The sequence below is a fragment of the Diadema antillarum genome, unplaced genomic scaffold, assembly GCF_040938485.1.
Source record: "Diadema antillarum isolate AM-2024a unplaced genomic scaffold, OU_Dant_1.0 seq00001242_RagTag, whole genome shotgun sequence".
Classification (NCBI taxonomy): Eukaryota; Metazoa; Echinodermata; class Echinoidea; order Diadematoida; family Diadematidae; genus Diadema; species Diadema antillarum.
The window spans coordinates 198,392-320,287 of record NW_027272029.1 but is presented as its reverse complement, the minus strand read 5'-3'; the positions used below and the strand labels follow the sequence as shown (position 1 = coordinate 320,287).

At 38.7% G+C, this 121,896-nt stretch overlaps 4 protein-coding genes across 4 annotated transcripts; 2 read left to right on the top strand and 2 right to left on the bottom strand.

The window, feature by feature from the left end:
- Positions 1–2,176: 2,176 nt before the first annotated feature.
- On the bottom strand, positions 2,177–22,121 carry LOC139745222 (PDZ domain-containing protein GIPC1-like). Its single transcript, XM_071655629.1, has 5 exons — positions 21,596–22,121; positions 20,109–20,475; positions 15,784–15,896; positions 4,103–4,184; positions 2,177–3,021 (listed from the first exon to the last, which is right to left on the bottom strand). Exons 1-5 carry the CDS (start codon positions 21,974–21,976, stop codon positions 2,816–2,818), a joined length of 1,149 nt encoding a protein of 382 aa, XP_071511730.1. The 5' UTR covers positions 21,977–22,121; the 3' UTR covers positions 2,177–2,815.
- Positions 22,122–29,360: 7,239 nt separating this feature from the next.
- LOC139745227 (DNA repair and recombination protein RAD54-like) lies at positions 29,361–51,869 on the bottom strand. The gene is made up of 22 exons (XM_071655633.1): positions 51,759–51,869; positions 49,279–49,377; positions 48,225–48,383; positions 46,206–46,266; positions 45,586–45,744; positions 44,446–44,495; positions 43,858–43,935; positions 43,194–43,257; positions 42,319–42,371; positions 41,711–41,804; positions 40,551–40,675; positions 39,166–39,316; positions 38,222–38,328; positions 37,306–37,345; positions 36,549–36,581; positions 35,585–35,740; positions 34,461–34,571; positions 32,376–32,499; positions 31,589–31,667; positions 30,790–30,969; positions 29,988–30,151; positions 29,361–29,562 (listed from the first exon to the last, which is right to left on the bottom strand). Exons 1-22 carry the CDS (start codon positions 51,867–51,869, stop codon positions 29,361–29,363), a joined length of 2,400 nt encoding a protein of 799 aa, XP_071511734.1.
- Positions 51,870–54,079: 2,210 nt separating this feature from the next.
- LOC139745226 (uncharacterized) lies at positions 54,080–56,668 on the top strand. Its single transcript, XM_071655632.1, has 3 exons — positions 54,080–54,094; positions 54,784–55,050; positions 55,184–56,668. Exons 1-3 carry the CDS (start codon positions 54,080–54,082, stop codon positions 56,666–56,668), a joined length of 1,767 nt encoding a protein of 588 aa, XP_071511733.1.
- A 2,295-nt stretch (positions 56,669–58,963) lies between these two features.
- On the top strand, positions 58,964–66,857 carry LOC139745225 (uncharacterized). The gene is made up of 10 exons (XM_071655631.1): positions 58,964–59,035; positions 60,575–60,635; positions 61,482–61,657; positions 62,300–62,431; positions 62,838–62,986; positions 63,716–63,890; positions 64,367–64,494; positions 65,248–65,376; positions 65,662–65,927; positions 66,751–66,857. Exons 1-10 carry the CDS (start codon positions 58,964–58,966, stop codon positions 66,855–66,857), a joined length of 1,395 nt encoding a protein of 464 aa, XP_071511732.1.
- The last annotated feature ends 55,039 nt before the right edge of the window (positions 66,858–121,896 follow it).

Genomic DNA, 121,896 nt, shown 5'->3' with positions numbered 1-121,896 from the left:
CTACAAACACATACTCGACATGCATAACTTCCATGTAAGCACTTCAGCCGTCCCCATGCTATAAAGAGACATAAAATGTAAATGAGTTACCTCTGCAAGTATGCGGGATATTTTTTTCCCCCTGTCGTCTCCGCTTTATCTATAATCCTGATCAACATGGGCATGCTGTGTGTATAATATGCTGTGGTTTGTTGGTTGTGCCTGCATGAGACACGCCTCCCTGAGTGGCTGTATTAAAGTCTATTAATATCATGTAGCAACAAGCTCTTAACCCTTTAGCATCTGAATATTCTAGGTACATAAGGGCCTACGGTCCCCTGGAAGGTACAACAATATCGCTCTCATTTCGACAACTTTCTCAGGATAATAGCTCACTGCATGTTTATTTTTGTCTATTATAAGTTATGCTACATGAAAGCCTATTATGACTTTACCAAGAGAATGGTGTGCCACAGAAATAATTCTGACATACTTTTGTTGACCTGTGACCTCTTTCAAATTACATGATTATATATTCTATATGAAAACAAAAAAAGAAAATGGGAAGGCATAAAACTACAGAAGAATGGACGGGTGGTTTAGGGAGTAATAAGACAGGTGGTTTCGGGCATTTTAGTTGCTGATGGGTTAAAGGTAAATAGACCCAGGATTCAAGAGGGATGACGTTGTTGCATGGACCATCTCCCACTAATCTGCCATGTTGGGTATGTCCAAATTAAGTTACAACATGTCAAAATGGTCGAAATAATATCAATCTCAATACATCTCTTGATTCCGCAATGGTTACCTAGCCTTACATCATCCGGTCATCGCATTGTGAAATGAAGATGGCGGCGGTCATAACGCCATTCAGCAGCGCCCTCTGTGTACCTTTAATGTGCGGATTTGCTGAACGCAAGTCTTTTAGAATTCCTCGAACCCCTCTCCCTTTTAGGACCAAAATGGACACTGGTGTTAGTCTCTGAATCAGGTACAGATTGATATTTCTTGATGCGGAAGTTCAACCATCATTTGTCCAGGCAGCGTTGTAAAAAAAAAAAAAAAAAAAAAAAAAATCTTATTCAAGATTCTGGATTTGACATTTTTGGCATGCACAAAGAGATTTTTGTGAGAATTAATCATAAATGACGCATACAACTCTGCACATTTGCCATTTTAGGGGTGGGGGGTGGGGGGAGGGGGGGATTGAAAACAACAAAAGGGGAAGTGAGGTGGGATGATCTCTGTACGAAAGAAACATACAAACAAAACAAAAACAAAACATGGCAGACCTACAAGTATGTAACCAGGGGATACAATGTATACCAGACAAGGAATAGGTCCATTTGATATTTCCATTTTTTTGTGTGTGTGCTCCTTTCAGAGATTTTCTGCCCGTCTGATTTTTTTTTTTTCCAGATTAAAGGCCATCTCCTTCGTAATTGTGAGTACTTGTGAAATAAAATGGAGCACAAGAAGCTGTGGTGAAGTGTATAGACAAGCCTTATAGAATATTGAAGTGATATACTTGCTATCAACACATCACACCACAGATAGAATAAGTGATATACACTTGAAGTTGTAATTTAGTTATTTTCTACGCACCGTATTTGACAGTGCGAAGCTGTATACCATATAATTAGCGGTGAGTCGTTGATTACCTTCCATACACTGTTTTGCAGTGAGGAGGGTGTGTAGACAAGCATTATGGGATACATAGTATAGTAACTAGTTACTTTAACACAATGTATTACAGTGTGGAAGGTGAATAGGCAAGCTTTTGAATATAGAACTACTGTATGGTGATTTTTTGTTTTCAACACACTGTATCATGCACAGTGCAAAGGTGTATAGACAAACATACAGTAACAGAATATTAAAGTAGTCGTCTATTTCGACACAATGTATTTCACAGTGTGGAAGGCGAACAGGCAAGCCATACAGAACAAGTGATTTGTTGCTTTCAACACGCCGTACTGCACGGTGTGTTTCTGATTACCATGGTGGTGTTAATGAGGTTACCTATCATGTGAAGTTGTAAACCACAGAACCACAAGGCACAGTTGTCTATAATCGTCTTTTGTCTCATAGGCAAGCCCTCAATCAAGGCACTCTCCTACACGACTCATTGTCAATTTCCTCGGTTGGCGAGATGCAGATTTAGCTTGGAATGACGTCAAGCGGACGACGAGCGACAAATCTCTTCCACGCTGTAAACTCAGGCACAGTACTGAGGCAAGAATAAAAATTCTATGCCCACAATATGCTAGACTCGTATTTCGAAGACAGGCTACTAATCAAAACCTGCATCACACACACACACACACACACACACACACACACACACACACACACAAACATGTAAACGAAATGATTTTCATGACCGGTAGATGCAATATACACATGTAAATGACATAATCAACATTTCTGAATACACAAAGTCACAAGTACGAGCCTTGCGTTCAGTAGATGCAACTGGGGCTATTTTACCGCTGATTTGATTCGTTGCCTTTTTTTCTCTATGTCTTTTTTTGATATTGAAAATCGCCTCGTGCTTCACAATGCATTACACAGGCTGCATGTGTCTGAATATGACATTTAACTACAAACTGTTGATATTACATACTTGGCAATATAACCTGCTGAGTGACAATGACCACCACGAGTCACGTATATTATCAGATTCTCACTTTAACAAGCGCGTAAGAATAAACACAAAGATTCTACGAGGGAAAACACGGAGGCACCTGAATCACATACCAGATGAACTTGAAAGTAATGGTGCACCTACTAATCGGAATCCATATTTTGTTGTTGTTGTTGTTATTCTTCCTCTTTAAAATTGTTCGTCAAACTCAGCCACGATAGTGTTGCTATTGGCTCCGTCCGTCTTAAGTCGTTTCTCTTTGGCGTCGTTTATGAAGCCCCAGACCTCAAAGACGAACTCCTCGGGGAACCCAAAGTCGTTGAAGTTTTCCTCGAAGGCCGTCATGAACTCCACAAAGTCATTCTTACCTTTAAACATGTCCACGATAGATGTCGCTGCAGAGTGTGGGAGAATGGACAGGGGGAGTTTGAAAATCATTTTCAGTAAACATCAACACTCTGTGCGTATATTATGCCGATTAACATTACGAACAATTCATTACAATTGTACATCTCACGAAACAAGATAAACTTTTTTTTTAATAGCAACATTTACAAATGCAAAACATTTCGAGATTTTACAATCACTGATATCGTAAGACTTAGGAAAAGGAATATGCTTTATGAATAAAAGTTACAATGATTAAAAGATCATTGTAATTTTCAAATTAGAACACTTGTATACATCATCATAATGAATTGCCACACCACAACTGATGAAATGTTTTGAAACAAAAACATGAAATCCCTCAGAGTCAAATGTTTCTTACAACTTTCAGCTCGATTTATTGAAGTCAGTTTGGATGTGGAGTAGAATCGAGTTTCCACACTGTTGAAGTGGATAATATTTTAGCCCCCAGTCACAAGGATCGGTAAACGTGACATCCTTGAGGACCCTTTGAACATATAATGTGAGTTGTTGGATACTATTACCATTGATATCGCAACAACGGTAGTGGAGTTCATTGGATCTACTGTGGTGCTTCTAATTCTCTCATTTTGTGCATACGTTGTATGTGTCTTTGTGTTTGCATTTGTGTGTCTTTGTGTTTTTGTGTGTCTTTGTGTTTGTGTAAGTGTGTGCATTGTTTGTGGATGGGGATGAGGTTGAGGAAAGGAAAATTGTTGTTGGAATCATTCACATGTAGATCTATTGGCTGTTTTATTATTATTATTGTTTTTATTACAATTATGGTCTGATTTATCAACGGTATATTGCACTGTAATCATTCTATTTTACTCTTAGTGTTGTCTTATTATTCAAGTGAAGATTGGTTGCTTCATTGTTATCATACTTTACGAGCAATGCTGTTTTATTTTACTTATGTCTTAAAAATTATTAAATATTATAGAATTGGTTGATAAACTGTTATTATAATTCATTGGTAATGTTGTTTAATTCAACTTTTAGTGTTGTATATCAAAAGAAGACCGATTGTTGTACTTTGACCTTCCTAAGGGAGTGAAAACTGCTCACCCAGATCGAGATCTCTGATTCCCATGTAACTCTCCAGACAGTCATCGACCTTGCGACAGGCGGCTTCTTCGTACTCTGTGGGCTGCAGAGTGATGGGAAAAAGTGTCAAGAGAAATGAAATATTAGATAGCGTGAGAATTAGAAAGAGTCAGAGAACGAGAGAATATGAAGAAAAAGATGAACGAATGCATGGATTGAACAAAACAGGACAAAGTCATGCTATAGTGTAGAGTAATGCTTGCAGAACTAATGGTCTGTTGCCAATTTGCTGTAATTCCAGACATATAATATAGTAAGACTGTGTATTGATGTTAATGCTATACAACTGTACGCTATCAACAGATACAACTGCACAGGCTGGTGAGGATCTGTATCCATAAATCCCACCATTTCTTTGAAAATATCATAATCATATGAACACATCATCAACAACAACATCATCATCAAACTAGCTGGGTCAAACTTGGTGCCAAGAGAAATGATCCATAGTTTGCCCTGCACGTATGAATGCTTACGAATGATTAATCCTACATATCTGCCTAAAACACTACCTCTTACAAGTATCATAGTTGCTACAAATAAAATCATTCATAGTAATATTAGCATATATCTCTACAAAATAAAATTGTTTTATATTGGACGAACAAAGACAAAGTATAACCAGTCACATGGCAGCATGTAGTCATACAGTACATTCTCTGCTATGTGTGCTTTTAAAAAAGCCTCTGAGGTTATGTAACTCTAAAAATCATATTGTAAATCTCATTGCATATTACGTGTGTTTGTGTAGTGTTTTGATATCTTTTTATGGTATTTCCAGAACACATTGATCGCCTTAAAAGTATTTTGAAAGTACAATGTATCCCTCCATATCTATCTTGGTTACAGTGCCATCACTTTAATATAGTACAATGCAGTGACATTTTTATGGCAATTCTTGGGGTTATTTATGATAGACTAATACTTTACACTCTTGATGCAATACATCTTGTAAGGGAATAATAAGGTCATAAACAATGACAAGATTTTAATCCTCAAGTGGTTGATTGGTTTTGAGGTAACAGTTCTATAGGAACTCAACTCTCCAGCCATAGATTCTTTCCACAACTCATTAGCCACAAGAATGAAGAGGTGCGCTTCAAAGAATATACAACCTCATTCAGTACTCTGCAATTAATTCTGCAAAATGGAACAAGCATTCTTGAACCTACAGCTGTATAATGATGAGTGAAATATTGCAATCAAACCATATACAATCTTGTAAGCACTGTGATATACGCAGGTATAAACTTGGCACTCTGTTGTATGCTCTTGTATGAGTTATTGTTGGTGACTGTTGCACGGTGGAGGATTAAAGGTCGTATATCACTTTTGCAAATGTCATGAAATTTTGCATGACTTTTAAAAGAATATTGTCGCTCAATGTTGTGTGTGAAATCTTACAGTTATACACATGAGAGTTTTTGATAAAGAAATGAAATGAAATACAAAACCTGATGTCACTAGAGAATATGCTCTCCATTTGTAACAAGAATAAGACATTAATATTCTCATCCTGGGGTCCGTATAAATTCACTGAAAATCTGTAGTACTGTTTCCCCCTCTATCAAAAACAAGTTTCCAGTAAATCCTGAGGATAGGTCTGAATTACCATCCTCTACAATATGAATGGAATCTAATGAATCTTATGAAAGGGATCTAATTTTCATGGTTGCAAAAGGGTCACATGAACTTTAAGGGAGTATTCTCTATAGAGGAAGTTGTTCCTTAATTCACATCTCTGTGGTAGGAAGTAATCAAGATGGCTGAATGCACCAATTTCCTTGCTATAGCTTGGCAGTAGTGTGAAGTATAGGAAGTTCTTCAGGCCGAGTTCTTGTGGCATACGAGTTTACTGAACTTCAAATGGCTAACAAAGTATAGCATACTATGTGCATTTACTGTCTCATAATTGACTTCATGGTTTCATTCTCATCTAAGGGCGGTGAGTTGGCTCAGTCGGTAGCGCGTCTGCCTCACGATCACGCGGCCCAGGTTCGAACCCGAGCCTGGACTGAGCAATGTTGTGTGTAAACATACCGTCCCCTCTAGCAAGAGGCAAAACACTCTGTCCCTCGGATAGGACATAAAATGGAGGTCCCGTGTATGAGAGAGTCACAGCTCATGCACGTAAAAGATCCCGCTTCATTCATTCATCGCAAAGAGCAGGGTGTCTAACCCGGTGAAGTGGTCCCACCCCACATCCAACTGGACCCCATGGAAGACCAGCTTAGTGTAGCTGAATATGGGCAATCCAGCCATCTTCACAGATGGAAAATGAACAACAACAACAACAACATCTTAAAATTGACATGCATATTAATGATCAATGATTGGACTGCAGTGGTGGATCCATTTCTATCCGCGCACCCACGGTGCCCCTCCCCCTTTTACTTTTCTGTTAAAACAAAAGAAATAAAAAGAAAAAAATTAGGGGGCGCGAGCGCCCTTCTCTAATTTTGTAAAGGTGCCTCCCCTTTATGGAATTCCTGGATCCGCCCCTGGGACTGTATGCTGTTGTTGAAAATCTTGGATACTATATACACATATGCCATTTCAATATTCCGCGATGGTTTTATTTTCACGAATTTCAGGGGTCAGGGGCTACATCAAACTCTGAATCTTAAATAAAACTTGCGAAAATATTACTCTAATCCCAACATGAATGTGAATGCGTGCATACTGTACATTGCTCTGTCCATTTGAATCTAACCAAGTGCTTGTTTTAAAGTTGTCAGGAAGTCCCGATTTACAAAAAATTAGAATCTATAAATCATATGGCATATAAACAGTCTATCATAATATCTCATAATTCAAGACATCTGGCATTTTTGTGAATAGTTATGAAATGAGAACATTAGAAATGGCTGGAGTGAGTGATAAGTATTACTGTAAACCAGACATTTTTGTGTGTATGTAATTTCACAAGGAGCCAAGATTCACACTTAAGTAAAATGTGCATGAAAAGTTTTGTCTGTGTAATGCTTTCTAATAGGTAGAGGCAATTGGCGAAAGTTTAAATCTGCAAAAAAATCTGTTGGTCCCAATTCGAGAAAGTTTCATGCCTTAAATGCTTTTGGTTTTACAGTCTTATCTCATCTGAAGAGAAAACTATATTCCCACCTTACAGACAATATGCATTGCATTTCTGTTACAAGAGGCAATATTTTCACAAAACTGAATTCATGTATACAAATGTAGGCCTATACATGTATCACTAAACTTGCAATATTAAACAGCCTCTCAATCAATGAAGAAAAAACTGAATTGCTTCATATATGTTCACGTTTCAGGAAAAGGAGTTTGCTTCCTCCGATAACGTTCAATGAGTTTATTCTTCGTCCTACTAGATGTGCACGCAATCTAGGGGTTCTTTTTGATGATCAACTGACTTTGATTGATCATATCAACAGTATATGTCGTACAGCGTCATTTGGACTACATAGAATTGGTTTAGGTAGACGCTATCTTGATCAATGTGCGACTGAACGACTTATACATGCTTTTGTAATGAGTAGAATTGATAATTGTAATGGATTGTTATATGGCTTGTCAGATTCAATGTTAGGTAGACTACAGCGAATTCCAAATTCAGCTGCAAGATTGGTTACCCAAACTCACACATATGACTCTATTTCTTCAATATTACACAAGTTGCACTGGTTGCCAGTCAAAGATAGGTTAGTTTATAAGTTACTTGTAATTGCATATAAATGTCAACATCAGTTAGATCCTCATTATTTGCAACAGCTCCTCCAAGAATATCAACCTTCCAGACAACTTCGCTCAAGCACCGAACAATTGTTAAAACCGGTTCATGTATCGACTAAGTCATACGGTCAACGATCATTTCAATATTCAATACCTCAACTTTGGAATCAGCTCCCTAATGATATCAGAGAATGTTCATCATTAGATCAGTTCAAGTCTTTATTGAAGTCTCATTTGTTTGTAAAGTAACCATTGCTCTGTAAATTGTTTAATGATGTGTTTTAAGTTGATATATATGTAATTTTCTACTTTGTATTGTGTGTTCTTACACATGTATAATCTGTCTTTTCTCATTTCTAAAAGCGCTTAGAGACTTGAATGTAATTTGCGCTCTATAAAAATGGTTTATTATTATTATTATCATTAATATTTGAAGAAAAAAAAAGATGATGATGACCTACATGTACAAAAATCGAATCAATTCAATCCTCTTTCACCTATAATGTCAACAAAGTCATTCAGTACAAATTCAGAAATATGCACTCAGCCTGAAACATCTGGAAATGGTTCCCAAAACACATTGTGTCTCCCCGCATGTTGACACGGCAGGGTGTGAACAACGTTTACCTTGTGGGTCAAAGTGCATGATATATTTCTCTGTGCTCTTTTGTCTTCGATGACAAATAATACAAAAATGTGCATTATACTATTCCAAACACAGGCAAATCAGCTGACAAACGGCTTATGTAGAATGCATTGTCTATGCATAAAGATCACATATGTACTGTAATAGAGAAATCTTCTAAATAGGAGATGCCATAGGAACAGGATATTTGCTTCTCATATTATGTTCCATACATGTGCCACACTGCTGTACATTGCACATTGCATGTGATTGCAGACGCTAACATTGTAAACAGCATCAGAGCACTGGAAACAAAATATTTTTACCTTTCCTGCAATAGAAGACATGTTTTGTAATACAATTTTGGAAAAACAGCATTTTCCATGAAACCTGTAGTATTTTTTTCCAAAAAAAAAAGGCAATACAAAAAAGATGAACTGCACAAAAGTAACAGTTAGTATAGATCTCTGTGTGATATGCCATGCATTGTACGCAATTACCAGTATGTGTAACATAACGACTGCGCTTGAGAACATAATATTGGAGTCCACCATCGACAAAACATCTTTGAATCATTCTTTATCATCAATTACAGGTGTACAACTGTATATCATGTACTGTACATGTACATGTACAGTTGTATACTTTGTACGACAGCCTAATGTGAGGTCAACATGGTGGAATTGAGGGTCAAAACTGTTATCACCGGATTTTACATGATGACCGTGTATCCTTGCATGCTATAGAAATATAATGGATCACGCAAACCTACATTGTGTACACATTCACTGTAATCACCCTGAGCAGCTAAAGCTCACATGCAGCTTGATGAATGCACAGACCCTGGCCTGGCTTAGTAACCATTTGATCAATATTTCCATATTGCATTTTGCTCACCATAATATATTAAAGGTAATATGTGATCGTCAGGCAGAGCTTTGAGCATTTGACATCAAAAACACATCAACAAATTTTGCTAGATTATCTCAACATTTTTAACACTATCATTACTCATATGTACCGTTTCTTGTACACAATAATTAAGTAATAATAGTCATACAGTAGCAGTGGTATCAGATTATACAAATTTGTGTTTGCCTTAGAATGTAGCATTTACTTGTAGTAACTTGTTCTTACTTCTTTCTTCTTTATTGTTTTAGATTTCAATTTCATCAACCCAAAAGCAACAAATATACATGGGGCTCTATGTCATCAGTCTTGAAGAAAACTTCAGCCAGTTTCTCCTGAAATTAATCTTTACCGTTTCAAAAATCACGTAATGGCTGGAAGAGAAATTAAAAATAAAACTCCATATGACCCCATATGACAGTCTGAAGTCCTTTCTTGCTTCTTATTACGATCTACAAACCATACATGATGAATACATGCACATGTACAAATATGTTTTTCCTAAATCTATCTTAAAAAAAAAAACAAAACAGTCATCGGTAATGAGAGAATAAAAGATATCCGTGACTTGTCAGGCAAAATGTCAATGGTTTTGCTCCATAAATTTCATCAGATGTTTTAATGGTACCTGCACTCCCAACACATCTATTACAGTAATGATCATTCTCTGACACTCTAATTGAAGCCATAAAGTGTAGTAATTATGAATAGCCTGAACCTGCATGAGAGAAATGGTTAGTCTATGCAAAACAGACCCAGACGATAACATGTACAGTCGAACCTCTCTTATCCGGCCTCCCTTTATCCGGATCTCTCCATTATACGGATGCAATCTCGCCGTGATTTCTTTTTTTACATAATTACGGGAGGAAAGGGGGATTCCCAACTCAATCTAACAATGGCGACCTACAGTCGACTTTGCCGAGCCGTGATGATCGAATTTTGAAGCGTAGTTTCGTCGACTCGTACTGTTTATTTTCAAGATCTACTTGATATATTTCTTAATAATTATTTAGGTAAATAATCCCAAGAATTTATAAAAGAAAATGATTTCATTCTTGCAAACACGAACTTCTATTTTGGAGTCTGTTACTGAGTGTAACAATGAAAAGGTTGCAGTATACACATTACTACATGTGGTACTACAATGGGCTACATCAGTACATGTGTACAAAGTATATGTACATGTATAAAGCATTGAGTCTCCCGTATCCGGCCAAATCCCTTATCCGGATGAGCCCCGGTCCCGACTTGTCCGGATACGAGAGGTTCAACTGTACATAATGTTCGAGACAACTTTAATGCCCTTCTCATGAAATTCTCAGCCGACGATGTGTTGCACATTGTTTCATGACCAACCATAGTTTGGAGTGTCTGGTATGTAAAGGAAAATATGATGCTTATATTGTCACCATGTCGTTTTCAGTGGTTGTTGTGCTGTTGATATAGCACCAACACATTCACAAGCGAGGTGAGCGCAAACCAACTGTGTCCGCACAAAGGTTGGCTAAAATAATCTGCAAAATTGATAATAATCAGCCGATAGAATAATTTCCCTTCTCAAAATTGAATTGCAACTTTAGTCGATTGATATGTGGATGTATTTTGAACAAAATGGTGTGCAGTTTTCATGAAATATCTACTGAAAGGACATTTTGTGTACCAGTCATGTCAAAATGCACAGCAAATCACTATAGATGCGATACCATGAAAATTCTTCCCTGATAATTTACAAGCCAGGAAATATATAATTGGAACTTATATGACAAACCATTGAATAATTGTGTACTGTCAAGTCACTTTGACCAAAAGAGTGCTACAGTGTAAATTTAAGTTCGATCACCGGTGCAATACAATGACAAGACACAAAATCATTAAATTTAAAGTGCAATACATGACTCAACAGTAAAATTTTTCTTTGGTGGTCCATTCCAGCCACTATGAAATCTTTGAATTTGAAATTTGGGTGGACCGAAAAAGAAATGTAGAAGTCCAAAATAAAAAGAAATGCACAATTTCATTTTGAAGCTTAGCTGCCTGACTGAGCTACCAACAGATACAATGTAGCCCTTTTGAAAATCTGGTGCCCCGACATCAATTCTTAGAGGCCTGGGCCACCATGCCAATGGCCAAGGTTAATGTCAAGCCATGACATGTAATAAGCATTTTTCAAAAGCTTCTTTGGACACAGCTTTGCTGAATGGTTGTGATTTTTACAACCAATTGCTATCTAGAAGCAAAATTTGGTAATTTATATGTCAAGAAATTCAGATGGGTCCCTAAAGACCCTTTTGCTGAGCTTGCCCCCCCCCCCCCCCCCCCCCATGGACAGACTCCATCCATCTCCCATGATGACCAGTTGCTCACATCTTTTGTAAAATTTCCCTAGCACAGCAAGAGGGTCTTAGAGGGTCTTGGTCAAAGGCTAACTGTCATTTACAATGGAAACTGATTTGGTTTCTCCATCACAACACACTCTTTCACAGCAGTAGACTTTATGTGGCTTTCACTCTACACTGTACCTTATTTACATGATATGGAATATCTTGCATCAACTCACGCCCTGGGTGCACACACACGCAAAAACAAAACATAAACAAAACCTCTCAAAGTATTCTAAAATTTGTAAGGAAACCATCATCTCAAAATTGAGAAATTATTCGGACAAAAAAACTAGCAATTTCTCGCAAATATAGCACCTCAAGAAATTGGCAACACGTTGAAACACAGGCAAATGAATAGTATCCACAGTAATTCTGCTAGGAAGCACACAATATCCTGAGACGTTCATGGAATGACTTGCCCTTCAATGGATAACAGACAATAATTAAACATCTTGGAGTGTCTTATCAGACTAAAATTTTACTTTTATTAGTATTACTGCTCATTTTCTGTTCAAAATATAACTTTGGGTTTGGGAGCAAATTTCCACAATTACACTTAAAATTCATGTTTTCAGAGCTTTGCAACCGAAACATGAAACATGAATTAACATGAATTTGTTATTTCTATGTGGTCTCTTGTTACAGGTCTCATTTATGTCAACAGACAAATAATTCCACAATTTAATACAGGAAATACTCCACTTTACTTTTAAAAAAGTCAGAAAATCAAATCTATCCACCGGACTACAATTTCCACCATACATAGTGTACATTGTATGCAGGTTTGCAATCAGGCTGCATAGTAATCAATAATTCTGGCTACAGCTACAAGTAGCTGTGTTACAAATCTCACCAAATATTGGCTGCAAGTCGAACTTGAATGCAACCAATTTACATTCAAGGACGGCGGACTGGAGTTTTTCAAACCCCCCCCCCCCCCCCTCGAAAAAAAAAACCCCAATAATGATAATCACTACCTCGTCATTTTCTGCTAAGCATATCAAGGACACAAATGACATGGTGGTCTGTTTGGGTGGGAATTCCACGACATAGTTTCCTTATCAAGTGCGTTTGCTGGTTTCATATTTATTTAAACATCGATTAATATTGAAACGCTATACACAATGAACCTTTTTTTTCTTCTTTACCGTTTGTGTTTTCTTTTTGCTTGTCAGTTCAAATTGAAATACAATTGCTTTCATACATATTGCACAGTCTCTACCATGCAATCTATGCATGTTGCTATATTAAAAAGCAGGTACAATGCATTTTCATGCAAATTTTATATTTTCCAGGATATTGCTATTACACCTTTTCTTGACAAAGAATATTCTATACCATGACATCAACATTAAACAACAAAAGGTCAAATGATGAACAACATGTACAGTAGGCCTGCATGTACCTGTTGTAAATTATCAAGCATTTGATTGGTTAATTGCTGAAGTATTGCAGAGCACTTCATATTGGTTGATTTCATCAAGATTACGCCAAGTACACTTATAAAGCTAACACAGGCGCTGCTTGTTACTGTTATAAATTAAATACAGAGGTTAACTTCAGTGGCCACACATTACACATCACATCTCAGAACAGAGAGAAAGGAAAAAGGTAGCTTATAAATTTCCTTCACTCTATATTTTTTGTTTTCAGTGATCTTTTTATTAATTCCATTTCCTTTGAAAATATAACAGTTTCAAAAAAAAAAACAAATCATATTGCACATATAGCGTGTAACATTTGTCATAAATGTTCATGCATGTACGAAACATACATGTATTCCATGAAAACAAGAATAATCATTCAATTCATTTTAAGGCAGAAATCAAGCAGAAAAAAAAAGGATGAATTATCCTCTTTATGCTAGCACTGTCTCGTTTGTGGCTAATCAGTTCTTGTATCTTCTTCCACCCCCCCCCCATAAGTTCATAGTACACCTGAGTCTGTACGACAACAATGGTTCGACAGATCATAAAGATAAATGTGTATGTGTATGTGTGTGTGTGTGTGTGCGTTAAGACATGAATAGAAATATCATACTTTTTACTCATATCTGTATTGACGTGTGCACTGCCCGTACTTGACTGAAAAAAACTACATAAGTACGGTATGCACTGCTTGCAAGCGTGCAGTTGAAAGTCCTTCATTTTACCAATCTGTGCATGACATTGCATGGTACAGTACAAAAGTGTATACTGCATAATGCTGGCATTGTGCATGTATGAGCATAAAAAAACAAACAAAAACAAAACCAAACAATCAAAAAGACAAGAATAGAAGTAGGCCTATATGTTCATACATGTATTACTGATGTGAAAATGAGAAACATAAAATGTGACATAATACAAATGCAAATTGTGATATCAATGGGACTGAAGGGGAAGGTTTTCCGCACACTTGGTACGCAAAAACTATGGTGTACATGGTTATTCAAACACAGTTGAGGTGAGACCACGCAAATGACTGGGCACTTTGTGTGCTGCAATACTTCAGTACACAGAGAATGGTGTTTTGTCCACTAACAATGTCCGGTCTTTGCACCACTGCAATCTGTGTGTTTGTGCAGTGCACAATATCTGAAAACCATAAAAATGTGTATTTGTGTAAAGAACGCCAGGAAGATGGTGAAGTTATAACCTTCTTTGTAAGATATCTCGTGACATACAGATTGTATTTAGCAACTTCTGCACGTTGTACCTTCTTGTTTTCTGTTGTACCTTCTTGTTTTCTGTGACAAACAAAATGAGCTCTGAATTTAAATGACGTATCGTATTCATCTATTATTAGGTTTTCTACAGGGATGGATTGTTGTAGAGCAAATCATCTTAACAACAGAGAATATGAATTATTTCCTTTTTTTGTGACAACTTTAGTTTTCTTTGGTTATATGGGCAACACACTTTGGACTTTCAAAAATTCAGTGTTTTCTTTTCTCAAATTTTGCCAGTCAACCAATATTTTGCAAAATTAACAACTCTAAAAAGTATTACCTATCTACCATTACACAAATATGTCCTATTGTCTTCACGGTGGGATATTGCTAATTGTTCTCTTGAAAAGGGATTAGTACTTTGCTTTCATTCTGTCAATGTGGTTCTTGATAAAAACAAAACAAATCAACCACAGTTTGTCTTAAGGTTCCAATTCACTAAATATCAAACTAGTGAAATATATGACACACATAGTATATCCAGCTAACCATTTTGTATCAAACTGTTGTACAGAACGTGTAACTCTTTCATTTTCTGATGTAATTTGACTTTGTGTTATGATTTTAATGTTTTTCACATGAAATGAGTGATGGGGTCTGGAAAACTCTGTAGTATTTACACAGAGTGACATATTATACAAATAATGAATGTTTATGAGTGCAATGGACAGAATATTTCATGAGGTAAGAGATAAAATGATCCATTCAACGAAGCGCAGCCAAGTTGAATGGATCAAAGATTTCATCTTTGACCAAATGAAATATTCTGTCCATTGCATGAATGAAAAACATTTATTATTTGTTTTATGTGATGCCTGAAATAGATCCTTATCATTTGAAGTTCTATTAATTCAGAAACAAGAGAGAGTGCTCACTGAGCGCTTTCCAATACGCGAGCACGCTGTCGCATACACACACTGCAAACGAAAGCGTTTTACACGCGTCGTGTGCCGGGCTCTCTGCATGCGTGCAATGGAGCAAATCGTATGGATCCAAAATTGCACGGTACATACGTTGTATCTTATGGAGCCACAATTGCATGGGTGACGACGTCATAGTGAAATGGGACAAATGGGACTAATGTATCGTCTATCATCTGCCGGAATTTCGAAGCTAAATGATCAAAGGAAAGGCCTGAAAATAGCATTTTTCTGGGCCATGTTTGGCTCGCCAGTCAGCGACTTTAGGATCCTTTTGTTGTAGCGGGTCACAAATGATCAATGTCAAACAACCAATCAAATGACAAGGATCTAAGCTGTATTTAGGCGTTATATAAACACGTATACACATGGTTGGTTCTTACCAGTGCTTGGACCTTGGCGGGGCCTTTGCTGTATAACCTCAAGGTTTCCTTCCCTGTCTTGATGTTGTTGTTGCCAGCAGATGCTGCCTTGCTGCCCCTTGGCGCAATCTCATCTGAAATTAATGAGTTCAGAGCATATTGATGAAAAAAATAATATCCACACAGGGGGAATATATTTCAAGGTGATTTACTATAATCATATGGGCATTCCTTTGAAACTAGAGTACGGGAAATACATCATGGTTGGATGATGATTTTTGACCCTGATTGACATTTAGCATTTGGAAAGATTTGTTTAAACAAATCATGAACATGATTATTTTTTTTTTTCAACTACAGTAGGTCTTCAAGATACCAGTACTTTTTAAGTACAGCTTGTACAATGGGAATGCCATGAAATCCATGCCATGTCCGACATCAAATGGGCATGTACAACTGAGCAGAGCAGAAATCAACCATTCCATGATCTAAAACCTCTAGGAATATATACTCCACAAGAATTGAATATATTACGAAATAGTTAGATACTGTTTACAAGTTTACAGAATAAATGAAATTCACCAAACAAATTTTCTGCAAGTGCTGTCAGAGTAAATGGTGTTCAATTCTCAATAGGTTTCAGACGAAAGGAGACTTGTTTAGTCAAAATTTGCAGTTAGTATGAGAGTGTGTTGTTGGTTTTTTTTTTTATAACAGTACTCTCCATTTTGAATCTGTGGGAAAATTCATGGCTCCTAAAAGAAATTTTCAATACACAGTCTGTACAATTAGAAATTTCAAAAAGATCATCCACAGTAGCTCTCTATTGTATTCTCAAATGATTTTTCTTTTGCTAGAGCCATTTTGACTGTACTCCCACTGCAACCCCATGTACCTTAGCAAAAGTGCATCATGCAATACAAAAACAGTATTTTTCATAAGAAAAATCTTTTTTTTTTCCTTCTTGCCTGAATCCCAAATTAATGACTACGGATTCAGCGAGTTGAAAAACCCACAAGTATCACCAGCGTCAAGCAGTGAAATGACGGAGTAAGACAAAACGATGAGGTTGCCATTGGCAACAGACAGTTAGTCTGACGAGGGGGATAAAGACAGATTTGTGATGCCCAGGGGTTGCACACATCTTTACACAATGCCATATGATATGAACTCTGTGTTGGTGAATGTCATAATCATCAAGTGTGCGGTATAAAAACCTTCTTTCCTCAGGTTCAAGGATAATTGTGGAACATTCTGTTGGGACTGTCACAAAATACAAAATTGGGTTTAATACAATATGTTAAAGGCATTATTTACCATTGCAGATGAAACAAAAACCCAGCTTTAGTGCTTCAAAATAGTTCGAAAATGGGAGTTGGGGATAGAAACAACCAATGTAAAATGTTACTTTTTGGGGAGATGATGAGAAACCTCATTATGAAATATGAAAGAGGAGTATCTGAAACAAGCGATACTATTAAAAGGGGGAACCCACCTTTTATTAGGATTGCCTAGTATACTTTGTTTTTGGATATCTCAGCCATTTCAAAACTGATTTTCATCAAATAAACTCTGAATTCCTATTCAAATTGTATGCTTTGTAACATTACATACAGTGATTTTTCTAATTATCTCACAAAAAGTTAAAAGCTGAATTCTCGCCTCAACCAATACTACACCATCCCTTTAACAGTCTCTATGAATGTAAATTCACATAAAAACAAACAAAAATGCACCAGAAAGAACAATGGTTTTTTTTGTATGTCTGACCTGCATCTGATGTGCATGTTGCATGCACATATCATTATCAATTAACTACAAAAATCAATCCTTGATGTACATTGTAGTACCGTACCCATGTTCTGTGCTATAGTGTACCTAGTTTCATCAAAGGTCACTACTGAAAGCATGCCAGAAAAGGCCAGCAAAATGAATACACAAAATGCTTGAACCATCACTACCCTGCTCAGAGAAAGATTATGTGCATTATTAAAGGGGTAGTACAGTATTGGTGGAGATGAAAATTGGGTTTTAACTTTTTTGCGAGATACCAAGAAAATACTTGTGAAATAGTACAGAGCATACAATTTTAAAAGGAATTCAAAGTTTATTTGATAAAAATCGGGTCTGAAACATCCAAAAACAAAGTAAAACAAAACGATCGTAATAAAGTGTGGGTCCCACACTTTATCAGGATCGCTCTGTTTTGGATATCTCTGCCATTTCAAAACCAATTTTCTTCAAATAAACATTGAATCCCTCTTGGAATTACATGCTCTTTCATATTTCATAAGAGGTTTCTCACTATCTCACCAAAAAGTGATAAAAACCTGAAGTTAAGTCTCAACCAAAACTATACGATCCCTTTAAAGTACAACGTTTGTCTACATTCATCTCATTGGAATGAATATGTGACATGTCTGCCCACACATGTGTATAGACATTGCACTCACTTTTAACTCAATTTCCTACATTGTACAGCACATTCCCCTTTTGATATACTGTTGTACGATGTGATACTGCAGTTGAATGAAAATCATTACATCACTGGTAATGTTTAAAATTTGCAGACATATTTTGTGTACAATATATGCGGTGAGAAATACCGGTTCTGGTCTGCTTTAGGACACACTTCATTGTTCTCCATTGGATGTCTGATTTAATTGCTCTTTCTTTCTGTTATTAATTGTAGTGTTATAACATTCTAAAACTGCTGAATCATCTAAAATTTAATCAGTGCCTCCCTATGATGATTGTCAATATTTTGCATTGTAAAGCAAACAATCCCCTCTTTTTTCAAGTTAATCAATTATCCATAGATCATTTGCTCATTTCATAAAAGGGTATGTGATGCTTGGATGTTGCTGTAATTGCAGAATTTACCATGGTAATGACTCCAATACAGGCATCTGATAGGTTACTCTGCGATTGTTGCAACAGTTATGCTCTATTAACTGAGCATTGATGTGATCGACAACATAATTGGCCATTTACTATGAATACAGATTGCATACAATGTACATGTGCAATGTAGTTTCAATGTACAATACAGAGAAGTATTGTATGTCATACTGACTGAAAATAATCCAGCACTGACTGGTTTAAGTCAACTTGAATGTATAATTTATCTCCTGTATCCAGAGGTCTTTGCATTGATAGTCCCTTGTGTAGAATCCGACTGTTATATGCCCCAAAATATGCAGTTGACAAGACTCATGGTGTGACCCACTTCAGCTAGCAAAAGTTTTAATCTAAAGGGTTGGTTCACACTGGTAATTAGAAAAGCACTCTGAAAGCACAAACCTCCGGCAAGCCAGCAACTCATTTCCACCCTTACGCGTACATGCATGCAATTTACCTCCTTGTTTTTGTATACATGTACATCATTGTATGGCACCTTGCCCGAGCAGAGCACACGCTTTAGTGCGCGGATAATGTAAACCTCCAGTACGCGCAGCTTGTACCCCAAGTTCATTGACCTTATATGCCAAAAGATGAAAAATCCTTCAAAAATCCATAAAAATTAGATCACTACTAAAATTGAAAGAGGTGTTCCTTGTGTCAATATTGACTTTTTCTGCAAGTTTCATTTTAATCCGTATGCAACTTTTTGAGTTATTTTGCACTTGTAAAGAGAAATCAACGCCTATGATCACCTCCTTCCTTGGCGAAGGTAATTATCATAATTACAATACCTCTGAACCCTTTTCTTGGAAATACACGATTGCCTCCCTTTACGACTCAAAAGAAAAAATCTATACATCAATAGAGAAAGGTTTTTTTTTTTTTTCTTCTTCTGATCTACATCTGCAAATGTGACCAGTGGAAGACGAAAACACGAGTCAAATAACTCAATGTTTACTTTTTACAAGGTTCCAATATTTGAATTGAAGTGATTTGTGTTTGCTAACCATCACATACATCCATATGACATGTATCAGCACTAGTATATCATAAATTTCCAAGCAGGTAACCTGATATTCAATTGTAACATACATGGAACCTGCCAGCTTTAAAATTCAGGAAATAGAAAAAACTGGGAGAAAATTATTGACCAAAAAAAGAAATTAGAATTTCAGCAAAATCTCATACATCACTATAATAGCATGTGTTGACAATGTAAGAACTCAAGGTTGAGTGAAACTTCCTCTTTCCTAAGAAAAAGGAACATTCCCACCAAACAGGATCAGTTTGCAGGTATGTTAGAAATGATATTGACATTGCTCTCCCCACCTCACCCCCTCCCACAAAAAAAAATAATAATAAAATCTAAATTCATGTCTGTGCCACACATTTTTCATCAGTGACATATGATAGATTTCCCCAAGAGATGGCACAATACTTACTGAATGCTTTGTGAGGCTTTACAAGCTTCATAGTAAACTCCTGGCCAATGGGTAAATCCTTTAGTGCCCTCGCGACCTCGAAATGCCGGCAGCCGATCATGCTGCGGTCGTTGATCATCACCAGGTGATCGCCGACTTCGGCGTAGCCGTTCTGCGCCATCACTGATCCTTCCTTGATCCGTTTCACAAAGGCGAAGCCAGCACCATTGTCCGTGATTGTGAGTCCCAGAGCAGCTTCGCTCTTCTCTACACATATCTCATACTTCTGCCCCTTGATGTGCGCGTATATCGAGTCGCTGAGACCAATTTGGCCACCCAGTAACTTGTCCATGTCTACCTTGAATGTGTTCAGTGTGCAAAATATGATCTGGGAGGAAAAAAAAAAAGACACGTAAATCAAAGAGTTGTAGCAAAGTTCAGAGCTCATTCAGTTTGTAAAGTTAACAAGCTAGTTAGGCCCTAGATGTAATCTTGTTACATGAATGTGGAAAAATGCAATGTAAATTGAATAAATAAATAAAAAATATGCCTGCATTATGAAACCTCCCAAAACAATTGTCAACATTTTATGCCATTACTGATTTGGAAAACTATACATGCATAGAGTATCTTCCATTGTCGACTAGTTGGTCATCTGTCTCTACACCACATGTGCTGATAACATTGATCATGAATGCAAAGTATATTTGTTGCTTCGAGGAACATCCCTTCTTCATATACATTTTTAATACTGATCATGACATGATTTTTACGTATAAATTATTACCTTTCAAAAATTTGAAAAACCTCCAATTTGCTGAAAAAGCCTTTCATTTTACCTAACTTCAGTATTTCTTTGTCATAAAGTTTACACCTTGTAATCATGAAAAAATGCCTCCAAGTTACTAAAGAGTACTTCATTTAATAATAAATATAATGGGTACTGTAGTTATGGGTAAACTCGGCCCCAGAGCACACATTACATTTACAAATGGCCGAGTTTACCCGCTAGGTCGAGTTTACCCATAACTACAGTATAACTGCAATCGAAAGTAGAATGTGACATTTTGAAACACATTCTCTCTGGAAATTTGATAAGGCCAAACATGGCCCACAACATACTTCCAATACCTTCTGAATGACATGCATGTACAATTTAAAATGAAGGGCTACACAATTAATCATTCATGGAGTATAAATCCATGATAAAGGTTATAAGTTCATAAGTTTTTCACAAGGCGACACTACTACCAATTAACTTTTATTTTCTATTCCTATTACTATAAGATCTAGATTTAATTCATGATCTGGTTGAACAATGTGCCCTGTCAGTAAATATATTAAATGGCTACAGCATTACCAGTGAATATGCTAGTTTTATATAATTTGTGTTTTTTAATGCTACATGTACAGTTGTATTTTTTTATACTTCTTTTAAACTGCAGTGTTTGTAACTAGTTTTGTCTATTCAACATCTCAAAGACCTTTCATCACCATGATCACGTTACCTGATCTGCTGGCATGGAGAATGCCTGCCCAATTTTGTCATAAAGTTCTTTGACATTTGTAAATCCCTCTACTTTTCCAGGGGGGCTCCCGTGTGCTAGGAATGCGTTGAAAACGAGTCTCCTAGGCGTGGGGGGCTCATAAACTTCTGTCGCCTGTCTCCGTGCCGGTGACTGCTGTGATGCACCACCACCGCTGCCCCTACCGGATGGCTGCATAGCGTCGTTAGCTACCGTTGGGTTGCCCGACGGACTCCCGTACGATGGAGCAGTGGTTGGTGGTGGTTCCCCTGCGCCGTTATAACTCGATGGGTTCGTCACCGGGTCCGCGAACCCTCCTCCGTGCTTTTTCTTCTCCGACTTCTTCTTCTGGAAAAACGGCATTTTGGACGAAACTTTCTTCCTCACCGGTTGTCTGCGATAGTTATTCCAACAAATACGAGAGAATATTCCTTATCTGCTCATCAGAAGTCCACAAATATTCGCCAGGATATTATCCGGAAATTGGGTGTCAAATACCATACCTATCATTCATTCATATCACTCGTCGAAATCAGTTAATTTACGCATGCGCAGAGGGAAAATGAGGTCAGCGAAAAGTGCACGCCCTCCCAATCAACAGGTGGACGTGTACGGTTCGGCTTGTTGATGATGTTCTTGTGTCGATTAGGAAATAACAGTTTATGGTTTTCCTCGCATATGACCATATATCCGATTGTTCCGATATGAAGCAGTGATTTATCTCTACACTAATGAGCTTCGCGGAAGAGAGTTTCAAAAGAAATCGATTATGAATCCTAAGGATTTCGTTGACAAATTGTTTTACCAGGCGACCTTGGGCCTCGAGGGTCGAATTCATCACTTCTCTCGAGGATAACAAAACAGAAAGTGTTGATACTACTCAGCTTGTTGATTGCTTCAGAAATCATTCAGAGGATCAGATTTCCACTTGCATGGGTGTTTCGCTCCTGCATTGGTTAATGATGAAGGAATAAAAACTAAACTTAAAGGGCAAAGATAGTTTCACAAGTGGTTTTATGTAGGTTGCGTGTATATGAAGTCAATTCTATTGTAGGGCCTATGCATCTTAATTTGATTCCACATTTTCTAGAATGAATGTAGAAAGAAAATTCTCGCTTTAACCTTCCTCAGTTGACGGTGATATTCTTTTAATATCTTAGCTGTCATTGTCATGTATCTATTCATGATTTTGTCTTACCAGTCTATGTGCACAAAAGCCTTATATGTCGATGACCAGTAAATGAAGAAAAAGAGGTGAAATAATTTGTGCAAACATGTTATATAGAACACTATGGGGGAGGGGGGGGGGGGGGGGGAGAGGGGTGGCCTCTTCCCGAAACATATTTTCTTCAAACCTGTTCTTGGTATAAGAGAGTAATACATGTTTGAATGTCCTCCTCAGCAGATAAGTTCTGCCTGTGCCCAGATATTTGAGAAAAGTGAAAATGAGTGAAATTTTGAGAACAATTAAAGCAAATAGCGAGAAGAGAGTTCTGCTCAACACCTAGATCACACAGAGTTACCAATTTGTCTTACCAGATACTTTCTTAACTTTTACAATTACACTGTTATAAATTTTTGTATGTATCCAATTTTCCCACCCAAAATGTCACAATTGTGATATTCAGTTTTCATACAAAGTAATGTAATATCAGGATGGAATTTCCCTTTAAGTAGTTGTGTAGGAATTGATGAGCATTCTCTTTTCTATTCATCAATTCATCTATTCACTCATTTATTTTTCAATTTATTTATCTACCTACCTATCTATCTATCTATTTATCTATCTATCTACCTATCTATCTATCTATCTATCTATCTATCTACCTATCTATCTATCTGTCTGTCTATCTATCTATCTAACTATCTACCTATCTATCTATTTATCTATCTATCTGTCTATCTATCTATCATCTATCTGTCTATCTATCTATCTATCATCTATCTATCTATCTATCTATCTATCTATCTATCTATCTATCTATCTATCTGTATAAATGTGTACATGCTAAAATGTTCATATATCTGTATCTTTCTATCTATTCCCTTTCTCTCTCCCTCTTTATCTACATTACACACACACACACACACACACACACACACACACACACACAGTACACACACACACACACACACACACACACACACACACACATCCTATATTTCTAAATTCAGAACAGGAGAACATGCTCTGTATTTTTTTTTTAATATCAAAGTGTAATTCCACTCCATATTTTTGATCTCCTCAAATAAAGTGAAGTGGGACATTGTTGTAATGAGGTTGGATATAGCAAGACACCTTAAAGGGGAAATCCAGCCCAAATATAAGTTAGCCTGATTAGAAAGAGTAAAATATTACGAGTTCAACAGTATAGCTTTGATTGAAATCGGATGAAAAATAAGGAAGTTATGGCATTTTGAAGTTTCGCTATTTTGGGGGAAACAGTTCTTGAACAGTCAATATGAATATGCAAATGGCAATATGAATATGCAAATGGAAAAGTGAGCATGTCATTCCCTCACAACTTGCCATATAGTTTGTATATACAATTTTGGAATTTCCAGTTTTTCATTCAAACGCAATTATGCCAGAGGCTCAAATCCTCGTATATCTAAATGATCACTATTCTAAAGTTATTTAACCAGGAATAACATCATGTTTCAGACTTCAATGACAGAAACATTGAATTTTCATTTTTTTTTTTTTTTTGTACACGATCAATGGAAAATTGTGAGGGTATGACAAGGTTAGCTCACTCATTTGCATATTCATATCCACTGTACACGAACTGTTTTGCAGAAATTAGTAAAACTTCAAAATGTCATAACTTCCTTATTTTTCATCCGATTTCAGTCAAATTTTTACGGTTGAAGATTTTACTCTTTTTTATCAGACTAGCTTATATTTGGACAGGATTTCCTCTTTGAATAAAGAGGAAATTTGCAGGTCCCATTCCTTTTACATTCTTTTTGTTTTTATCCCTGCTATATAACAAGATGCCAGATATAACAAGGAAATTTCACTGGTCTCAAGCAGCTGGTTAAAAAGAGGTTCCCCTGTACAATCAAACAGAATGGTACAGTCTCTAACGAAAGTGGCATCTAAAATTTTACTGAAAAGTATGCAGTTCCAAAGTTTCATACAGTGATATCAGCAGCAATTGCACATTTAAATTAGACAAGGTGATCATGTCATGGTCTCACCAGTATTCCATGGAGACCCACACACAAATCTTCACTAACTCCTCCCCCTCGATTGTTTTTACATGAAATTCAGAGGACTTGCTTCATACATTGTGTGCATCTTGTTTTTATGACTCCTATGGGAGAAAGTCTTCCAGCTGGTAAATTTACAACCCAAAATGCAAGTTTTGTGATTATGTCTTGGCATGAACTAGCGGGAGAGCTGTGAGTTAATTCCATTCCATATCTATCTTCACCCGTTGAAGTCTACTCCTGAGTATACTCCGCTAGGTGACTATGGGAAATGCACGTTATATCAAAATCAGCTTGTCTTCAGTGGGTAAAGTCACAACTCATTTCCACTCAAACACTTAACATTTTGCACAATGCACCACTGCACTTTTGTTTTTCTTTCTCTTTTTTTTCCCCTCATTCTTCCCTCCCTCTCTCTTTATCGCCACTCAGTGAGTGGCGACTTGTACCGTATGCCTAAAAAGAAAAATTACAACGGGACCCTCCGCAAGGATATCTTTAAAAATAGTGAATCAATCCAAATACAAATTCAGGGTATGAAACCATAACTCATTGCCCACATCTTACAGAAAACCCCATTTGATTTGCTTCAGTAGTCAAAGAGAAATGAGGAATTTTGTAGAGGATGTCAAGAATCTCTTCCCTCCAAGTTCTGTCTATTGTATTCACACACAAAAGCATCGAAGTGCTAAACTTGGAAGAATCAGACTCATGACATGCCTTACAACATTCCACATTTCTCTGAGATTGCTTAACCAAATTTCATGGGGTTTTCTGCAAAATAGAGCTAAGATGTTATATTTTAAGACCCTGAAGTAGCATTTAGACAGTTTAATCATATTGTGTGTTATCAATGCAAAAATTTGATTGTAATTTTTTTTTTGTGACATACTGTATTATTATATTCTTTTTCTTTTTTCTTTTTTTTCTTTTAATGTAGAACCCATTAAATTCAGCCACTATTAAACAGTCCATCAATGCAATGTGTTTACAATGTCATATGTATGTCGTATTGTTAAGTTATCTTGTTAGTATGTCGTATTGTTTAGACGATCATTTCTGAGGCCATTGTCCTCGTCAAGCATTTGCTTATGATGATGGCCTCCTGTATTTCTGTTACATCCAGAGTTGCTTAATTTGTCTTTGAATGACAGATGTACAGGTTCCTATGTTTGCATAAATGTATGCATAAAATAATGCCTGTTTGTTTTCATCTTGCATTGTTAGAAAAAAAAAAAATGTTGGAAATTTGAATTAATCATTTATCTGTTTTAACTGTCAGATTCAAATTATACCCCTGCTCAGTTAGTTCGTTCAATTGACTTTGTATTTCATTTATGTATGAAAAAGAAATTCAGAAATAAAATCAAAATAAAAAAAGTTTGGTTTTAATGAAACTTCTGTACAGTGGAACCTTGCTAAAAAGATGTTGGATATAATAACACCCTCATATAACAGAGTGATTTCGCAGGTCCAAATGCTTTATACTTCTTCATCTTTTTAAATCCTGATATCATAAGAAACTTGATACAGTCAAACCCGTCTTAGTGACCGCCTGTCTACAGCAGCCACCTGCTGTATACGACCACTAAAAACAATTCCCTCAGAGAAAAAGCATGTCAAAGAACCTGTCCATAGTGACCACCTGTCTATAGCAGCCACATTTTTTTGTCTCCCTTGGGTGGCCGCTACAGACTAGTTTGACTGTATAGCCAGGTAATTGCCATGAATATTAGTTCTTCGTTATAACAAGGTTCTTCTGTAGAGCACTAAAATTAGCTTGAGAAGGAAGTGGAGTTGCACTTATTGTGTGTAGCTTAGTTGGTAGTGGTTCTAAATCCTAGATTGATTATTAACTAATCAAACTTTCATCTTTCACACACACACCAGTGGCAGCAAATGGCACAGCATTGTTAACTCTTGACTGTGACTACAGTCTGAATACACACATCACCTTGAACGACATGATTATTTGAAAGGTCAGGCCATTTCTGATATTCATGCAAATATCACAAAGGATGATGTCTTCCATGCATCAAAATCACAAAGACATATAGATGACCTACAGACAAAGGAAAGTTGATTTTGTATACACACTTGCTTTACCCTGGCAAGATTTATTGAGATCACCTATTAACCAGATGGGTGTTAATGTGATAAAATATCCCCCCCCCCCCCCGAAACCCTCCCCCCCCCCAAAAAAAAAAAACAAAAAAAAACAAACAAAAAAAAACAACCAGTATACCATGTAAACTCCTTTCCTTCAGAAATCCAACAAACAAGGTACATGTGTTACAAAAACTTGGGAACGAAAGAAAGATAAACCAAGAGTTTACCAAAATATGAATACATGTATAAGCAAGATGAAAGAAATGCAGCACCTTGTCATTCAATATGCATAGTCACAAAGCATGAACAGACAATTTACAGACTGGTGCAGAAAATAAATCAAATACAAACACCCCTAACCAATTAAACAGATTTAGATACAGAAGAAGCTTGTCCGTAAATGTATGAGAATTGAAATTAGAGCATCTTAAAGTCATTTAGCTTTGATAATAATAGTAAAAAATAAAACCTAACACAACTAAAAGAGTTTCATCCAGACTGGGGCAAACAAGCTAACAAAGTAACAGAAATTTACAGTGTTCACATGAATTTGTAAAACAGCAATGTTGGTGGCAGATGGTATGCCAAACAAACTAGGCAATGATAAATGGCATTATGTACCAGGTATGAGTGAGATAGTCCATTGAATACACATCGTTTCATGTGTAGAGTATGTTTGCAACAATGGACAGGGCCACCTACACATAATAACAACTGAGAGGGAGGGACAAACTGATTTACTGTGATCTATCACAAATAAAATATTGTTGAGTTTCTCATACTCTTGTGGACATTCTTCATCATGCACAAAACGAAAAATACCGACAAAAACTTAATAAAAAAAATGTGCAACAAAATTTGAATCTATCGTCATCACTTCACATTTGATTTTCATTTTTAAAAGAATACAACAAAACAAAAATAAGACTCAGCTGATATCTGTGTCATAAGTTTTCTTATGGAAATATTATCTCCTGTAACTGCTCAATGTGAACATATTTCACATACAGAATATCATTCGCACACCAGTTTGACAACTAAATCAAACACCTATAAATTGAAATAAATTGTTTTAGACTACACCATACACCACGTACCACTGTAGATAGTTACAGCTGTATTTTCTCTCTGTGATACAAACATATTATTGCACATCTTATTCCTTGAAAAATGCATCTTTCTGCATTAACATCCCTCTTCGCATTTGCTATTAATCTATCATTTATTCCAAGTTTTCAAAATGTATTTAACGCATAGCACCATGAAGTATATGCATCTCTACTTTGAATCTCACTCTTTGCAATGCTAAAATCATCACTTCTGTCATAACTATCATGATAGAGCTCTTTTTTGTTTAGATAATAGAAGATATAGCAAAACAACAAATTTACCATTTTTACTATTTGAACTTTGTTTTTTGCACCAGCATGTCTGTTTCTGTAAAAATGAGAGGATTTCAAGAACCAAATGAAGTCAGCTTTATACCACAAATTATGTAATCTATTACTAAAACACATTTCTTCTTTCCTTTGTTCATAAAGCATGTTACTGACTGCACTTCAATAAGACGATTGTCTTATCAAATAAATGCACAGAAGACTATAGCAAAAGCCTGCTGAAAACATGAACTATGACAGTTTAAAGAAAGATAAATATGCATGGACATACATGTAACATAATGTGGTGTCCAGTGGGCATTCCCTGTGACGTTATGACTGTGCATTTTGCAAAGTATTTTGTGTGTAAATTAGTTTAATTTCAATCCTCCTATTACATACTATTTCACTTTGCCTCACCAAACTACATCAAAGACAAGAAATAAATACATTTATGCTGGATAGGTTTTCTGTAAAGCCCATAGACAGCTATATCTGGAAAATCAATGACACTCATTTTGTGATTGTATTGTAGGTTGGCACAAACTTACTTGCCCTCTTGCCTTAGGCACGTAAAACTGACTGCTGGGCAAGTAAGACGATGAATGGGCGTTTGCCTGTGAGGAGTACAATGTATATGGCCCTTGTCTTGTTATGACAAGTGGGTGAAATATGTTGGTAATCCCTCACATTGTTTTCATTTGTTCACGAATTCACTGTTGGCCTACTCTCTGCTGGGGCGCATTTCCTCTGGTTAGAGCCAATCACAAATTCACACAGATTGGTTTCATTTCCTTTACCAGTCATGAGAAGTTTCAGCCTACTAACCACGTTGAGAATGTACTGAGAAAAAAAAAACTTGACAGCAGTTCCAAGGGATTGATATGAATTGTCACAGGCATGATCCACAGGCCTTTAGTTATGAATGGCAACTCTGCTCAAAGCTACACTGAGCAGCACTCAGCTTCACGTCTCACCCAAAACAAACTCCATTGAAAGTCTGTCAAGAAATCATTGTCACACTGGTCCTGGTTGCCATGGCAACATCATACAGTCCTGATCTGCTCGTGGGACTTGTGATGGAAGACGAAGGATACGTTCTTGGTCTCCCAAACTCCCCTCAGGGCGGAGTCAGCGATGCCTCGCTTGTCGGCACAGTGGTTCCATTGTGACAGGTCACTGCTGCAGTCTGAATCCTCCGGTGGGGGCCGCACCTGGATGTTGTTCACGCAGCGACGACATCTGAACCTGGTATACAGTATCAAGATAAGACGTAGCAAGCTTCCACTGATTACAAGTCATGAAAAGCGTGGAACTTTTGTTTTCAGCTACAGCATCTTCTATTATCATAAAATTCTCTTAAATTTTGAATTTTCTTGAGTTTGAACTTATATTATATAATCAGTTTGCAGAATAATTACATTCTGCATAGTGAGTGATTTCATACTGCAGAAATTGTTCATGGAGAGCATCTTCTTAAAACAGTTCTTAACAAGGTAACTGAAATGTGCTAAATCTGTTCACAACATGACAAATGCTTGAATATGTTCATTTGCAAACTAAGAATCACCTAATATTTCAAGTTACCTCAAATGAGCATTAAATAAATCTGTAGCGAGAAGGCAATATGCTAATTGTCTGACTCCAATTTATGTCATAAACCATGCACTGACTTGTCATGAGTGTCGCTGAGGGTGTCGCCATGCAGACGGAACAGATCCTTGAGCTCATTGACAGAGAAGTGCCTCTCGACATCCTCCTCGTTGTCCACCACGCAGCTGGAAAGGGCCTTCTTGTGGGCCTGCCTCTGGAAGATCTTCTCCTCAATAGTCCCAGTCTGTAGAAGATTGGTACAGATGAGAAATAGATCAGTCATGACAAGGCTGGGTATGTGCATGTTCTTATTTGCATGGCTTAAAAGAAAAAAAAAATGTCTTTAAGCATGTAAGACTAGTTGCTGGAATACAAGGTCACAGAGTTAAGTCATGGAAACAACATGTTGAAAGTCAGCATTTAATTCAAACTCTCCTAACTTTTGATGAGATATAGTTGGCATAGGCGCAGGTTGTGGGCTAGCAGGAAAATCAATGTTTTGACATTGGGCACTACCTCTGAATTCAGACAACCAACTTGTAAAAATACATCACATGTGTATGTGTATTCTTCTTCTCATCATCCAGATGATTATCATCATCATTATCATTTTCATCAACATCATCATCATCATCATCATCATCATCATCATCATTTTTATTATCCTCATCATCATTGTTATTATAAAGTACCGAACTCATAGCCATTAATCGCCATGGAAACTGGATCTAATGTCTGTGATTAGTTGCTAAGCATGCTCTCACCAGGTTCCAATCCACTGCCAAAACCATATGCCAGGACATTTTGTGTGGAACCAGCACCAAGCTAAAACAAAAGACTGTGAAATCATCACTTTGGTACCCTATTGGTCAGAAAACTTACTGCTAGCAGTCTGTAGATGAAACACTGCTTTTTCTGCCCATCTCGCCACACTCTCGCCATGGCCTGGTCGTCATTGGCTGGATTCCAGTCGGGGTCAAACATGACCAGCCTGTTGGCCCCAATCAGGTTTAGGCCACACCCACCGGCCTTGCTGCTCAGCATGAAGATAAACTCTGGGTTCTGATTGGGTGCGAACAAGATTGAGATTAACAATTTTGACAATCATGAGCACTATCTGGTGATTAAATGAGTTTTGTCACATGTGACAACAAAATATCCACATATCGGTATATATCTCAGATACATTTCTCTGTTTTCTTGAGAATCTAAAACATTACCTTTACCCGTACTCCGGTTATACTTCTGTTCTCTTGGGATCCCAGTCTGTAGAACATTACTTGACGATCGATTGTGCCATAGCTGTCATATTTCCCAATGAACTGCATGTGACTCACCCTTGCCAGAAGATCGATGGATACTGCTATGGCCCAATTTATAATCAATTTTAAAACATTACATAGCAATCATGACGTGGAATGCTCTGAGACAGCAATACTGTCGCCTTTATTTCTTATGCATATGGGTCCATTTTAGAGCAAAAATCATTCTGCAAACATATGAAAAGTATATTTTATTTGTAATGGCATATACCTGACTCTCATTTATTACAGCGGTCTTTTCAACTTCTGAAATGTTACAGACTGATCACAATTGGAAAGAACTTACAGATTGTCAGCTATGATAATTTTTTTTTTCACATAAGGAAAACAGACATAACAGACTTATTGTCTAGACTCACACTTGGATTGTTGAAGCGTTCTACAACCTTAGCTCTCTTCTTGATTGACATGGTGCCATCCAGACGGACATAGAGATAGCTGAAGGAGACAGGGGAAAAAAAAATAAAAAAAGAGAGGACGAAAACATCACTAATGATCAAAGCAGAGCACATTCTATTCAGGCTCATATGAGACTGCACTAATGCTGAGGGGGGTATTTCATGAAGCATTTTGTCCAACAAAGTTGTCGGACAAATTTGCTCTCAGCCAATCAGATGCAAGGATTTCAGTAGCTTGTAACAGTTTGTCAGAAAAAATGTCTGACCAAAACACTTCATGAAATGCCCCCCTGATGTCCTCTCATCTGTTTTCAAAATATGAATTTGCAGAAAAACAATATGCACTCATACATTTTAATGAGCTCATGTTCACATTTGTACTACATGAAATGTGTCAGAGGGCTGAATTCTCATTTACATACAGGGGATGATTTCTCTTTTAAAATTGGATGGCAAGTTTAGACTATCTTTTGAATAATATGGTGTACACATACTGAAATTGCTACACAAATTACATTTTGTATATCACTCATATTCCAAATCACAGCTAATTACTGTGATACCAGGAAAATTATTCCCCGAGAAAGCGAAACAAATTTGACATTGCAAAGCTGCAGAATAATTGCTAAAAAATGCACAAGCATCAACACTTTCAAATAACCTTTTTATTGTATTGAAAGATGAAAACAACTTTAGAAACAAACAATTAAACAAACATAATCCAAACAAAGAAATAAATGAGAGTCACCCTCTCAATCTGCAGAGCTGCTCAAAGAGGTCCAATGTCTGGGTGTAGTTGGAGACCAGCACCACCTTGTCGGATGTGGTTGTCTTGGTAACAGCAAGGATGTAGTCCAGAACTTGCATTTTGCCTTGAATGTGAGCGGAGAGAAAGAAAAGGGGAAGGGGGAGCACAGACAAGAGTTTTAATTTGCAGAAGATCCACCCCTGAATTATCAAATATTTTATTCCATAGGGAATTGTCCAACACACATGCTCCTGATAGTACAGGCATTTCAAAAGGAATCACCCAGTATCGGTTCAAAGTCTGAAAGCATTTTCAAAACACAATTTAAAGAATAATAATTAACCAGTTTTGGAGATTTCTTTAATATCCAGCCAATATAATTTTGACTCAACATTCTAATTAGACTCTAAAAAATCTTTTATCCCCCTCTCAAAGTATCAATGCAGCACACCACGATTCATGACAGAAATTAACCGATTCAAACAATGGATTGTAATATATAAAGTATAAGTATGGAGTCAAAAGGGGCCTGAGCTTTCGATCCAAATAGAATCTTCGTAAGAGGCAAAACTAATTTGCCACATGGCAAAACATACTACTCAGGGTAAAAACAGGTGCAAAAACCAACACTAGGCTAAAACAAAGTAACAGAATGTGGAACATTTAACCCTAACTAGGCCGGGGGGGGGGGGGGGGGGGGGGGGGGGGGGGGGGGGGGGGGGCCTCAGAGGCCCCCCCCCTTTGACGTTCCACGCGATGTATCGCAATCACAAAAAGCTATCGCCGCGACGTTTCATGACTTTTTTCTCTCAAGTTTCCCGCATCTTTTGACACCAAATTTGCCACGCCCGGGCGCGCGGTTCCGAAGTTACGCATAAATATGTACATGCATGTCAGACCAAAAATTGCTCAAAAACGTTAATTCGTGTACAATTTCAATGCAAACTGTGCTTACAGGCAAATTTCATAAAAGCATGATTATTTTGGTGTTTTATTGATTAAAATCAATGAATAACATATTTCCTTGTTCGGAGCGATGTCGCGGACAAATTTCATAGAAAAAACAATGAAAAACATAAAGTCGAAAAACAAAGAAATACATAAGAAATTCCAAAAAACAAAAAAATACTTAAGAATTTTTTCTGATATCACAATTTTTTTCACTACATTTGCTAAGGACACTAAAAAGAATATTTCAACAAAAAATGTGCCTGTTTTGAGCTTTATTTAGTGATTTATACCAAATAGTCTGATTTTATGCATCATCATGCATAAATTAGCATAATTTAGCATAAATGATGATTTTTTGAAAAAATAACTTCATGGTATTTTAGATTACATCATAGGCAATGTGTGTGCCAATTTTCGTCGCGATCGCGCGGTCGACGGCCGAGATCTGGAGGGGGGGCCTGGGAGGCCCCCCCCCGGCTCTATCAACTACCTAAATAGCCCGGCCTAGTTAGGGTTAAAGGACAAGTTCACCTTCATAAACATAAGGATTGAGAGAATGCAACAATATTAGTAGAACACATCAGTGAAAGTTTGAGGAAAATTGGACAATCGATGCAAAGTTATGAATTTTTAAAATTTTTGTGTTGGAACCGCTGGATGAGGAGACTACTACAGCTTGTGAGTCATATGCATACAACAGTATAAAGAAAATGTAAAGAAAATTCAACATATTTTCACTTTTTTAGCATAATAAAAGAGCACTTGACTTGCCTCTTTCTAAAGGCAGGGGGAATAATACTACCCATAACATTTGTCGATAACGAGTCGGGGGAATGTGTACTTTTTTCAAAAGATGAAATTTTGTGAAATTCTCTTTATATTTTCCGTATATTGTTGTACGCATGTGACATCTAAGTTATTCACACATTGCAGTAGTCTTCACATCCAGCGGTGACTGCACAAAAACTTCAAAAATGCATAACTTTTGAACGGATTGTCTGATTTTCCTCAAACCTTCAATGATGTGTTCTACTAATATTGCTACATTCTCTCAATCCTTATGTTTATGAAGGTGAACTTGTCCTTTAAGAACCAATGTTATGGAAGTTGCGGTGTGGGGGATATATAAGATACCTGATAGTTCTGGTCTGATCTTCTTCAGATTGAAATTTGGCGGGAAGTACTGGAGAGTGTCTTCAAAGCCATCTTCCTCTGTTGCACACTTGTCGTATACAAGAGATGGATCTGTAACATGGGACAAAACAAAACAAACCATTAACAGACAGGGAAAATTGTGCATTGTATCATTCTTGATATTACTAATAAATAAGAGGGGTTACAGTCAATTCTACAAAATGGCTTTTTATGCCACATACACAGCAAGAACACATTTATGTGGGCACACTTGATTTGCAAGCGCATTTTTTTATCTTTGACACTTCCATTAAAAACCATGATGAAATGTTTTAAGCACATAGCATTATTTTGGAACATTGCCGGTGGCCCTAATTTGGCACCAAGTGTTTGATAGCCAAGTGATTTCATTAGAACCTGGTGAATGGTCTCAGAATTGCTGAGATCACATCTAAAATCATACCATGCCTTTCTCATAACATCATATCACACTAATACTGTCTAAAAAGCTCATGCATTTGTAATCTTTAAATGAATACTCAAAACTTTTTTTTTAATGTTTACTGTCTGGGCTCGTCGCACTTCATTCAGTACTAAAGTTGCTATAACGTTGCCACGTCATCACAATGAATCCAGTGCTGTTGCACCTTCCCAAGATAATTCATTGTTCCAACTTACTGCAAATGTTGAATATTTCGCGAGGCTTTTATTTTGGCGAATTTCGCAAGTCAGGTGCTTTTTGCAAATTTAAATATGCATGAAAATAGTGACTCTGATCCTGATATGAATGTGACGTGCATGTATACATTTCTCTGTTCAGTACTGTACTCCACAATCGTGAATTTAACCACTTGTGAAGTCATTGGGAGGTCCCAATTTGGGAAAAATTAGACTCGCTAATATATATGGTATATACAGTACATGGGTCCCATCCAACAGACTCCATGCCGGCAAAGCTACAATCTTTGAGATATGCCCCCCTAAGAAAACAAAAACAAACAAACAAGAACAAACAAACACCAAAACTAAAACAAACAAACAAGAACAAACAAACACCAAAACTAAAACAAAGTGAAACAAAGAAACAAACACCAAACGAAAATCCAGAGAGCTGCTTGACTCACGATTGCACAGTTTCTTGAGTTGGGTGATGGCGGAGAGGGTGGACACGGACATCTTGCCACCAGCGGTCACCTGGCAGTCTCTCATCTTGGTCTTGACGAACTGGCCGTAGATGGCAGACTGGACGGCGGTCAGTCGGCAGCACACCACCTGCTCAACTTTGTACGAAAGAGAGAAAAGGAAAATTTCTACATCAATATCCATTGAAAACCAATGTCCCAAAGCACTTAATCACTTTCCAAAGATATGTTAACATTCCTTTAATACCATTAGATTACTATGCCCTTTTGGAAAACGGTCGCCATGGTAATATGCACAAGGAGAAGCAAGGATGAGCTCTGTAGACCTCAAAGAGAACAAGATGAATATTTCACATGCATAACATTGCCTCAACTTTAAAAAGGCAGCTTGCCATTACAGGGGCTTATTATACATTAAAGGTTTGCAGCTATAGTAAAGCTACAACATGAGCAGTTCTCGTGGCGATGGTCAGCTGACTGGCTGTTGCTTCACTGTTGCCACGGTAGCTACAATTATTGAAAGTTGCCATCGCTATTTAGTGCTTTATGAAACAAGGCAAACTCCCTCAAACTTGGGTGTATGTTACTAAACAGACTCTAGGAGAATTACGAGAGATGAACAACTAGAAGTTTGCATGAAAAGGAAGAAAAACAAATTCATACCAACTCAGACCCTACCCAGTGCTAATAGTGAACTCCTGATATTATTTCAAAAGTTATGCACTGTTCATCATTCATCAATGGCCACATGAGTCATACTTTTTCATGGCTGTTGTGCTTGACAATGTGCACTCACAATACGGAAAATGATATTGATTCCTAAGTACCAGAAGAAACATGGAAACATGATTGTAATGTGCGACTAATTTGCTTCTATTCCCCCCCCCCCCCCGAAAAAAAAAAAAAACGGATGAAAAATGCTGAAATCTCAATCAAGGAGACTTACCTTTTACAGGGAGATATTTGGTCAGCAAAGTGGCTAAAAAGGAATGAAATGAAAGAACAAAAAGAAAATGGAGAAAGAGGGAAATGAAAAAAAGTATATTTTGGAATAAATAGGAACCTGAAATATCTTTTTTCTATTTTTTGCACTACAATGCTTGTCAAACTGAGGGAGTTAAATTTTCACAAAATCCTTTGCAAAACAATTTCAAACAAAATGCACATGCTAAATCTTGTGCTCATGAAATCAATTTGGAAAGCCACCAAAAAAGAGACAAAAATTCTGTTTGGGCATAACCTTACTCTACTAGTAATGATGGTGTGTTTCAAGGAAAATACTTCATATGCTTTGACGTACTTTATAGTGAACAGGTTCATATCACTTGAGATGATGCATACAAAGTTTATACATATATCAGCTCATTGATAATATGATTATAATATATTCCCATGAAACCATTTGATCTTATACATATGTATCAAAAGAAGCTGTTTTATCTGCATGGTGAAGATCCAGAGCTGTGTGTAAATGCGATCTTGAAACACTGTCTCCTTCAAGACAGCTATCATTTATCACAATTATCAGGAAATGCATTGTGGGTAACACTGAACGACTCTGAACTGTGATTACAACAGGGCAGCTTCTATCTTCACAGCACTGTTCCATCTGCCTTGATATACGATTATATCATATTTGAGGTAGTTTTGTCAATGGCAAAATTTTCTTACAAATGATCAAAATCTGAGTTCATTCTGCTCACCTGTTCTCCTTATGATGCACTTATTTACCAGTGCTGCAAGCTGTGAGGGTGAGTGCAGAAAAATAAAAGAGGGTAAAGAAATAAAGGTCGGTACTGATATATGTATATGACTGTCAGCACAGGCGAGAGATCACGCTGACCTGTTCATAAAAAGGAATCACAAATTACTGTATACGCCATATATTTCGCGAGTCTAAATTTTCGCGAATTGGGACTTCCTGACGATTTCGCGAGGTGTTAAATTCGTGATCGTGGAGTCCTGTACTGAACGGAGAAGTGTACACGCATACGTCACATTCACATCAGGATCAAAGTCAATATTTTCCGTGTCTTTATAATTTCGTGAATAGCACCTGACTCGCGAAATTCGCGAAAATAAAAACCTCACAAAATATTCGGCGTATACAGTACAATATGAAACCTCCCTTTAATCACAATATGAGGACCTTTCACAAATGTTTTGTAGACAAACAAATAAAAAAAGAATAATCAGGATGCCAAAGATTTCGCCATTTTTTTTTTATGTTTGTTAGAGACTTCCATAAAATGACAAATAATGAATTTTCCCTTAAAAAAAAGGAAAACAAAACAAAATACAATCTCAACTTCGAAGGAAAGTTTCAACAAACATATATGTGGATTCAAGAAATGCAGAAAGATTTGTAAAACACTGAGAGACAGTTGAGGAATACAGGCAAATTTGTTGAAAAGTTATGAATCTTCAAAGTTTTGGTTTGTTCCTCATACATTCATTGAACGTTTCACTAATCTTATGTATTCCATTAATTAATATACAGTTGTTGTGTTGTTGTTTTTTGTTTTGTTTTGTTTTCGTTTTGTTTTTGTTTGGGGCGGGAGGAAACTTCCCTTTAAAATGTCAGAGAGGACAGACAATGTCTCTGAAGAATCCCTTTACCTCCTGCAGTTTCTCCTGTCCTCTCTGTTTCTCCCTGTCGGAGGCGAAGGCATCTCTGCCCCTCAAGATGGGAGTCTCAAAGTTCTTCTTGAATTCCTGTGCAGTCCCTATAAAAAGCATAGATAGTACATAAGCAAACACTAGAAAGTAATGTTGCTATTGCTTCACACAAGTTTGTTGTCAAACTTGCTGCAGACACATCAGTACTCATGCTGACCAAATCCTGTGAATGTGACGAGTATATTTGTCTCTCTCTATTTCATTCAGCTCAATATTCAAAGGAGAATGCTACAGATTATGGATATTGAAAAGATGCAGTGCACAGTATGGGAACCAAACACATTTGTTTGCACTAAAAAATGAAAAAATCTGCTCTTACTGTGACAGAAGCATCAATAAATGTAAAAATTCACAACAACAAGCAAACGTTGATTTTATCAAGAATACGAGTTAATTGGAAGGAATGAAATGTAACTATGACCCTGACATAATAGCTTTATCACCATTACACTGACACCATACCGGGAATTTAAACTGTTTCTGCTTGGTCTACAGTGCTAGGGCCTTGTTCTTAGACTGTTTAGAAAACATAAATACTAAAGAAAAGACAAGAATACATGGATACTAAAGAAACTGAACAATAAAGAAAAGACAAATTCATGATTGACTGAAAGCCAGGATGGGTTAATTCTATCATGCATTCACTAATTCACTTGAGGAGGTGGGGGGGGGGGGGGGGGGGGACATAGTAGACATCGGACAGAATGGGTAGGGAAGGCTGTGAGGATTTATGCAACAAGGATTTAACGAACAGCAATAGCAAGCTTTGCTAAGAACCATACAATCTTATGATCATTTAACACAGAAGGTGTCACAAAATGTATATGTATTGATATTCATTAGACATCATCTATTTTTTTCTTCAGTTGTTCTATTAAACTGACCCAGAATTCCTTGGTTGACAAAGTGCACCAGACTGAAGTACTCTAGGAGATCATTTTGGATGGGTGTTCCCGAGAGCAGCACCCTTCTCTTGGCAGGCAAGCCATTCAGGGCCTGGTAGGTCTGGTTCTCACAGTTCTTCAGGCGGTGGCCCTGATGATGTGGAATAATAAAACAGCACACAATCTTAAAGGGGCATTCAACACAATTTTCATAATTTCACATTATGTAGTGCATAAATTGACAGCTCCGTGTATAGATTTGTGGAATTTATTGTGGTCTCTAAGCAGAGAAACCAATACTCTGAAAAATCTTTAACAAATTTCACTGAATAGCACTGATGACATAGGAGCCTCACATATTTCAGAAATGTAGCAGTGTAATTCCATTACAATACCGCTTGATTGACAAGTTGAATGTGTGTAGAATGTATGCATACCTTCTTCTTTTGTTTTGTTTCCTTAAGCCCCAACTCATGCATTCTTTTGGTGAGGCTGCCATGTCATCATCCTTGTTCATTGCAATTTGTTATAAATTTTGAATACATCCTTATTCCTCATCCCAATCACTATAAATTCTGAAACTCTGTACTCAGTATAGGCAAGTTATCGTTGTTGAAATGTAAAAATTTGAAAATCATCCAGAGGTCTCCTTTAAGATTCCTTTGCTCACAAGCAATGGTAAATTAAGTGCATTGTGTGCCAGCATCTTAAGCTAGCATCTCAATGTAGTATGTACACTTCATTATTTGCCTTTGCTTAGGCACATTACTTTCTTGAAATTAGTGCATATTTTCATGATAGAAAAAAAGGCAGAAAATGGCTTTTACTCTTATTTTGCTCCTATCCACCTGTTCCATTCCATGGCTGGTGTGTATTTAAACAAGTCATACAAAATATCCACAGGATTGGATTCTAAAATGTGCTCTTCAAGCTATTTGGTTATCAATCTTGTCAATATCGAAATGACTTCAGTTGGTTTGCAATTTGCTTCACTCACTTTTTTTTTTTTAAGTTTTTGTTTGTTTGTTTTTTGTCGGGGGACTGGGTTACAAAATCTTACTATTGGAAGAAACTGAAGAAGACTTTGAAATGGAAGAATCTACTGCACACTGGCACTGGTTTGATGGTCCAGGACCAGTAAAAACCACTGCCAGTCCAGTAACTTTTCCAAAAATAAACCAGAAAAAAATATGAAAAAACTTGGTACCTACTGGTTCGACAACCAGGTTGGACTAGTAGAAAAAATGGGTTAGTGTGCAGCCCTGGCCAATGCACAGATATTTTAACAGATATCAAAGTAAAAACAACAGAGAAATGAGCAAATAAAAAGACAAAAGTAAACAGACTTTGATAAGGGGGAACAAAAAAGAAGAAACCATCCCTACCTCATCACAAATGACCATCCCAGCCTGTCCTCGGTGCAGCACTGCAGCATGGAGTCTGAAGGTTTCATACGAGATGATTAGTATGGGGTTGGGACAGCGACGACCTTGCTGCATCATAAAGGACTCTGAGAAATTTCACATGAAAATAATGATTATGATAATAATAATGAAGATGATGATATAAATATCTACAATGATAATTACTACATGTACTATAACTACTACTACTACTACTACTGCTGCTGCTGCTACTGTTACTACTTCTACAATATTACTACTACTACTACTGCTGCTGCTGCTACTATTACTACTGCTACTACTACTACTACTATTACTACTGCTACTACTACTACTACTACTACTACTGCTGCTACTACTACTACTTCTACTACTACTGCTGTTACTACTACTACTGCTGCTGCTGCTGCTGCTACTACTACTACTACTACTACTACTACTACTACTACTACTACTACTACTACTACTACTACTACTACTACTACTACTACTACTACTACTACTACTACTACTATTACTACTATGACCAGGTATTTTAGTATCAAAGCACTTTACAAAACATACAGGAAGTACTCAGAGAACAATTACAATATTGCTTTATACTACACTTGAAATGAATTCTAATTCACAAAAAAAAAAAAAAAATGCATCAATTGGCATTAGCACCATTACACAAAATTTGCTAGAATGCAACAGCAAGGATAATTCATGTAGGTGAAACACTTTATCGTTGCTGGGGCAACGAGACCTCATATCTAAAAAATATTAAATGTTCAGGAGAGCAAAAAAACATGGCAGCTAAAGCACTATATCAAAAGCGATAGCCTTTCCTTTGGCATGCTGTGGTGTCTTGATTTTTGGGGTAAGACAGCTAGGATTTGAACAGAACATCACTCAACTGAATATCTTACCATTAATCCAAAAACAGTCATTTTCACCAAAATTTCAGATACAAGGTCTTGTCACCCCAGCAACGTTATTCAAAATATTTATTTGTTTTCTTTTGCTTAATTAGATGCAGATGAATTTTGATACAGTCAACACTAAAAGTTGGAAATGGAGGGGAACAAAAAATGAGTCAAGCACTAGTCGTCTTTCAATATTGTCAAATAGACTTAAACCAAAGTGTCATGCTGACTTACCAAGGTTTTTATCAATCTCGTCCTTGGTCCCAGAGTCCACAGCCAGTGCATTGACCCTTCCTCCTAGCCACTTCTGGATCTCATTGTACCAGTTCTGTCGAATGAAGCACACCACAAGAGAGAAATATCATAGAATTAGAAATACCACAGATATATCAAGTCTTAGCAGTGTGCATTTAATTGCTTACTACTCTCGCTTCATTCTTTATGCGGTGTTCACATTGCAGCAATGGCAGTGCAATATCAAGATTCAATCTGAAAGGTGACACTCTACTCAGTCCCTATGAGCCAGCAAGTCATATTTATATTTATATTTAAATGTGAAATAAGGCAAAAATATATTACCGTAGTTATCATCTCCCAGGAAACGTTTGCTAATCACAGAGTGAGAGCCATACAGAAAACGAGTGGTGTAAATTATGCGTTAATTACTTTGTGCTCACATCCAGAAATGTATCTATCTTGCTCATAGTGAAGTTTTGCTTTACTTTTTTTTCTTCAAAATATTAGTGTTCTTCAAGTTCTCCAGTCAAAACGTTGGAAATGGTACTGCACAAGGAAATCAACATTAGGAAGAATCATGGCATAATTCTCATATTTCATCATACCTTCACAAGACTCGAGGGAGCCACCACTATGACCTTGTCCAGCTCTGGCTTGCCTAGATGTGTTGAAACATTGGCAGTAACATGTCATTAGGTTTTAAAGTCGAGCATGCATAGAAGTGGGGAAACCTGTGTATTAATATACTCTGTACCAAAAGCGACATACTAGTCAGAACTTGGGCAAGATTGCAGCGAGAAAGTTCCATTCATTCTTAATCATGAGTTCTTGAACTTGATATTCAATAGGTACCTTGATAGAACTTTTGTGTGGTGTGAATGGGAGGATGTCTGAAAAAAGAAAAAAAAATCAAGAAATCTTTGGATGTGTTCTGCCTTGGAGATTACAATGGGTGAATTTTTAGTTTTTTATTATAATCATTTTTTAAAATAAAAGGCTAATATCTTTCATGACTCTGCACAAGTGAGGAATTGCAGCCATTTTATCACTGCATTCTCAAACAGACATGAAGGAAATGATAGATGATTCCTATCTACAGAAAAAGAACCCCACTGTCTGGTATTGGTGTGTTCACATTAAACAAAGACATCTGAGGTTGTGATATTGCAGCAATGTGACCTGGAATACACGACAGCATCTTGTCACAAAGGATACATATTGTAAAAGTGGATATTTTTGTGTGCTTAATTTTCCACGCTCAGCCAGTTAAGATGAATTTCACATGTTTTTAATTCCACAGAATCATGACATTATTATTGGAACATATGGTATGCAAAAATATTTATGTGCTTTTATTTTTGTGCTCGCTTCTGGTTGCGCAAAATGCGCATAATGCGCAAAAATTTCCATGCACGAAAAAATGTCCACTTTTACAGTAGTGTGATGTGAACAAATAAACAAAAGCATAAAGCATTCTTACAGTCAGGACTCTGTCGCAGCAAGGTCCATATCAGTGTGATACACTGCAGCGTCTTGCCAAGTCCCTAAGTGGAGGTATGAAAAACATTCACCAGTGTATTTTTTTTTCTCTGTGTAAACACACAACATTCAATCAATGATTCTGGGAGAAAATAAGGAATGCATTACAGCATTGCACTTACATTTCTGTGGCGAAATAAACATCTCCGTGGAAATGTATCAGAAAAATCTTCGAAAGTGATCCTATTCAATATAAGCCTCACAGTTATCAATAGCTAAATTGCATGACTTCATGATAGCATTCCAAACCTGTTCAAGAACATTCAAAATTCCACACAAGAAGCATCTGTAAATACAAAGTGTAACGGAGAATCTTCAAAGTTGAAGCTCATAGAATTATGATAATATCATCATAAAATTGTGCTTGGTAAATGCAAGAGTGAACTTTGTGTAGAAATTCATTTTGAGATATGTAATATTGATTGACTGAACTCTGAAAGGTGAAAAGGAGGAATTTCTACAATGTGATACCACGCAGACCAAGGCCTCATCACAACACAACACATCTTCCAGTAACGCCCTCACAAACACACAAGTCTCTGTAAAGTAGAGAAGAAAAGTGAACATCAAGCGGATATTTTATTTTGTCTATATGCCACTCTCACCATTTCATCAGCCATGATACAGCCATAGCTGTTCTCTATCCTGCGACCCGTCACACAGTCCCACAGGAATTTCACGCCCTGGAAAAAAAATAATAACATGATGCAACACTTTGTTACCATGGCAACATGCAATATTATGATAAAACTTGAAAGTTGACACTGCCATTTGATTTTTGTCTCCATGTAGCCCATTACTATAAGCATTCATTTTAAATGTAATGCTGAGGGCATAACATGAATAGCAAGGTGAATCTACAACTTACAGATTTTTTGAGCGCTGTCAAAGTTGATGTTATGAATTTATTTGCACACACAGTTCATGGTACAAATGCCATACACAAATGTCATAAGTGCAATTTCACCTTGAGTGACCAAATCCAACAATAAATGCATCAAGTTGTGCAGTGAAATAACTTCTATCTTAATACAAACAAAATATCATCAGCTCAATGTAAGAAGAATACAGCTTTGTGTGATAAGTCAATTTGGTACAGTGTGGATGCCAGATGAAGTGTTCTACTATTAGTACTAATAATACTTGTCAAGAAATCTATGACCATCATGACAAATATCATTTAGCAGACATACCTCTCTCTGATGTGGTCGCAATACTCTACCAAGGACTGGATCCACAACAACTGCAAGGGATTAAAAGACAACCAATGGTTTTCACATGACACTTCCATGTCATATTACGCACACACACACACACACACACACACACACACACACACACACAAATACCTGAAGTACTTTTTCTCTAAAAGACAAGACAAAAGAAAGAACAGAAACACTGATTTACAATTGCAGTTCTTTCCTGCTAGAGCGAAGTTTAACCTTTCATTACTGTACATGTTCTGTACATTTAGAAATGTTCACACAGCTATTTTTTTTTTCTTAGCACAGGGCCAATTCATTAATGAACCTTACTTCTTTATGATTACAGTTGAACCTCTATTATCCGGCCTCCCTTTATCGGATCTCTCTATCATCCGGACGCAATCTCGCCGTGATTTTTTAATCTTTTTTTAATGATTACGGGAGGAAAGGGGGATTCCCAACTCCTTGAGAACTCCTACACAAACACACATTAATTACATATGCTTGATACATTTCTTAATAATTATTTAGGTAAATCATCCCAAGAATTTATAAAAGAAAATGATTTCATTCTTGCAAACACGAACCTCTATTTTGGGGTCTGTTACTGAGTGTAACAATGAAAAGGTTGCAGTATACACATAGCTACATGTGGTACTACAATGGGCTACATCAGTACATGTGTATGTATATGTACATGTATAAAGCATTGAGTCTCCCGTATCCGGCCAAATCCCTTATCCGGATGAGCCCCGGTCCCGACTTGTCCGGATACGAGAAGTTCAACTGTATATGGATGAGAATATGTTTGTACATGCTTTGATACAAAAGAAAAATACTTTGTGATCTTGATTTTGCAGGGCATGGAAATCATAACAATTGCCACATCGCCAAATATTTCATGTTTCCAAGTATGGTGTCCTCTCTGTATCATTAGGTACTCTGCTCATGGATGCTACATTTGACAAAACTGTTAGATTATTCACTTCCAACACCCTATAAAAGAAGCATTGTATTTCTAATGAAATGGGTAAAGCAAATTGATATCCATACTTCATTACAACATTAACAAAATAAAAGCAATGGGCGCAGTTATAAACTTATACTTAAGTATCATGACGTATTCACCATGAACTGGCTGCTTGTCTTTGTCTAGCGACAACTTTTCATGGGCACTTAGCTCAGGCGGAGCGAAGAGAACAAGGGCGCCCTCTTCTGTTGGGTCATGGAGAGGCTGCCTTACGCCTTGCCGTCTGATGCCAAGACCTCTCTGTCCAAAGGAGGTTCCTGTGAATAAATCAAACACTTATGACGACAGCTAGGGCAGAGCATGATGAAAGCTTGATGTAAATACACACACACACACAAACAAACATACAGTGACATACAGCATAACTGCATAAACTGCAGAATAACAGTGCAGAATAACAGTGCCTCTCGTTGAGATAACAAACTGGTGATTTCACACTCACATATGTTGGCTTTTGTATATGTGTGCAGTTGCATGAATGGAGGAACAATTTTGATCAGCAATTTCAGTCAGTGGAAGCCTGTTTGAATAAATTTTGTTCACTTTTATGCAGTATAGTAAAACTGTATGAATAAATGTATGAATCGAGTATATTCACCAGTACATATCACATAACACAATGTAATATTTCCCATGAGAGCATGTCAAAATGCAGAGCAAATCACAATGAAGTTCAAGGAGCTTATTTGTGTGTGTGAGCAAAATGTTCATCACTTACCCTTGTAGTTGGGAATCGGAACTTTGAAAGGCTTGGATAAGATTTTCTTGATCAGAGCTTCCTGCAAGAGAATGAGAAGACAAAACATAGAAAAAACTAGATATATCGCTACGGCGACTGATATGCCTCCGCCATAATGCATGGTTCTCCTAATAGGTCTATAGTACAATGTCTTGACAATGCGTGATGACAGTTTCACACAATTGGCAAAATATTAAAATGACAGGTTTGACACAAATGTGCTGAATGTTCACTTTCCTAGAACTAGGTTCAATTGGATGAATGATTAAAATGTCAGAGTGCAGGTATTTGGGGAACTGATGATTTTTACTTGACTTTTGACCCTTTTATAAGTTTATGCATTGAGTAATTTTCAAGGTATTGAGAAAAAGTATAATTTCAGTATCAAATGGGAAAATAGCATTATCTAAACCTGGCCTTAGACCTTTGACCTCACAGTTCCAAAGAGAATCACTATTAGGTTGAACATGCATAAATATGTAAGTTTCATGATGATACATGTACCTTGAGTTACTTTTGAGATATGGAGGAAAAAGTGCAATTCAGCACTTTCACTTGACCTTTTGACCTTTGACCTTTTGGCAAGAAACTTCCCACAGAATATATATTGGGTAATACATGTATACATCAAGTTAAAAAAAAAAAAAAACCCTTCAGGCATTGCATAAATATAAGGAAAGTAGTGATATTTTGAGGAGTTGACCTTGACCTTTGACCCCCTGACCTTTGAACCATGACCCCCAACTTCCCTAGATAATCACTGCCCATTGGAACAAGCATATATACTAAGTTCCATGAAGATACCTTGAACCATTTGCGAGATATGGAGAAAAACATGAATTTTCTTTCAACCTTTCTTTTCACAAAATAACCTGTGACCTTTGACCTTTGACCCAGTGACCCTAAAATCCAAAGAAAGTATCATCCCCCCAGGATATACCCTCATACCAAGTTTGATGTAAAACCACCACACGGTTCTTGAGATATCGACAAAAACAAAACGGGACGGACTTACGTACGGACGGACGGACGTACGTACGTACGACGGACGGACGACCCGAAAACATAATACCTCCGGCCACTTCGTTGGCGGAGGCATAAAAAAAAAACCCTTCAGGCATTGCATAAATATAAGGAAAGTAGTGATATTTTGAGGAGTTGACCTTGACGTTTGACCCCCTGACCTTTGAACCATGACTCCCAACTTCCCTAGATAATCACTGCCCATTGGAACAAGCATATATACTAAGTTCCATGAAGATACCTTGAACCATTTGCGAGATATGGAGAAAAACATGAATTTTCAACCTTTTTTTTTAAACAAAATAACCTGTGACCTTTGACCTTTGACCCCGTGACCCTAAAATCCAAACAAAGTATTATCCCCTCAGGATATACCCTCATACCAAGTTTGATGTAAAACCACCACACGGTTCTTGAGATATCGACAAAAACAAAACGGGACGGACGTACAGATGGACGGACGGACGGACGACCCGAAAACATAATGCCTCCGGCCACTTCGTTGGCGGAGGCATAAAAATGGGTGGCAACTTCAGTGAAATCACAGCACATAAGACATAGTGACCACATGAAAAAAAAAACCCACAAAATTGTAGGGGGAGATTTGGCTCAGTTGGTAGTGCATCTGCCTCTCAATTAAAAGGACCGGGGTTCAATTCCCGAGTCGAGATGAGCAATGTTGTGCATAACCATACCGTCCCCCTGGTAAGAGGCAAAACACTCTATCCCTTGGATAAGACATTAAACCGAGGACTCGTGTGTGAGAGAATCACAACCAACACATCCTACTTCATTCATTTTTCATCTCAAAGAGCAGAGTGCTATCCTGGTGAAGTGGCCCACCTACTGTACCTATCCACACAAGATTATCTTTGTGATAGGCTGCATAGGATACCCCTTTGAAGATAAAGAAGAAATTCACTACACATATTGATATGTCCCCGATTACTCAGATAGATCTCATGTGATACTCACATGATCATTCATCCTTGTTGAGTTGGCAACATCTGAGACTGTTGCCCTGGCAACCAGAGGCTGCCTGACCCTGTGGATACCGGGAGGAAGCTCCCGCAGGTGATTGGTTCGCTGCTGAGGACCCTTGGTGCTCAAGCGGACTCTCTTTCCTCCTCCTCCCTAGGATAACAATGGGAAGTATGCATACTATCTTTTTCACTGTACTCTTTAGGCTGCGTTCACATAGAAGTATACTATTCGGGTATTCGGGGCTCGTTTTCGAGGGCACGCGAATAGCTTGAATCGAACGATAGGATTTCCTCACACCGGTTCACATCAGAGCACTATTTGAAAGTACCGAATAGCTGCGAATAGTATAGCAAAGTGGGAATCGAGCTTGTTCGATTTTCTTGCTGCGTATATCGTCTCTCGTTTATGAAATAATGACAATTTTGGTCTGGATTTGCCCTTTAGCAAAAATAAGCATGTAGACTGACATTCTGATGCAGTTTAGAAATTGTTAATAAGATTTGCTGGGATGTAGGAGGAAGAAATCCTCACTGCATGGGATGGTGAGTTGACGGTTCGGGTGATGGTGTACTCGGTGCCCGAATAGCGAATAGCGAATAGCGAGTAGCGAATACCGAATACTTCTATGTGAACGCAGCCTTATGACTACTATTATCACCATCATTTTTGGTATCACTTTTACCACCATTATGGCAACTGTTACCATCAAAATCATCATTGTTGCCATAGAAAAAAAAAAACATTTTAAATGGATTAATGACACTATCTGACTTTCTGTGTCTGTGGCTGAACATTTGACATCATAAATACATCCATGCAGCAGAAATCCTAATTTGGACTTGTAAGTACTTCCACTAAGAAAATTAATGATGTTGAAAGAAGAAGAAAAAAAGGTATATAGTCATCGCAATCTCCATAGCCTGTGTACCTTTATGATAAAATTTTGACATCAAGATACCTGCATACGATGATTTGTATGGAAGTGCTGTGGACATATACATGTAATAAACATATCTTTAACAACTTTATAGGCAGTCCTGCTTACCAAGCTCGTCTGCTGCAGGCCATTCCGTTCTCCATCATGGAGCTCTTTCCTCTTGCATCCAGCACCGCCGGCTAGCTGACTCGGAGCTTGCCTCCTCAGCTGCAGGAGAATGACAGAAAATGGATCCAAACTGACATACAAATGTACAAGTACAATGTACAGTAGGTCTATTTACAGCATAGTATATAATATTATAAACAATTACATGTTGGCATTTTAATCACCTAGATAAATTACATCCAGTGCTATAGGTATATGCTCCAATATTTTGTGAAAACTATATGAAGGGATGCCAAAGAAAAGTTTTGGTGGCCTATAATAACAAGTCTTCTTCTTCTTCTTGGAAAGTGCAGCCCACCACCAGTTTTGACTATTATAGTTGTACATTGTACTACAGCTTGTATTTGGCAAGTCCAGTGTGGTGTACGCAAAGTGCCTTTTCAAAACATTTAGTACACTGTAACAAGTGCAGTAAAAAAAAAACCAAACAAACAAACAAAACAAAACAAAACAAAAATGCTCTTCTCCTCAACTCCGTTACGCCGTAATTGTGAAACTGACACCCCGACCCTCTATAATGACAAAACGTGCAAAATGCATGTAGATCTAATGCTTTTCCAATTGAATGTGCATTTATAATCTAGGGTAAGTTTATTATCATTTTGCTGATGATCTTGTTTATCATCAGATTTTTCAGTAATATTTGGACATCTTCAAATCCCCAGTGAAGAATGCAAAACCACGGACTGTGCGCATTCTCGTGCGTGAATCACTGAATGTTTGTTCTTCACGCGTGATATAAATGGAATGTACTATGATGTAGTGCTTGTAGAGGGGCCATGGCCATGATGTAGAAAGTGTTGATGTGTTGGACACCTACCAGGACGGGGGTACACGGAACTCTAGCCCTAGTAGTATGCCTCGTGCCTAACCCCGGGGCGCTCCTTGTATATTGTAGTTGGACCTACCACTCATCGACCACTTTTTGAATGAATACCTTGTATCTTAGAAAATATCCCTCATTTTCACCTTAATTTCATCCCACTCAGGCAGAAAATACCGCAGATTCATATCCCGGGCTCAGATTGTTGAATCGTACCGTACGCACAGAGTTCTCTGCGAAAAACATAAGTAACATTTTCCACTGTACACCAGCGCAAGCTCATCATTTTAATCGACTGCCCATTTTCCCATTGAAAAGTACTGTAAAAGTGGAAATTTTTGCGGTGTTGAAATTTTCGCGGATTTCGCGCAACCAGAAACTAGCGCGAAAATAAAAGCAATCGAATATTTTTGCTTGCCATATGTTCCAGTAGTTGGTGTTTTGATTCCACGCGATTAAATACACGCGAAACTCTTCTAAACCCACCGAGCGCGAAAAATTAGTCGCGCAGAAATATCCACTTTTTAATTCTACAGTAGAAAAATCTAGGTCCTACGTAAATTCAGTGAATGGGCAAATATGTGTTAACAATAATTACGTGTTTATTACTAATGAGGATTTTCTTCAATTCTTTTTCCTCCTGTTTCCTCAGGGTATTAATCTGTATCCCCCTAATTTTTCTTGATTTGTACTCAAGTAGCGCACCCAGTTTGCGGCAGGTTAAGGCCTTGTCAAGGGTATTTAGTAGTATTCTGGTAAAATGGGCAACAGAAATTAAATAATTTTTTTATTTAATTGGAAAAAGTACCAAAGGCCTCTTGACACTGCATCACAATTTTGTATGGTGGACAGTTACCCTAGTCATAATAATCAATTTTATGCAGAAAATTTGCAACCACCAAGAGGACCCGGTTTGCGGCGGGGGGGGGGGGGGGGGGGGGGTCCAGTTTGCAGTACCCCACACAAAAATGTCCCCTGATTTCTTCAAATATTAAAATTTTGCAAAAACCAAATATTTTTTGATGGTCCAACTAGTTGTCAGCTTGTTAGAACACTTTATTTGGATTCATCATCTTGATCCTTTACAATTTCACAGTTTTTCAAGATAGCATGTATTTCATCAATTTCCACCCATTTTGACATGTAAGATAGCGCTATGCGTGTCTGAAATCCCATAGGGGTGCCGCAAACCGGAACCCATACTCGACATTTTGGTCACTGTTGCGATCCTCAAAACTGAAAAAGGAAATGATTTTAGAATATTTCACACAGTTACACGAGGAATCCTTACCATGCCAGGCCTCTTTTCATAGTAAGATTTTATATAAAGATACAAACAAGGGATGATGGTGGTTGCCTAGCAACAGAACAAAATCTTAACGTTTTGTTAAGAAAGTCATACTTTTTTAAAAACAGCGTGACACAGACGGTTTAAATTAGAATTATGAAGGCCATCATCCGAGTTATTTCATGAATGATTCTGGTATCAAAAGAAAGCTCTTCAGTTGCTCTTCAAATAAAACAATTTAAAGAAAAAAATACCGGTACCCTTCTACTTTTGAAGATATGGTTAGATATTTCTAGGGGTGCCACAAACTGGACCCCTGCAGCAAACTGGTGCCCCAACTCTGCTGTTCGAATGTTCCAGCATTATTGCGCCCCGTCCCACGGCCACACGTATTTTTGATTTCATACGCGAGAAAGCCATTGCGTGAGGGTGGTTGATCTAAAAATAGGTGGTCGATGAGTAGTAGACTTAAATTTACTACAGACTCTACACAGTTGCTATACAACTACTAGTAGACTCTAGCATACGCTTTGCGGTGGAGCTGGTCGCAGTTAGCCTCATGCCATGCCTAACTATAGTAGCAGCAAGATTGTAGGCGGCTTTTGACATGTCTGAGGCTGAGCTGACAATCAATGACGTAAGCCACGGGCATACCTACATCGGCAGTGCTCGACTTTTGTCCCCCCAGACCTCCGCCGCGCCCCCGCCCGCATCCGCATGCCGGTCAGCAGACGTCAGACCAGAGTCAGAGATCGAGAGATGGGGGGTGTTTCACAAAGCTGTTCTTAAAGTTAAGAAGGACTTACGTGCAACTGGTGATCAGTTCTTGTGTGCTACATGTATAGCCTATACTTATCAGAATCTCAATAATTCAGCACAAGAACTGATCACCAGTTGCACTTAAGTCCTTCTTAAGATAAGATGGCCCTTCCCTTTAGTCTTGCATTCCTTCCCAAATAGCACAGAACATGATATTCCACCAGAATGACAAGACTATTGTAAATCTATAACATTTCTGTGATATTTGAAGGTTGTTAGCCGTTAAAATTCAAATAATGCACCAAACGCTCACCGTAACATATTCTGTGTATAGCCTAGCCTAGGCACAGCTGCATACATTAATCCTCCTGTGGTTGTAATAACCACTACTTATACTTCGAACAACAGATATGTATGTTAACTTAAAGCTGTCAGAAAAGAAGAATTCACTAGCTTCTCTTACTTTGTTATCAATGGCAAATAACAACACACCACTTACATGAACTACATGTATGGTAGCCCTACTACGTGTACATATCGACCACCTTCTTTTAAACCGACCGCATATAATTCGCGCACTGAACACTTAGTATGCACTTCTCTGCGCGCAAAGCACATAAAAATGGATTGGCTTTGAATGTAGATGAGGATGGTGTGGGAAAACGCGATAATTCACTGTTCATTAATGGTTTTAATCAAGGACAAAATTTCGAATGAATATTTTCACCAAATCGTAATGACAGCACAATGTAATGTCTATGGAAGTTTCTAAAAGGCTTCTAAAAAGCTTTGTACAACACGGTGTTCAATACAACTCGGTTTGCGTGCATTGTCAATGCAAAAACAGCGGTCGATCCTAATAACGCGATTTACCGTGGGGAGCTGAAACGAGGCCACGCAAGTTCGTCAGCGATATTTTTGCACTGAAACTTCGAATCGAAAAGGGAACAACGGCATTTGATAGAGCTGGATTTTCTCAATCACGTAGGTCAAGTTTTTTACGTGAATTTCAGTGTTAAATATTCTTATCAAGCAAATAAACATTAGGCGGTCGATCAGTAGTAGGTCCAACCCTACATGTATGTAGTGGGACTTGGTTTTGGGGGGATGGTTGGTTTTAACTTCCCCTCCTATTTACTGTACCTCACGACCTTAACCAGACCCGGACTGTGACTTTAACTTGACTAGGGGGTCACCTGACTGACAAGTGACACATCCAACTCTATCAGGTGACATTTGACCCCCATGACCTTGACTGATAGCTTGATGACTCGGACTGGAACTTCACGGATGGGAACTACACAAACCTCATGAAATATCCCGTGAAATCAAGCGCATCAGGCTGATGGCGTAGTCGGTAAGTTTATTACGCTGTGAAGTGGACACTACTCCCACTTTATACATGTACAACTAAGTGCATCACACAGGGCTGTAAAACTAGACTAGTATTTAGATTTGTAATTTTTGCATTGTTCGCAAAAATTACTCAAATCTTAATGGTCAATTTAAGTAAACAAATAAAGACCCTCTTCAGTTCGGGAAACCCACTCACAAGGGGGGCCCCTCCTTATAAGTAACCCGTCCCCCTTATAAGTAACCCCGTCCCCCTTATAAGTAACCCCCGGGGCACCCCTTATAAGGAGTCTCCACGCTTTTTTGCAATGCAACGCGAAAATGAAAGGACTGCGGCAATTCGCTTGATTATGTCCATAAAGCTTCACTGAGTATGGTTGGGGCACCACCTATCGACAGGGCACCTTCCCATCGACACCCAGCGTACGCATGGCTGTTTGCGTACAGAACGAAAATGTACGCGTGGGACTATGCGTAATACGCTATGAAAATGCACTGGCCTGACCAACCGATCCAAAATGAGGCGAAAGCAGGTAAGAATCTGCATTTAATCGTTATTTATTCCGGTAATAACCTAGTTGTTGCTATAAATTGTTCACACTTACGATTGAAATGCGTCAAAGAATTGATTTATGCTGTTATTTCGCCGAATTCTGCAGCATGTCGTCGCTATCCATCGAATTCTGATAGTGACGTAATAATTCTAGTGTATGTCGCTAGCGCCAGCTACGCTGGCTAGTGGTTCAAGTCCATTTTCCGAGTTATTTTAGAAGACGGGGAAAGGAGTCAGTTACGGAAAAAAAAAGAATGCAAATCTGATTTTGATTTTAAAGGAGTTTATGTATGCCTAATAGGTAAAGACTGAGTGATAGATACAATCATAGTTATTTGGTTAAAAATAACATATGGCATTCAGAATCCCGGAATTTGTTCCGTGACCTACTCAACAATACTGGTGACAGAATATTGGTTGACGAAAGGGTGACGAAAGGGTGACGATAGGGCGATGAGAGTGTGGCGAGAGGGTATAATGTGATGAGAGGTTGAGATGTCATTCTGGGGTGACTAGAATTTGTTAGAAAGAGCTTGAACATTGATGAAAAATTGTTTCACGACAGGATATTTGCAAACACACACACACACACACACACACAGGGCAAGAATAATTATTGTTGAAATCTAATGTGATTAACATGAACGTCTGATTTTTCTAATTTTCTAGCCAAATCCCCGACGTCGTCGTCGAAGGAACTACTCATCTCAAAGCTTTGAGAGAGCCCTCGCATTGGTGAAAAAGGGCGTATCAGTGATGAAAGCTGCCTTCAAATGTGGAGTCCCGAGAATCACTCTCCTGGATAGAGTAAATGGGCGCACGCAGAGCAGCAATTTATCCACGAAGCATACAATTTTGACACATGCAGATGAAGCTGCATTGGTTGACCATCTAAAGAAACTAGCATCATATGGATACGGCCTCACCAGAACACAGGTAAATATAATTTCAAACCTAAACTGACAGTCAGTATTTTTATACCAAAATAAACAAACATAAAAACATTATTTGATTTAAGAACTAAACCAAAATTTAATTCCATGTTATTTCTGTCTCTCACTTTCTACAGGTGATTCATCTTGCTACTGACATGGCAGACTCACTAGGAAGACGGCCAATAGAGATGAAAGGCAGACTTCTCTCAAAGAAGTGGTTCCAGCTCTTCATGCGTCGATGGCCTTCTTTGAATCTCACCTCTCCTCGCCGTCTTGAGATGAACCGTGCAAAGGCCACAACAAAGGAAGTGCTCAAAAACTACTTCGGTGAGCTGCAGAGAACCATGCAGAAATATGATCTCCTGGACAAGCCCCAAAACATCTACAACATAGATGAGACAAACTTTAATGCCGATCATAAACCCCCCCAAGTGGTGAGTGACAGAGGTGAAAAAAGATCAAACTCAATAACATCGCATCGGATTGGCACGACAACCATTCTGGCTTGTGGGAGTGCTATCGGCAGAGCACTCCCCCCCTTCTACATCTTCAAGGGGAAACGTAAGATATCTGATCTCATGAATGGTGCACTCCCGGGGTCGCAAATGTGCATGACAGAGAGTGGATGGAGCAATGGTGACGTCTTCAGAAACTACCTAGAACAACATTTTCTGCCATCACTCCCCCCACGACGGGTCAATGAGCACGTCATGATCTTGTACGACGGGCATACATCACATATCTCCATTCCAGTCCTTGAATTTGCCAGAGCTCATCGAATCGTGCTGTTTGTGCTGCCGGCACACACGAGCCACGTTCTACAACCACTAGATGTCGCGTGCTTCGCACCTTTGAAAAGAGCATACAGCACTGAATGTGCTAAGTTCATGCAAACACATCCCGGAGAAATGGTGACCAGATACGACATCGCCCGTCTGTCCTCGTCAGCCTACCTAAGAGCTATGGGACCAGAAAACTTGAAATCGGCATTCAGGAAATCAGGGGTCTGGCCATTGAATCCAAAAGCCGTAGGAATGGAGGAAGCCACAAGACCAAGCTTGTTAGTGACTCCAACAAGAAAGGAAGCAAGCGCCCCACAACATCAGGTCGGACCCATGGGTGACGCCAGACAGACAACACAACAAACGTCTGCAGAAAGCTTTCTGTCGTCAAAAACACCAAGCCCACCCCAGCAGCAGGCAGAAAAGGGGACTCAGAGGAGGGTCACTGTCCACTTCCGGCCATCGGGTGTGTGTGTGTCAGAGGATAGGATCTTCCTCAAGATCTGCAAGGCAAAAAACAAGGGAAAGGAAAGACCCACACAAAAGAAGACATGCCCGACAGATCAACCTGGACCATCAGGAATTTCAACAAAGTCAACAAGGAGGCTCTTTTCCGATCCCTCAGTTACAGACAGCGAGGACATGGAGGAAGATGACAACCCATGCTGTGTTTGCGGGAGGAATACGCCACCACATCCATCGCGGGACCATCTAGAATTCTACTCATGGGTCGCCTGTGACGAGAGTGGATGTTCTCATTGGGTACACCAGAAATACTGCACAGCATCCAACAAAATGTATGGCAAAAATGACACCTACAAATGCCCATGCCATTGAAAAAAAAAGAAAAGATTATCTTGGCATGATAATACATCAGGAGAAATATTGAAAACAGATGTGTTTTGTCTTTTATTTGCACTATGACTCTAATCATCAGTGATCATGACTGTAATTGGTTTTTATGTGTTGAAAGTGCGCTTGTTGATGGTTATGTTTGTTGGCTGTGATCTTACCATGTCAAAGAAATTAATGTATCAAAATAACAAGAGATATAAACAAATTAATGTTTATATCGATCGGCCACACATAATATCAAAATTGCTAAATGAAACATACAAACATATATTCAAAGTGAATAAAGGACAAAAGATATATAACAGCAAAGAATGACATTAACAACTTCACTACATTCCATCAGTTAAAAGGAAGCACTTTATTTTCAAAGGTTAATGGCAGAGGTTTTATTCTCTTTTTTTTTGTATAGGTTGAAAAAAAAAGAAATATACTAAATGTATTATCAGATCATAGAACTGATGCAGAAATTTAAATTTCACATCTTATAATAATTTAAACGTCTACAATACAAATAAATGATAAATAACTTCTTAAAAATAAAAATGTAATTGTATTTAAACGAAGAGACAAAGAAAAAAAATCATAAACAAGAAAGCAAACTAAACTAAACACAAGTTTACAAACACGGTTCTGTGTGTATGACAGCGAAATGCAATGCACGTGTATTACCTATAGAGGGCGGGGTGTCGATGGCAAGGTTCCCTTTTCAGCCGCGCAAAGAAACCAGACATCGCGTACTGAAACGGCGATATTTCACTACGGAGACTCACAATCATCGGGGCGGTCACGGGATTCGAAACTGCGGTATTTACGGCATATCTGAGGCACGGCTCAGGTAAACTGGTTTTATACTTTTGGAATAAACGAGCTACAGATCCTTAGGGTGTCGATAGGTGGTACCCCCAACCCTACATGTACTCAGTCGCCACGTCGAACGTCTGCACTCAAGCATTTGCCGCGCCGCCGCGCCTGGCGACACTCGCGCCAGTAATCGCTCGCATTTCAGCATTCGCATGGGTCGTTTGACATCGCATTTAAATCCATGATTTTAGATATGATGCCTCAAACCGATTTTGCTCAAATTTCGTGAGTAACTAGGAAACTTGTGAAGCTTTATGGACATAATCAAGCGAATTGCCGCAGTCCTTTCATTTTCGCGTTGCATTGCAAAAAAGCGTGGAGACTCCTTATAAGGGGTGCCCCGGGGGTTACTTATAAGGGGGACGGGGTTACTTATAAGGGGGACGGGTTACTTATAAGGAGGGGCCCCCCTTGTGAGTGGGTTTCCCGAACTGTCTTACATGTAGGCTCTTTACTTGAGTTCAAAATTTACAGGAGGTTTCCAAATAGTGTTTTCTTCAATACCTATAGGTGTTCTCACCAATTTTTCAAAAATTTGCATGCAAAAGGATTGGCTGTCTTTTAACTCTAAGAACAGCTTTGTGAAACACCCCCCTGGTGTCCGAGACAAAACTTCACAAGCAAAAAGCCACCACCACTGCACCACGGTCCACATACACATTCACAACAACTTGTTTAAGCTGCCTCCGCCTAAATCTGTCTATCTCAGCATGATCTACATACTACAAACTCACCATTATTATTTCATTCTACCGAATCCCTCCCTGTCATCATCTGTAATGCGCTTCACGAATGGGTAGAAACGAAAGAAGGCTCTTCTTCGGGAGAAAAAAAGAAAGAAAACCTCCAGTTTACGGTCAGTCTTTCGTAATCCTAGTATTACATTATGATACACAAAACACATAGGGTAAGGGCACCAGTATTCGGTCAGCCCCCGGTATTCGGTCACTTGTTACTAGTCACCAGCCAGTAAGTTCACCTGTCACAACACACGCATATCACATTGATTCACATATGCCTACGCTGTAAACCTTCTACGTTCATTTCGAATGAAAGCGCGTCATTTGTATGGAAAGCGAACATAGCACAACAGAAAAACAGTGGGCGGTGTTGTAATTCAGCGTTTTCCCTGTTCAGGGGCTATTGCAGCATTTTTTCGCTTTAACTGTAAAATATAGTTGTTAATCATATTTTGCTCTAGATTTTCAGTGTTTTCTTGCTCCTGCAGATTAATTTTTATGTAATTAATGTGTAACAAGAGCGGACGATAATGATGGACATCATTCCGCTTACCATACACAAGCCATTCGCGTCATGTTGTCAAGCCGAGTCGTGTTGCATGTTTCACAGTTCAGTGGTTATGCTTACAAAATTGATATCTTAGACACCAATCAGACAAAATAGGCTCCAAGAATAATGTCCCGTGATTGGGAAAGGAATCTTACAAGCACACTGAGAGAGACAGAGGACAATTTGAGCCGAATGCGGGTAAGTTCCTACAGACTTGGTAGTGTGCATCCCGGGTGTGTGAACGTGTGATGAGAGGGACGCCGCCCATACCTCCCCCCATACCTACAGATTGTAGCTAGCTAGCCTTTCTAACAATAACATTGCCATTGCATTGGCGATTTGCTACAGCGTCTGGGCTGTGCAGGGTGCTACATAACTTTATTTTACCACTTGCCCAGTCAGGCAAGCAGATTTTCATATTTGCCATGAAACACTTGCCCAAAAGTTGATTTTACTTGCCCGAAAAGAAAGTCCAAAATAAGAGGAAAAAGGAATAGATTAGAACTAAGATCATGAATGTGTAACTGTAAGTCAAGGGCTAAATAAAACACAATCATTTGAATTAACAGCACACATTGACAATGACAAGCACTGTAGCAGACTTGGAAAGTTGCTGAAATGAGATATCAGTCCGGGAAACCCGCTCATGAGGACCGCTCCCACGTACGAGGACTGCCCCGCCTCATGAGGACCGCCCCCACGCCTCATGAGGACCGCCCCCACGCCTCATGGGGGGGCGGGTGTGCGGGTGTTTTGATGGGCGCTCTGCATCGGTTGATTAAAACTCGATTTTTGAAAAAAAAAAAACCAGATAGGATTTTTTCTTTTCATATCATGGATAGTGGACATGTGTGTGTAACAAAAAATCACAGTGCAAAGTTGCAACAATTTATACGTCAGATGTGAGATGAATAGAAGTGAATAGGGGGCCTCATGAGGCGTGGGGGCGGTCCTCATGAGGCGGGGCAGTCCTCGTACGCGGGAGCAGTCCTCATGAGCGGGTTTCCCGGACTGATATAAAGTGTGTTTACTGTTGCATCACTAAACAGCCATTAATTTATCTTTGGGCTTCTGTACATGGGTTTGTAATTGTATGGGGGGAATAAGTCAAAATAAAAAAAAGTAAGACTCCAGATTTCTATATCATACCCACGATTTTTTTATCGTACACCCTCCTTACGGTACCTACCAAGCGGAGGACAAAGAAAAAAGCAGCAAATGAGGCTCAAATTTTGTATTTTACGGTGAAATGTGTGACATTAACATTTCGAACAGTTCACATGATAAAATCTTGTGATAAATTGACATCTTCTTCAAAACTAGCGTTTTGTACATTTTTGTGTCACATTTTTCGCGATTTTGGTCCATACAAGGCTCGTTTCGATCTACATCAATGTATAAGGCTGGACTACGGAGTCCTTCGCATGTTGAATGTCATTAGTATGCAGAAATGTGTGCATCTGGAATAGCCATGCATGCTGTCCGGTAGAACCATACCTTTATAGTTCTGTGTTCGTAACCAGCTACAGGTGCGTATCTACAGCTGTACACTTGTACATCAAAGATGTGATGGACTCATCAGATCAGCTCAGTCAGCTCCTCCTGCTGATTGCAATACTGATTAGAGCTACAATTGTAGATCTAGGCAACAAATAAACACCAATTTTACAATGAATATCTTGTGTTTGTCAAGACATGTTTTGTACCTCTTCTTATTTCTGATGTTTTCCTACTTAGAATCGTCTGGACCCGGCGAGGCACAAGCCAATTGAAAGCTCCCTGATGGATGCACCTCCAGGTAATGAGGAGAGGGAGGATTTTCCTTTGATGACAGATGCAGTATTTCAAACAATATGTTAGATATCATGGTAACCCACAGACAGGCTGAACCGCAATCGGTTTTATAGACTTTATTGCATTTTCTGAAATGAAAAAAAAACACAACAACAACAATGTTTTCCATAGTGTCATCTGAAGTACAGTTGCTGTTTGTAGACAATGAACTTTTCTTTCTTTCTTTCTTTTTTGAAGCATTACTGTAGCTATTAGGGCCTAAAGAGAAAAGTTGTTGATATTGTAACAAGCCCCTCAGCAAACATGAAATAGAGTCTAAATACAAAACAAACCCCTTCTCTGTTGTAAACTTGAATGAAATCAGTGGTTTAAATTTTATCTGATTTTATTAAAGGTCGTGTTTACCTTTGGGAGCAGTGATTAAAAAATGTTCAAGATATCACATGTATGTGTAGGTCAGTTGTATCAGAAAACATCCTACCATGTAAGAATTTTGCAATAGAACCTAAAATATAAGGAGATATCACTATTCTTCTCAATAAACCGTAACTGTAGACGGTTTAGTCTGGAAACATTTTTATTGTAACCATTGTTCACATTTTGTGTATTTAACAATACCTAACATTGATTATACTAATTCAAATGTTTACATTGGTTGTTTCTATCCCTAACTCACATTTTAGACCTATTTTGAAGCGTAAATGCTGGGTTTTTATTTCGTCTACATATTTTGAATTATTCATTTAACCTACTGTATCATGTGTTATCCAAGTGAAAAGGAAATGATGATAGAAAAAATCCAAAGTTAATCACTTAAATGTAAATATTGTATGTTTCTGTCTTTTCCAAGACTACGGCTCTAGCAATGGATATCCGGCCATGAGACAGGGAAGTAGCAGAAAGGAACGCCCAGTGTCGGCCGTGTATGGCAGCACGTCGTCCCCCAGCTATGAGCTGTACCGACATAGTACGCCCTCTACTGGCCTGGTGGCTCTTCTGTCAGAGAAAGTTGAGAGGCAGAACAAGGTATTGAAAAACTGGCCACCCTTTGATTGTATTTCTAAATAATTGTTTTAAAATGTATACATTTTGATTTTGTTTCTTTCTTCTTCTTTTTTAGGAAGATAACATTACTATTCTCTTGCAGTAGTTGATGATTTAAACACCTTTAGTAGATATTGTTTTTGAGTTGAAATTTTGTGAATAGCTTGTCTTCCTGATTCTAACATACCTAAACAAGCTTGAATAACGCTTTCAGTTGTTTTGTTTGTTTATAACCTTTGGAGTCATTGCAATAATTTTTTTCTAATTCATCCATCATTTGTCAGTATTTCATACATTTGGTTGTAGAAATACATTGACTTTTTCCCTCTGCAAATTATCATAAAACTTGAAGTCATCCGTTGCTGGAATTCAATCGTAGAATGAGCATCATTTTGCTTGACCAAAGCCTTTGTGCAAAATGCCACCACATCAGGAATTTAGATTAGAGAGAGAGAAAATAAAAAACTTGTTCATGGACCATCATACATTGTAATTAACCCTGTTGCTGTATGAATCTGTAAAATCTGTACTCTATGGTAGAAAAGTTCCGGTGCCTTTATCAAAAACTAAGCATATATATCATAACTTGTACTGGCTTTGTTGTCTGTCAATCCCACACTCCAGACCATAGAGCAGCTATCCCACAAAATCCATGACCTTGAGAATGATCGGAGGAAGGATGAGATCAGAGTGCGCGACCTTGGGCAGCAGGTCAACGAACTCTCTGGCAGACTTCAGGGACATAGAGGTCATGAGGTTAGCATTACATGTGTAGGTTTCAAGAATATACTGACATAATTGCCCCAGTATGTAGTACGATGCATGCAACAGCATTGTGTGTATTTACAGATTGAACCTGTGTGGAAGTGTTAAAGTTCAATTTTATTACTTGTTCACATTAACTGTAATAAATGGAGTAGAATCTATGAAATGGAGTGGTAGAAGATTCATGAGAATTAAGAAGTTATGACATTTTCAAGTTTTACATATTTTCATGAAGCAGTAATATGAGTTGCATCTACAGTAGATATACACAAATAATTGGAGGGGATGATGTCATTATCTCAAAAGTTTCCCAGTGACCTTTCTAACTCATTTTCTGGAGGCATCACGGAGCTACTGACGTACAGTTTGCTTGAGAATTTGTTTGAAATTTTTCCAGAATGACAGAGACATCGAGAGCTGGCAGCGAGACATCAGGAGCCGCCTGGATGAGCTCCACGAGCGGATCACGAAGCAGATGCTTGGTGGAATCGACGCCTACCACAGTGAGGGCGCCCTTGCATCGCTTACCCGAGATCTTCATGAGATGTAAGTGTGGAGTGTGACAGGGATGTAGCATTGATCTATAAGGTGATGGTTGTATTGGTTGCAAAGATTGAAAATTTATGCCATCACTCAAAAAAAGACAGTACAGTGCACTCCTATAATAACCAACACGGTTATAACGAAATTCTGGTTCCAACGAAGTAAAAATTAAGGTTGCAACATTGTAAGCTCTGTGTATTTTTATTGTTTTTTTGTTTGGGTATAACGAAATTTCGATATAACGAAAGAAACTGCCAGTCCCGAGGACGTCGATATAATGGGAATCCACTGCATGCAGTACTTTGGAAATTAGCCATGAGAGCAGAATGTTTTATTGATAATATGAGAAGAATTTAGCCCCCCCAAAAAATCACACAAAATTGGTTAACAGGAAAGCAGTGATGTCATGTACAAGCAACAGATCAATGAGAGTGTCAGCGAATTAGTCATTTGATGATTAGATTATTTTGAGTATCAATCAATAGTCAAACATCAAATGTGAAACCCTGCCAGTGCTTCACTGATGACAATGATGATTTTTATCATTGTGATTATCATTCAATACCATTGCCACACAATCACTTTTTATTTACTATTAGATCATTATTTTACTAACTATTAAAATTTGTGTGGCCAGAACTTCAGTCATGCTTTTTCGTTGATGAACCACTTGTTGCAGTGACGTTCATGAATTTATTTGATTATTCTTGTGCATCTGTTGACGTGTGGTAGGAAGAGAAGCCTTCAGTCAGAGTGCGACGCCCTCCACCACGAAATTGAGACCCTGAGGTCAAGGATGGTCAAGCAGGAGATGGATACCACTGGACAGCTGGTGGACACCAAGGAGCTGGGCAGGAGGATGGACAGATTGGACAGGGTACAGCACACCGCTTGTTCCCCCCCCCCCCCCCCCCCAAGAAAAAGAAGAGAAAATTGAATTACAAATGTGTAATTGTCTGAATATTTGTGAACATGCACATTTATAGTTTCAGAGTGATGAGAAATGTTTTAAATTGTTAGGAGTGTAGACCTGTTAAGATCAGGAGTGTAGACCTGTTAAGATCGGGTGCTGTTTTTTCTATGCTAATGTTTATTTCAGTCATGCCGTAAGAATTGACCTCAAAATGTACAGTTGAATGGTGTTTAAATACTACGGGTCAATATGAAACACAACAGAGGCATGCTTCATAAATCCAATATTTCCAAACGTTTGAATATCTTGAGAGTTTGGAATTCAGACATGGATCATTATGTTATGACACTTATTACAATACTCAAGTTTTGAACAGACATGAATTTTCATTTTCAGTCAGGCACCTCATCTTGATGCTTTCTCACCTTTGATTTTTAAAGTTATTTCATTTATTCCCGTTTGCTGTGCAGAAGTTTACGAAGCTGTCCTCGGATGTCCAGTTCAGCCAGTCCCATGGGGGTAGACTGTCTCCAGGAATTCACCAGGGATTGGGACATCCCCAGCACCACAGCACTCAGAAGGATGTTCGGGATCTCAAGTGAGCCATCTCATTTAGGAGGGCTTTTTCTTTCCTTCTTCTTTTCCTTTTCTTTCTTTCTTTTTTTTCAAAGGAATCATCAGTCTAATTTATGGCAAAGCTTTAACCCTCCTTCCATTTTTATGAACATAAAAAAAGAACAAAAAGAAAAGAAGGAGAGAGAAAAAGAGGAGAATAGGTCTGCAAATAAAACCCAGACAAGAAGCCTGTATGAAGAACAGTGTATGACAATGCTCTATCAAAAGAGTTTGATTGATATTCATCTGCAGTATCTGTGCTGGCTTGCAGTACATACCCGGTAGTACTGCATACCAAGACTGTGTTGTGGCATTAAGTATGCAGTTATGCATGTTTTCAGCACTATCTGTGACTTTATCGAATTCATGGTAAATCAGTTTGTTGAAAAACATTATTGTAATCGACCCAACATGTTACTCAGTATTCTTGGCCTACAGGGTAACTGTAATCCTGACATCAAATTCTCTCAAATACTTTGCCCAGATCAAAATGTAACAGAAATGTTATGTTTGTTTGCTCCACTTATGTGAAAACACAATTTCTGTGATACTCGTCAAAATACACAAAGTCTGTTTAAAGTTTAATGACACTCCAAAATCTAACAGAACCACAGTGAGTGAAAAATAAAAAGTATACATTGTCTTTCATTTCTGACAAGATTGAAACTGGAAGGTTTTCTTTTGTTTAGAAGTTGATTACTTTTCTTTACCATTTTTTCCCTATTATGTCCACAAGGAGTGAGATGACAAAGTTGTTATCAACATTTAGCAAGCTGGAGAGCGCATCTCAGGTCTCACACAGCAGCTCCAAATCCAACCCATCCACCATCTCCACGACAACCGTCTCCTCATCAGGCAAGAGTAAGTTGGGCTCATCAATAGCTAGATGTTTGTTTGTGATTAACCATTTCTTGTCCATTGTCCTTTGTTTCTTTGTTTCTTTGTTTCTTTATTTTTATTTACTTATTGTTTTAATGCAAGGGCTATCAGCAGACAAGCAAACAAATAAACAGCTTACCAGTTTACTCAATCTGCTTACTGAATCTAGCAAGTAGAGTGAAGGAGGGTTGCTCTTAACTGTACATAAAATGTGCAACACTTAAAGTCCTTCTTGATACTCATTTTGCTTTTGTTTTTTTGCAGGCAGCAGGCGTCGCAGGGCATACCCCTCTTCGTCCGCTGTTAACAGGACATCAGCTCCACTCCAATCATCGTCGTGGCAACGGAGGAGTTACCGGGAGGATGTGGTGAACAGCGAGAGCAGCACCAGCTTGGAGGACCTGACCAGCTCGGAGGTCTCGCTGCCCCTCAACATCAGCCAGGAGCTCCTGGGCGAGGAGGAGGAGAATGGGAGGAAGGGCAAGGCCGGGGATGCGGTGAAGAGTGACCAGATAGAAGATGACTTGGATGACCATGGTGAGTGCAGTGCACTCCCGCTATAATGAACATGGTTCTAACAAAATTTCGGTTACGAAGTAAAAATTCAAGCTGCAGCATTATCCACTTTTTTTTTTTTCATTGATTAATTGTTTGATTGTAACAAAATTTCAATATAACGAAAGAATACTGCCGGTCCCAAGGACTTTGTTATAACTGGAGTGCATTGTATTGTATTCGTATCAAAATTCACAGTCTTTATGCTCTGTACCTCCCCTATCACAAACAAATGAAACAATCAAAGACAAGAAAATAGATGCAGTGTCTATCAAGTGGAAGTAATATTCCCATATAAGGAAATGTAGTCACTTCCTTCTTTCTGTGGTTCAGTCATTACTGTGATGATTAGAATGAAAAAGTGTGATGCAATGATAACTGCAGTTTGTTTTGATGTTCAAATGCTTTACCATGCTGCAATGCTCAAGGCACTTTGCATCAAACATCAGTAAAATCCCGACTGCGCCTAACTGTAGGGATCTCTTTATTGATGTTCTCATAAGTAGTAGTAGTAGTAGTAGTAGTAGTAGTAGTAGTAGTAGTAGCAGCAGTAGTAGTAGTAGTAGTAGTAGTAGTAGTAGTAGCAGTAGTAGTAGCAGTAGTAGTAGTAGTAGTAGTAGTGGTAGTAGTACTAGTGGTAGTAGTAGTAGTAGCAGCAGTAGTAGTAGTAGTAGTAGCAGCAGTAGTAGTAGTAGTAGTAGTAGTAGTAGTAGCAGCAGCAGTAGTTGTAGTAATAGCAAAAGTCTCATCATTATCTTTGAAAAATTTTTTTAGTAATTCCCCCTCTGTATCATCCCCACTTCAGATGACTACAGTCTGTCCCTGTCGGACCTCGAGGGGAGTCAGAAGGACGGAGACTTTGGCAGCGCCCTCTCTCTGGACTCGGACCAGCTCGACTCGGACCTCATCTGACCAGACACTACTGGGATGATGGAGCTTGCAGTCACGTGACCCAACGGAAGACATTGGAGATCTGCAAATGCATGCTGCAGCTGATAACGTGTGAAGCATCTATGCAGGGACATTTGATGATCCCAACTGTGAAACAAACAAATTGAACTTAGCTGACAGGTTATTTACTCAGTTCACAGTCTGTTGTGTATCTCATGTTCTTATGCATTGTTGAATGCAGTATATCCAGTTCACTGTGTGTGTATCTGTCAGGCAGTTGCCTTTGAATGTGGGTGTCTCATGTGATATGTCCTCTCAAAATCAACAGAAGGAGACTTCCTTGTAGTAAATTCTGATATGCACTTGCTTCGTGATAGACAGGATTCCTTTCTGCACAGTGTAGCTCCTGTATAGCAAGGTGAAATATGCCCAGGAATGTCTGTTTGAAGAAGGTTGTCTGTCTGTAGTTTTGTTGCAAATCCAAGAAAAAATGTGTGTGTGATATAATATCCAATGCAAGATTTTCCCTTTTAAAAGCATTTTCTCTCCCCGTTTTTTCGAAGGAAAACAACTGCACCTAGGGAGTTATTAAATCCCGCCCTTCTGCTGATATGTCATCTCTCCAGTGATATGATATACAGTGTATGTATATGGCCCCTAAAACATTTCCATATGTTCCATATAAAGAGTTTGCAGTTGTCCTATCAATATACTATATTGCCACATCTGTTTAGTTTTCCACTGGAGACATTCTCATTATGGCCCAGTTAGATGGATGCACATATTTTGTAATAAATGCCGAGAGTGCATTGGTTCAGCAAATGCTCGTGATAGTCAACTTTAGTCGTGAATTTATCAGGATAGGTTTCATGCCTTTTGTGAAAAGCTCTTGTATTGCATTCAAGATAGCATAGATTTGTACTCCAGCAGGTATCATTGTTACACATTGTATTTGCAGTCCTCAAAATTTTTGGCACCCATATGAATATGAGAATATTACTCCAGCACATCTAGCATGTTGACAGGTATGTATTGTGGCATTACCCGTGTATAGTTGACACAAAACTTGGTGTGTTCATTTTCAATGCAAATGTGCTGTTATGTGGGAAATATTGCTGATCTCATCATTGAACAAAACCATTTCATGGATTTCCTCAGTGCTCTATTAATGCAAACATGATGCCTGTCTGGAGATCAGGAGGTTGTGAGTTTGAATCCTGCTTGAGTATGTACGCTCATGATTTCTTTTATCATGGCTACTGCAAAAAACACTGATAAATTCAGTGCTTATTTATGTCGATGTAGGGCAATTTGTCGGTCAGTTGCAATGAAAATATCTTGAAAGAAGAATTTCATGAATTTGAATAATTACACAGTACACGCTGCATGCTTTAAGGATTAGAACCGACACTTGCTGTCGGGCGGAAGCTTGGTGATCTAGTGGAGATGACGCCTGTCCGGAGATCAGGAGGTCGTGGGTTCGAGTCCTGCTTGAGTACATATGCCCATGATTTCTTTTATCATGGCTACTACTAAAAACACTGATCAATTCAGTGCTTATTTACATCAATGTAGGGCAGTTTTTCAATCATTTGCAATGAAGATATTGTCGTAAGAATTTCATGAATTTGAAAAACATGGGTTGCTTGTTGTTCACTTTTTCATATTTTCTTCATACTTCAAACATGCTTCAACAGAGGGCCTAATGGGAATTGTGCACAGAGACACACTGAAGGACCATTTCTTTTTTTATGTCTGGTCGTCTGCTCATAGAGTGCGTTGCTATGGCAACCCATTTATGCACTCTGTTGTATTTGTTTGGATCGATCCAGCTCTGATTGGACGGCCTACTCTTGTTTGTGGAGCAGGTTTCGACCTAGAAATGCGACCCAGGAGAGTCGCATATAGGTCGTACCATCTCGATCGTCTGGGCCGACCAATCTCGTAACATTTGGCCGGTTAGATGCTTTCACATTTAATGTCACGGGATGTGTTGCAACATGGCTGTAATCACATCAAAACATTTGGTGCAATGATGAAGCTGAATTTCATGTGACTTTTTCTGTCTGACTTTTTCATTCAGTTTGCCTCGTAAGAAAGACTTTTGTCGATTGATGCAGACTGTGAGGAAATCTTTCATTTGAAGCGATGATGGTATTTGTCTTAACAATTACAACAAGCGTAGAGAAGCCATTTGAAGGGATGATGGTATTTGTCTGTCTTAACAATTACAACAAGCGTAGAGTAGCAGTAGAGGGGTCGATACCCGTAACTGTGAGACATCATAGATTTATTAGGAATGTCTTATGTAGATGAATCTTTGTGCAAACTTGATGTAAAATTTGAGAATGCTTTTGAGAGAGTAGATTATTGCTGAAGACTGATGATATAATGCTGACTTGGTCTATACCTTTTACTGTTTGTAAATAGTAATGTCATACTGTATACGCCAAATATGTCTTGAGGTTTTTGTTTTCACGAATTGCGAGAGTCAGTTGCAATTTACGAATTTAAAAGCACGCAGAAATATTAAATCTAATCCCGATGTGAATGTGACATGCACGCATACATGTCTACGTTCAGTACAGTACTCCATTCACAATCACGAATTTAACCACTCACAAAATTGTCAGGAAGTCCTAATTCCTGAAAATTGAGACTTGCTAAATATATGATGTATACAGTATTCAATGGCACAGATAGGAGTGCCAAAAACCATGTGGCCTTTGCGAGAGCAATATTTTCCGATGTTCCTTGAAATCATCCAATGTGGCTATCATTATTCACAGATTTATTTCCACCTCTCTCAGAATTTCATCTGATTCTACACTGTTTGAGTAAAATCATTAGCCATTTCATATTTGCAAAGTAGTGTATCAAGGTGAGCTTTGTACTGTACCCATTCACCTGAGATTAAGTCATGCAGTAAGTCTGCACATTAGATGTAACTCTAGAGGATTTATTGTGTTTTGGTGCAGTTTCGTAGGAATGGCTGAGAAGTGTTTGTCCTGACCAGTAGATGTTTGATATTAGATGCTGAATCAGTAGACTGCGCTAGTGGAAGGCATATTACGTACTCCTTGACATTGGACATGAACAAGCAGAGAATGCTAACTGTATTCATATTGTATTGCTAAAATTGTGTTGCTAAAATATGCAGTATGAAGTAAAATTTGAATGATCATATAAAAACGTTGCAACACTTGAAGATATGGCAATCAACCGACTGAACAGTAGTATCATCATATGAATGATAACATTTAATACTCTTATGGATTGGTATAATTACGTGTATGTGTGTGTATATTTTGTTCATTTTAAGAGAAGTGAGTTATTGTGGAATGAGTAATTGTAGTCAACACAGTGCATAGGTGTTCTGATGACATGAGTGCCTAGTGTTAAAGTTTAAGATGCACATACTGTAAAAGGTGTTATTTTCATGTGTGTTAAATTTTCATGAATTTCGGGAATCACTGTTTGGCCCTAAATTTAACAACACACAAAAATATTGCCACCTGGATCCCGTTTCATAAAACTTGTTATCAGTAACAGCTGCCACATTTCTATGACAAATTTGCTCACAGCCGATCAGATGCAAGGATTTCAGTAGCTTGAAACAACCAGCACAACTTTTTATTGATTTTTAAACAAATTTTATGAAGCGGGGCCCTGATCTTGATCGCATCAAATTAGCAGAGTGCATGGACAGGCATTAGTGCACTCACAATTAAAGCCACGGTGTCAAATCACATAAAAATATCTTGCAAAAATTTCTGTGTCCGCCGCATTTGTGAAAATATCTGTAAGCGAAAATAACAGCTTGTACAGTATTTCATATGGTTGCTTCAACACAGTAGACCTCCCATTGTATGGTGTGTACTGTAAAAGTGGAAATTTTGCAGTGTTGAAATTTTCGCGCATTTCGTGCAACCAGAAACTAACGCGAAAATAAAAGCACGCTAATATTTTTGCTCGCCATACGTTCATGTGCGTGATGTCTTGATGCCGCGGAATTAAAAACATGCGAAACTCTTCTAACCCGGCCAAGCACGAAAAATTAGTCGCGCGAAAATATCCTTTTTTACAGTACCGGTATATGTTCTAGGTGGCTCTGAACTGAACTGCAGTTTTCGACTGCCCTGTCCTATAAATTTGCAATGCTGATATACATTCCTCTCTGATTGGTTGACTCAAGACTCTTGCAAAGAGTTTGATTGTAACTTGAGACAATCATGACCTTGTAATTTATTTTATTGTTCAATAAATGACTCGATCAAGTTGAACTAATTGAGTTTGTAAAAATTGAAGTACTTATTATGAGTGTGTCAGGTATTTAAATCTTTGGAGGTAAAGGAGAAACCTCTGTAATAAGACCCCATTCCACACCATTTTCAAGTTTGACTTTGTAAGATATGATGAACAAAATGGGTAAAGTTTCATAAAAATCAGACTTTAATTACAGTTCTACCAATAAAAAAAAGAGCTATGGAATTTCACAAGTTTTCAGTGAATAGTGAATTGGTGGCAAGTGCAATTCTGTTATGATCTATACACACAAGAAAACAAAAATTGTTATATGAATCGATGTTCAAGCAACTATATCTCTATCCCTGTAAAAGTGAACTTTATCAGGTTATATGTGATACAATAAAAACTTGATAGAAAGGATGTACAAATTTGTCTCCTTCATTTCATATGAGGAAAAAAATAGCAAAGAATTTTTGTCAAGATACGTTGGAGACTAATGAGGTCATTTATCACATGATCTCATTACTTGTTTTGTTGCAACTACGAGTACGTACCAGTATGTAATATGCTGTTTTATAGCTAGGACCTTGTGAAATATAATTTCATACCTTTTGTCTTAATTAAGTCTTCATTTTGGATAATGAAATTTCTCATTCCCAGTCTCTTTGATTTACATTGTTCATGATGTGCAAATATATGTTAACCTTTTCCATACTGAATTCTGAAATGCCCATAGACTTAATACATAGGCCACCAGGTTCCTGTATGGAATGGGTTAATGTGTGTGTCAATTTCCCATTCAGCTTGATAATTAGTAGATAAATGTCAAAGAGATATTACGGAGTATACTCCTGACAAATGCATAATTTATTCATTTAGATGCACTTGCTTCAAACCTTTTATCTGTCCTCACTGTAGAACCCCTGTATTGTATTGATTTTTTATTCCAATATTTGTGTCAATGGGCAGTATGTAGGTACATCAAGTCTAGAATTTACAGGATTACAGCAATGATGATTTTTAAGAATAGTATTTTAGGGGTTTTTTAGTGTGTGTTTTTTTTTTTTTTTTTTTTGCTAGATTTAGGATGCATCTATATGAGATTTTGAATCTCTTCAGGATAGGACAAATATATTGTAGAAGTCTCAGATAGGAACAGCAGCTGTTTCGCTGGTAGGTATCAATATGGGGCTACTATATGCAACCCCTGGAATGAAAAATGTCACACTTCAGGGGCGGATCCAGGAATTCCGTAAAGGGGAGGCGCCTTTACAAAAAGGGGGGGGGGCACACACCCCACATTTGTTTTCTTTTTATTTCTTTTGTTTTAACAAAAAAATAAAGAGGGGGTGCGCGCCCGGTGCACCCCCCTCTGGATCCGCCACTGCACTTCCAAATAATGAGTTTTGTTTTCCCCCTCTGACTGAAATGGAGTAATTTTTTGTAGGAGGCATGATTATACTTTTTTATGTCAAGGCAATTTTACTCGTTATTCAAAGATTAGGGTTAGGGTTAGGTTTAGGGTTCAGAGTTTGGGTTAGGGTTAGGATTAGGTTCAGGATTAGGATTAGGGTTAGGGTCAGGGGAAGGGTCAGGGGAAGGGTCCGGGGTAATTGCCCAGGGGGTAGTTGCCCTAGCCCCCATGGATATAGGACTTGGAAGTGGAGAGATCAGCTGATTTCAGAGCATCCCTTGGTCTTGTTACGACTGACTGATCTTGATCGACCAACGGAGGTCGCCCTCTCTCTCGCTCGGATGCTGTATGTGTGCAACTCAAGTGCAACTCTAACACAGAGAACGGACTGTTGCTGCTGCTGTAAACTCTACGTGCGATCGAACGACTCGTCTTCTGCATGCTGGGAGCGCTATTGCAGCCTGCATGCGCTGCTGGCGCCTCGCACGACTGTCTGCTGCCCTTGAATGCAGAGAGAAGCCAGACCGTGCTACAATTTTGGCGAGAAACTTGCTGTTTATGCCCGTTTCTTGTGATGCAGTGACCATTTCTCTCTCAAGTAAGCAAAGGTTGCCAGCGAAGGTACGTGTTTTTGCATGAATGGAAAGCTTGGCGTAAAAAGCATGGTAAAATTTTTAATTGAAAAAAAAAAAATCGTCATGACAGTTTCATCAGTCCGACACGTTGGATTTTCTGTAGTTTTTAACAAAAGTAGCTGCACGTCTCCGATATTAGAGTCTAGACTACCTGCCTATAGCATAGTATAGCCAATTAGGGCTCACACGGGTAAATAATTCCTCATCATGCTCATAGCATAGAGACGTGTGTTGAAATTAAAAATTCAAAAAATTCTCCAAAATAGCTGGGAGAAATGAGGTGTTTCAACTTCACTAACCGTAACCTGGAGTGGATAAGTGAGATAGGCCCAAGGCCCAGGCCAGGCCACGCGCCAGGGGTCTACCTAGCCCCGGAGACCCGCTGCTCTGCGGCGGGGTCCTGGCGGCTACCTCGCAGTTTTGTTAAAGTGAGAATCACGAACAACTCCCTATTGCCACATAGTGTCTATACGGCGACTTCACAAATAAACCATGGCTAAATTTCTAGCTCTATCATAAACACAGTGACGATAAAAAATGAAATATACATTACCCCATTGCCTTGGTTCTTCTCACCAATTTATCTGGAGACTGCAAATTTTTCTTCACATTTTTAGGAGTAAGCGGCCTGCCCTCGTGGAGAGCTTTGCTGCTATTTTGAGCGTGTATATCCATTAGTACGCATCTACGCATGCGTGAACAATGACGTCAACGTTATGGATGCTCACCAAGGGTATGAATGATGCATCATCGCACGGTGCATAAGGTGAAATGAATAAAAATGCATCATGTAGCAAGCAATACAGCTGTCAATGCATTGCACTGAATGCATGCTGTGCGCATGTGCAAGTGATTGTGAGTTTTAGTGAGCATCGGTGAGCTGAAGATATTTGCCTTATAAGACAGCATTTTCTGCATCATAAGCAATGAAATGCATCAAACAGTCGCCGATGTGAATCATTTAGGTTTAATCGACCCATGTAAGTATTCCTAGTAGTTTTTGTTTAAAAATTAAGGAAATATAGCGCCGGAACGGCACCCGTTTTGTACAACATTAAGATCTGAATGCGAAAACGGCGCAGCCCCAACACTGCACGTTGGGGCTGGTCGCAGTTAGGGTCTACCCTTTCATCTGTCAAATTCCCAAGGCGGGTTCTTCAGCTCAAACTCTGTCCAAGGGTCCGCAAAGCCAGACTACGACTTCTTTTCACTCAAAAAATCACCTATTTTCTGTACATGCACCCAATGGAATATAGTCCCTTCAAATTTCATGAGAAAAGCTTTTAATCTTCCAACCAAAATGCAGTTTGTAGAGGAATCCATACTCAATATCTGCAGCTATTCAGTTTTTTGCCAAACTGCATTATTGATTTTTAATTAATTTTTTCTTCATTTATTTTGGTATCTTTGATACAAATTTGTGAAGGGGTCTGGGACATTCCATTTTATTTACAGGTGTGAGCCCTATAGAGTCTAGATCTATATTGTGATCCATACTCAATATCTGCAGCTATTCAGTTTTTTGCCAAACTGCATTATTGATTTTTAATTAATTTTTTCTTCATTTATTTTGGTATCTTTGATACAAATTTGTGAAGGGGTCTGGGACATTCCATTTTATTTACAGGTGTGAGCCCTATAGAGTCTAGATCTATATTGTGATACAGACGCAGATAACTGGTAATTTCTATTCGAATAGGGTAGTAAAGTCAGCAAAAGTGTGAAATCGGCCCCACAGCAGTGCGCGTGCACCCGTGCGTTAGCAAGCAAGGTTAGGTTAGGGTTAGGGTTTATAGTTAGGTAGGGTTGTATTTATGGTTATATTGGCCATTAAATTAGTCGAGGGACATTAGGGAGTCCTTCCGAGAATAAAAAGTGGAAGACCAAAGAAAAAAAACGGGAGAAAGGGAGGACGAAAAATGCTATGCTGTGGAAATCAGCCCCGCCGCTGTATCAGTCTCGCATAAACGCCGTTTGGTGGGGCCGCATTCACAAGTATGATACTGTGGAAGAAAGCCCCACCACCGTGCTTATCTACCAATGAACGCCACACGATGGGGCTGAATTCACGAGTATAAACAGGCGAGTTGCCGCAGTATTTAGTACGGACATGCAGTGGTCGGGTCTATTTCATGAGTATGCCGTGATATCCAGGACCTCGCTTCCTGAGTATGTTGTGTCTGCACCAGGTGTGGCTTAATTCTTTCATGATGTTAAATTTATAAACTTTTCAAGTACCGGTCGACGGTCCCAGGACGAGCCAGGTACCGGTATTGATCGAAAGAAAATTGAGAGCCCTTCCTTTAATTTAATTTAGAAAAAGAGGAAAAGAAGGAAACAACCAAGTACCGGTATCAAATATCAAGTAAATTTATCTATCAAGTATAAGTAAACTGGACATGACATTAACACAATGCCCCCGAATGCTTTATAGGCATACTTGTGAAATAGGCAGGCCCCACTATACGCCATAGACCGCCACTCACTAGTTGGGGACCTACCTTTGTGTATTAGGACCACTTTGTTTTGCTTTGTTTTTGGATATCTCAGCCATTTTTTTCAACTGATTTCCATCAACTAAACTTTTAAAGGGGAAAAATGCAGAAAAACAAAAGGGAAAAAGAATAAGTAAGAGAAAATTGTAGTCGTCAAATCTTCAGAGTATGTTTATTTCAATAACTACTGAGGAAAAAAGCTGCGCAAGCGCAAATCGTGGGATATAATTTCTGCTTACCTTTTCTTTTTTATTCATAAAAAATGTCATAGACCACTGCGACAACAACATCTCTCAATTATTTTCCTTAAAGGTACTGTTTACCATGGGAGCAGGGATGTAAAAAAAAAGATGTAGAGTTATCACATTTGATGCATATGTGTAGGTCAGTTGTATCACAAGACATCCTACCATGTAAAGATTTTTTGCAATAAAGCCTAACATATAAGGAGATATCACGATTTTTCTCACTAAACCATGACTGTAGACGGTTTAGTCGAGAGACAATTTTATTATAACCTTGTTCACATTCTGTATATTTAACAATACTTAACATTGATTATACTGATAAACTTTTTACACTGGTTGTTTCTATCCCTAAGTCACATTTTAGAACTATTTAAAAGCACTAAAGCTGCCTGGGTTTTGTTTCATCTGCAAATGGTAAACAATGCCTTTAACTTTGGTGATATGTAGAAGTCATTTGAGGCAAACACATCTCACTCAGGCTGTGCTAAAAATGGCTTGCCTCTGGCTTCTAACTTTAAGTAATGATAGTGAAAATGGGAAATGGTACTATTAATAGAGGTGATACAACTTTTTTTCTTTTCTTTTTCTTTAAAGGCATTATTTACCATGTGCAGATGAAAAAAAAAATCAGCTTTAGTGCTTCAAAATAGTTCTGAAATGTGAGATAGGGATAGAAAAAACCAGTGTAAAAAGTTAATTGATATAATCAATGTTAAGTATTGTTAGATATACAAAATGTGAACAACAGTTATAATAAGATAGTTTTTAGACTAAACCGTCTACAGTTATGGTTTAGGGAGAAAAATAGTGATATCTCCTTATATTGTAGGCTTTATTGCAAACTTTTTATGTGGTAGGATGTTTTGTGATACAACTGACCCACACATAGGCATCAAATGTGATAACTCAAAAATTTTTTGAAATCACTGCCCACAATGGTAAACAGTGCCTTTAAGAGTATCCGTAAAGTAGATTTGTAGACATGTGTTCACAGCCAAAGTGGTCATAGAATAGCGCCCTCTGTTGTCATGTTACTGTTGTAGTTGATGCAGTATTGGTGCATGGACTGACTGAGAGACTCTTCAGAGCTTTGGTCATTTGTTTTATAAGAGTGTCATAAGTGCCCTGTTCAATGTGGATCTGACATCTCTTCTTGTCTAAAAGCCATTTTCAGGCTGTTTCATGGTCGTGCTTTTGTTAATATACGATATCAAATCCTTATATTTTCTGTGAGTCAATCATAATCGACCACCATTTTTACCATAGATAAATTCAACTGCTGTGACAGGGGATAAAGTACAAAGGAGGTGACAGGTGTCATAATGGACAGTCCAGAGTTCATTCTGGTCATATTTGTCACCAGTAAAGTCTAATTGGCTGGAATGTTTATTGATATGATATAAAGATATCCTTCTTTTCTTTTTTTTTTATCACCCAAGTAGGCTCTTCAGTAAGTCTTTTTTCTTTTTGTGCAGAACTCGGCTACTATCATTACTCTGGCATTCATGAACTTTGCCCAAGAGATAATAGAGTAGGTAAACTATGCTGTCTCGTGATGTATGCATCAGGTGAGATTTGATCCCAGAACTTCTTGGAAGAAAGTCCATAGCCTTGTCTGCAGGGACACCATGCTCCTGTGTATACATGGACCTAAAACGAAGGTCCATGGTATATACTGTAAAACGAGGACTATTCGCGTGCATTTTCATTTTGTGAATTTTGCGAGTGCCAAGATTCGCGAAATTAAGATGCGTGCGAAAGTTCTTGACTACACTATATGCATTGAACGCCAGTGGCAATTTGCGAAAATTTCATGCCACGAAAAAGGCCGTCGGCTCCAATTCGCGAAAATTTCGTGCCGCGAATACTGTATATCATGTTTTACAGTAGTTCTACTTGTTCAGCCATATTGTCTATGAGGTCAGGTTAGTTACACTGATTTTGTCTAGCACAATGGGCAAAGGCCAAAAACACCACCTGTTCTTGCACAGGTTGTCCTTGAAACACAGGTTAGCATGCCTGTGGCTGTCCTTTGTGTAGAGGTTCAATTTAGCAGGCAGTCATTGGGACCAGATATATGCACTGCATATAGCCAAGTGCTTGTTAACCTCACTCTAAATAGACACAAGTGGGATATGTGAAATAAGTGTTCATTCAACCACTTATTTTATCAGATTTTTAATTTGATACATTCTTAATAGAATGATGAAATCACACAAATTTTTCCCCCTAATATTCAAGAATTATATAGGTTTATTAAATACCCCCCCCCCAATAAAAAAAGGAAGAAAGAAAGACTTTGCTACTTCATAAAGAAAGCAGATGATGTGAGCAATGTCCATGTGTTACTGGTTTGTCATCCTAAGCCTGTGATTGTGTATGATCTGGTGCAACATGTTACAAATTACTTTAATTAGTTGAGAAAGCATTGGGGCGGAGGGGTAGGAGGGGGGGTAGGGTATGAAAAGGAAGGGGTGGAGAACATGGACTTGGCCGCAAAGGTGTTGCACCTTGCCGAAAATCTAATCATTAGTGTTTAGCCTTGGTCAGGGGCTTGGCCAAAGCGATTACTGTGCACAGTTTGCCCCAAGCTGGGGTAGGGGGAAAAAAAAAAAATCTGTTAGTCATGGCAGTGCGATATGACTTTGCAGTGAGCAATCACACACTCTTTCTGCTTGCTAGGATCAGTGAGTTAATGAACCGATTAGCTTTGATCGGTGAATGACCGAGAAAAAATTTTGTGAAAGGGGAAAAAAAAAACAAGGGAAAAGCGGCAAGCACACATAGGTGTTTTATTATCCTGGTTACATAAAGAATTGATATTTACTCTGTAGGAAAAACCACCAATAATAACAACCTGTGTTTATGAATAAACTTAATGAAATAAGAGCTACACATCAGTGAGAAAATGAAAGGAATCAAAAAAATAATGTTAGAAGGGATTATTTGAATGCTAATGATTTCTTAAACATGGCATCCTACAGGAACATCAAAAGAGTTGCTTTTGTTCGACAAGAGTGATAATTGCATAGAATTCAATATTTGTTCAAATTGAGGTTCAATTTTAGGCTCAGGCTTACAAGAGTTATCCATTTTTTGACAGTAAAGAACATTGTTTACATACAACTGAAAAACATTGTGTTTTTTTATGTGCATTCCAATCAACCAGAAGGAAGAAGTGTTTCATGGATCTGTATTTGAACTGTAATTTTCTTCTGCATTTTATAGAAGGCTACCATTCACAGGGCAGTGGCCTCTCTTGAACAGTGTCTCTGTCTATGCTTGGAATGCAGTACATTTTTCAGCTGTCTATATACAATGTTTCTGCTTTCCCATCGATATCTGTGATCGTAACACACTTTTGACAAGGTCTGATAATTATCTAGGTTGGACATGGACACTTTGTATGACCTGCTGGCATTTCTCTGTCAAATTTATAAAATTTATAGACAACAGACAAAGAATAATGTTTCAAATCGACATTTTCTTAACAAAATAAGTACATTGTAAGTAGCAGCTCTCTATGGATGATGACTTCACTTTCATCCATTTCTGATGAAAGATGCATCTCACAGATATGAAAGTGTCTAATTATTCAGCACAAGTTCATGAAAGGGAGGATTTTTAATCTGGTGCGAAGTTTTAGGAAACTTGCAAAATTAGTGCAAACTATCCATGTTTGTTTTTTGAATAGCTTCTAAAGGAGGAAGTCCTAGATCAAGCACATTATAGATTCTGTATGTGGAATTTATTGGAGATCAGTATTTTTTTAAATCAAAGAACTTAAATATTTCTGACAACCAAGGAATGTTAACATTTGGCATGTTCCTTGTAACCATCCATGTATCAATCCTGTGTATGTCCCAAAGTTATTGTGGTGTTGTCCAGTTTTTAAGCAGATGGCCTGCAGTTAACATTACTTTTCGTCACCATTATTGTAAAACGAGAAATGTTCATGTGCATTTTAATCCATTAAGGACAAGTCCCGAGTATACTCGAGCAAGTATCTATGGAAAATGCATGTCGTAGTAAAATCAGCCCGTCCTCTATGGGTTAATTTCACGACTTTTGCGAGAGCCAAGATTTGCAAAATTAAAATGCATGCGAAAGTTCTTGTCTACACTATAATACATTGAATGCCAGTGGCAATTCGCGAAAATTTCATGCTGCGAAAAAGGCCATCGGCTTCAATTCGTGAAAATTTCATGCCGAAAATGTATCACGTTTTACAGTACTCGACTTGAAGTAAATTGGCATTTTGCCTCACTTCTCCCCTTACAATCTGATTTCCATTCATTGTGTGCCTCTTCCTAAACCTCCCCCTCTTTCCAGGACAAAACCCCCAAGGGCTCTGGCTATCGTACCACATTTATACCCTCCAGCTTCCAGCAGCATGAATATGCACATATTTCATTTCCATCTTCCCCTCTCCCCCTCTTTCTCTCTCACTCTCTCCTGCACTCTTTTTCTGTTTGTCTGTCTGTCCGTCCTTTTGTCCATCACTTTGTCTCTTTACATATATATCTCCCCTTCCCGCTCCATCTCTAAGACATTGTATTTTGGAGGATATCAATTCTTCTCCTCTCTCGAAAGCTCTCTCTCTTCATCAACTTCTTGCCCCTCCTCTCTCCTTTTCTCTCTCTCACTTTCCTCTGTTATTCCGCCTTAATCTCACTCTCACTGCTCTCAGCTTTATTTTAAGAATGTCATTTCCTGTCCTCCCCCCGTCTCTCTCTCTCTCTCCATCTCACCGTAAATATTCTGCATCTTTTATTTTATTTTAAGAATATCATTTCCTCTCCATTTCTCTCTCTTTCTCCTTCTCTCTCTCTCTTTCTCCTTCTCTCTCTCTCTTTCTCCTTCTCTCCCTCTCTTTCACTTTCTCTCTCCCCATCCACCTCATTCCAAGACTTGCAAAAAATAAAATAATCGCAGGGAAGTCTCCGGTCTCCAGATCTCACGCTAGACATGAATTGGCAGTTATGCTGTTTCCTCCGTTGCTGCCTCAATAATGCCAGCAAATGCACCTGGAATCGGGGGACTTACGGAGCGAAGTCCAGGAAAAATTGCATATTTGCTTTTGTTTCTCTCACGTCCGCATCCTCGAGCGCAGATTCGGCCCCGTCTCTGTCGTAATGAGTCGGCAAGTATTTTTTTTTTTTTTTTGAGGGGGGGGGGGGGGTTGTGTGACGCTTTCGGAGCATCTTGCAATTTAGCCCGCAGGTACGACTGCGCATTTCCTTCCGAGAGAGTTGAGACTTGTATCTTAATTTTGCAATTCCATACCTCCAGTGTACCCGCGCCATGATGACATATAAAGAAACTAAGACAAATTTGAAGCGGTAAACTAGGCTGTATTCCGTGATATAAGGTTATTTTCTGCCTAAGTTTGTGTAGAAATTGAAAGTCTTTCTTTATTTGATAGCTTTCTTGCCTCATCAAACAACCGTGGATAGAAAGCTAAATAATGTATTCACCTAAAATGTTTCCATAGCCCCTTAGAAAACAATATATAGAAACACATACACATAGAAATATATGTGCACATACATACACACACATACACATCTCTGTGTGTGTTGTGTGTGTAGAAAGATAGATATATATTCCCATAAGACACTACCTTTAAAGGGTGTGTACAGTTCTGGTCGAGGCGAGGATTTAGCTTTTAACGTTTCGCGAGATATTCAGAAACCACTCTATGAGATGTCAAAGAGCATGTAGTTCTAAAGGGTATCAAAAGTTTATTCAATGAAAATCGGTTTTGAAATGGCTGAGATATTCAAAAACAAGGTGAAACAAAGAGATCCTAATAAAGTTGTGGCATGTCGCCTTTTATTATTAGCACTTTTTTTGGATATCTCAGCCATTTGAAAACCAATTTTCATCAAATAAACGTTGAATCCTTCTTAAAATTACATGCTCTTTCATATTTCATACGAGGCTTTTCATTATCTCACTTAGGAATGTTCAAAACATGAATCTCCACCTCAACCAGTACTGTACAGTCCCTTTAAAACAGCCTCTGTAATAATCTGGCAAGAGAAAATAGCCAACCAAAAGGGGAGGAATATCGGAATCAAGGAAGAAGGAAAGAATCGAGGTCAGTTCTATTACTCAGCACATTTTTTTTTTCTTGTGCATTTCCTCCCCATTGTTTCAATGATGGCAATTACAATGGGACGGTTCTCCCCCCCCCCCTTCCTTTCCTTGTGTCTCTTTATATACCTCATATCTCTACATCTGTCTCTCATGGTAGGTGACTAGATAGCCTCTGGGTTTATTCTGACATGTTAATAATCTCATATGACTGTGTAGATAGAGAATGAGAGAGAGAAAAGGGGTGGATAAAGTCTGCATTTGAACTGCAAAAAAAAAAAAAAAATGTATATTTTGTGATCACGTTCGGGAAATGCGGTTTTATTTACCTGGTATGTTAAAAGAGTTACAGTACTTGTTCAAGCACTGAAATGAGTCGACCCCAAACTGCAAAATCGCTTCCCATAAAACAGCTTTGTTGCAAACTCCAGGGTTTGTCAGAGAAGTACACAAACCTATGGATGTACACATAAAAAATTAATGTACATACATGTATACGTTTAGTGCATCATTGAAACATAATATATATTTTAAGTATTTGTGTTTTATGAGTGGGAAAGATTGAAAGTCCAGTGTAGCTTCGACATCGTAAATAGGCTTTGAGGTCAAACTATTCTGATTATGAGGCAAAGCTCAGATTGGAGAGTTCATTGCCACCATTACTTCGCCAAATGCGATGTGAGAGTATGCATTTGCGAGAAATGTGATTCATATTTGCTCCCGGCTTGCAAATTACATCATTAATTGTTATCATAGAAACTGTTTCTAAACATCTTCACAAACAAGATCTTTATTGTACTGGTTGAAAGGGCTCTGAGAAAAGAGAGTAACCACAGGGTACTGGACACAAATGCATTTTGAAGCATCACTTTCACAAAGCACTCACCACTTAACATAGAAAATACGAAAGGGAAAGTTTTGATGCCAGATTTATTTGGAAGAGGATTTAGAGCAATGGGAAGTGAAACTTCACTAAGAGGTCAAAGAAGGGTAATGACCTTTACAGACAGTTGATACGCTGTAAGTGACATATTTGTTATTAATATCATTCAAGTTATTAATTTTGTTTTTTCTCCATGCCTATAATCGTTCCCCCGTATTCTCTGCCACAAGGGTATTACATAGGAGCATTAAATGTGCTTCGGTTGCCCTCTCGTCAGCCTGGAATTTTGCTGTTGTTTGTTTGTTTGTTTGTTTGTTTGTTTGTTTAAGACCCCCCCCCCCCCCAGAATAGGGCAACTTAGGGGAAGTCAAATGTAAACATTGAAGAAAAAAAAAACTTCAAAGGTGACTGTATGATCAAAAGACATGTTTGACAATTTAATCACAGATGGTGTACAAAAATAGCGTGACAACAATTTCTGGTGGGAATGTCTTTATGAGATTAATAGTGGGGTCAGGGATCAAGTCATCCTGATTTGTTTGTTTGTTTGTTTGATAGTGGGGTCAGGGATCAAGTCAACCTGATTTGTTTGTTTGTTTGTTTGTTTTTGTTTGGAATATCATGGATAAGTCAGTATGCATTTGGTGTACTCTTATTAGATTCATACCGTAATGACGCATGACTTGGCATTACCATGGTGGATTAAACATCTTGTTGAAGTTGTGCCTACCCAGTAGCAAGTTTGAACCCAGGAATATCACTTCTTCCCGAACCTTTTCCATCAAACCTTAATTCTCCCTTTTTAACTTTCAATTAGTTTTTTCACATCAAAACTTAAGGCCGTGTCACACCTTTCCGGGCAAGCCTTGCGTGCGGACTTACAAAGAAGAATTTTTACTACCCGGAGGTCCCCGGAATGAGCCGCACATGACAGTACCTAGCACGTATCTCACCCGTAGTCACCCAAAGGTGTGCACGCAAATCTTTTTACCCGCAACCATGTTTAGGCCCTGTCACACCTTTCCGGGCAAGCTATGCATTCTGTTGCGTGTAGGGATTTTCCAGCATACCGGGAATTTCTGAGGGCGAACAAGGATTTGGGTGAGTCAGTGCACGTGTCTTACTTGCTGGACGCATTCTACTTAAATTTTACTTGCGGGTATACTGTGTGACCTTTGTACCAGTCGCGTGGGGGCTGACAACTCAGTGAAGGAATTCCTCTGATGGAATGACCGAAGTCCCACGGAATGTCATTATCTTGGCTGCATACGGGGACTGCGAAGTACCTGCGTGGGAGTTGCCTGCGAAGTGCTGCTGCTAAGGGCCTCCTACTGGCGTTCTGCGTGGACCTCTCCGGGCATCCCCGCAACTCACCCGGAAACAGTTTTGGTCATGCTCAAAACTTGGCTGCGGTTAAATCGGACTTGCGTGAGCACCTCCGGGCAAGTACAGGCGAGATACGCGCTAGGTACTATCAGGTGCGGACCAACTGCGGAGAGCTCCAGGGAGCAAATTTGTTTCCTCACAAGTCAAGCCACAAAACTTCCCCAGATACGGTATAACAAGGCCTTGAGCATGCTCAAAACTTGTTCCGAGTGAGTCGTGGGGTTCGCTCGCAGAGGTACACGCAGAACACCAGTAGGAGACTCTTACCGGCAGCACCTCGCAGGAGTTGGCTCTCACGCAGGTCACACGAAATGCATGCAAGTAGAAGCTAAGTAGCACGCGTCTAGTAGGTAAGAAACAAATGCGAAAATTGCAAATATTCTTGTTCACCCACGGAAAATCTTCTACGTGCTGGAAACTACCTCCTCGCCACAAGCCTGCGTAGCTTGCCCGGAAAGGTGTGACACGGCCTTTACTTTGTATCTCTGTGTACAAATTTAAAGGCATACGATCGTCATCCCTTATGGTACGTAAACTCCGAACGACCGAAGTTTGTGCATGCAATTGTGCAATGCCAGACTCGGTGCTATATCCATAAACGTGTGGGACAATGCTGCCACTGAGACACGTGTGTGTGTGTGCGTGTGTGTGTACGCATCATACACAAACATTGTCACCGCGAGCTGCGGTGATTGGAGGAGAGAGGCCAGAAGACGCGTGGCTCTGTTGGCCTCTCTTCATGCGCATGCGCACTGAGAGTGTGTGTCCATTCGGAAGCTCTCGTGGCTTGCTCGGACAGCCATTTTGGGTTAGGAGATTTGTAGCACAGAGCTCTTGTAGTCTGGAGTGTTGTTCACTGACCCATTGAGCCAGCGCTATTCTCATTCGGGGTCACTACATTTGATACAGAATGGGGGAGGCAGCATGTTGCGTTCGTCTCCGTGCCGCACAAACCACTCGCCACGATTGTATGCCTTTAAGCACAAGTTGGTATTACTGGTGATAATTGGGTCAGTAATCTCATGGCAGTTTTATTTTGTTTTTGTTTGTTTGTTTTTTGCTATTTTGTATTTAAATTGTGTGTGCACTTTCTGCTTTAAAGACGAAGTGTGATTTCTACATCAGGTTTTTTTTTTTGTTCTTTTTTTAATGGGATGATATACACTTTTAGTATCAGTGTCTGAGGGGCATTAAAAATATCCATTAAGTTCAGTTGTGATCACCTCCTACAGTACTGGTAGTCAATTCATCATGTGATTGTGCCGTGCCCAGGCAAACTGATGAACTGTGAGCACCTTTTTTTCATTGGTGACACCTAGATTGTCGGTTCTCTGGGTGAATTTACTGTCAGATCTTGGGGAGATAAATAGGCAGCAGATTTAGCTCTCTGATGATCTGTGAGAATATTTCCCCCAAGTCTGCAATCTACAGGCTAGAGTTTTCAAGCAGTACCTGTGAGTAGTGAATGTGTCTTATGTTTACGTACCGTAGAGTAATGTGTACAAACGTACATTGTTCAGAGAAGTGGTGAAGTGCTCACTTCTAGTTAATGCACAATATCAGGATGAACACTTCAGCAATTGTAGGAAATATGAAAGTGCAACAACCCCTTCCCCCATCCCTGTGAACAAAACACACACACGCACACACACACACAAATGTGAAATAATAACCCAAGAGCATTCTAGACGTGGGTATATTAAGGATTCAGCGTATAATCATGAAGTATAGATGTACCTGATGTGAATTCGGACTGCGTGTTACAAGTTGCATGGTGCAAATATCTGTGTCATACGTGTCACTCTATGATCATTGGCCAGTCGCCAGAGCAGTGTTTGTCAAAACTCTTGACCTGCGAGTGAAGATTTGTGAAGAGGTAAATGCACTGCCATGCCACGTTAACACAAAGGAGTGAGAAATTGACAAACTCTCTTAACATTTGCCCACACACTGAAAACTGTTTGTTGCGCAAACCCACAAGCTGTAACTTGTGGCCATGCGGTGGTTATCAATTAGACCCGTGCTTCACAACCCATAGTCTGTGAAGCTCTCGAAGGTGGGATGTACATGGTGTCGGCAGAAGATGAGATAAAAAAGACTTGTATTCCATCTAAGTGGGCTTCAAAAAATTTGTTGGGGCCAAAGTGGGCCTTGAGTTAGACAAGGTTGAGAAGCATAGATTTACAGGGTGTTCAGATGCAAAAAATTTATACTAAAATGGTATGGCTATACCAAAACGGTATAGCTATTCAATGAATTTGTACCTCTGAATGCTGACTAATGAAGTGAGGTATAACGAAACGACTATCAGAGCATCATTTCGAACTAGAACTCGATAACGAATCGGCATTCCATCATGTCCATATATATGCATCTGAACATATGTTGACCATGGAACGTTATAACTGGGTGGGGCTTAATGTGAGCGTACGCAAAAGGTGACCCCATTCCTCTCACTAGCGGCAACGTCATGACCATAACAACATGCGCAGTGGAAAACTGTGCATCTATTTGATGTTTTCCAGAACAGTCGAGGTTAGCGTCTGAACGGTCTGTCGGCTAGACAACAATTCTTTATGCGTCATTTCTTTATTGAGTTTTGGTGTAAACTGGCTTGCATATGAACAGGGGGTTAGACCACATGATCAGAGAGTGATAGAAGAAGTTGAGGCTTGGTAATATTTTTCTAGGAGCTTGCCAGAGAGCTTGCCCCAAGTAGGCAGACTAAACTGGTAGCAAGTACAAGTCATAATAGGGTCTGGAGGGGTTTGAAGCACTATGTAATCATTATCACTCAGAAAGGTAGAAATCATGTGACCAAAATGGTATCAAACCTTGCTCTCTCCTCCCCCACATGAGTTTGACAGGAGATATCTTTTGATAAAACATGCAAATAAAATGCTGGTGGGTAAATTGCTGAAGACCAAAATTTTGGCAACGAAACTGACAAAAAAGGAAGTGTTTAAAGCTACAATATAGCTCTCATAAAATTCATCTTTCACCAAATCAAATTCGCTTGCAGTATATCGGAAAGCTCTAACAAGAAACTTGTCTTGCTGACGCGACTTAAACCGTTGAGGACGAGTCCCGAGTATACTCGGGCAGGTGTCTGGGAAATGCGTGTTGTAGCAAAATCAGTCCGTCCTCAACGGGTTAAGGGGATAATGAATTCAAAAGGGGATTTTGAATTCAAAAGAGTGAAATAGAAAGGTGCTATCCTATAATCAATGTAATCTAATGTAAAACTTCACATAGCAAACCATGATGTGGTAAGCTCTGAGACTGAGAATTTCCGGCAAACCTTTTTGGTTTGATATTTCTAATTTTTGTCATTAACCATAAGTAATCGTGTTATCATGGTTTTCTTTCGCACATTTCTGTGATACATTCTTTAATATGATAAGTGTTATTTAGAGCAAAAATTGACAGTTCTGCAGGCGAGCGAGAAAACTATGTTTTCACTTTAACCTGTTGAAGACTAAGCCAAACTATATTTGGGCTGTTGCCTATGGGAAAAAATGCGTGTTGTAGCAAAATCAGCCCGTACTTGTCAATTTATCTGTCAGTCCGTTCCAGGTCTTGGTATGACTGAAGAAAAAAAAAGGTCCAATCGATTTTTTTATTTCATTTTTTTAAAAAGGTAAATGGATGGCACAGGTGCTATGCTTCATGAGGTATGTAGATGCTCTGATAAGATTTGGGCAAAGTCCAGCAAGGTCAGAGGTCAAAGGTCATTTATCTATGTCTAATTTTTTTTTTAAAGCTGTAACCTCATCTAGTTTAGTGAAGTGTGATTTAATTGGACACTCAGTATGATTGAATAGGCAGTTATTTACCTGAAATGATACTGATGAAAGGTCACTGTACTTTTGCTAAAATGTCATATTCAACCATTACTTAAAGGGAAGATAAACCCCAAGAACAATGTGGATTGAGTGAAAGCAGCAACATTAATAGAACACATTTTAAAGTTTTGGTGTTGGAACCGCTGGATGAGGAGACTACTAGAGGTTATGACGTATGAGTGGACAACAATACCAAGAAAATATAAAGAAAATACTACAAAAATCAATTTTTCATGAAAATTACAAATTCCATCAACTTGATATTGACATATTCTTATGTTAAGGGTAGCAATTATTCCCCCTGCTTTCTGAAAGCGGTTGGTCCACTGCTCTTTCATAATTCTAGAAAAGTGAATTTTTGTTGAATTTCCTTTATATTTTCTTTGTATTGTTGTCCACTCATACGTCATATCCTCTAGTAGTCTCCTCATCCAGCGGTTCAAACACCAAAACTTTAAAAATTCATAACTTTTGCATCGATTGTCCGATTTTCCTCAAACTTTCACTGATGTGTTCTACTAATGTTGCTGCTTTCACTCAATCCACATTGCTCTTTGGGTTTACCTTCCCTTTAAGCTAGTGATGCCAATTGGCAATGTAGTTTAGCAGACAGAGCAGAAACGAATGAACAAGTATAGGGGAAATCCAGTCCAAATATAAGTTAGTCTGATTAAAAAGAGTAAAGTCTTACGAGTTCAACGGTAAAAATTTGACTGAAATCGGATAAAAAATAAGGAAGCTATGACATTTTGAAGTTTTGCTAATTTCCACAAAACAGTTCTTGTACTGTGGATATGAATTATATGCAAATGAGTGAGCTAACCATGTCATACCCTCACAATTTTCCATTGATCGTGCCCAAAAAAATGACGAAAATTCAATTTTTCTGTCGTTGAAGTCTGAAACATGATGTAATTCCTGGTTGAATAACTTCAGAATAGTGATCAGTTAATAGAAATATGAGGATTTGAGCCTCAGGCATAATTGCATTTGAATGAAAAACTGGAAATTTCAATATTTCATGTACAAACTATATGTATGGTATTTAAAGTTGTGAGGGGATGACATGCTCACTTTTCCATTTGCATATTCATATTGACTGTTCAAGAACTGTTTCTCCCCCCCCCCAAAAAAAAAAAAATAGCGAAATTTCAAAATGTCATAACTTCCTTATTTTTCATCCGATTTCGATCAAAATTATACCATTGAACTCGTAATATTTTACTCTTTCTTATCAGACCAACTTATATTCTGGACTGGATTTCCCCTTTAAAGGTGACAGTGGAGTTCAAGGAGTAATGTTCCTGTATGTTCTTAATTTCCAGTGAGTGATTTAGCTGGGATTATCTGTAGTTAATGTAGTGTTGGTGGGGTGGGTAGAAACTGATGAATGATTATATGCATAAGCATAATTGTGATGGTAGGTCAAATGTCAAGGTCATGACCAGTGTACTTTTGTTGAAGATATCTTCCGGTCCTGAGGTCAGCTGGGAATGTCAAAAGATAACATCGTTCGATAAGAAGGATGAAATTCTTATCGGGGGAAAAAAAAAAAGTTGCCTGAAATGACTGGCAAGTTTGAAGATTGAGAACAAAGGACATTTATCTGAATATAATTATCATTTGTAGCCATTTATCATTCACTAGCAAAATGCTATTCAATACATTTGGTGAAATGGTTCCCTCCATGCATGGAGAATTAAAAGATAAAGTCCTTCAGGATCAGATCGAGAGAGTAAATATCTAGGGCAATGCACTTATCAGCATGTGATTAATGGACTGAACTTTTGTGGCGGAATGTGTAATGATTGCAAGATCACATTCACTTTTTGATCTAAGTGGTGTGCAAACCCTTTTTTTAATGTCTTTTCTTTTAGCGGGACTGAGGGCAGGTGGTATTGTTTGTGTCACATGCATGACATCAACAAAATTTTTACAGACCCAGAAGGCCACTTAAAAAGTGCATGTGTATGCAAAACCAGTCACTAATCTTTAGACAATGTGTCTAGGGAATGACACTTCAAAAAAAAAAAAGAAATCATTATTATACCCAGCCCCTCCACTCTAACCGTTACATGGATATCAGAAATGAATGTGGTCATACCATTTCTCAGGAATAGGGTTGATGATAAACACCTGTGATTTCATTTCTTTATTCATGAATTTGTTTTTTTGCCTCAAAAGGTCATGTGCAATGTGTTTGAACTGGTGACTAAACTGCAAAACCAGAAACGTTTGTGGCATGAAACTTTCGCGAATTGGAGTTGACGGCCTTTTAGTGCCATGAAACTTTCGCGAATTGGAGGTGATGGCCTTTTAGTGGCATGAAACTTTCTCCAAGTGCCACTGGCATTCAGTGCATCGTATGGACAAAGACTTTCGCGAATCTTGGCTCCTTGCAAAATTCGCAAAAGTTTCTTGCATGAGAAAAATCTCTGGTTTTACAGTATACCCCTTTCACGCTTAGTCAATTTCACCCAAGATCTCCCGGAAACTCCCAGGTGATGCTGCAGTGAGAAAGGCATTACAGATGAAATCCTGGGTAAAATGCCGGGTGACTACTGTAAAACGAGGAATGTTCGCGTGCATTTTGATTTCGCGAATTTCGCGAGTGCCAAGATGCGCGAAATTAAAATGCACACGAAAGTTCTTGTCTACACTATATGCATTGAATGCCAGTGGCAGTTCGCGAAAATTTCATGCCGCAAAAAAGGCCATTGGCTCCAATTTGCGAAAAATTCATGCCACGAATATATCGTGTATTACAGAATTTTCAACATCTCACCCTGGAACCATTCCTGGCAAACTCTAGTGTCCCCAGGAATTCCTGGGTAACACTAGGGAACTTACGATGGGAAGATCGAAGGGACATGAAAGCAATCAGCTGTGGCGGCCCCCGCAATCGGACTCCCGTCCCCATCTAAGCAGTTTTGCTTTTCTGTGTGGAAGGAGCTGTGGCGGCAAGATCGCTGATTGACTGGCTGCTCAATCGTGCCCAACATCAGGAACTGCCGCTGTTTTGGCCGAGAACCATTCTCATTTTCCCCAGGATGGGATTTTTTTTTTCAGATTTGAGCATGTGCAGAAGCAAATTTTGCACACAGCACGTTCAACTATCGGCAGCGCGTCGTGCTTGCGAAAGCTCCCTACTGCAGTGAGGAAGGCATCGCAGGTAAACTCTTGGGTGTTTAAAGCGAAGGTACCCAGGTGAAAGGCGAAGGTCAGCATACCAACAACATCTTGTGGATATTGCTTGTGAAAGATATTTTTCAGGGATGTTCCAGGTTTGATTCCCCTGAATCTCCTGGGGAATCTCCCTGGATGATATCACCACGAGTGACTAGTGTGAAAGGGGTATATTAGCACATCTTGTGAATTTTTGATTTTGTTTGTTTGTTTGTTTTTTAGCTCACCTGAGCCAAAGGCTCACGTGAGCTATATTGCGATCGCTCTTTGTCTGGCGTCCGTCATGCGTCGTCCGTTGTGCGTCGTGTGTAAACTTTGTACATTTTCATCTTCCTCTTGAGAACCCCAAGACTGATTTTCACCAAACTTGGCAGTTAGCATCCCTTGGGAGATAGGATCTCAATTTGTTCAAATGGGTACCAAACCCCACCTTGGGGGACCCAGGGGGACCCAAACCCCCCAAAATCAAGGAATCTTTAAAAAAATCTTTTTCTCTAGAACCAGACAGAGCTAAGTTAGTACTATGAGTTAGTACGTTGATGACTGTAGTTTCAAGTTTGTTCATGGAGGAATCAGGGGTGCCCCCTTGGGACCCAGGACAGGGGGGTGGGGAGGGGGCCTAATGGGACATTTTCATATTCTTCTAGAAAACCCCATGATGAATTTTCACTAAACTTGGCAGGTAGCAGCCCTAGGGGGATAGAATCTCAATTCCTTCAAATGGGCACCATGCCCCACCTGTGTGGGCCCCTAGGGGCCCCCCGTAAGGAATCTTTATGATTTTCTGTAGACCCAGAATTAATTGAGCTAAGTCAATACAATTAGTATATTGATGACTGTTGTTTCAAGTTTGTTTATGGCATACTCAGGGGTGCCCCCCCCCCCCCTTTGGGACCCAGGGGAGTAGGGGATGGGTCCAAATGGGGACTTAAATTGTACATGTTCACATTCTTATTGAAAACTTCTCAAGGAATGTTCACCAAACTTAACAGGTAGCATACCAGGGGGTTAACATCTCAATTTATTCAGCTGGGCACCATGCTCCCCTTGGGGCCCCTAGTGGGCTTTACTTGCATCCATACCAAATCTAAACTCATGAGATCTTATGTGGCTCTATGCATCAATTGAAATATGGTGCTGCCTAAATATCGTGTTTGTTGTTGTTGTTTGTTTGTTTGTTTGTTTGTTTGTGTGTGTTTTTTTTTTTTTTTGGGGGGGGGGGGGGGCTTTTGTCTATACTGTGCTTCAAGCAACATGTACTGTGCTTGCCAATCTACACATTGCTGGAGACACCAGACCATGTGAGACAAAATAAGGATATTTCAGATGGGGCTTGAAGACAACTTTGAAGCTTTAGATTATAGAATTCACAGAATAGAAGTTACAAATAAGTTTTCTCTTGTGAGTTTTGAAGATAAGCTCTAGTGAGTAAAATCCTGCAAGTTGTGATCAACTTGTGAGTAGAATCCTGCAAGTTTTCCCTGCAAGTTTGTGCCCACACTGGAAACATTTTGAGTATAAAAAGCTTCCTATTAGGTTTGAAAAACTGGCAGTATTTCAGTGTCAAGTGTTGATTGCCCTAATGAGGCAAGACGCATTTGAATGCTGATGTGAAATTATGATTAGTTTTATCTCGGCAGTTGCAATTTTTTTTAGCACCTTCGCGTCTCCTGATGACCCCACCTGAAGAAATGCCACTGCCTCCCTGGCGCGCCGTGCGGCGTGACGTCGTCAGCTAATCTTGCGCCGTGTTTGTTATCCTTCCTCCTTCCCATCTCGTCTCCTCTCGACATCCCCGCCTCTCCGCTCTTGTCTCGCTTGGCCTTTGCCTGCAGAGTTTCTGTTACAATAATAGCAGCATTATTCCTCATTTTTTTCGCTCTTTATTACCTTGTCTTTGGCGTGTTTACCCCTTTCCTTCTCCTCCCCCTCCCCATGTTCCGTTCCTTACTCCTCCCATGTAACCTAGTTTCCAGCCATGACTTGTCAAATAACAGGGCTAGTTGATTGACTGCAAGTCCCATCATATTTAGGCCCGTCTGGTCTGACGAGAAAGTACACTTGGTCAGTGACCTTCGTTGACGGGCGAGCTTGAAAAACATGGGAAGGGGGGGGGGGTAGTCTTTGATCGAGGCAGCTTTTAAATTATCTCAAGATGCTGTGGAGCGTGCAAATTTAATGGTCGTACAGGGAGAATCGTATCTGTTATGAACACGTGCAAAAATGCATTTCATTTCATACATTTCAATTATACAATGCCAGACTTATTTGTTTGTTTGTTTGTTAGTTAGTTAGTTTGTTTGTTTGATAGTTAGTTTGTTTGTTTTTGTGTTTGTTTGTTTGTTTGTTTGTTTTAAAGAGGGGACAGAATGCAGGGTAAGGTTAGGGCCCTGGGAACTATTATTTAGGCTATCTCTTTGAGTTGAAATATTGAAGCGGACAGAGTTGTAACTCGTCAGTTGCAGAGATGTGAATGACCTTTTGAATAGTAATTCTGCCTGCGGATTTGACTCTGGAGGAAAGGAGGGAGGGGAAAAGGGGGCCGGGCAAGAGCAGGACCTGCCCGTGCGTAACCTCAGCTCAGGGAGCTAGAAAATTAATCCATCGTGCTCGATCCGTCAGACAATCTGGGTGTTGGAAAGAGAGATCAAGTTAAGCGAGCGAGAGGAAGAGTGAAGGTTAAATGGAAGTTGAAGCACCTGATGTAACAAGTCTTAATGTAATGCCAGATTTTTCACCAGTCATTGTGTGTAGCCAGGGGTCAGCCTTCAAGCGGAAAAAGGCGGGCGTTGAGAGACCCTCACCCAGGTGAGATCAGCATAATTTCCTGATTTCACTTGCCTTCTTCCTTTCATTCTTTCATTCTAAAGATTGCCAGAGTTTCATTTCTTTTGTGTGTGATTATGGAAAGATGGTTAGCATTAAGGAGAAAAAGGATCAATACGGAATGAGGGAAAAGCCAGATATTTTGAGTTTACTACCAGTTTGGTTCTCACCAGTAATAGTACATCATATCTTTCTATCTCTATACTTTGGTTTCCATTTTAAAGCAGCATGACACAGGCTGTATGAGATATTTTTTTTTTCATCTCAATATTCATACTATTGTGTCTGGGCACATTATATAACATGCTATGCACCTTTGTGATGTCATCTAATCTCATGCATATTCTGTTTGTCTCCAGTTCCTTTATTGTGCTGGTCATGACTGCAGAGTTAGTGTCTATCAGTAGACCACAATACCAACACATTCAAACAATATGCATATTATTATTTGAAACACAAATTTTGTTCCTGGCAACCAGAAAGCTTGCCCAAAACTAGCCCATGGCTCGCCCAAGGCTTGCCCAGCATAGCGAAAACTAGTGCATGCAGGGTGGATTCCAAGTAGTGAAGTTCATTCATCAGGAACAGGTTAATGGAAAAGCTTGTTACGAGAACCCCTGGCAAAAAAAAAAAAAAAAAAAAAAAAAAAATCAAAGATTTGACTTCATTAGTAAATTGGTCTATTTAGTTGAATGCGTTCATTGTAGTATCCCTTTACCTTTCTCTCTCCTTTCTGTCTTTATTTTCCTTTTTATGCCTCCGCCACGAAGTGTCGCCGGAGGCATTATGTTTTCGGGTTGTCCGTCCTTCCGTCCGTCCGTAATCAATTGTGTGGACAGCATAACTAAACAACTGTTTGAGGTATCCCAATGAAACTTGGCAGGTGTATGTATGAGGGGGTGAAGTTGTGCCTATCAACTTTTGGGTGCAGATGCTCAAGGTCAAAGGTCACGGTCAAATGCTCAAAATTTCACTATTTCCCCCATATCTATTCAATGCCTGAAGGTATTTTCATGAAACTTAGTATATACATGTATTACCCAATAAAGATTCTCTTGTGAGAGTTTCGGGTCATGAGGTCAAAGTTCAAAGGTCAAAGTTCAAGTGAAAAGGTTAAAATTTCACTTTTTTCTCCATATCTCGGAAATGGTTCAAGGTATCTTCATGGAACATAGTACATATGCATGTACTGACTGGCAGTGATTATCTAGGAAACTTTGGGGTTACGAGGTCAACGATCAGGGGTCAAAGGTCAAGGTCAACTCATTAAATTTCACTTTTTCCATCATATTTATGCAATGCCTACAGGATTTTTCTTGAAACTTAGTGAATACATGTATTACCCAATATAAATTCTCTGGGAAGCTTTTGGCTTAAAAGGTCAAAGGTCAAAAGGTGAAAAGTCAAGTGAAAGTGCTAAATTTCACTTCATCCTATATCTTAGAAGTGGCTCAAGGTATCATCATGAAACTAATATTTATGCATGTTCTGCCTGACAGTGATTCTCTTGGGAATTCTAAGGTCATAGGGTCAAAGGCCAGGTCAAAATGCTAACAATTTACTATTTAATACAGATATTACACTTTTTCTCTATACCTTGAAAATTGCTCAATGCATAGACTTATAAAAGGGTCATAAGTCCTCAAATCCCCAAATACATGCTCTCTTATAGAAAATGTAGCCATTCATCCAAATAAACCTATTTCAAGGAAAGTGAACACTTATAACATGTCATTTTAATATTTTGCCAATTTGATGAAACTGCCATCACATATTGTCAAGATGTACTATAGACCTATTAGGAGAATGATACATTATGGCGGAGGCATACCAGTAGCCATAGCGACATTTCTAGTCTTTCTATGTAATTATGCATATATGTACATATTTAGGATTCAGTGAAAATTTCATTTCATTTCTTTATTGTCCAAATTATGTTTAAAAACATGGCATGGAAATTTGATTTTGTCACACATTCATAAACACATATTGACAACAGATAAAAAGCAAATAATATTACATTACATATAAAACATCAAGTGAATACTCAAAAAATACAGGGAACCAAACATACATCACAACATTGACTAGCATCATGTGTTTAACGTGCAGAGGGGGAAAATAAATATATTTGTGTACATACACAGAAAACTATGGAAAAATCAATTGCCGCAAAAAGTTGTATAACCACAAATTCTAAAACACCTTACTTTACACAGACCACTCCAAATATCATAATCCATAAATTATAACACATATTGCACATATTCCTTACACCCCACCCCCCATACACACAGCTAAAATCTGCTTCATTTCACTGAATCCCTGACACGCCCGATGTGCACAATCAGACAACTATTGCACATTAATCTTAATTCACTTAAAAATTATTCTATTCAAATAATTACAAACCATAAAATTCTTGTGTGTTTTTGATAATGCACAAAATACCCCCCCCCCTGCCGTCATACACCAAACCAGCTACAGCTCTCCCTTCACTTTATACAAAAATCAGCGGTTGTTATTACACATCCTGATTGCGTATGGAACAAAGGAGTCTGCAAAGGAGTCTGCATATCGATTTGAAATAACAACAAATGATGATGAACAGAGGCTTGATCTCATAGGAAAAACTTGCAGCATGAAAGATTTGATGTTTCATCTTTCATTTCACACTGCAACGAAAAGTCAGGAAGTTTTTGCTACCATAGAGCAAATGCAGAATTGGCCAACTCTATCTGCTTCACTCCATGGCTGCTATCATGTCACAGCAGTCCGGATGGCTAGCTGCTCATTCTTGCTTGCGGCTGTAAGGAGGAATCCATATGAGTATTGTATACGCCATATATTTAGCGAGTCTAATTTTTCACGAATAGGGACTTCCAGACAATTTCGTGAATGCTTAATTTCGTGAGTGCTTAAAATCGCGGTTGTGAAGTAAAGTGCTGAACGGAGAAGTGAATGTATGCACATCACATTCATGTCGGGATCAGAGTTGATATTTTCACGTGTTTTTTAATTCGCGAATAGCACCCGACTAGCAAAATTTGTGAAAATAAAAACTTGTGAAATATTCGGTATGTACAGTATTCAGTACCATTCTCATTGCGTTCAAGATAACAATATTTTAGCTTGTGATCAGCTTCGAGACCCAAATTTCTAAATGTGAACAGTGTGAACAGAGGTTACGTGTTATTTCACGGAATTTTGGTCTTGATCTAAATTGTTGTACTTTGTGCGATTTTTTTTTTTGCAATTATCTTAGACGTGAAGTTGTATGGTGCAATTTTTTGCAGATATCATACACGCGAAGTTGCACATTGAGAATGGTGGGATTAAAAATTTCAAAATGTTATATCCCACAATGCACTGTGCGTGTTGCTCCTTGCTATATTTACCAGCCGTGGTATATTGAATTGGCATTGTGATATGTAGTAAGCATACCATTCACGTACATGTGCAGGTCAGCTCTTTGCTAATAATCATGACCCAAAAAGTTTTGAAATCTTTAACAGTGAGAGCGCTGAATCAAAAAGATATGACCCTGATCGTGACCGAAACTTTTACATTTTTTTGCCACAAGAACAGCACTTTATGTCATGTGACAATTTTTATATTTTTCTACAGTGAGCACTCTCAATGCAATTCAAAAGTTAGAAAGAAATATTCTTTCTGGCGATGTTTGGGTAGCTTTTGGGCACTTGTCTTTTAATATTTGCTGGACTGTCAGAATTTTCACTATTAGTATGCATGGTCCAATGAGGTGTTTACTAAATTATACACGCACACACACACACACACACACACGCACACACAAAAAAAAACGATGGCATGACGAGCGGGGAAAAATGGGCAACAGTCATATACCTTGGAGGCCTGAAAGATTGACCGGGTGCAAGACCCATGTGGGGGCATTATGCCCGGTCAGCCCAGCTTATCAGCATAGGCCAGCTTGCAGTGGACAGGAGCGACTTCTGCCACCGTCCAGCAGTAAATCAGGCAATACCCCCCTTCAGCGAGTCCCTCGAGTGCACGCCCCCCAACTCCTCCGCAGATAGCCAGCCTACTCTTTCTTTTTTAATTTGGATGACCCTCTCAGAGGACAGTCTCCTCATTTTGGTGAAATCCCAAAGTCCCTGGTGAGAGTTTACAGCCTGTATCTTTTTCTTCTTTCCCTTTTCCATGCAGGATGAAATTATAATTTCATTTTAGCGGAATGTTGAAGAATCGTTTCAGTTCTTTGTCATAGAGTGTCATAGAGTAAATTGTCATTTTCCCATAGAGTGGGTTGCTGTGCGTTACTCCTGATATATGTTAGGCATTTGTTTGCTGTCATTACGAGATTACTGGCTGTGCTTTTATGTGGTAATAGCAGAGTCTTTTTAATGATGCCTGCCCTATTTTATGAGAAGTGTGTGCTGGTTTTTTTAGCTTCTCGTGAGATAACGAGTTGCTCTCCCTTTATTACCTCCTAAATTGGAGTCATTGTGTTTGCCAGCTCTCCACTAGATTACTATCCACCCTTTGAATTCACATAACATTTTAATTGTAGGAACCAATGATAAATACGCTCTTACTGAGCCACTTCATGTTTATGGTTTGTGATAAGAGCTGGGAAATGACGGTTCAAGTAACATACTAGGTCAGTGGTAAACACAGTCTATATCTGCCGAGTCATCTTCAGCAAGATAATATGCAAACGGTGGCTTGATGGAGGCGGCGGGTGAAGAATAAATGTACATTTATGTATGTACTTGTCAAAATCATGAATAAATGAATAATACTGCATAGTTGGTGCTGTCTGTACATTAGTCTAGATAGATTCTAATCCATCCATGCATTGATTATATCTCACAAAGTGCTGTATTTGTATGTATGTAAACACGATACCATTGATGTAATCAGCATAATGCCTGTATACGATGCTTTTTCAATGTAGTGGTTTTATTCTGTCATCCAAATGCATTTTCACATATTCAAATGGCCAATGATACAAACGATAGAGTGATGATCGAATTTTTGTGCTATCTCCTGCACCCTGCCGTTAGTCCCTTGTCATGAGATTTCTCACGGCTGGTCATATTTAGACAATATTACAGGTATCTGTGGGGTTCGATGCATCTTTCTGAGGTCTCTGGGATTGGGTGAACAGGTCAGTCACATCAATTTATTGCTGGAATTTGGAGCCATCTTTGTTTCCCAGCTGAAAAAAAACACACAAAATCAACGATAATGCTTTCTGTTTAATAGTATCCTTTTGACCATCCTAGGTACCTGAGGAGAGAAAGGTTTGTGGTATAAGAAAAGATGGAGTAGTTTAGATTACTGCATGGGAATACACACACTTGCTCACAGTGTAGCCTGGAATTGAGACCAACTGTCTCACTCGACTGTAACATGCGTTATTAATAAACACACAAGAGGTACACATACAATGTATATGAACATGCACATTAACCAATGTCTAGCATTAGATATCAGCTGAACAGCTATGTGGATCATACTTTGCTTTGTGATAGAAGCAGAAGTAGTATGAAGATGAACTATTACCATACAACTTTGGCCTTTGACTTACGACTCAAATTCTCCACACTTTGCCAATGGTGGCGCTGCCAGATAATTTTGCTCTTGTGTGATAGACAATCGTTCAAAGGGTAAAACTGTTCGTGCGCCCCACTTTCAAACATGGTTCGTGAATTTTGATTGTTTGACATGTTTGCATTCCTTATTCAAATAAATAGTTACGTAGAACAATTGCTGATAAACGATAAGGAGCAAAAAGTACCATATGTGATGATGTGACTTGATAGAGGCTACCAGTAATTCCTAGTTAGGGGGCTTGGGATGTCTATGGAACGATATTTTGTTTTTCTTCGTACGGAGCAGCGATGGGATAGTATGCGAAATCTTGAGCAATTTACTTCATTCTGCATCTGCATTTAGTGCCACTCAGGGGCCCCCCTGCATAACGAGACTACAAGACCTTGAAGGAGCATCCATTAGTCGAGATGAATGCCCATTTGGAGGACCCAAGCCAGAATTGAGTTTTCAGCATTAAAGTAGTGAACATACACACGCAAAAACACTGCCATGCAGCCGGTGCCCTGTAGTCATGCGCGCATGTAAGTATACTTTTACGATACCAAGCAAACCGTATGCCTCGTTCGTGACCGTGACTTGTTTGATGAAGTCTTATACGTGATATCGAGGCAGATGATTCCCATGGCACATACCATCATTAAATTGCGATAGTTTCTCAGTATTCCTGCTCACTTGATGAATTTATGTAGAATGGTTCGTGGAGCTTGTCATAATCTCAGCCGAGGAGGTTACTACACATAATATGTTTTTTGCCGGTATTTGTTCATTTATTTGCATGTCCATCTGTTAGCAATGTATTCCTTGGAAAGTAACCATAGATTTGGATAAAAGTTTCAGGATAGGTCTATTTGCATAAAAGGAACAAGTGGATTTTTCTTTCTTTGTTTTTGTTTTGTTTTTTTATAATGGTGATCCATTTTGTGATCCATATTCAAGATTTTTTGATAGGAGGTGTGCACAGTTCTATGATATCAGCAATGCTGTGGGCTTGGGGCGAGTTTTGCTGCTTTCCATGTGCTTCTAGTTGACCTTGAACAAGGCAATGGAGTAGACAGTTTGTGGAGGCCTTCACACAATTACAGGAGACCGGATGATTTTCAGATTTTTACATGTGAACAACTATGAATTAGTAATACTGAGGACAGAGTTTCAGAATTTGTGATAATTGGGATGAAGAATAAGAATATTTTCAAAATTTAGAACAAATTGCAATGAACTAGGATGATGACATAGCAGAGTCACCATAAGAATGCATGAGTTGGGGCTCAAGGAAGCAGAACAAAAGAAGAAGGCATGCATAGATTAATACACAGGTGAACTGCAAGCAAGCAGTATTGTAAAGGAATTACACTGCTGCATTTCTGAAATATGTGAACCTCCTATGTCATCATCCATGTTCAGTGTAATTTGTTTAAGGTTTTTCAAAGTATTGTTTCTCTGCTCAAGAACCACAATAAATTCCACAAATCTATACACGGAGTTGTCGATTTATGTACTACATGACGTGAAATTATGAAAATTGTCTGGAATGTCCCTTTAATGTTGGTAAAGCCCCCGTCACACTTTGCTGGATAGGCCCACTGTACAAGAAACGGGCAATATTGTGCTCCTGCATTGTTCAAATTGTCAATCTGGTGATCAAAGTGTAAAGTTTTCGTTTTAGAGGAGCGTACATGCACGGTCTAGGGGCCGAACAAAACGAACAAACGGTGCACCTGAGGCGACTGTGTACAGGACAGCGAAACGTGCAAAAAGTCATGAGGAAATATTATGAACAGCATGCCCACAGGACAAAATGCATGAGGAACTAATGGGTGAAGCATGAGACGTACATTGAATGTCAGAGAACCATGCGTATGTGTTTGATGTGCTGTAAATAGCTGTTCCATCTGTTCCATCTCTTGGAGCAATGGACTCTACACGATGCCTAGCAGATTCGAAAACGCGTGGAAAATGTCAAAGTACAGTACAGATACAGGAGAAAACGTACAACTATTGGGCAAGGGTCAGATCGCGCTATCCATTTTTGGCGAGAATAAACTTTGTGCATGCGCAAAGTTTTCTGGCCGCTCTGATGGAAATCACTGAAAAATAAATGTCCATTCAAAGGATAAAAAGGACTTAAGAATTAGATGCATTTTAACAGATGTCAATAGATGCCAAATATCAATGTGCGTTTCTCATGCGTTTGCCTTATCCAGCACAGTGTGACAGGGGCATAAAGTTTTGCACAATGCCAACTGAAGTCAACTTTCTTTTCTTTTTTTTTTCTTTTTTTTGCTTGTGAGAGTCTTCTTTTACATGCATGTTTTAATATCTCACCTAGATATTCATGTGTTATTTTTGAGCTAGCACAGTAAATAAATCTATCTAATTCAGAGCTGGAATACCGTAAGCAACATCCACAGCAACATGAAAGTGTAGAAGGATCTTTTTAGGCAAACTTTTGTTTTGTTTCATTTTGCTTTTTGTGTCTGTATTTATAGTGCCAACACACAAACTGCAAAAACCAGAGTGAAAGAGGAAGGTAAATTGAATACCTGAGGCATTTCAGCCCAGCTCATTAACCCTTTGAGGACGAGTCCCGAGTACACTCGGGCAGGTGTCTATGGGAAATGCGCGTTGCAGCAAAATCAGTCCATCCTCAACGGGTTAAGATTGTCCTCGCCATCTAAAGGCAACTAACAGGAGTACTAAAACTTGATCTGCAATGTAACAGTTTTCAACATTCCTACCTAGAGTGCATAGAATGTATATAGGCAGTTTATCAACCCATTAAAAAAGGTTTTGAGTTTGAGAAGAGTGATTGTGGTGATTATTTTCATCTTCAGACAGTGCATATAATTTTCAAACTATTGATCATAACCATTATCCTAACCCATATCTTAACTTCACCCGCTTGAATAGTTTTGGTTTTTTTATCGTACATCATGTAATCATTAAAAGAAAGTAACTTTTTGTAGTATTTTGTCTGCTAATTTGTCTATATCCATAGTTTTGCTATAGACAGGATTGTGCTTTGGCCTGTGTCAAGGCCGACTCTCTGTGTTTCCCTGCCACGTTACATGGAAAATGCACAATGGACATCTGCATTCATGTCCGTCGAGTTTTCAAAAGCAGAAATCTTGCCAAATCATGATGATTGTAAGCAAATATGTGACTATTTTTGTAGTGAAAAACAAGATCCAGCATGAATAGGTTAAATTTACAAATGCAATGACATGACAGTTTGAGAAGAAGGAAGAAAAAAAATTGATTACAGAGCTAAATTCCAAGAATAGAGAAATTTGAGACCTAGTATTACTTTTGATTGGATGGAAACTTATTGTTGAGCTTTCTCTTTGTGACAGCAGATTTGTAGTTATCTGAGTGCCATGCCCAGTCGACGAAAGTCAGCAATTCTTCAATTTTTTTTTGGTCATCTTTCTTGCATCCTCACGACTGCCAGTATGACTAGCACTTTTGATGCGTCTTGAAAGGCGTATGTCGGCAATATGCTCAACGACGAACGTCATGGCGTTCCTGCGAACCAGCGATTGCGAGACCAATATTTATATGCTTTCTGCCTCTTGGCTTTTAGAGCCGTTTGCTTCCTTTCTTTTCTCCCTCTTTTTTTAATCGCATGCATACTCTTTCTTTCTCTTTCTTTCACTCTGCGCCTTTCTCCTGTTTATCTGTATATCCTCCCACTTTGCCAGTGAGTGATAGACGCGGTGCTTTAAAAACACAAACCGCAGAATCGTCGAGCGAGGACTGATTCAGCGAGAAAAGTTTTTCCCCTCCATCGGAGTTCGTCTGCGTTGCGGGAGCTCTCAAGATAAGAGTCCCCCTGCCCTGCCTGACGTTGACGGACGCGACGAAAGAGAACCCCGAGACGAAAGGCGGCTCTACTCTACCCGGTCGATCAGTCAGTCAGTCAGATTAAAATCGAAACTCATTGTTGATGAATGCCCGGTCTTAGGGACATGATTTCACTGAAGTGGAAATATGAGAGACTGCTTGGCCCAGAGATAAACTTTCAGTTGTGTTCTGTATTTCTACTTTCTCTCTGTCTTTATTTATCTCTTTGTATGTCCATGTCTCTCTCTTTTTCTCTCTGTGTTTATAAATTATATTTTTTGAGTAGTTGCTTCACTACGCAGGCACATATTTGTGTATACATGTCTTGCAGTATCAAGGCACTTACTACCTTCGTTAACACGATTCAAGAGAAAGATGCCAGGGGGGTTGAGGGAAGGGAATGCAATGTCCATTGCAGAGTGGTATATTTTGTATCGCATTATCATGGAAAAAGAGAAACTCACATTGTGGTATTCCTTATCCCTTTTCTTCGGTAACCGTGTACCTGGCCTTACCTCAAGTTGGTGTATTGGGACCTGGTTAACTCTCTGAAGACTGCTTTAGTAATGATATAATAAGTACAGCATTTATAATGCGCCATCGATCTAGTGGCCTATTCTGAGGTGCAGAGGGACATATAAAGAGAATAACATACATTGTATAATTGTACATAAGAAGGTTGAAGAACAAGAAAGAGATAGAAATATATACCCAGTGAGCAATTCATTGAATATTCAACCAAAACAAGATGCAAACATATATGACTTCAGAAGCTTTTTAAATGTTTCAACGGTTTCTGCTGATCGGATCCTCAGTGGAAGAGCGTTCCAGAGAGATGGGGCTTCAGAAACAAAAGCTTTTTCTCTGGGAGTCAAGATTGTTCTTTTAACTGCTAATTGTTTACTATATTTCATGAATGGAGATTTCTGCCTTCTAAAACAAGGTTTTGCAAATATTTTGGAGCTGAATGTGCTCTCAATGTGCATCCAGTTTTCTTATGTGTTAGACTTGTCTTTGGCAGTGATGGGGTTAAATACCCCCCCCCCCCTTCCCAGTCTTCAAGGCAGTTCTTTGCCTTCATGCAAGTTAGTTAAAGGTACATGGTCCCAGTGGTTTAGTCAAATGCGTACGCGGGCGCACGGCGCAAGTTTCCTATAGAGACCTACGCTATCGACTCCTCTTTAGCGCTTACGCTTTGGCCCACTTTCCCGAGTCCAAAGAAGTCCGATCCACTGTAGTCAGTGGTTCGATCACAGTTCGGCTCATGATTCGGCTGAGGGGGATGACAGCTTTAGCAAACTTCTTTGTGATGTCATAATAACAAGCACATATTCACGCATCCTCATGCCGTCAATCCCTCGTTTGAGGCGAGTCCCCAACTGGGGCATACCCAAAGTGGGGTGCGTATATTTGTCGTTTGGGAGTTGGGAGTCGAAGGACTTGTCCATTGCAAATAAACTTTCTGCTCAGGCGTGACAAACCTGGAGGCCAAGCCAGGGTTTGATGACTCCAGCAGCTGTCGTATTACGTAAGAGCATGATAAGGATATCTGCCTGTGGCAGACCATTCAAAGTGAACTCAATTTTCTCTATCCTTTCTAAAGTTTTCAATTTTATATTCTATTGAGAAATTCTATGGTCATCCATTTTACATTTCGAACGAAAAAAATCGACCAGTAAATAACGAAAATACAGGAATAAGAAGGAGAGCATTGCCAGTTTGCCGGTGCTGACAATGTGCTCTTTGGCAGTGAGTTACAACGGGGAGGTGAGACTACCTCCCTGGTTACAATCAGCCTGCTGACTGGATCATTGAGAAAGAGAGAGAGAGGGAGAGAGAGAGAGAGAGGGGGGGGGGGGGGGGGAGCGAGGGAATGGAATGACAATAGTTCCGGTCACTACAGTACAGGCATGCTCTGTCTGCATACGCTGAATGTCTACACTCACACACACACACACGTACACACACACACGCACCATGGAGCTACATGGCCCATGCCAAAACCAAAACAATCTCCTCCTCTCGCGGTGCCCCCCCCCCCCCCCCTCCTGTGGCGCTGTGGCGATGACTGATGCTTAGATTAGGCCAGGGTCAAGAAACAGGTGTTTTATATCTTTGACTTTAAGTCATTGATTGCCAAGATACGCACTGGCATTATTTACTGGGGTGTAGCCTCTTCAAACGAGAGATTTGCGTCATGCTGGCATTACTACAGACTGCGCGATGTGCAGAGAAGACAACGAAGGCAATGTTACTTAGCAACACCTACGCACTTTACTCTTGATGACAGCTCAACTTCGATAATCTTCGTATCAATGCTAACGGTGATCAGCAGTATCATCAACAGCGCCCTCTACACTACCAGGACTATGCCCCTTTAAGCCCCACCTGGTTGCAGCAATGTGACAGTCTCAATTGAGGACCATTTTATGGTACAGTAAGGATTAGATGGGGTTCATGATGGCTATACATCAACAATTCATTCAGGTTTGGGACACCTGTGCTGTTTTGGTGACAAAAACCGCACCAGCACTGGGTGTGCAAATTGGTGAAGAATGCAGTGTAAGGGTTAATAATCCTGTTACCAACTGAAGTTTCATCGAAGTTAGGTCCAGCAATGTGCGAACATTATTTATGCCTTCGGGTCATACATGTTGATGTCATAATTTTCACGAGATCATTCGGGAAAGTGAAAGAGGTCATTGGTGGAGCTTGCTGTGGGCTGGAGGTGGTGGGACTTGGCTTCCATTGGTCATCGAGGAATTTTTCCAGAGCCATGTTAGCATGAGCAGTGACCTAGCTCAGTCGGTACCGCGTCTGCCTCACAATCCAACGGACCCTGGTTCAATTCCTGGGTCCCACTGAGCAATGTTGTGTGTAATCATCCCGTCCCCTCTGGTAAGAGGCAAAACACTCTGTCCCTCAGATAGGACGTTAAATGGAGGTCCCGTGTGTGAGAGAGTCACAACTCATGCACATAAAAGATCTCGCTTCATTTATTCATTGCAAAGAGCAGGGTGTTTAACCCGGTGAAGTGGTTAGGCTGTTTAACATCCAACTGAACCCCACGGAAGACCAGCTATTGCAGCCGAATATGAGCTATCCAACCATCTTCTCAGATGGAAATGAAACAAATTATCTAGCTGGCATCCAGAGGTGTACGTCAAGAAGGCAACTCGTCAAAATTCGCTGAGGCCCAGCATTTGGACAAGAAGACAAGGAGGTGTCTTCCGAAGGCATGCACAGTCATTTTCGGTAGTTCAAGGATGCAAGGTGCTAAGATCACCTTGCCTCAAACAAAGTTTGTAAGTGATTTTTTTGAGAACTGACGCCTTCTTGTCCTAAAGAAGGTGCCAATGAGACGTACAACCCTATGTGACTTACAAGTTGCCTTCTTGCCTGACCAAGGTGCCTTGATGAGTCGTAACAAGTCACATTCTTGCCTCCTCGTCCCAAACAAAGTGCCCAGGCATGCCTAGCCAAGTTGCCTTCGAGCTTGCTGTGCATTTAAGCTATTGTGGATGCGGTAGCCATGGCAACTGTCTTGTGCTATACCACCTCCCTGGTTGATTGGTTTGGATGGAGTTAAAGCTTTTTGTGGCTGTTGTTGGGATACACATCATGATGCTTTGAAGGGAGAAGAAACGGTGAAATGAGGAAAAGTAGTCATACCGGTGTACCATCATTGATATTTCCCCTTGATTTCGCTGTCATTTTGACTTGCCAGTAGGGAAGCCGTTAATGCGCTGAGAAGAAAGCTTTGAGAAGTGGGGAACTGAAAGAATCTCTTAAAGTGAATTGTTGTTGTTGTTGTTGTTGTTGTTGTTGTTGTTGTTGTTGTTGTTGTTGTTGTTGTTGTTGTTGTTGTTGTTGTTGTTGTTGTTGTTGTTGTTGTTGTTGTTGTTGTTGTTGTTGTTGTTGTTGTTGTTGTTGTTGTTGTTGTTGTTGTTGTTGTTTTGGGTATTCTTACATTTGAGTTAGGTTTGTGATACTTGGTGTGAGTCTTGAGATTTCCTTGTCCTTAGTGTTGGCTTTAATGAAAGAGAGAGAAAAAAAGTAATTCTACCAGCACATTTACAGTATCACTTATGCATACTTTCACCCTAGAGTGGATATCCTTTGTGATGAAATTCAATCTTTTCTGATAGTTCTGAAAACAAACAAGGCATTCTCTCTTACAAGATGGCATTATCTATTCCAAACAAATGTAGACATAATTCTTGTCATTCTCTATCTGAAGTGAGTCCATATGATCAGTTGTTATCTATTTAACGAGAATGCAGCAAATATTTGTCCGAGATGAAGCCACAGTTCATGTTGACATGGTAATTTTATCTCCTACCAATGTAATGTATGACCTCCTGATAACTATATGAAATCCCATTAAAGTCCATCACAAATTTTGCTGCAAAACTCTATATTAAGGGAAGTTTTCTAACTCTTTCTGAATGGTTTGCTAGTTATCCAGAGACACATATGGCATGAGATTAAAGGTTGCAGTCAGAAGGTTGGGTTTAGAAATTGTAAATGTCATTGTACTGAAACATCAAAAGGTATTAGATAAAAACCAGTCATATTTCGAAGTCTGCAATGAGCTTGATATTTAAGCCAGTATAATCACTTAGGGATAGATTCAAAGATCAAAGATCAAGTCTAATTTCCAAACTCTAGTGTTTGTGTGGTCAAAATATAGATGACCCTGGACCAGAGAAATCAACTCTATTATTTTGATGAAAATGCTAGTTCAGCTGTTTAGTGTGACCCATTATTGAATGAGGCATTGCAATTTACGATATACTGTGGGGTGGCCTTTTTTTAAAATCACTTCAGAATGGTAATGGCATGTGATGACAATTAGAAGAAAACAGACATGGCCATCAACAGCCTACATTTCATGCAAAGGATAATATATATGGAACTGTTAGTTCAAAAGTCTTTAAAGAAAAAAGAGACAGACATATGCATGATAATAAAACTAGGAGGGGCATGATTGCTGAAGGGTAGTATTGCCATAACTTGTCCGCCAACCAAGTAAACAAAGTGTACATGTAGACATTGCAGTAAAGAACTGGGAGTATGAATATCTTCTTTTTTATAACCTCTAACAAACTGGGTTTTTTTTAATAGCTTGTGTTTTATAGCTGGTAAATTTCCACTGAACGCGAGTTTCAGTGGAAGTATACTCCTGGCTTACTTCCTTGTGTTATGTTATAGTGAAATGTAGGTAGAACGACATAACACAAGAGGGAGCTACACTGTATTTTGAAAGGGAACTATGCCCCCAGGGAACCCCTGACACTCCAGGGCAGACTAGTGTAGTCACTGTTATCAACAGCTGGTCCGACTTTGCAGGTTAGTGACCAATGTTGCCGATACATTGAAAACATTTTATGTAGGGATTTGTGATTCCCCAACTTAGCTCTCTCCTATTCCTTGCCCAGCTCGAAGGAAACGTTCGCTGTCAAGTATATGTTTGATTTTTGCCTTGATATCATCATAGCTTCCACTTGAACGTGGGCTGAGACTTCTCTTTGAACAACATGGCATGAAATTCATTAGTGATGACTCATTTAGCTAAATTGGCATGTTGTACGATATGATAATTTCAGTATGGTGAGCTGTCATTATGGAGAATACCGTACTGATATAGCAAACTCTTGTCATAACAAAGTTGTTTTTTCTTTGTAGCACCAAAGTTCAAAGCTTCTTTCGTATCACCTCATTTTTAAAATCCTGATATAGTTTTGATATAAAGTGGTTTTTGCTGGTCTCAAGGAGTTTGTTGATACAAGGGTCCACTGAATGGTTGTGACACATCTGATTCTTCCCAGTTTAGAAGGACTTTTGGAGAGAATGTTCATAACTGCACTTCATAACTTCCTGTATCTCTACTTTGTTTGCACTGTTATTGATGCCACTGACTGTATGAAACATGAGACTCGTAAACCAGAATAGAAAGCATGTGTAGAGTCATTGATTCTTTGTTTGTGTGCTTTTTATCTTGTTTTATCTTTTGATGAGTGGAGGAGTTAGTATCAAGAGTGGTTGAGACACACTCAAATGATTCAATACATGCTATAGATATTTTCCCAGGCACCAAAATCAGAAATGAATACAGCTTCCAAACATTGGAGATCATGACTTTGCAGATTTTCAACAACAAAATGGAGCCCTAGATTTTTTTTCCCACCCTATTTATAGCTCTGGCATGGATACTGTGACAATGAGCTCCTGGATAGAAGCCCAAGTAGAAGATTTGATCACGCATAGCCATTGCTGTGTTAGGGCAGGTGGAGGGTGATTTGGAATAAAATTGAGGGTACAAAAGAGTTGGTAAAGAAAAACAAATGGGCTATTTTGGTCAGACTAGTAACCGAAAATAAAGTTCGGTGTTACACTTCAAAGCAAGTGCTGGTATGAGGGTACCTGCGCCCTACCAGGCTATAAGATTTATGTGATGCTTCCCCTTGAAGATTGTCAGATTAACTGTTTCTATAGGCCTGTCTTCATCAGACTGAAGTTTCAAAATAGCGCACTATTTTGTGGTGAGGAAATTAGCCCAATGTCAAATTAATCCGCTATTTCTGCAATGAAGATGCAAACCGGTGTACTATTTGATTGGGAAATTTTCTGATTTTTTCGAAAAATCTTGGTCTAATGTAGTTTGTGAAATAGTGCGCTAATTTGGGTTGCGTCTCCATTAGCCCAAAATTTTCTTGATCCCATCATTCGAACAGTGCACTGAGCCCACGGAACTCTATGTAGAGATGTGTAGCTGTGGGAACTGTGTGAGCCTTGTGAGCTACTTGCAGTATGCGAGCCGAGTACGCATGTGTCAACTTCAGGCTAATTTCCCAAGTGGGCAGATGTTTTTGAGCTTGTGAAGACGCACAGTCATAATATCAGGCTATTTTCCTAGACCGCAAAATAGCCCACTGATTTTAATTCTGGTCTGATGAAGATACCCCTATTGAGAGTTAGTAGGCCGGGATATAAAGTTGAGGTATCATTGTTTTATAGATGATTGATTGCAAAAGGTGAGGTTTCAGGTGACGCCCTGTTAATCGCAAGCGTATTGTGTGTGAAAATATGAGAGTGTCCACATGAATGCAAATTAAAAGATCTGATGACGTCAATCCCTACCAGGTTTCCCATTGGCCTGCACACAAGTCTTTGTGTAATTTGCTTTAATAATTGGGAAAATAGAGCAAAAGGCCGATTTCCATCACATCTTGTGATTGCAGAGTTGTAACAAGTTAGCAATTATGGCTAGTATGAAGGAGGAGTTATAGTGGCAGAATTATCAAGCAAAAAGCAAAAAACAGAACAAAACATACTTCATATATATTTTGATGTACAAACTTTCAATATTTCAAGATATTTTTATGTGCAACTGTACGTACCGAGCTTGTTGACACACACCCAAAATACACCCAAAATTATTGTATTTTAGAGAATGCATTTATGAAGTAATGCCATCACCTCATAATTCTGTTACTTCATTGCAATATTCTATTTGTGAAAAATGTGGAACTTCACATTTTTGCAATTTTGTCATTATATACCCTGTTATGATGAAAGTTTGCTTGATTTTGACTTGAAAGTCAACTTGTGACATGGAACGACTTTTCACTTTAAAATTTTTTTGAAGTCGATTGAGTTGTTTTACTGTAAACATCCAGTTATGCTTGGCCAATTTCAGTCTGGAGGTGTTTTTCATGTAGAGTTTTGTTGAATTCCAAGTGTAATTGTCATGGAATATGGCTTGACCTCTAAAATGTGATTGAGGGGGCAGAGCCAACCTTGACTTGTCTTTAGTTTTGCCACTGTGCATGCACCTACATTCATTCTTGTGCATGTAAACATATCAGGATGCTATAAAGATTGCCGCGTGCATGGTTACGCACAATTGGCATGCATTGATTCACTTTTTTTTTCCTATCAATTTTGCGCGTCATGCCATAGGCATGACTGATTTCAAACTTTAGATGATCCCCCAGCCAGCCCTGGTTTACAGTAACTGGCCTTGCCTAAAGACCTACTCACATACACCCAATATTAACGGTCTTTGAAATCAATTTTTTTGAATTTGCAAAACCATGTGAAAGTTACCATAAATTTGTGTGTTGACGCTAAAAGAGTGTTGACTCTCAGGAAAGGCCAGGCAATGTGAAAATCGGTCCAGCTCGATTTATTGTGGGCACTCGCGATAGTTTGCCCTGCACCGCATGTATGAATGGTACGAGAAGAAACCATAATCATTTTTTTTAATCCCTTGCAACTCTCCACTCTAGGTCCACACACTTGGGTGTCCGAGGTCATGCTCCTGTCACTTTAAAGGCATGTGTAGTTCGGACATTCAAAACGCTTCGTGCTGTGCAGCCTCATTGATTTTTTTCTTTCTTTCTTTTTTTTTTACTTTTTGAATAATTTTTTACATCGCACTGCAAAAGCTGCCGACTCCTGTCCGTGAATGCAGCTTTAAGATATATAATGATGTCAACTGCTGGTACATGTATTAGTCTTATAAGTTGCTAAACAATCGATACCCGGTGGATAGTACCTTAACAATGGCTGAAAAGTCCATGAGTTAAAGTTTTTGTGTGTTTCTTGATTCATGAAAAGAGAAAAGCATACTTCCATTGATAATTTAAAAAAATTGTTAAAATGATGCAAACTCTGTTAGCAGCTAATGCCCTCTCTTTGGTACAGAGGGAAATGATGCTCATAATATCATATCCCAGGGTAATAAGGATGCAACTTTAATTTATGCATATCTTTAACATATGTGACCGCCCAGCTCAAAACTCACAAAAAGTAGGCCAACGTGAACTTCCAATTTTTACACAGTTTGAGAGAGTAAGGTTAAAGCTGTATAATGATATAATGTGTTAAAATTGGACCATCCTAACCCATTCAAAAAGTGATTGAATAAGAACATTAGGAGGTGCAGTTTCATAGAAAAGGGAGAAAAGAGGGTCACTTAGATGTGCTGTGCAGAAATATCACTGAAAACATGTTCTATTTCAAAGTATAAGCAGAGCCTGTCCAAAAAAAGATGGTACAGAAAAAGTGCTGATATCATGATATCAGTTTTGTATTAAAACCGCCAAATTTTGACAGTCCGTTGAGAAAAGATTGCTCTCCCAGATATTAAAAAACAAACTTGCAAAATTGGAGTCAGTCAACCCAAATGACATATTTGGGTCCGTTGCCGAGATTCTAAACTGTGACCTTTTTGTGGGTTGTCAGCTGGGTGGTCACATATTGTAGTTGTGTCTTAATACTTTTCATGTTTTCATACACTGTATTTGTTTCTCATGAAAGGAGTGAATCTGCAAGATCAGAGCTACAATTTCCAAGTATGAAAAGTCATGTGTTGGTTTGATATGTGGTAGTCCTCAAGGGAGGAGGAGGTCTTTTGTCCACATCCTCAAGTCGTAGAATGATATCATCCCTCTTTGTTTCCCTTACCTCCTCCCCCCCCCCCCCCCCCCGCCCCCTTTTTGTGTTTTGGGAAGTCTGTTATGGATTTTCCAGTTCCTCCTTCCCTGCCGAACGAAAGGTCTCGTCGACCGTGCTCAGTCGCAACCTGTCGCATCTTCCGGCGCTGTGGAATTGAGCCTGGCAGGAAGCATTTCGCTACCGCTTTTGGTGCGATTGAACTATTGGGGATGGCCCGGAAGCATGTCTTCATGACTTAGCACTTCTCTTGTTTATATTTCCTGCCTGCATTCCGCCCCATACGTGCTCTGACATTACCTTTCTTTTCACCCTTTTTTTTTTTTTTTTTGGGGGGGGGGGGGAATGGAGAGAGTTCTCGCACTTGTTTTGTCTCTGTGTTTATCTCCTTCTTCTCTCTCTCTCTCTCTCTCTCTCTCTCTCTCATCGTTCTCTTCCTTTCTCGTTTTATAGAACTTATGTCTACACGATACTCCCAATATCTCAGAGAGTAGCTCAAAGTTTTAAATTTTGATGATTAGCTCATAGAATAGCCCCATGTAGACATGCTCGAAAGTTAGCAAAATCAAAGATTAGTCGATGATTGCAACCACAAGATTGCTAAGGATTTTGATATATACTCTGTCTATAAGACACAGGGGACCCCACTCATAGTTTAGACTTGTGTGGACATAATAACCAACAAACTCAAAAGTTTGCGTGACCTCTCTATGAATCCCATTACCCCATACAATTGTAGCTTCGGGATCGACCTTCAGAACATGTTGGACACTACTGTATTGTTGCACATATCAGGTCTATCATGGACGCTGCACGTATGTACAATGTAACTTCCAGTTCTGTGGTTTTGTCATCGAGTGGGATGTCTCCTTCAAAATGTGCCATGTGAACGCATATCGTAGTGTTCAACTACAAGCTAATCATCCAAGTTTAAAACTTTGCAGATTATATAAACATGTGAACCTAGCTAGAGTCTATATGTATTTCTGTTTCCTAGCACTGCTCCCAGATTATTAAATTTGGTGATCCATGGCAATGCACAGCACTGACACAGTTTACTACTGTAAAAGCTGTTATTTTCACGTACAGATACTTTTTTGTCCCCGCCGAACGAGTTCGAGCAGGGGACTATGAAACGGGCTCCGTACGTGTGTGTGTCCGTGTGTCCGTCCGTCCGTCCGTCCGTCCGTCCGTCCGTCCGTCTGTGTGTGCGTCCGTGTGTGCGTCCGTGTGTGATCAAAATCTTCAATTTGCTACTTCTCTGTCATTTATGAGCCAATTTTGATTCTGTTTGCTTTATATGATAGCACTACATGGGAGCTTTGAAACTTCTACACAGAATTTCAGTCGTGACCTTTGACCTTGACCTTTGACCTATATTGTACATTTTGCTTCAAAATGCTACTCCTTCGCCATTTCTAACCCGATTTCGATTCCGTTTGCTTTATGTGATGGCACTAGGTGAGGGCTTCAAAACTTCTACACAGAATTTTGACCTTTGACTTCTTTGACCTTTGACCTTGATTTTTGACCTATATTGTACATTTTGCTACAAAATGCTACTCCTTCGCCATTTCTAACCCGATTTCGATTCCGTTTGCTTTATATGATGGCACTAGTTGAGGGCTTCAAAACTTCTACACAGAATTTTAACCTTTGACTTCTTTGACCTTTGACCTTGATTTTTGACCTATATTGTGCATTTTGCTACAAAATGCTACTCCTTCGCCATTTCTAACCCGATTTCGATTCCGTTTGCTTTATGTGATAGCACTAGGTGAGGGCTTCAAAACTTCTACACAGAATTTTGACCTTTGTCTTCTTTGACCTTTGACCTTGATTTTTGACCTATATTGTACATTGGCTACAAAATGCTACTCCTTCGCCATTTCTAACCCAATTTCGATTCCATTTGCTTTATGTGATGGCACTAGGTGAGGGCTTCAAAACTTCTACACAGAATTTTGACCTTTGACTTCTTTGACCTTTGACCTTGATATTTTACCTATATTGCACATTTTGTTACAAAATGCTACTTCCGGCGGGGACATATATTACGCACCACGTAATTTCTACTTTTCCTTGTTTGTGAATGAGGAGGCCACAGACATTTTTGCAAAATGTTGTTTTTCAGATTTGACACCGATGCTATCGTAAGTGCGCTTTTGCCTGTCTGTAAAATTAATGCAATCGAAGTCAGGTGGCTATATTTTTGCGTGTTGTTAAATTTACGGCCAAACAGTGATTCATGAAACTTAAACCCTCTAACAGCTTTTACAGTATTCTGATCAGTGTACATGTAGCTGTAGAGTTTATGGAGGTCCATGACATTTGCTCCTGTGGCAGTTGCTCCCATTAAATATCTGCGCACTAAGCCAGACATAAATTCTACCCACAAACATAATCCTTACCATAATCCTAATCATCACATCACACTAAACCTAAAACCCTTTCACAACCCTAAACCATAACCTTAAGTCCTCAGAGAGAATAAGACCTGAGCACTTGTCACAGGAGCAAATGTTGTGTCACTGTTTATGGTATATCTGTCTAATAAGGGCTATCAGCCTACACGTGTATATTCTTTTACACTCTTCTTCTCACAGTTGTAATGAATTTTTGCAGTTATTACCTCCGCCAAGGGAGGAGGCTATGTTTTTATTATCGTTGGTTTGTTTGTTTGTTTGTCTGTGAGCAAAGTAACTCAAAAAGTTGTGCATGGATTTGGAATTTAAAATTTGTAAATTTGAAATTTACAGGAAAGGCTGAGAATGACACAAGGAACAGATGATTAAATCTTGGTATTGATCCGAGAATTTTTATAGATTTTATGAAGGATTTTCGATATTTTTGATAACTGGGGAGTTCAAGCTGCACATTTTTGAGGTTTTCATATTCGCACTTGAGTGCATGCTGTAGTTTCTGGTAGGGCGAGGCACGTCATGCAGTTGGCATTGATGACGTAACAAAAGGCCTGCTATGATGATTGGGAAATCAGGCGATTTTCAGCACGCATGCTTATGGATGGAAATCACTGATTTCTGTGGAAGAACAAGATAAGTGGTGGAAATGAGCTGTGCTTCTCTAGTTACTGAGATGCGCATTCTAACATGAATAATGCACCTGACTGGGCTATCAGTTGCTTGTATTTTGCATTTTGCAATCTGTTTCTTTTTCTTGTCATTACCAGACAATATCATACACGTGGGAGTTACTGTTGTCCTTGTCCTTATTGTGAAGGATGTTTGTGAAATACAAAAATGAGGTAAAACAATGTGATGTGTTGTCCAAATTGGGATGCTGTTTGTTGTATGTGATTACATCAGTAATTTACCTTAATGGAAAACAGAGCTGATGATACTCCCACTATTTTTTTGAATTATTTATTGTGATCAGCAATTGTTTACAGTCTAATGATGTTAATCTTGTGGTCAAAAGGATATCCTGCCATTGATGATGAGAATAAAGAGTTGTTTGTTTATCTTACACAAACTGTTTAAAAACAAGTGATGAGACGATTCTTTTAGAAGCTTGCCTAATACTTCAACAATGTATCCTTGGTAAGTTTTTGTTTTCTGTTTGTTAAAAGGGAAGTCAACCTATTGTCCATTGTATGCAGGATAGATGAGAATCTCTATTTAAAGTGAAAGATATCATCCACATCATTACCTCTTTCTTTTCTCTTTTGTCCAATTTTAATTGCACTTTAGTGTCTCCACTCTTATGAGGAAACTAAAGTAGAACAATATCTGATGCTGTCGTCATTTGGTTTTATATCCTGTTAACCTTAACCACTGATATGCAAGAACCTCTCTATTGTTTCCCTTGTAAGATTCTTTGTGGCTCATTATGTTCAGTAATCATGTGAATCTTTTAATGTTCAGTACTTGGTTTGCGTTTCTTTTTCCCTCATCTTGACGTATCTTTGACCACTTCCCGTCTGGCCGTCTCCTTTTCTTGCATTTTTTTTTTCTCTGTCTAACTTTCTCCATTTCTTTCCCCACTTCACTTATCCTCTGTATCCTTTCTCCTCGATCTTTCTCTCTCTCTTTCTATGCAGTTTGTCATCGATATCAACAGTTCCCGATAACATATTCAGTTCAAATTTTCCTGAGTGTTTTGAAAATGTTAGAGCTATTTAGTGTTTCCTGTGACTTTGGTGCAATTTGGTTTCATGGAATAGGAGATATCTGCATGGATACGAAAGTACATCAGTTCCGATTCACATTGATATACATACGTACAATGTGTAGGGTGATTGGAAATTAGCCATTTAATATTTCCTGTAACTTTTGTGCAATTTGCTTCTAAACATGGAATTTGAGATATCTACATGGATATTAAAGTACTTAGTTACAAACAATTCACGTATGCATAGACCACTGTGAGGATATGTAGGCCACTTATGATATCATCAAATTATTCATAGGGCAACACTCTGCTACCAAAGCACTTCATGACAGTTTCGTAGAATGAGGATCAACTTTCTCTTTAATATTTATCTTCTATGCCACAACAGGCCTGCAAAAGTACATATTCACATATAGTATCTCCTCAGCTTTCACTAGAGGAATTATTTTAGGATTCTCCTTGAAGTTCTAGGTTAATGCTTTGATTCACATTGCAGTATTTATCAATTCGGGTTGTGGCACGTTTTTGTCTGATCTGGCATGAGAAGGCTTGACTCCAAAGGGAGTCAATTTGAACTTTTGTTACGCTACCATATAAAATACCACATGAGTAATCTAACGAATCAGGACTTATTAGTTAAGATGATTTCAGGAGTGATTACATTTTGCTACTGTAAAAGTTGTTATTTTTGCGAGGGTGTAATTTTCATGAGTTTTGTGAATCACTGTTGTGCTGTGAATTTGAGAGCATGCGAAAATATGGCCACCTTATGCACTAGCAGAGTGAATGGACAGGCATTAGTGCACTTACGATAGTCTCGGTGTCAAATCGTTAAAATGTGAAAATATCTGTATGCAAAAATAACAGCTTTTACAGTATATAATGAGAGTACCCCATCAAAGAAGAGAGAAATATCCATTTGCCCTCTTCAAGAGGGAAACAAAGTTAGTCATTCACTCAAGTAGTTAGTCAAGTAGTAAAGTTAGTTGAGTAGTTAGTCGAAGAGTATTTGAAAGTGAGTTGAGTAGTTAAGTAGTAAAGTTAGATGAGTATTTGGTCAAGTAAGTTAGTTGAGTAGTTAGTCAAGTAGTAAAGTTAGTTTAAAGTAGACAGTCAGGAAGTAAAGTTAGTCGAGTAGTTAGTCAAAAAGCAGAGTAAGTTGATCAATCAGTTCATTGAGTTTGTGATAATCAAACCACTGCAAAAAGAAAATGGCATGTCCAGCTTTTACATCTCTGTGACACTGCTCTGTGGTTTACTGCTGCATTCCGTTGTGTGTGATATTCCCCTCTTCTCTTTATTTGTATATTTTATCATGGTATTCGTCAGTCTATGATTTTCTCACAATGTCCAAGCATAAGACAGAAATCAGTCCAAGAATGACAAAGATTTCAAGGTCAGATCAAATTCCTCTGTGACAAGCAGTAACGTTTCCTACTGCAAAATGTTGTCTCTTTTCATATGACCTGATCTCTTTTTTCTCCCTTATGTATACTTTTTCTTAATTTCTGTTTTCCCTCCTTTAGTGTACATAGAGATTTACAAAAAATGACATAGATGGTTTATTAAATGATCAAAATCAAATTAGCAAAAAAAAATTATGATTATTATGATAATGGATGTTTTTATCATTATTATCATTATTTGATTATTATTGGTATTATTATCATCATTATTATTAATACTATCATCATTATCATTAGTATTATCATCGTCGTCGTTGTCGTCATCATCATCATCATTGTTACTTTTATTATCATCATCAAGAAAGAGCAATAGGATGTGTGCTGTAGTATGTTCATAGTTCCATATCTTCAGCTGATGGTAAAGTCCACAGTTGAATCACATACTGTTGAAATATCGCTATGGTTATACACCACAATGAAGAGAGTTCAGATCCATTTATCCCGTATAAAACTTAGCAAGACAATGATTAGACTTACAATCTCTTTAATCCTGCTGATAAAGACTATCAACAATGAAAGCCATTCACCCATCTGTGATTAGCAAGTATTGGAAAACAAAAGGAATTGTTATAATGACATTGAAGAGCATTGAGTCATGTAACTTGATATTTTAGACTATTGTCATTCACACATTTTTTTTTTAATGTGTGTGAATGAAAACTTCTTCAACATGATATCATGTCTTCATGATAGACTAAACGAAAGTGAAAGTCTACAACATTTGGAGATCCTTTGGGTTTCCCATTGCTGCGTCTTGACCTCAAAGATCCAAACCCCTGTCGCCATGCAGTTTGGTTTGCCTTCCTGCTATTGGTCTGTGGTCAGCTGAAGACAATGGCATTTTGATATGAGATCGGGATGGGGGGGGGGGGGGGGGGGGGAGGAGGGGGAGGAGGAGGGGGAGGAGGGGGGGGGGGGAGGAGGAGGGGGAGGGATTCTGACCAATGTGTACAGAGTGCTACAAACCCACTCGCCCACTTCTATAGTGCAACTAGTTCTCACTGTTGGGCAAGTGAAATATAATGGACGCATGCTGCATGGTGGAAAGTGTGGCAGTAACCTTGTCGAATGCCTTTAAGAAAAAGGAAAAAAAATCAGGTTTTATTCAAGTGTATTCAGTTCTGTTCAGTTCTCGGTATCACCAATATATTACGTATAGTTTTGTTTGGTGTTGTTTTGCTGCAAAAGCTGTTCTCAACTTTTCAAAATTTATCTTTAGATTGGAAAGTTGGTACATAATTTAGGTAAGAAATTGATCCTGTATTTTCAAACACAATTATGATGTTTGAACATTTGAGAAGAAATTTTCTAGTGATACCAAACTAAACAGAATTGCTCACCATTCAGATACATACTGTGTAAAGTTGAACAGAAATAGATTCAATCTTTTCAAGTTATTAAAGGACAAGTCCACCTTCATATACATAAGGATTGAGAGAATGCTGCATTATTAGTAGAACACATCAGTGAAAGTTTGAGGAAAATTGGACAATCCGTTCAAAAGTTATGAATATTTTAAGTATCTGCGCAGTCACTGCTGGAAGAGAAGACTACTACTGTATATGATGTCACATGCGTACAACTATGTAAGGAAAATAAAAAGAGAATTTCACAAAACTTAACTTTTTGAATAAAGTGCACAGTTCTTCGACTTGCTACTGACGTATGTTAAGGGTAATATTATTCCCCCTGCCTTCTGAAAGAGAGAAGTCGAGCGTTCTTTTGTTATGGGAGAAAAATGGAAATATGTGGAATTTTCTTTATTCTTTCTTTATATCGATGTACTCATGTGACATCACAAGCTATAGTAGTCTTTTCATCCAGCCGTGACTGAGCAGAAACTTCAAAAATGTATAACTTTTTAACGGATTGTCCGATTTTGCTTAAACTCTTACTGTTGTGTTCTGCTAATATTGCCGCATTCGCTCAACCTACATGTCTATGAAGGTGAACTTGTCCTTTAAAGATACTAAAAGACAAAGCTTTCACCTAATATAAAACTTTTTTGGAATATATATGAAGAGTTCAATGAAATCATAAAGTACTTGAAAAGTATATTTCTTTTATGATGAATATGCTTTGCGCATGTGAGAGAAGCATGTTATGTAATGTCCAGAGGGAGGGCATTTCATGAAGCGTTTTGTCTGACAATTTGACGGACATATTTGCTCTCAGCCAATCAGATGCAAGGATTTCAGTAGCTAAGAGTGTGTCAGAAAAAAATCTGACCAACTGCTTCATGAAATACCCCCTGGTGTATACTTCCCTGGAGGTGGTGCCATATGTGGGTACCTGGCAATGATTATGTAATAGTAATGGCAGATCCCTCTGGAAAAGAAGCACTGAATCATAAATAGTACCAGCATATTATTGTTGTGTTCATCATTTTTGTTGTTGTAACTATTATTATTGTTATAGTTACTTTTATCATCATCATTACTATTATTGTCATTTTATCATTTTGTTGTCATTAGTTTTACTATTATCATAATTTTATTATAATGATTAAAAAGTATTATAGGATGAGCCTTGTGTTACCTATTCATGCATTATCGCAACTACAATATATCTTTACTAGTGTACCATAAACACTAATGTATAAGGTGCACCCTGACTTTGGACATCAGGTAGAAAAAAAATCAAAACAAAACAGGGACACAGGTACCATTTAGTACAGTACTTGAAGTTACATGAAACTTTCCTCACACTTAAAGTGTACCAATACCCTGGAAATCAAATTTGTTTACAGCTAGAATGCATTAAAAAAACAGCCATAATTCACCTGTGATAGCCCGTAAAAGTATACATATTTCAATAAATCAGATCATATCTCTATAGATAATAAATTGGCACTTGTGCTGTGCGCATTTAAGTTTTACTTCACAAGCGCCGGTACTGATGTATGAGCGTTCTTGCTATACGCGTATTAAACTCCATTGAATAAGAAGTAGAGTGACAAATAATGTTGATATTTTGCAGAGGGCATGTCTCAAAGATATTTTTCTAATATAGCAAACATGATACTCAGGGTATTGGTACACTTTGATATTGATATAATTTTGTTTTCCATTTCCATTAAAATTGTTCATTTTTATTAACATTTTTCATTTCAGCCAAGAATACAGCACCGGCTAGAGATTTGAAAGACTCATTTGAGGACAAGGACTGAAAGTATCAAGTGTTATCTGAGCTAACAATGTAGCTGCTTCCCCCCCCCCCCCCCCCCCCCCCCACCCCCTGCTCCATAAAGTCAGTTTTTTATCTGGTGAGTATGATATTGTTTGTTTATTTTTTT

Excerpts from the sequence above, each read along its gene's own strand:
- LOC139745222 (XM_071655629.1), bottom strand. The coding sequence starts at position 21,976 with ATGCCGTTTTTCCAGAAGAAGAAGTCGGAGAAGAAAAAGCACGGAGGA. Across the intron at positions 20,476-21,595 it reads TCTCCATGCCAGCAGATCAG|ATCATATTTTGCACACTGAA; the intron begins GTAACGTGATCA and ends TTTTCCTCCCAG. Across the intron at positions 4,185-15,783 it reads CCGCCAAGGTCCAAGCACTG|CCCACAGAGTACGAAGAAGC; the intron begins GTAAGAACCAAC and ends ATCACTCTGCAG.
- LOC139745227 (XM_071655633.1), bottom strand. The coding sequence starts at position 51,869 with ATGGCTTTCTCGCGTATGAAATCAAAAATACGTGTGGCCGTGGGACGG. Across the intron at positions 45,745-46,205 it reads TCCGATTCCCAACTACAAGG|GAACCTCCTTTGGACAGAGA; the intron begins GTAAGTGATGAA and ends ATTTATTCACAG. Across the intron at positions 43,258-43,857 it reads GTATCATGGCTGATGAAATG|GGACTTGGCAAGACGCTGCA; the intron begins GTGAGAGTGGCA and ends ACCTCCACTTAG.
- LOC139745226 (XM_071655632.1), top strand. Across the intron at positions 55,051-55,183 it reads ACGGCCTCACCAGAACACAG|GTGATTCATCTTGCTACTGA; the intron begins GTAAATATAATT and ends CACTTTCTACAG.
- LOC139745225 (XM_071655631.1), top strand. The coding sequence starts at position 58,964 with ATGTCCCGTGATTGGGAAAGGAATCTTACAAGCACACTGAGAGAGACA. Across the intron at positions 61,658-62,299 it reads AAGTTGAGAGGCAGAACAAG|ACCATAGAGCAGCTATCCCA; the intron begins GTATTGAAAAAC and ends CCCACACTCCAG. Across the intron at positions 65,377-65,661 it reads TCCTCATCAGGCAAGAGTAA|GCGTCGCAGGGCATACCCCT; the intron begins GTTGGGCTCATC and ends TGCAGGCAGCAG.